The sequence below is a fragment of the Tasmannia lanceolata genome, unplaced genomic scaffold, assembly GCF_043159265.1.
Source record: "Tasmannia lanceolata isolate RefF3 unplaced genomic scaffold, GAP_Taslan_0.1 ptg000008l, whole genome shotgun sequence".
In the NCBI taxonomy this organism is placed as follows: Eukaryota; Viridiplantae; Streptophyta; class Magnoliopsida; order Canellales; family Winteraceae; genus Tasmannia; species Tasmannia lanceolata.
The window spans coordinates 2,452,773-2,566,732 of record NW_027518685.1 but is presented as its reverse complement, the minus strand read 5'-3'; the positions used below and the strand labels follow the sequence as shown (position 1 = coordinate 2,566,732).

Sequence of the window (113,960 nt, the reverse complement as noted above, 5' to 3'; positions counted from 1 at the left end):
CCGGTCTTAGTTGCATTTGCTGCATATTTTGAGAGATTTACTGAATCTTCTTGTTATTGGCATCAATACCGGTCCATTTGAAAGCGTGATTGGGTTGAGCCAACCTTTTATTCAGTCTCAATTCTTAAAGAAATGAGTTAACTCACTGAGTTTTAGAACCTTAACTACAACCAATGTGAATTTATGTAGAGACTTGAAGAAGATAAGCAGAGATGATCATTAGCCATCCGTAAGGCTGAACAAAAGACATAGTTTTAATTTGGATCGAAAAACCCGTTGCTTTCTTTTAGTGTGGGAAGACGTTTCCTGATACCCATTTCCTAAGGCTGGATTCTTTGTTTTTTACGTCGACTACCAAAAAAGAAACGTGATGAGCATTTGCTGCCTTATTTGAGCATAGTAAGAATGGCCAAAGATGATGGAAAGATGAATGAATAATGGAGAACTATAAGGGCTCGCAAGAAGAAAAAAAATATGTATACCAATTCGCTTATTAACTTCTGCTCTCTAAGAAACTTTTTTTAAAACACTAAGTATTGATGAAAAAAATGAAGCACCTTTTTTAATTTGTATGAATACCCTACCATTTTGTTAAAACTACTTCATATCTCTCCTATTTCTCCCATTATGGTAAAGCTTCTTTACTGATCTCCCATTTATCCCTCTCTCTCTCTCTCATTGCTGTCTCTGTCATAGGTTTCATGGCATGGGTTCCGATCATCTCCAACCAAAACCGTACATATGGTGAGCCCTACCATTTTACACATTATTTGGCAAATGGTACATTCGCTCCCTTTCTTCCCCAAGCCACCACCACCCTTCAGTGTATTTATTGCTACTTTCTTACTCTACTAACAACTAAGGGTGGACCGGGTAAGAAAAAGGGACGAATATATCATTTCACCTAGACCTGGCAAAAAGTGACCCGGACCCGCGGGCCCACCCGGCCCGCCCCTTAAATTACGGGTCCGGGTCACCGATTGATGACCCGTTTGAAATTGACCCGTGGGTCCACCCGGCCCGTCAAAAGTGGGCCGGGTCGGGTGGGCCCGCGGGTGCCCGTAGAAAAGTTAAAAGCGGTTTTTTTCTTGGTAATTGTCATATTTTACTACACCATTTTGGTATTTTTTAGGTAATTTTTCTACTTGTGTCCTTTTTACGGTAATATTTCATTTCAAACTTAGTTAATTCTGAGAATCTTGCAAAATCCCTAATGATTACTTCTCTTATTGCTAGCAACCTTTGCCCCAGACGGTACTTCACCCAATCTTTGCACCAAAGGAGAGGCTACAAGCCGAAAAATAGCCCAGGAGAAGGTGGCTAGCAAATCCCTAAATAAATAAAAAAAACTCTTTAAAAATACGTAAAAAATCCGGGTGACCCGCGGGTCGACCCGGCCCGTACGGGCCGGGTGCGGGTCCAATGTCAATGACCCGTAATATTTTCCGGGTCACTTTGACCCGGCCCGTTTGACCCGGACCCGTACGGGCCGGGTCAAATCCGGCCCGACCCGCCCGTTTGCCAGGTCTTTTTTCGATGGGATAGGCCCCACCATTTTACTTCATGCATACTAGATGGACAGAAGAAGAAAGGGTGGCAATTGAGTGGGCCAGATGCAGTTCTTGCAGTGAGGAAGAGAGAGAGAGTGTTCATCATTACGCGTGCACCCACCGACCACCTTACGCGTATACCACTTTACGCGTGCAGCCACACGTCAGCTATCACCTTTCAAAGAAGTGCAATAGTGCTGAACAGTTAGATTGCCCATATCAACAGGAGAGTGGGAAAGAGAGAGAGGATGTTTTCGCGTGTGCTAAACAAAATTTTTAATCCTTAGTATCTTACTTACTTACTACCTTAAAGCCAGAATACCTAAACAATTTCTTCCTCCCTTCTACCTAAATTCCGCTTTTATCATCCTATCATATCATATCTTTAGGGGCCGTTTGGATATGCGAATTTTAGAATCTTGAATTTCGTCAAAATTGTAGCTAGATGAAAGACGAGATAAGAAAGAGACTAGCTGTCATTCTTTGATTTCTCAGCCTTCTTTCCGACAGCAAGAGAGGAGACGATCGTCCCATGTGTCCAGGTTTTTAGAAATCTCAGGATGCGAAAGAGATTTCTAAAACTTGGATTTCTTATTCAAAATCCAAGAAACGCCGCCATGACAGCATATAGCAGCTTGATCATGAACCCTCTTTTACACTATTTTCAAACGAAAACCTGAATTCTACAATCCGCATATCCAAACGGCCCCTTAATAATATCTCCAATAAAACTCATCTGGTCTCTTCGGTCACGAGAGATATCGGCCCAAGGCGATGTCAAGACTTTAAGCTATATGGAATTTCCGTTTTCTAACTTCAAATTTTTTTAATATCGGATTTTCCACTTCTTTGCTTCATTTTTTTCTTGGCATAAATATAACTAAAATTTATTGTTTTAATATCTCTGCTTTATAAACTAAGGATTATATGGTTTTGATTTCGGAAGTTGTGCTTCTGCAATTAAGATCTTTTGTCTTGGCTTGTTCACCTGCTGTTAGACCGAAAATCGGTAACAGGTACAGCAGTGGCGTAAGAGCTGAGCTGGAAGACCAAAGGAGCTGGGTCCTGAGGGACCGAAGTGAGAGCGAGTGATGAAGTGGCTGAGTCCTGCACGAGCAAGCGAGGTCAGAAGACCGGACCGGGTTTTACTCCGGACAGGCCCTTCGACACTCAAGTCAGTATGAGCAGGAGTGAAGGGGAAATGTCTAAGAGTTTTTAGGGAGAAGAGGGGATTTTTCACATTACCCATTGGTCTGAGCTCTGATTCCCTATTTATAGGGAAAAACTGGTGAGGTGTCCTGGACAGGTGGCGGCCTGTGAGAGGCTGGAACTCACCTACTCCAGGACAGGTGGCGGCCTGTGAGTGGCTGGTGTCCAGGACAGGTGGCGGCCTGTGAGAGGCTGCAGCTCACCTACCCTGGGACAGGTGTCAGCCTGTGAGTGGCTGGTGTTTTCACACCCTATCAGTTGCCCCCCAGTTTTCCAAGTCATTGAGGGACTTGGGAAAGTGTGATCAGTCGGTTTTCTGGATGGAGAGGAATAGAAGAATTGAGTATGGAGTCCGGAGATCGCAGTCCGGAGTCCGCAGTTCGCAGTCCGGAGTCCGGAGTTCGCAGTACGGAGTGCGGCTTCGACCGGACTGGCTTCTGATGGAGAATGCGTCATATCCAGTTCGGAGTCCGGAGTCCGGAGTCCGGAGTTCGCAGTACGGAGTGCGGCTTCGACCGGACTGGCTTCTGATGGAGAATGCGTCATATCCAGTTCGCAGTCCGGAGTCCGGAGTCCGGCTCAAACCGGACTGGCTTCTGATGCTTTACAGAATGCGTCATATCCAGTTCGCAGTCCGGAGTTCGCAGTCCGGCTCAAACCGGACTGGCTTCTGATGCTTTACAGAATGCGTCATATCCAGTTCGCAGTTCGGAGTCCGGAGTTCGCAGTCCGGAGTGCGGCTTCAACCGGACTGATTTTTGTCGTCTTGCGGGCAGTCCGGTTCGGACCGGACTGATTTTTGTCGTTTTGCGAGATCGCGTTATATCCAGTTCGGTTTTTTCCGGACTGATTTTTGTCGTCTTGCGGGCAGTCCGGTTCGGACCGGACTGATTTTTGTCGTTTTACGAGACCGCGTTATATCCAGTTCGGTTTTTTCCGGACTGATTTTTGTCGTCTTGCGGGCAGTCCGGTTCGGACCGGACTGATTTTTGTCGTTTTGCGAGAACGCGTCATATCCAGTTCGGTTTTTTCCGGACTGATTTTTGTCGTCTTGCGGGCAGTCCGGTTCGGACCGGACTGATTTTTGTCGTTTTGTGAGAACGCGTTATATCCAGTTCGGCTTTTGGAAATCCAGTGCGGAGTACGGAGTGCGGAGTGCGGAGTGCGGAGTTTTCACGCGCGTAGAGGCATGAGCGTGCTTGATCGTATTATTGAGTGGGAGAATGTGTCCGTCATAAATAAGGGACACGTGGCGCCATCCGAGTGCTCTCGAGATGCGAGCGTCGCATTTATTACCCCACCGCCTCGAAAAAAAAACTATAAAAGGAGGTTTACCCCTTCTCATTTTTTACTTTTCACTTTTTATCTTCTTTTCTGTTCTTGCTCGGGGAGTGTAGACTTCCCAGTTCTCAGTTCGCAGGTCGCAGTCGCGTGCAAAGGTCTTTACGAGCTCCACACACCGGTATTCCTCTCAGCCCTTCTTTTTACTATGTCTGGTAGTTCTTCCGATTCCGAGTCCAGTACGGAGTCCTCCACTAGCAGTAGTTCAGAGTTTAGGCCGCCTCAGGAGCCTGTAGTGACTAGGACGTCCGTTAGGATAGATCTTGTAGATAGCGACGACGGAGGGGACAGGGATGAAGTGTTTTTGGACCTGAATGCCACTCCACCCCTGACTGGCAGTCTCCCCCGAGCAGAAGGGAGTGTTGGGAGCGACGCTGCTGAAGCGTCCACAACATTCCTTCCTGGCCGGGCGGTGGAGGTGATCACTAGAGCGCGGATGGATGCCAATCCAAAATACAACCTGCGAGCTCTAGTCGAGGAGAATTACCTCACCAGGTCCATGCTGGGAGACGTCAGGGACAAATACTGTGTGCCCCCAAGGTTTGAACTGCGGGCGGCTATAGAAGGAGATAGAGCCTGTAACGAGAGTCAGGATCTCTGTATTTACGAGGAGTCACTGAGAGCGGGACTCCGATTTCCTTTGCATCCCTTTTTCACAGCGGTGCTTCGATACTACGGACTGGCCCCAGCCCAGGTAGCTCCGAACTCATGGAGACTACTGACTGGGTTCTTGTATCTCGTCCACGGCCGGTTAGAGAGGAGCGTGACTTTGTCGCTGTTCCGTGCTTGTGCACATTTGAAGAAACACAAAGAAGGGGGCTGGATCTACATTAGCCAGCGCCCTGAACGAAAGATAATCACTGGCATCCCGTCGTCGATTCACTCGTGGAAGAATAGATTCTTCTACGTCGTGGATCAGGAGACCAGTGAGCCCTGGCCTGTCCCTCTAGTGTGGGACACTCCAGATACTTCAAAACTAAGCCGAAAGCCGCTCCTCGAAGGTGAGGATGCGATAACATTCGCCTTGATGCGGAAGGAGATTGAGCAGTCTGGCCTTATCCGCTGTAAGGAATTTTCGGAAGAGGAGATTCTGGTCGGGCTGGGCGTGAGTGCCGCGACTCCAGAACGTATGTAGCTAGACTTATCTTTGCAATCTGTTTATTTTTTTATACTTGCTTCTGACTGTTGACTGCTCAATTGCTTTGCAGAGATGAAGAAGCAGTCGACCGTTGAAAAGATAAGGCAGGGAGCCCACCCGAGGGCACAAGAGGGTGCTCAGCAGGCACAACAGGATCGCCAGAAAAGAAAGGCGAGTGAACTAGCCAGCCCGGCCCCATCTCAAGGCACTACTCCGCCCCCAGCTCAGAGGCCGAAGACTACGGTGAAGTTGGTAGGGCCCTTTGCTTAGGCTGGTGGCTCTTCAAGGTCTGGCGGTGCCTCCACTGGTACTAGTTCTGGAGGCCGCCCTCCAGTGGGTTTGAGCGATAATGTCTTCCGGCCTAATTGGGCCGTTACAAGGGATGATACTGCTCTGGGCGAGAGCCGAGTAGCCGGAGAGATCATGAGCAAGTGCTTGTTGCGAAAGGACAAGCATCAGATTATCCGTGAGCCGCCAGGTACAGGCGAGGAGGCGGTGCGTTCTTCTCTTTACCAGGTAAGGAAAGGAAAGTTTATTTGCTGGCTTCCTGTCCCTTTTTCCTTCTGTCTAGACATTGCTGATGTTGGCCCCTTTCTGCAAATCGCTCTGTACTATGATGATCTCCTGGCGAAGAGTAGGAAATTCTCCGAAACCCTTACTAAGTCCGAGGAGGTGAACGGGAAGCTTGCCCGTGAGGTCCAGGAACTCCAGACAAACGTTGGGAAAGTACAGGAGGAGAAGAAGTTGTTGACGGAGGACCTGGTTGTGGAGAAGCAAAAGCTGGTCAAGGCTACAGAAGCCCTGGAGGCCCAAAGGAGGAGAGGCAAGGAGAGACAGGAGGCCGCGGTGGCGGAGGCCGTGGAGGCAAAGGAGGCTGAGCTCTTCAGCCTCTCGAGTGAGGCTTACAGCCTAGGATATTATGACTGCCTCCAGGAGCTCCAAACACGCAACCCAAATTTGGTGATGGATGGTATGGATCTTCCAACCAGGCTGAAGATCACTGATGCGGAGCCAGAAGCTGAAGCTGATGCTACTGCTCCTACTGATGCTTAGTCTTCTTCTGTTTCTTTTTGACCTCATTTTGTAATGGTCCTTGAGACCCTACAGCTCTTAGTAGCATCTTGAAAGTGAATTTTGTAATGGCCTTCGAGGCCCCACATTCAGTTTTAAATAGAATCAAACTTATCTTTCTGATCTCTGATATATCTCAGCTGAATGATTTGCTTGTCTTATCTTTTGGTTTTGATATTTGATAACCTAGAATGGAGTTTGTTGAGAGCCGGGTCGTGACGAGCTGGGATTTCAGTGAGTACCTAAGTTTAGGAACTGGGTTTCCAATAAATACCCGAGTTTAAGAACTGGGTTTCCAATGAGTACCCAAGTTTTGTGAACTGGGTTTCCAATGAGTACCCAAGTTTTGTGAACTGGGTTTCCAGTGAGTACCCAAGTTTTGTGAACTGGGTTTCCAGTGTACGAGTGAAACTGAATCTACAAAAAGATTATTTATTCATAAAAACAAATATACAAATTTACAGTCACCTTTTTACGCCGGATATCTTAACTACTGATAATAGCTCCTGAGATTTTTAGAGTTCCAGGCGTGAGATAATAAGTGCTCCTCCAGTGTCTCTAGCTTGTAGCTTCCTGGCCGGATAACTTCTTTCACTCGATATGGCCCCTCCCAAGTTGGAGAGAGTTTCCCGACTTTTGTCGGTTGGGAGACGGTTGCCTTTCTTAGGACCAAATCTCCAGTCTTGAATTCTCTGGGGCGAATCTTGGAGTTGTGATAATTTGATACCTTCTGCTTATAAGCGGCGACCCGAATTCAGGATTCCTCCCGGATTTCTTCTAGTAAGTCGAGATTGGCACGGAGTCCGTCACTGTTAAGCTGCTCGTTGAAACTAGTGATTCTGGGAGATGGGGTGCCTATATCAACTGGTATCACAGCCTCAGTTCCAAAGGAGAGGTTGAATGGTGATTCACCAGTTGTCGTGCGAGGAGTGGTGCGGTAAGCCCACAGAACATGATAGAGCTCATCTGCCCATCGGCCAGCTTTTTCATCCAGCCTCTTCTTTATCCCTTGAAGCAGGATTCTATTAGTCACTTCCGTTTGCCCATTGGTCTGGGGGTGAGCAACCGAAGTGAATCTCTGTTCAATCTTTAGGTCAGAGCAGAACTTCCGAAAGTTCCGGCAGTCGAACTGTTTGCCGTTATCTGTGATTAAGGCACGGGGAATCCCAAATCTGCAGACCACTGCCTACCAGAAGAAATTCTGTATATTCTGCTCAATGATCTGGGCTAGAGGTTCTACCTCCACCCACTTGGTGAAGTAGTCGATTGCCACTACTACGAATATGCGCTTTCCGGAAGCCGGTGGAAAAGGGCCCAAGATGTCCATCCCCCATACTGCAAAAGGAAGTGGACTGATAATTGGGGCCATCGCCACAGCAGGCTGGTGGATGGTGGGGGAGAATTTCTGGCACCTCTCGCACTTTTTAACCAGATTCAGCGCGTCTTGTCGTATGGTGGGCCAATACAATCCTCTGAGGAGTACCTTGATTGCCAGGGCTTTGCCCTCCAGATGTTCTCCACAGATTCCTTCATGAGTCTCTTGCAATGCGTACGCGGCGTCGCTTGGTCCCAGACACTTCAGGTACGGGAGAGTGTAGGACCTTTTATACAAAATGTCACTGCTGAGGGAGAATCGGGCAGCTCTCTGTATCACCTTACGGGCTTCCTTCTTATCTTCGGGAAGTTTCTCGTCCCGTAAGTAATGAATGATCTCATCCATCCAGCACGACTCGTTCTCCACCTGCATTATTTCTGCGGCTTCTCTTTCGATGCTAGATCTTTGTAGGAATTCCATACGTATGCTTCCAAGAGTGGTGTATCCAGAGGCAGCCAGCTTCGACAGTACATCTGCTTTGGCATTTTCTGTTCGTGGTACTCTGATGACCTCGAAACTTGCAAACCGGCTGGAGAGTTGGTGAACCTTGGCAAGATACTTAACCATACGCTCATCTCGTGCTTCGTAGACCCCTTGGATTTGGTTTGCTACCAGCTGTGAGTCGCAGTATGCTTTTAATTTTCGGGCGCCGGTCTGAATTGCTAGGTTCATTCCGGCAAGGAGGGCTTCATATTCTGCCTCATTGTTGGATGCACGGAATCCGAATCTCAGGGCGTAATCCGCAGTGAACTCCTCAGGCCCAGTGAGGATGAGGCCGGCTCCACAACCGTTTTTATTTGAAGATCCGTCGACATATACCTCCCAGATTGGTGTGCTGGTCATGGAGTCCTGCTCGGCTGGCGGTTGCAAGATTTCTGTCTGAGTTTCTGCTATGAATTCTTCAGGAACCGCTTTCTCTGCAACTGGGAGCTGTACCGTTTCAGGGTCGGTGACTGAGGGATGGTGAACTCTGCTACGAAATCTGCCAGTACCTGGGCTTTGATGGCGGGCCTTGGAGCGTACTGGATGTCGAACTCGCTCAGCTCTACGGCCCATTTCACAAGTCGTCCGGAGATATCTGGTCGATGGAGAACTTGCCAAAGCGGCTGGTCAGTCAAGACCTTTACAGTGTGAGCTTGAAAGTACGGTCTTAATTTTCTTGCAGCCATTACCAGCGCGTAAGCCAATTTCTCGACCCGCTGGTACCTTGTTTCTACGTCGTGAAGAACCTTGCTGACATAATAGATTGGTTTTTGCTGGCGGTGCTCTTCGCGGACGAGGACAGCTGCCAGTGCCGTGGAGCTAATTGAGAGATACAGAAATAACTCCTCACCTGGCTCCGGCTTTGTTAATAATGGCGGGGAGGACAGATACCTTTTCAGCTCGTCGAAGGCAATCTGGCATTCTTTCGTCCAGGGCGCAGTCTTGAGCCCCTTAACCGCGCTGAAAAAGGGCAGGCATCTCTTCGCCGATTTGGAGATGAAGCGACCCAACGCCGCTATCATTCCCGTGAGCCGCTGAACTTCTCTGATGGTTCTTGGGGCGGTAAGCTCTATCACGGCTCTGATCTTCTCTGGATTTGCTTCTATCCCTCGCTGACTCACCATGAATCCCAAGAACTTCCCCGAGCTGACACCAAAAGTGCACTTGGTGGGGTTGAGTTTCATGTTGTGCTTCTTGAGGACCTGAAATGTTTCTCTGAGATCAGACACGTGGTCCTGTGCACTTCGACTTTAGACCAGCATATCGTCCACATAAACTTCCATGTTTCGGCCGATCTGGTCCTGAAAAAGTCTGTTCACTAGCCTTTGGTAAGTAGCTCCAGCGTTTTTGAGGCCAAAGGGCATAACTCGGTAGCAATAAGTCCCTTGGTCTGTGACGAAGGAGGTCTTTGGTATATCCGACTCGAACATCCTGATTTGATTATATCCGGAGAAGGCGTCCATGAAGCTCAGCAGTTCATGACCTGCTGTGGCGTCAATGAGCTGGTCGATCTTCGGGAGTGGATAGCTGTCTTTTGGACAGGCCTTATTCAGATCGGTGAAATCGACGCAGGTTCTCCATTTTCCGTTAGGCTTCCTGACCAGGACTACGTTTGCCAACCAGTCCGGGTATCGAATCTCGCGAATGAAGTCAGCCTTCAGAAGCCTCTCCACTTCTTCTTTTATTACCTGTCGCCTTTCGAAGGCAAAATGTCGCCTCTTCTGCTTTACCGGTCTACAGGTTGAATCAACACCCAGCCTGTGTGTGCTGACCTCTGGATTAATGCCGGGCATATCGGCCGGAACCCATGCGAAGACATCTGCATTGGCCTGGAGAAACTCGGTGAGCTGGTGCTGAATGCTGCTGCTAAGGGAAGAACCGATAAAGGCGACTTTCTCACTGTCCTCCGGGCACAGTGGGATGGAGAGGAGGTCTTCAGCAGGTTGAGTCCCTCTGAGCTCATCCCTTACATCGAGCAGTTCAATTGGCAGTGATTCCACTGCGTTTTTGCCTTTCAGTGCCATTGCGTAGCACTCTCGGGATTGAGGCTGATCTCCTCGAACTTCCCCCACACCATTGGGGGTTATGAACTTCATCTTTTGGTGGTAAGCTGAGGCCACCGCACGGATTAGGTTCTGGCCAGGCCGTCCCAAGATAGCATTATAGACCGAGGTGGCCCTTACTACCAGGAAGTTAACCATGGCGAATGCTTGACAAGGTGCGTCCCCGACAAGAACGGGGAGCTCAATCTGCCCCACCACTTTTACGACCTCCCCGGAGAAGCCAAATAAATCTGAGTTTGCCGGCTTCAAACGGTCGTCGCCAATCATCATTTTCTCGAAGGCGTGGTAGTATAGAATGTCCGCTGAACTCCCGTTGTCTACGAGAATTTTCTTCACCTCCCAGTTGGCAACGAGCATGGTTAAAACCAGTGCATCGTCGTGGGGTAGGATCAGGTTGTCCAGATCTGCGTCTGAGAAGGAGATCTCATTCTCCGTTCTCGACTTCTTGCTGGTTGTGTGCACGGCGTTAACTCGCCGTGCATAGGCTTTACGAGCGGTAGAGGAGGTGCCCCCAGCGGCAGGCCCACCCATAATTGTACTGATGACCCCCCTTGGCTGAGATCGGGGTGCCTCAGGCTGTACATTGGACGGTTGAGGGGTCTTGTCCCGAGCAGGGGGCTGTTGTGATCTCCGAGGGCTTCGGCCCTCGGGGCTCTTGCCCTTGCGCTCTTGCTTGCGGCTGTCAGTTCGGATATACTTTTTCAAATAACCCCGACTGATGAGCTGCTCAATTTCCTCCTTGAGCTGCCAACAATACTCTGTGTCGTGGCCGTGGTCCTTGTGGAACCGGCAGTATTTTGAAGGATCTCTTCTGTTTCCTTTGGAGATCATTCTAGCAGGCCACTTTATGAACTCCTCTTCGCTGATTGCTGCTAGTATGTGTTTTCTGGAGGTATTGAGAGGCGTGAAGTCTTCTTCTCTTCTCTGAGAAGGCGGAGACTTCTCTTTTCGGGAAGGTTTATCCTCCCTGCGCTGCTTAGGGAGATTCTTCTCTTCAGAGGTTATCCTCCGATTTGAATTAAGAGCTGCCAGTGTCTCTTCCACCGTTATATACTCTTCTGCCCCTGTCATAAGATCCGCCAACGAGTGCGGATTTTGTCGAGCCACCGCTCGACGGAAATCATTAGACCTGGCGCCGGCGAGGAGCGCATTCATTGCTGCTGAGGGATCTAGATTTGGCACTTGAAGTGCCTCCCTGTTGAATCGGCGGACGAACACCTTGAGAGGTTCATTATCCTCCTGCCGCAGAGCCATCAGGGATGCTGTGGTTTTCTTTGGCCTGCGGCTGCTCATGAAGTGGCGGACCAGATCCTCTCCAAAATCATCGAAGTTGCTGATGGAGTTTGGTTTGATCTTGGAGTACCAGTCTCTCGCCGCGCCAGTGAGCGTTGTTGGGAAGGCTCTGCAAACGAAGCCGTCGGAAGCGCCGTGGAGGAGCATCATTGTTCTGAATGTCTCCAAGTGGTCCACGGGATCAGTAGTGCCGTCGTACTGAGGGACGGCGGGCATTTTAAATCCTCGGGGTGCTGGAGCACCTAGAACATCATCAGTGAACGACGTTCTACTTGAGAACACCCTGGAGGTAGGCCGGCTCTGGTCCTTTGCCAGTTCCTCTATTCTATGGTCCATGTCCTCCATTCTTTGTATTAACGGATCCGCTCTGTGGTCCAAGGACCTGATTCTTCCCACAGATTGAGTCGCCGCGGAGCCGGACTGACTCTCCGGACTCCTACGACGAAGTCGAGATTTTGCTGGTGGCGCACGATCTTCAGGAGCTCGGCGCCTCTGTGCGGAGCGAGACCGTGACCTTTCACGGTTATGAGGTTCTGTTTGGGCATGCCTCGCTGTGGGGTGATGAACTTGTCTGGTGGAGTGGTGAGTTCGGCCCTCACCATGGCGTGATGACTCTCCCCTGTGGACGTCTGGCCTTTCCTGGCCAGATCGTAGAACTTCTGGAGGAGGTTGGGGAGGCGCCTGCAGTAGCTGCTGGTACTGCCCGACGAGGGCTGTCATCTGCTGAAATAGGGCTTGAACTTGCTCCGGAGTGGGCAGAGGGTTGAGATGTTCTGAGCGAGCAGGGCTCTGCTCGGCTGTAGCAGAAGCTGCTACCACCAGCGAGGCGATTCGCTCGCTCCGGGTCCTGCGAGGTAACGCGGCTTGGTCGGTCTGCGCGGAAGGTACCCGCGCACTCTTGCGCCCTGCCATTTTTATGTGAGATGTCTGAGAACAGCTTTTAGTTCTGGAGTCCCACGGATGGCGCCAATCTGTTAGACCGAAAATCGGTAACAGGTACAGCAGTGGCGTAAGAGCTGAGCTGGAAGACCAAAGGAGCTGGGTCCTGAGGGACCGAAGTGAGAGCGAGTGATGAAGTGGCTGAGTCCTGCACGAGGCAAGCGAGGTCAGAAGACCGGACCGGGTTTTACTCAGGACAGGCCCTTCGACACTCAAGTCAGTATGAGCAGGAGTGAAGGGGAAATGTCTAAGAGTTTTTAGGAAGAAGAGGGGATTTTTCACATTACCCATTGGTCTGAGCTCTGATTCCCTATTTATAGGGAAAAACTGGTGAGGTGTCCTGGACAGGTGTCCAGGACAGGTGGCGGCCTGTGAGAGGCTGGAACTCACCTACTCCAGGACAGGTGGCGGCCTGTGAGTGGCTGGTGTCCAGGACAGGTGGCGGCCTGTGAGAGGCTGCAGCTCACCTACCCTGGGACAGGTGTCAGCCTGTGAGTGGCTGGTGTTTTCACACCCTATCACCTGCCTATAGTGTAAATTTTTTCTTTCTTAATCCTCTACGTTTTCATTCAGTAATACTTCCATGATATTCTTTTGATTGAAGGGAGAGCTTCAGAGATAAGTGGCGTGGTTTTCCCTGCATTGAGAGAAGCTAACAGAGAAGCACATTAAATTTCTTCTGAAATCATCATGATAAGATACTACTAGCGTCTTCATGATGTATTATGTATTATCTCATTTGGAACATTTCCGTTTTCCTTGCACTATCATAGATAAAAACAAGAGCTTGATTTTATTTTCAAGTCTGCAATGAATTGACTAAAGTGGACGAGTAGCTCTGAGTAACTGATAATCTTCTTGAACACATGGTTCCTTGATCTGTTTATTTAGATTATTTTGGCTTTGAAAATTTTCTACATTGATGCAAGATATAGTAGTTTTTTTTTTCACCATCCAAATTACCTGAATTGCAGAATTTTGACATTAAGAAATTAATCAATGAGAAGAAATAGCCATTGGCTTCGATTAATCACAAGGTAATTTGGAGCCCAAGGTTCAGGAGGAATTTCTTTGAGAGAGAACTGGCTTCGATTGATCAGTTATTAGAAATGTTAGAAGGTTGTTACATCAAAAGGAGTGGGTTGGGTAGGAGAATCTGGATTTGGAATTCTTCTGGGTTGTTCTCGGTTAAATCTTTTTATTTTCACCTGGTCCCTTCTTGTGAAAACTCTATTTCAGCTGAGGTTTGGAAATTTCTTTGCCCTCCTTCGGTTTTCTTTTTTAGCTGGGATGTGTGTTGTGGGAGGATCCAGACTATTGACTTTCTTAGAAAAAAGGGCATGTGCTTGGTGAATCATTGTTCCCTTTGTCTGGAAGATGGGGAGTCTATAGACCACCTATTTATCCACTGCAAGGTTGCAAGGGAGATTTGGGGGCTTATATTGAAAAGATTTGGTATTTATTGGGTTTTCCCTAAATCAGTTCCTGATTTGCTTAAGAGTTGGGAATGTGTTCCTTGGAAGAAGAAAGGGAAGGTTTTATGGAAGATTTGTCTTTTAGCCTGCTGGTGGGTTATTTGGAAAGAAAGGAATTCTAGAGTTTTCGAAGGTGTGGCTAAATCTTCTTTTTGGTTATTTATGAAAATCATATCCTTGGCTATTGGGTGGGCGAAAAGTCTTCCTTTATTTAGTTTTGTATTAGCTTATGACCTCTGGGAGGGTTGGCGGATTGTGTGTTTTGAAGGGTCCAGCAAATCTAAGATTGTTCAGAAGTGGGAAGCTCCTCCAGATGGATTGACAAAAGTTAATTTTGATGGATCTAGTCTGCGAAAGTCAGAGCGGTTTATTTAGGAATAAAGCATTTAAATCAAGATCTGTTTGATAAGGTGATAGTGGAAGGTGATTAGTTGGGTATCCGGAAAAGCAGCCCCTCCTTGGAGATTTCTTAGCTATGTTGAGGAGATATCTGACTTGATTTCAGGGTCTTCTACTATCTTCAAACATGTTAGGAGATCAGCTAATGGAGAGGCTGATTCTCTTGCTAAATTCGGGGTTAATAGGTTAGTTTTGGAGTGGTTTGATTTCCTTCCTTCATAATTTGATTGTATTTTTTTATTTGCTGTATCTTTGAGGACCATCTCGGTTCTCCTATTAATATAATGCTACCATTTCAAAAAAAAGAACAAAAGAAAGAAACAGCCATTGGCTGCACAATTTGCTGTAGAAGCAGCAGGACCATCTCGGTTCTCCTATTAATATAATGCTACCATTTCAAAAAAAAGAAAAAAAAGAAAGAAAGAACCATTGGCTGCACAATTTGCTGTAGAAGCAGCTCTCACAAGGGCTCATGCGACTCAAAAGGAGGAGAAGTTTGTTCCAGTAGAAGCGGTTATTGCACCTCTTAAATCTGACATTAGAATGTATAGAAATGGGGTACGTAGATGAAAATGTTCTGAAGTTCCTTCTAAACAATACCAAAGCATGATTCCTTGGACTCCTTATGTAATTTGCTCACTTTTCTTCCAGACTGCAATTCCTTTGGAATGTCTCAATAGGGGCACCTCTTCCATCTTTTTTGGGTAGCATACCCCAAATGCCACCACTGTTACAATTGGTTTTCTGCTATTGTCAAATTGGTAGAATACAACATTTTAGAAGTGAAAATCTCAAAAATTTTAAAAAGAAGAAAAAGTTTCAGAGTCCTGCTTGTCTGATAAACTCTGGATTATGAAATCCAAACGCTGGTGACATACAACAATCTTTTGTGTCATGCATAAGGTTTCATAGTTTCAGAGTCCTATTTGTCTAATAAACTCTGGATTATGAAATCCAAACTTGTTGACATAAAACAATCTTGTGTCATGCCTTCGTCATATTCTTTTCTGCCTGTAAATTTCATCTGTTGCTTGCGAAGGAAATGTTGTTGCCACCATGCACTTATTTGCAACAAATACTCACTCTTTTCTTATTTGTTTGTCAATTATTTTATTGAATATTTGTTTGTCAATTTTTAAAGTTATATTTACGCAGCTTCCTTTTCTTTGTTTAACTTCAAGATGATTATCATGGTAACGGTGCTAATATTTTATTCCAGGCCAGCTACGTTGTACTCGCCTAGCCTCTATTGGCCATTGGAATGAGTAGTTTAGTTTCCCAATGATTAGGATTAAAGGAATGGAACTTCCATGGATTTAACTGCATATATCTCATTTATGGTTTTAATACAGCGAAAGTGCCATTAAACACCTCTTTTTCAATTACTGATAAACAGTGTACAAGAGGTTTCATGATCAAGCTGTTGTGTGCTGTTACATCGTTTCTTGAATTTTAAGTGTGAAATCAAGGGTTTAGAAATCTCATCAGTGTCCTGCGATTTCTAAAACTTGAAAAAATGAGATGATCTGCTGCTCTCTTGCTGATGGAAAGAAGTGCAAGAAATCAGAAAATGACAGCCGGTCAGCTTCTTCTCTTGTCTCTCATCTACAATTTTGAAGAAATCCCGGATACTAAAATCCGCTTATCCAAACGGCCCCTTATTAGTTTACTCAAATGTGAGGACTAGAATTGTAAATTGTTAAACTAGTAGACTGCTCTTGCTAAATAGGCTGAGTATGAGACATCTTTTGCAGAAGACCCTTTTCTGCAAGTACAGTGGCAATACTCTCTTGAAATAGATAGTGGCAATAAAAACCCTCTCTCTCTCTCTCTCTCTCTCTCTCTGCCCCTATGTACCCTTCATTTATCCACCTCCAAAACTCTAACACCCAGTTTCGTCTCTGCAAAATACCTCCCTGCCTTTCCTCCTCCTCCATGCCGATTTACAATCAATTCTCCCCATTGACTACAAATTCCTCCACCATATCATCTCATCACTCTGGAATCTGTCTCATCTCAATGGCTGCTAGGATTAACCCTAACCTCTCTAGAAAACCCCAACTCAGCAAGAACCTAGTCAAGGCGAAAGATTCCAAGTAATTCTCCACGCTCTGTAGAGATTTCGCCTCAGAGGGTCGCCCAAATCTGTCACCGAATCAAGCCTTCCTATTGGTGGCTACCACACATTTCCATTTGTTATACCTTACTACTATTTGCGAAGAACATTTTAAGGTAATTTTTTGCCTGTAGCTACTATGGTATATATTGATTGGCCATAGCTACTTCAACCGAGAGCTGGTTACATGTTTCATTGAAGCATAGTCAGATAACATATGTGACGTCTTATGTGGTTTTTCCCTGTTCATTTTTTGTTTAGGTGATTGTCTGGAGGTTAGTTATTGATTTGTGTGATTATATAGTCTTAAGGAAGGTTTGTTTAAGGACACCAATATACAATATTCTACATGAATGGGAGCTTCTACCTCTCTCCTTCTCATTAAAAAAACTAGAAACCAGTGATTATATAGTCTTAAGGAAGGTTTCGTTAAGGACAATATACAATCCTCAGTCGCCATTAACAATCCATACAGGTCATACAGAGTGCAAATCATTCTCCAATTTCGAGTTAAAAACTAGAAACCAGTGATCCGCTTTAAATATCGAATGTCCTAATCATCACCCAAAACTAAAGAAAAAAAAATAGAAAGAGAAGACCCAATTCAATTTCAGAAGCTACAGGCATCGAGCCAAGTGGGATTCGAACAAATTATGTGATCCTTACCAATGGAGTATAATGTTTTACTCTTCCTGCTATGGGAAGTCTTCAGCATACATTGAAAGCCGCCATGTTTTCACCAGTCTCCATTTGTACACCACAAAACCATGTGTGGAATTCACCTTCCCAGCAGCAAACTTCCTGATTTCTTATTCAATTTCCAGAATTTGCATTTTTTTCGGTGGCTGCATGGATCCTGCTTTGTTTCGTAGGGGATTGGCATTGGGTGCTTTCCCATGAAGCCGCTGTGAAGGTACAGAAATTGTAAAAAAGCTTATAAACAAGAAGGAAGCTTGCGGATGGATTGTGTTGTTCTTGAAGAGGACTGTTGGTATGTTTCTCTGCATTTCCTGTTAATTGTTTTCTTGCTTATTTTGTTCTTCAACATTTTAAATTCTGTACTCTAAGAGCCAATTGTAGGTTCACCACATATAGGATGTTCAGTCCCTTTGGAATATATAGAGTCCATTTGAATTTTATTGTAGTAGTTACTTGTCCACATTGATGTCCCACATCGCCTCCGCCTAGTTCAGGGGATCTCGTCTCGACCCTGTCTGACAAGGTTCGACATCTCTACCCAACATCGCCATCCCATGATGTTGCGGAGGGGTCTATTGAGAGACAATTCTACTCATCCGAATGTAGTCCCCAAGTTCATTCGAGAGATATTCTCCTGCTCTAACAAAAGAAGAGCCTCACTTACCTAGTTCTCTACTTCGTTCCTGAACCATTCGAACTCTTCAAAGGTTCCTAACTTGCGTCTTTCCAGGTGTACGAAGCCATACTCGGAATATCCGATGAAACACATGAAGTAGACGAACCTACTTCTCAATGGATGAAAGGGGGGTCCACACACGATAGTGTGAATCGATCCCAACAAATTCCATGTCCTTCCACTCTTGCTCTCCAAGGGAATCTTGGTCATTTTAACTAACAAACACCGTTCACAAGTTGGATAGGGTTTCACTTGGATCACATCCAATGGACCCAACACACTTATCTGTTTTAGGTTAACACGTCTAGATCGAAGGAATAGAGATAAGTTGAGTTTAAAGCGCCTCTTGCCCTTTTTGGGACATCGGCTTTGCTTAACCGCTACACTCTCAGTGTAGTTAACATAATTCGAGTAGGGATGCACGAACTATTTACCAAGGTACCTTTCCTCATTAAAACAATTGCTTTTCATAAAAACACTTTATCAAAAACTATTTGGGATGAAAAAAAAACAGTTTTTGAAAAATTAGAAATCCAATTTCTCACATTTGACGGTACCAATAAATAGTTTGCTAGGACTGTAAAATCCCTACCAAGTTGAAGGGAAAGTTTTATAAGACAGCTGTGAGGCAAGCCATGCTGTACGGCTCAGAATGTTGGGCCACCAAGAAGCAGCATGTGCATAAGATGAGTGGCGGAGATGCGAATGCTTAGATGGATGTGCGGCCACACAAGGTTAGATAGAATTAAAAATGAAGACATTCGTAAAAAGGTGGGGGTGGCACCAATTGAGGAGAATAGGAGAGAGCATCGCTTAAGATGGTTTGGACATATCCAACATAGGCCTTTGGATGCTCTGGTGAGAAGAGGCGACTCGTGCCAAATTGATGGAGTAAAAAGAGGTAGGGGCAGACCGAAAACAACTTGTGTAAAAACAGTGAGGAAAGACTTGATAGCAAGGAACATAACAGAGAACATGACCTTGGATAGGATAGAATGGAAGAAAATGATCCACGTAGAAGAACCCAACTAGAGCCGGGTAGATTTCTTTCACCTTCTTCATGAAATTTTTCTAAAGGATTCATTTAGCCGACCTCAACTAGTTTGGGACAAAGGCTTTGTTGAGTTGAGTTGAGTTGAGTAGGATAGTTCCCTATTTGTGCTTATTTTAACATTTCCCAAAGTATCTTTTGCATATGCTTCCATATGTTTTCGTGATTTTACAAGATTTCCACCAAAACCAAAGCCGAAATTTAAAACCCTGGTTGTGATTGCTCTAGTGAGGATCAAAGTTTCGCTGCTCCTCTTGTCATGTTGGGTGTATTGACTCCCACCAGTGGCAATAGTGGAAAATAGGAGAGACTGACACTAGGTGAAGATTGAGGAGGGGACATTGGAGGCGTGTGAGGAGGAGCTCCTCCAAGGAATGGAGATGTCAGGAAAGATGGAATGAGACATAATTCATCCAACTCATACACAAATATCTCAACTATAGAAAGATCAAGATCACAAGCAAATTTGATGTGTTTGCAAATTGTGACTACAATATAAAAAGGGCCCAGATTGAACCCAAAATTCAAGCTTGAATCTTATTTCATATAATTCCTAATGAGTAAAACCATCAAAGAAGTCCAGTGTATCATAATTATAGAAGTTGATGCAACAATAGTAATTCTAGGTCTTCACCATCCCTAGTTTCATTTTCCTTGATATTGAGGGGAAGGAGGATGATAAACACTACAGGTGTGATGCTGTTAAAAAGCCTAATCACTACCGACCTTCTAATGTAGAAATTGTTACAACATTTTTAGAACATGCTTCTGCCTTCTCAGAAGAAGTTGCATCAGAGATGTTTCTTATAATGAAAGCAGGTTTTTTTAGGTATTGGAAGATTTGCATATTCACTAGCGAGCATAAGAACAACCGAAGACATGGTTGGTCTATCTCCTGCATTGTCTTGCACACACAAAAGTCCAACGTGAATACACTTCATTACCTCACTTGTATTGCATGCCTGTCTTAATGATGAATCTACCATATCCAACCCCTTCCCTTCCTTCCAGAGTTGCCATGCCTGAGATAATTTTCAATTTTGTTGATATAGAACAAGCGCATAAAATCACAAGAGGAGTTATATATATATATGTGTGTGTGTGTGTGTGTGTGTGCACTCGCGCGCGCGCACACACATATAGTTGTTTGGTACTTACATGTCCAAGAAGGGTCAAAGTGTTCTCGGAATGATAAAAACTAGTGTTCTTCTTTCCGACGACAATCTCAAGTAAAATCACCCCGAAGCTAAAGACATCGGACTTCACCGAGAAAAGCCCATGTGAAGCATATTCAGGAGACATGTAACCACTGCATTCCAACATGTAAAACAAAATTAGGCCCTTTGACATTGGATTAGATGCAACTGTTATGTATTCTAGATATCTTATATGGCTGAAACAATTATATTTTTCTATGCGTGGATTGAGTATATGATGCTTACTATGTTCCGACCACTCTATTAGTATTTTCTTGAGTCTGATTTCTTTCAAAGATCCTTGCCATCCCAAAGTCTGAAATTTTGGGGTTCATCTCCTCATCAAGAAGAATGTTGCTGGTTTTCAGATCCCTATGAATAATTTTCAGCCTAGAATCTTGATGAAGATAAAGAACTCCTCGAGCGATTCCCATAATGATGATGAATCGTTTATCCCAGTCCAACAACCCACGTTGATTTGTATCTGACGAATTAAGATGTCATGGTAAATATAAGCATCTAGTACCAATGCAAATTAAGATATGAATCTGAGTTTAATGGTAGATTTCTAGGTAAAGGAACACACCAAAGAGAAAGTAATTCAAGCTTTTGTTAGGCATGTATTCATATAGTAGCAACTTTTCATCTCCTGCAATGCAATAGCCTATAAGCCTAACTAGATTTTTGTGCTGAAGTTTGGCAATTAATGTAACCTCATTCTTGAACTCCACTTTGCCTTGTCCAGAACGCCTAGAAAGTCTTTTGACTGCTATCTCTTGTCCTCCTGCTAGCTTACCCTGTAAAGTTATGTCCTTTCATAAAGTGTAGGAAAATAGATTAAGGGGCTAGGATTATCTGGCATGTTGAGAATGGTTGCATACCCGGTAAATGTGTTGGCGGAAGTTGTTGGGCTGGTCTAGGCCACAAGATTTGGCCAAAGAATGAATAAAGAAGGGAGATGGTATTTTCACCTCCCTTGCAGTATGCATGCGCCCCCCTGATAACGTGATTTGACTTGGACAGTGGCCAACTTTAACGCTTTTTGACATCAAATCACGTTAAAAGGGGGGCGCATGCGTACTGCGGGGGGGTTGAAAATATCATCGCCCTAGAAGAAAATAAGAAACTCAAAGTTGGTCCAATTAGAAGGAAAAGGCTTGGTTATAACTTATAAGCATGATTACGGGCTGAATTTTCACCCCTAACCTTGTTTATCCTTGTTACTAAGGATTGCATTAGTCCCTACAGAAGAGGTGTTTGTGAAAATCATAAGGGCACTAAATACAAGGTTACCTTATATACAGGTCCAAACCCCCCTTGTCCAAGTTTATTTCGATCCGAGAAGTTCTCTGTAGCAGCTGCTATGCTTTCAAATTTAAAAGATGATACTTCTATATCTCTGTCTTGATCAAAGATGTCTTCTGTGTGTAGAAGTGATGCAATTTCCAAAATATTTTCCACGTTTCCTGTTTCAGAACAAGATATTAGAGGCCTTCTGTTATACAAAGATGTTTACTCATTTCACAACTTTATGAAATACCTTTTCTCTTATGGCGAATGAGATAGTGGACTATTATTCGAAGATGGAAAAAGAAGGGATTTTGTGCAAGTTAGATATGGAAAAAGCCTAGGACAGGGTGGATTGGAGCTGCTTAGACTACCTGATGGGGCGCATGGGTTTTGGTTTTAAATGGAGGGCTTGGATAAGGAGATGTATATCATCGGCGTGGTTCTCAGCATTAATTAATGGGTCACCAAAAGGGTTATTTAAGTCTTCCTGAGGATTGAGGCAAGGAGATCCTCTCTCTCTCCCTTCCTTTTTTTGTGGTGGTTGCAGAAACACTAAGTAGGCTTCTAGTTAAAGGGAAAGAAGATGGTCCGATACAAGGATTTGAGTTGGGCGATGGGCAACTAGAGGTCTTTCTCATCTTCAGTTTGCGGATGACACTCTTTTGTTTAGCTCTCTGGATCCCCTCGATGTGGCGAATCTAAAAGCAATAATAAGATGTTATGAATTGATCTCGGGTCAAAGAACCAACTTTCATAAATCACGGGTGTTTGGCATTAATCTTCAATCAGAGAGATTGAGACGATTGGCAGGGGATGTATCATGGATACTTTGCCTTCCACTCTTGGGTTACCTCTTGGAGTTGGCAAGTCTAAAATAGAAAGTTGGGAACAAATAATAGACAGAGTGGGGAAGAGACTCGACACATGGAAAAGGAACTCAGTGTCTAAGGGGGGAAAACTCACTAATTAGGTAGTCCTGGCCAATATCCCTATATCAGTTGTCGGTTTTCAAATGCCCCATGAGTATTATTCAAAGGATAGAGAAGATTCAGTGGCGCTTCCTTTGGGGAGCAGCCAACGATATAAAAGGAATTCCCCTTATCAGTTGGGAAGAAGTCTGCAAACCAACTAAGGCTGGCAGCTTGGGGATTAGAAGAATAAAGGAAACATATCAAGCCCTTTTAGGTAAGTGGCTAAGGAGATTCGGGGAAGAGGGTTCGCATTTACGGGTGAAGCTGATTGAAACGAAATACGGATCTTGTCAAAGTCATTGGGAAACAGAGGATAAGTTCAAGAAGCCAGGTAGAACTCTATGGAGGGACATGATGAGCTTTAAAGTAAAATTCAAGGAAGGGTAAGATTCAGAGTAAATGCAGGGGATAGGGTAAGATTTTGGTTGGACACCTGGTGTATTGATATCCCATTGAAGGAAGCTTTCCCGCAGTTGTTTGCACTAACATCGGTTAAGGATGTAATTGTAAAAAAATGTTTCTCTTGTTCAGATAATGGTAGTGTGGTCTCTGCCTTTTCACATGAATTTTTTTTTATAGAGAACTGGAATTGGTGGGAAGGTTGTTGCAAACATTGGAAAGATGCTACATCATGTTAGAGGGGAAAGATAAAAGAATTTGGGTCTGGAACTTAGGTGGGGACTTTTCGGTGAAATCTTTCTATCATCATCTTCTAACCTGCCCCGCCTCATCCATAGTAGCCAAAGTGTGGGACATTCAAGCACCGCCCAGGGTGTGCATTTTTGGATGGGCTGCAGTTCTTGAAATGATTCAAACTATTGATTTCCTAAGAGACAGAAATATATTGATCGTCGATCATTGTGCCATATGTATTGAGGCGGGTGAAACAACGGATTGTCTTCTTCTGCATTGTAAATTGGCTAGAGAAGTATGGGAAGACTATTAAGTAGATTTGGAATCTCATGGGTCTTTCCAGCAAAAACCTAGAAGTCTTGGAAAGTTGGGTGATGGCACCATGCAAAAGAAAAGGAAAAACATTGTGGCAAGTTTCCTTCCTAGCTACGATGTGGTTGTTAGGGAAAGAAATAAATGCTAGGACTTTCAAGGGCTCCTCTAAGGGAGCTCATTTTATCTTTAATAAAGTGATTACCTTAACCATATCGTGGGTGGAAGCATTGCCAGATTTCAGATTTGTATTAGCAAATGATTTTGGCATGGATGGAAAGTAATATGTGATGAAGATAGTAACCAACCTAAAGTAATTCAAGCATGGTCGCCTCCCTCTCAAGTGTCCCTAAAGTTGAACTTTGATGGATCAAGTATGGGGAATCCCAAACCCTCTAGCAATGGAGGTCTTCTGAGGAATGAAGAGGGGGAGGTGATTTGGGCATTTAGGGACCGATTGGGGTGGCAGATACAAATGAGGTGGAAGTAAGGGCCGTTCATCATGGGATAAAGCTGCTTCAGAATGTGAACCTAAATAAGGTGGTGGTCGAAGGGGACTCTCTAAATGTCACTAGATGGTTGAGAGGCTCAAAAAAGATACCTTGGAGGTTTGCTTCCTTATTTGATGAGATTCAGGACAAACTTGGTGTGGCAACCATAGCCTTTAGCCATGTTAGGCGATCAACAAATGGCGAGGCGGACATGTTAGCTAGAGGGGGTTTCCAGAGAGAGGTTCGAGTTCTTTGACTTCCTCCCTCCCTAGCTATTTTATTTTTGTACACTTCATCTTACTTGATTTGTATTCTTAGCTGTGTATTTCCAGGGTCCTTCTCAGTCTCTGTTTTCTTTTAATGAATCTTTTTACTATTAAAAAAAAAAAAAAAAAAATCAAATACCTTTACTCTTGACCGTCCTCCACAAACAATAGGCGAATATCATCAAGAAAAGAATACCTATAACAACCGCTGTTGTTATTATCGCCAATGGCGTCTTCTTATTATTGTTGCCTTCTGCATAGTAAAAAAGCATGTTTCATCAAGTCATAATTTAAAAGAAGATTGATCCAATGACAGGTGTAAATGCTAGTTAATTTTCACATTCTAATCACTATCATAAATGGATGATTCTGAATCATGCCCTATAGTTGTACCATCTAATTGAGCTCAGATGGAGCCTATTGGCGTACATGGAGCTATTTATTTGTTTCGTTGTCGTAAAAAGGTTAGTTCATGATTAGACAATCAAGTTTACTACAGGATATGATTCTCTCTGCATTAATATTTAAGTCATGCTCGGAAGAACTTCCTGGTTTAACCATTTTGGGTAAACTTCATATGCTCCTCAATGGATTAGGATGACTATAAAGTGCCATGTATACAGTAGGCTATATAAATTTTTCAGAAAGGGTAGAAGTGGCTAATTAAATGATTCTTTTTTATATTGGTACTTACTTGACGTGCAATTTATAGCCAATGGATCCCACCTAAAGTTCCGATTGCAGATGCATTTTCCCCTTCCAACCTTATCTTGTGAACAACTTGAATGTGGCCAAGCTACACAGTCCTTTGAAGTATTGCATAGTGGCTCTTGTGGAGGCTCCCATTCGATCTCGACCCCTTCCTGCCAATTTCTTGCAGGTTGGGATGAATTGACCTTAACGATGCTTGTGTAAGTAATGCAGTTATTGCTTGAAATTCCCAATGCATGTGATGTTGTCGATGAACCTCCAACAATATAACTGCAACACCTCTTCAAATCAAAACAAGTAGCTTCCTCTATGTACTTACGGCACACACTAGAAGAGCAATTGAAAGTTAATAGTTGTGTGGAACAATTGAGCAACAAAACAGTGTTACTATTGGTCAGGTTAAATGGTAGGCTATCGTTCAAATGTAAATCGTTACTTTGGAAACCCGGTTTCCAGCAAATACTTGTGTGATTCATTTGGATAACGAGTCTCCGAGTTTCTGGGTTGATGCTGGTGACTATATAAGAACCATTGAGCGCATTGAAGCGAAGCTTGCCAATGTTGATATCGCAATGGAAGCTGTTGTAGGCAGGATCCCCACAATCAGGTCCGGTGCTTAAAGGATAGGGGATGATATAGGTTCCACAATTTTGGCATCCTCTTCCTGTATTCTCTGCAAGAGGTTAATTTTAAGAATATTAGAAAAAAATAAAGAATTTTTTGAAATGATCTAGAGGGAATTATGTGTGATTGAAATTTATTCTTTTGTTTTATTAGAAAACTACAATCCTACACAAACAAGAATATCATTCTCAAACTATTCAAGAATGTAGTTTTGGTAAATGTGGTTTGGATATGAAAACTGGAAAAATAGAGGAATGCATGATAGTGGAGTTAGCTGGTCGCACACCTTTATAATTGTTATGAAATGTATACTGCATTTTCATTCTATGTGTGATGGGATTCACTGTGAATGGGATAAAGATCTCAGTGTTGGCTGAATTAATGAAACAGAAGATAGAGTTACCTTTCCACCCACAAATGACAGAAAAAACATGGCTCAAGGGAAATTGATACCCAAGTGCCTCTATGGATACCTCTAAAATAAAATTGCATATTATCTTATATGCAAGTACTTCTGAAGTTAAATTAAATATGCTTATTTGAAAATAATGTCCATTAGTTATGGAAAGGATATAGTCAATGACTTCCAGATACGCCTTAATGTCTCAGGTGCAAATAAGTTTAACTTATGAATTCACTTTTAAATTATAGGGGCCTGTCCTAAGTGAGAATAGGGGGCGGATATATCACTCCACTTTTTACTTTACGTTTTACAAAGGGAAGTGATGCCCCTTTTAACTCGAGACAACCCCCTCTTGTGTATTTATGAATTCTCTATATACATTATAAGGTGTTGTCCCAAGTAAAAATAGGAAGTGAATATATCATTTCACTCTCTCATCTCTCTCATCTCCTCTCTCTCTCTCTCTCTCTCTCTCTCTCTCTCCTCACTCCTCTCTCTCCTCTCCCCTCTCTCTTCTCATCTATTTAGACACTATGAACGGTCATTACACCCTCTGAACCACTACGAACCACTATTAGACCTCTGAACCACTCTTTAGACACTATGAACCACTATTAGACACTATGAACCACTCTTTATACCCTATGAACCACTATTAAACCCTCTAAACCACTGTGAACCACTAATTACACATCCGAACCACTATTTGGACACTATGAACCACTATTATACACTATGAACCACATTCTATGAACCACATTCGAAGGTAGACCGGTACGTTTTTGCAGATGATGTTGACATTACATCGTTAAGGCTCGTGTAATGTCAACATCATCTGCAAAAAAAAACGTAATGAGGGTACGTATGTAATGTCAACATCATCTGCAAAAACGAACGGTTGTTAAAAATAGGAAATTAATTTTTTCCCGTAATTGTCATAACTTTAACGTTATTTGTATTTTTTTCTTAATTGTCATAATTTAGTACATTTTCTTGGTAATTTTTCATTTTAAACTTTATAAATTCAGCTATTTTACTTTTTTTCTGTAATCATTACTTTTTTTTTCTTATTTGCTTTTGCTAGTGACATGTGCGAAACTTTATAACCACTTTATAACCCCGGCTCGATAAAGCTCGCGAGCGGCTTGCGAGCCTGGCCGAGCCTGACCGAGCCGAGCCGAGCCTGGTTCGAGCCCGAGCTGAGCCCGAGCCAAGCCTTTGAGCTTAACGAGCCGAGCCGACCGGCTCGTTTACACCCCTAGTGATGAAGACGTTGCTTGATTTTGGGCTAGCTCTTTTCATGCACTTCTCCATTCTTCTTCTCTTGGGCCACTATACCATATTGTTGTGTCATTTCTTTTCTCCAATTGATAAATTTTCGCTTGGCTAGCAAAAGTGAAGTACCTTTCTTTAGGGGTTGGTTACACATGTTTCCGCAGGGATGGGTATTAGAAGCAGGGGAACGGTCATCTCTTCCATTCTTTTCGCCTTCTTATTAATTGTCTCTTTACAAATCAATCTCACAATAGCTGCTGACTCCATCTCTCCAGGCCAATCTCTCTCTGGAAGTCAGACCATAACCTCTCAAGGTGGTCATTTTGAGTTGGGCTTCTTCACTCCAGGTACCTCTCGGAATTATTACATAGGTATCTGGTACAAAAAAATCTCAGAACAAACAGTAGTCTGGGTAGCAAACAGAGAAACACCTCTCCCTGACACTTCATCAGAACTAAGAATCTCAGCAGATGGAAACCTAGTCCTTGTCAACCAGTCTAATATTGCAATTTGGTCGACAAATTCGGCCTCTGGAACTAAAAATTCTACAGTTGCTGTGCTTCTTGACACCGGAAATCTTGTTTTGAGAGATGGGTCGAAATCCTCTGTCATAATTTGGCAGAGCTTTGATCACTTAACTCATACATGGTTACCCGGAGGATGGTTTGGAGTCAATAAAATTACTGGAGAAAGGCAAGTCCTTACTTCATGGAGGAACTCAGAAGATCCAGCTCCTGGGCCTTTTTCTCTTGAGATAGACTCCGGTGGAAGCAGTGAGTTTTTCATAATGCACAAGAGATCTACACGCTACTGGGGCAGCGGGGAATGGAATGGGCATATCTTCAGCGGAGTTCCCGAAATGAGATTAAACTTTCTCTACAATTTCAGTTTTACTGATAATGAAACGGTTAAGTATTTCACCTACTCTGTTTATGATCCTAACGTTACTTCAAGATTTGTGATGGATTTGTCAGGGCAAATCAAGCAATATATATGGTTGGAGAATATTAAACAGTGGAATTTAGTTTGGTCTCAACCAAGAGACCAATGTGATGTTTATTCTCTTTGTGGGCCTTTAGGTAGCTGCGCCCAGAGCTTGCCCGTTTGTACTTGTGCCCAAGGATTTGAGCCCAAGTCACCGAAAGACTGGACTTTGAGTGATTGGTCTGGAGGGTGTGTGAGGTCCGTGAGGAGAACCCCTTTTAATTGCCCAAATTGTGGCACTAACATCATCCCCTATCCCCTTAGCACTGAAAATGGGTGTGGTGATCCATCCTACAAAAGCATCCATTGCAATACATTGACGGGTCAGCTTCGCTTCTACACACTTGATGGATCTTTTTATGCAATTACCACTTTCAACCAAGAAACGAGGACATTTGTAATCCAACTGCAAGGCCCAAGTACGTGCCATACCACCACAAACAAAAACTTAGATCTAAACGGTAGCCTTCCTTTTTATGTGAGCAACCGAAACACAGTCTTGTTGCTAAATTGTTCAAGTCCCCAAAACACATCCACTTTGAATTGCTCTTCTTCTAGTCCTTGCAATAGATACATTCAGGAACGAATATCTTGCTTCGAATCAAAAAAGTGTTGCAGTTATGTCACTGGCGGTTTATCGTCATCCTCAAGATTTTCAATCGGAAAAACTAACAATCAATGTGATGCTTATACAAGCATTGTTAATGTGAACCCATTACTACCTCTAAGCAGTTGGCAGGAGGGAGTAGAGATCGGGTGGGAGGCCGCGCCTGAGCCAGTGTGTACTTCTTCAAATGATTGTGAGTATTGGCCAGAATCAACGTGCTTGCCAGATGCGTCAGTCGCGGGAAAGAGAAGGTGCTTCTGTAATGCAAAGTTCAAGTGGGATCCATCAATTGCAATATGCACATCTGGTGAGTAGAAACCAGAATTAGCATCAAGGGTGGTAGGCTTAGATGGCCAATATTATGGGTACTCAAAATTATTACTTTTGTGGCTAATTTTGAAGTACAATAATGACAAGGGCAGTGATAAATCGACTCCCCAAATGGATAAATTGACTCCCATGTGTCTATCTCTCTCCTCTTTCTCTCTCTAACCTAGAGGAGAGAGAAAGACACATGGGGAGTCGATTTATCAATTTGGGGAGTCGATTTATCACTCCCCTAATGACAATCTAAGTTATAAATTCCATTTCATTCTCCGTTTCGTTTTGGCGACTGGAACGGAGAGTTTTGGTGTTTCGTCCGTTTTGTTTGAAACTTTTCGTTTCGCTACGATGAGGGAATTTTTTTTAGTAGTTAAAAATATGAAAAAAAAAACAGAAATTGTTAAAAATTTAAGAAATAATTAACTGAACAAAATATGTAAAAGATCCAACATTCACTTAAAGGAAAGTCATTATCAGTTGAAATGCATGAGTTGACCAGTGTCTTGACTAGTGCCTGGCAAGATGAAAAAATTTTAGAGACCAAATTAACAGATTTTTTTTATTGGACTTTTGGGATTTAATAATGTTTGTCCATGATAGAATTTATGAATTTTTAAAATTGAAAAAATACCCCATTTTTTCGAATTTTGTACTTCAACTGTAAAGTTGACTTTTTATCCTTTTAGATTTAGGTCTTGAAACTATTTTTAATAGATCCAAATGGGGGGTATTCCCTTATTTACATGTATATTAAGTAAATGGAAGAAGAAAAAGGAAGAAGAAAATAGAAACAAGAGGAGGAAACAACAAGAGATTAAAAAACAAAAAAATTGGGGAATTTCGGACGAAACATGGCACTTTGCCCGTTTCGTCTGGAATTCCGGTCTCCACCCGGAACGGAAAATATGCCCAAACTGTTCCGGATTCCATATTGGAACCGGAATTCCGGTCCATTCCGGCCGGAACGAAATGGATTTTATAACTTAGATGACAATGCATTCTACATTACCATCTGATCATGGCTAGATGCTAGTGTTGAGTGCTTCCAACCACCTAAACAGCCCCATACCTGGTTGGCCCTAATTATCACCATCCGAGTCTCATCACGATAAAAAAAAGCATCGATAATATAATAAGTACATATTTATATTTACATAGATTTTATAGGTGGCCAAGCATGAAGCCCAATGTAGGTGGTACGGCAGAAGTACCACCCTTGATGTATGATCCCACATCAGTCTCTTAAAAAAATGGTCTGCTGCTGGATTGAATATCTAGGGCGGTTGTGCCTACACTAGGCTTCAATCTGGGACTCCATATAATTTCTCATATATACATATATTAAAGTCAGAAAAAGGCTGCTTTTGGGTTGCCGGAATCATGAATAGGAATAGCCATTTGAACGGGGGATGAATTGGGATATCACTTCTTGGTGTGGGAAAACTGATTCCGACATTCTCCCCTTTAAATTCCACCCCGGTGTTGTTATTTCTTTCCACCCCGATTCCATTCATTATTTTAACCAAACATTGGTGATATTTAATAATTTGTACTTTAACACCCCCTCAAGTGTAGAGCCTACACATGGCACATGTGGCCCCTCTTTTTGGGTTGGCCATTACATGTGGATTTTTAATATCAAGGAGTTCTGAACCCAGGCAATTTGCTCTCATACAATGTGAAACTACTACCAATTACTTGAAAAGCTTAGGCTGTTTTAGATGGCGTTATTTAATCTTTTATAATAACATATAGTATTACCAAGCACTAAAAAAAACAGAAAGAAAATGAACTTAAATATTGAAATGCTACTCTGTCTTTTCTTTTTTCTTTTTTTAATGGCATGAATTGCTACTCTGTATTTGTAACCATTGATGAAATGGGTTAGTTTTTCTTCAGATGGCATTAATAACAAGCGACAATTGGTTATGATAGTCACACTACCGATTGCAGCAGGGATTGTATTGGTGGCCGCATCCATCTATTGTTGGTGGCATATTGTCAAGAAGACAGGTAACTGAGTTGATATTATCCTACGAGTTTTTCTTTGGTGGAAGGTCGTTCAAGGTCCATAGGATGATCCCATCCCACTAACATGTCGAGGTTTCTTTACTGTGCCATCCATTTTGAACCTCCATAAATCGGGCGGCAAGGATCGCCATATGGATTGACGCCCAACAAAATGAATGGTTTAGATCATCGCACAAAAATGCATCATCAAAGATATATTGTGCCCCAAAAGTCTTCCCATTGGTAGCTTACTCTATTGTTGTTCATGTTTCTTTTTGTATCAGGTAACCGGAATAAAATGTTGAAAAGGCCGTTTTCTCATATTGGTGCAAGGACTCTTAATGTTCAGGAGTTTCTCCACGCAAATAACTTCAGAGAAGATGAGGAGGTAGGGCCAGATATACCTTTTTTCGATCTTGGAATCATAGCAGATGCTACAGAAAATTTCTCAGATTCAAATAAACTTGGGCAAGGGGGTTTTGGCCCTGTATACAAGGTAACATTCCGTGGCTTGAACCTCATATTTTCATAAAACTGAAACCCAATTAAGTGTCTCTACCACGACAAAGAAATTCTTTGGTGCCAATATTTTCAAGCATTCCTCAAATTAGTGAGGAGAGTGCAAACTCCATCCTCAATTTTCACTTGGGCCCTGTCTGTTATGGATTTTGAGAACCGATTGTGAGTCAAAACTGATTATTGAACTCAAATTAAATGTACATTTGAGTCGAACAATCAGGTTTGGACTCACAGTCGGTTCTCAAAATCCAAAACAGATAGGGCTTTGGATGGTTCACGACGATCCAGCTACAATCCTTGTATTTGCCCCAGCCTAAATCTTTTGTTCTTATAAAATATTCCAATGCATTTGATAAGTATATATATCTTTCAGGGTGAGCTACCAGAAGGGAAGATGATAGCTGTCAAACGACTTTCTAAGAGCTCTGGACAAGGCCTAGAAGAGTTCAAGAACGAGGTTATATTAATTGCCAAGCTTCAGCACAGGAATCTTGTTAGGCTTTTAGGTTATTGCATTCAAGGGGATGAAAAGTTGCTAATCTACGAATATATGCACAACAAAAGCTTGGACTCCTTCCTTTTTGGTATTTTTCTATAACAGAAAAAGCTACCTTCTACCTGGAATTCATATCCTCGCATTACACATTTACACTGTACAAGGACTTCGTGCATGTTTGGCTACCATGAAAAAAAATCTGCCCAAAGTAACCCCTTTTCAAGTAAGATTTTTTTAATAAAAAAAACCATGAAAAAGAACAACCATCTTAAAAAGCATTTTTAGCAACCATGAAAATTTATTCACGCATCCGCATCCATAGACCCCCTTGGCCAACACACACACTCAACCATCCTGATAAATCTCTCCATCTCAGCTCATCTCTCCCAAATGGCCCCACGAATATTCCATGGAATATTTTCATGATCATGTGTGTTTTTTTTCTTTAGGCTCTGTTTCTTTCGAGCTTAAAATGGACGTGAAACAAATTTTCTGCTCATTTTTTCAGCGGAAAAAATTTCACTGATTTTTTTCTCAAGAGAAAACACTTTCATATTTGTTCAGAGTAGCCAAACAAGCCAACATCTTATGCAAAAGAATTTTACTTTTATGTCCATTTCTATGCAAACTTGTGACAGATCGGTATCGATGCAAGTTGTTACAATGGGAAAGGCGCTTCATCATCATTCTGGAAATTGCTCGAGGGCTTCTTTATCTTCATCAAGATTCTAGGCTGAGAATTATTCATAGAGATTTGAAACCTAGCAACATTCTTCTAGACAAAGAGATGAATGCCAAAATTTCAGACTTTGGCATGGCAAGGATTTTCGGCGGAAATCAGACTGAAGCAAATACTAACAGAGTGGTTGGAACATAGTAAGCAAAACGTTACACCACCAATCTGTTCAGTATTATATTTTCCTCTTCAGCTATAATAAACATTTTAAATCACTAGATGAGGAAAAATTATGCAAAAATTAGCAACTATTATGTCAGATCATCTAACAACATGTGTTCACTGATGGAGTGCAGTGGCTATATGTCTCCCGAGTATGCCTCTCATGGGCTTTTCTCGGTGAAATCTGATGTCTTTAGTTTTGGGGTCATATTACTCGAGATCATTAGTGGAAAGAAGAACACCAGTTTTTATCATTCGGAGCACGCCTTGACCCTTCTAGCACATGTAAGTTTCAAGATACATTTCCCTACTATTGATTTTATCATAGGTCTCTTCTTTATAGACTACATTAATATGGGGGTAATTCAGGCATGGCAACTTTGGATTGAAGACAAGGGGTTGGATTTGATGGATACAGCACTAAGTGAAGCATGCAATACAAGTGAAGTGTTGAAGTGTATTCAAGTTGGGCTCTTGTGTGTACAAGAAGAGGCAACAGATAGACCAACCATGGCCTCTGTTGTTACCATGCTTGTTAGCGAAAATGCAAGCCTTCCGATGCCTAAAAAACCAGCTTTTGTTATGGGAAGTCTCCCTAATATGGAATCTTCTTCAAGTAGGTTATTAGCAAATTGCTCCCTAAACGAGGTAACAAATACTACTGTCCAAGGTAGATAGCTAGGAGACTACGTGCCTAAGGTTTCTGTAATTACAAAACATGTTTTTTTCTGTATGAAGTTGAAATGCATGGTCTACTTGTTTTGTAATGGGGCCCATTAAGTAATAGTCAAATTGACTCAGTGTATTAATGACACGCCTTGTTTGAAGCATTCCGTGAAAATCTATTTGGTTTTCAGCTAAGGCTAGCTCCGTTCCTTTCAACGTAAAAAAATTTGTTTAATGTTCTTTCGACGGAGTCTAATAGAAGATGAAAAATGCAATAAAGATGAAAAATCATGTGCAAGAATAAGAGGTTAATTTATTAAAATATAAACACACTTAACACTTTATATTGATATTTGCTCTAGTAAGTTCAGATAATGTTCTTTAAAAAGGATTAAAGGGAAAGTTACTTTGACGATCAATGGTAAAAAGCATTTCTTGTGAAACAAGACCATAGATCTCGCAGACATCATAAGAGGACCCGGATGGTTTTGGTCCCACAGCAAATGAATATCCCGAGCGTAAGTTTAGGAATGCTTTAAATAGAGATTTGCTTTATTGAATTCAAGTATTGTTCTTTGGCACTAATCACACCGGCAGATACTTTCAAGATCAATGGTAAAAAGCAATTTTGGATTTTTGAAGCATATATGTGAAATCATGACCATTGATCTCGTACGAGGCGACCAACATTGTCTTGGTCCCATCGGAGGTGTATACCATGATTAAGCTCAAGGACTACAAAAAAGAACAACTATGCTAATATTTCAGTCCGGATCAAAGGGACAACCAATTTTAGGATCCCACACGGGGACACATACTTTCAATCGAGACCATTTAACCTTGTGAATATCACAAGTGACTTCTTAATACCATACCGAATGGTAGACCGGCAAAAAGCTACCCGTGCCCGCGGGTCGACCCGACCCACCCGCAAATTTGTGGGCACCGGTCTGAGTTTTAGTGACCCGTCAAAACTAATCCGCGGGTGACCCAACCCGCAAAAACACGGGTCGGGTCGGGTCAACCCGCGGGCACCCGCAAGTCACTTGGCTTTTTAAAGGGTGGTGATTTTGTTATGCTAATCTAGTTAGATGGCTTTTTTTTCTAATGCAAAGGATGGTGATTTTGTCATGCTAATCTATTTTTCAAGGGTTTGATGCCTAAATAGGTTATGGCTGGCACCATAGAATATAAATAGGTTGTGGCTAGCACCATAGGTTGATCCCAACCCTCCGATTTGAATGTTAGAGGGTTGATCACTTGATCCTAACCCTCTATAGATCGGAGGGTTAGGATCAACCTATTGAAATGATTTTTGGGGCACAACCTATTTAGGCTGTGGGCCATCTAATGGACGGTTTGGATCATCCCACGGTGCCGGCCATACCCCCCTCATCAAAATCCAGTGATAATATTTTCCAAAAAAAACTACTGTTTGAATTTGCGGGTGACCCGCGGGTTGACCCGGCCCACCCGCAGGCCGCGCGGTTCACCAAAATTCTGACCCGCAAAAAATGCGGGTCATCTCCTGACCCGACCCATGTGACCTGCATCACCCGCGGGTTGACCCGGCCCGACCGTTTGCCAGGTCTAGACGTACCTGCACCTGTGATTCCCCGACATTATTCGTCCACCAGATCGTCGTACACGTGGCAGTAGGACATGCCATACATGTTCGTTAGAAAAACGTCTTAAAAGATACCATGATTTTGAAGACACACCTCTATGATGTGTCCATTTATCGTCATCACGACCGTTCATCTCATCTGGATGACATTGCCTGAAAATCACAGCCATGGATTGGATGAGTCGAATATGACATCTTCAATGAGGGACCCAAAGATGAATAGTACAAATGGTCATGTTGTAAAGGTGGGGCTAGGGGTGTAAACGAGCGAGCCGACCTTGGCAAGGCTCGGCTCGGCTCGTTAAGCTCAAAAGCTTGGCTCAGGCTTGAACCAGGCTCGGCTCGGCCAGGCTCGCGAGCCTTAGAGCTCGGGTTATATTAAGTTCACACCCCGCATCTTCCCTGGACAGCCCTATCTAGTGTAATTTGACTACTCTTTTTACACTACGGGGGGTGGTCCAAGTAACAAATGGGGTTCCAAAAAAGAAGTGACATATTTTGCCTCCCCCTTTCACTCCCTGGACAACCCTTTTAGTATATATATTTATATATATATATATATATAGAGGAAAGTGTTGGTGAGCTTAAGCACCCCAATCACATGGGTCCCACACTTTCTGTGGTGATCCAAACCATTCATTTGCAAGGGTGTGTACCAAAAATCAGCTCCATAGGATCATCCTAACCCCTCCATTTATGGAAGACAAAAATAGGCAGATTTGTGGACAAATAATGTCTGTCCATTTTGACCTCCACAAATGGATGGGTTAGGATGATTCTATGGAGCTGATTTTTGGTACACACCCCATCTATGTAAGGGCTTTTCAAATGAATGCTTTGGATCATCCTAACAAAGTAGGCCCCAATGTGATTGGGCGCTTAAGCTCACCAACACTTTCCTCAAATATATATATATATATATATATATATATATATATATATATATATATATATATATATATATATATATATATATATATTAAATTCTTAACGAGCATTAACGAGCCTGGCCAGCCGGCTCGGCTCGGCTCATCAAGCATTCGAGCCGAGCTCGAGCGAGCTTCCGAGCCCGAGCCAAAATTGACACCCTTAGGTGGGCCCCCAAAGATGAATTATCCAAATGGTCCTATGTCACATTCGTAGGCTCCAAAGATGATCTGTTCAAATGGTTCTATTTCACATTGGTGGGTCCCAAAGGTGATCTGTTCAAATGGTCCTATTTCATATTGGTGGGCCCAATCACAAGCGTAGTCACATGGGTGCGTAATTGTTTGTAACATCATTGGAACACCTTGCCACATTACTACTTCAGCAGGCCTACAAGCATGGAATTTTAGCCCCCGTTAGGATTGCAACGGCCCGAAGCGACGTTATGGGCGTTTCCCTGTGTTTGGTCGACATCGTTTTAAATGTCGGCAGTTATGGGAGTGGGAAACCGAGACGCGTCTCCTCCGTCATTGAACCGCGTAACAATTATGTTCGGCGACACGTACCTGCACTTGTGATTCCCCGACATCATTCATCCACCAGATCGCCGTACACGTGGCAGTAGAACATGCCATACGTGTTCGTTAGAAAAACGTCTTGTATGGGTGTCCATTTATCGCCATCACGACCCATCATCTCATCTTGAGTGACATCGCCTGAAAATCATAGCCATGGATTGGGTGGCACGAATATTACATCTTCAATATGGTCATGTTTTACATTGGGGGGACCCAAAGATGAGTTGTCCAAATGGTCCTATTTCATACTGGTGGGCTCCAAAGATGATCTGTTCAAATGGTCCTATTTCACATTGGTGGGTACCAAGGTGATCTGTTCAAATGGTCCTGTTTCACATTGGGTGGGCCCAGTCACAAGGGTAGTCTCACATGTGTGCCTTATTGTTTGTAACATCATTGGAACACCTTGCCACATTACTACTTCAGCAGGCTTACAAGTAAGTAGGGGTGTAAACGGATCGAATTCGGAGCGGATATGGCTATATCCGATTTCGATTACAGTATACACTGTCCGAATTCGGATTCGGATTCGGATTTGACGGATATTTAATATCTGTTGCCGAATTCGCCGAATTCGTATCCGCCGGATATTGTTCGAATTCGGATATTATCCGTATCCGTTTATCCGGTAAATTCGAACATTTTATTGCAGCACTTTATCTTTTTTCTCCTTCTTACTCCTTAAATGAAGTTTCTAAACCCTAAAACTAGACCCACATTCTCTTCACAAAATTAACTCTCAAACTCTAAAATATATGAGATCATCTTCTTCCTTTTAAAACAAAGGCAGAGAGAGAGGCGGTGGGGATGGATGATGGTGTTGGTAGTAATCATTGATCTTTGGAGTGTCCTTATATGATGGAATGGGTTTGGGCTATTTGGAACAAGAGAAGTGGGAGTGCTGATGGTGGAAAATGAAGAGAAATGGGGATGGAGATGGGGATTGGGTTAGAGATGGAGGTGACTAGTGTGATGGAGGTGGCTGTGAGAAGGTGGAGAGGGGCGGCAGTGGATTTTGGTGGGGTTGGAGGCACCAAGGAATGCCGAAAATGTTTCTCAGCCTCTTCCTTTCTCCTCTCTCTTGCTTGCTTATCTTTGCAAACCTTAGAAGTTCCCTATTTTAATTGCATTTTGGGTTTTTTTTATAACCCTAAGTTGAAAAATTGATCTGAGCCGTCCATTTACCATTAATGACCTAGATGGGCTTTTTACTTTAGAATTCTCTAGAAGCTATGCCATCTTCTTTCAATCACCATCATCCATTTGTCTCTTTCATCCTACAACCCACATTTGTTGCTTCATAAAGAAGCCATGTCAAACTCCAAGAATACCCTTAAAATGAGAGATTACTTCATTTCCTACCCAAAACACTTTTTGTTAAAAATTCACTGTTCTTTTAGAAACAAAAGATAGTGGGTCATTACTAAAAATAAATATTAATGATATTACTAATAATAAATAAAAAAGATTTACTTCTCGGATTCGGATGTTAAACGGATCGGATATACCATTTACCAGATTCGCATCCGCTAAGAGCCGAATATCTCATAAATGGATTCGGATAATATCCGCTTGAAACGGATTCAGATAATATTCACTTTAAACGGATTCGGATGCGGACGGTAATCGAATTTCCGAATATCCATTTACACCCCTACAAGCAAGGAATTTTAGCACCCGAAAAATGATTACCAACACCCCTATTAAAAGACGAGTATAATTTCTAGTGATTGTCCATGAATGCCTATACAAAGAAAAAGGGTATTTTGGCCATATCAATATTTATGATTTGATGGAGGACGTTGCCCTTATCACAAGCACAAGCAATTTCTTTCCTTACCTCCCCGTCGCTCAATTCATAAGTGCTATCTAAGTGAATAGGAAATGACGATATTGACATTGCTACCTTTCTTCTTCGAAGTTCGAACCATGCTTCTAATTTGGTAGGTTTGACCTACGGGTCCCACTACAAAAATTGAAAAAAACATTTCCCTGTGATATATTCGCCCCCTTTCATTCCCTGTCCACCCACTGGTAGTGTCAAAAGAGCAATCGTAAATACACTACATAGGGGTGGACCGGGGAAGAAAGAGAGGCTAATATATCAGTTCACCAAAAGACAGCTTTTTTATGGTGTGGTGTGGTGACCCACTAAATCAATGGCCAAGATGGCCTACATTAGCGACTGTGTAGGGCCGTGATGGTAAGAGGCGAATGGACATCGGATGAGTTAGATAAAATAGTAATTAAGAAAATCAAAGGTTTATCAACACCAAGGATTGTCTCATGAAGGTATACCCAATTGCATTTTGCCTGATTTGTAGTCACAGCTAAGACCGATGGATCCAATCACATAAACATGGCACAGGTGGGGCCCAAAGAGTATTAGCTAAGAACAAGCCTACCGTTGCTATTTGATCCAACGGCAGCATCTTAAAAAGTGGACTACCGTTGGATCAAATATCAAGGGTGGTGCCTCATGCACTCGACTTCACGCTGGGGCACCATATAATTTGGGAAACAAGGCAACTTGGGAAATGTTATCAGCACTGCTGTATTTTGATGATCGCACTCTCAATTTATTAAAAGTACGGTATAACCTGCACCATAGGATGATCCAAACCGTCCATTAGATGGGCCATAGCCTAAATAGGGTGTGGTCCAAAAATTATTTCCACAGGTTGATCCTAACCCTCCAATCTATAGAGGGTTAGGATCAACCCTGTAACATTTACATCTGAGGGTTAGGATCAACCTATGGAAATGATTTTTTGGGAACAACCTATTTAGGCTGTGGCCCTTCTAATGGACGGTTTGGATCATCCTATGGTGCGGGCCATACCGTACTTTTAATAAAGTGAGGAGTGTGATCATCAAAATACAGTAGTGCTGATAACATTTCCCGGCAACGGCAACGGCAACTTTTCCAACGGATAAGTTAACTTGCAGAAATGGGACCCAATAAAATATGTTTTAGGAAAGAGCATAACAGTGACTTTCTTTAAGATGCCTCTCAATCTAAACCGAACAGGTTGTTAATGTTACGAAACCCTTGAAGCCTCTTCATTTCCTCCTTGTCCCTGATTATCCATCCTTCTTATTCCAAAACCTAGCAGACTGAATCAGGTGGAGTTTGGAAGGAGGTGGGGTTTTGAATCAGGTGGAGTTTTGCATTCTTATATTTTTTTTCCTGTTTTTATTTTCATCTCCACCTGCAATTTTAGCAGTTCTATCTATATTTGAAAACGAAATGGAGATATGGATACATCTGTAAAGATATGACAGATGTCTCAATCAGAAGAGGGAAAAAGAGAAAAGAATTGTTGGAAGAATCTGGGTTAGGGAATGTAATCATGAGGGAGGAATTGGGGAGGGTAAAAGAGGAGCATGAAGGATTACTGCTTCATGAGGAAATAACCTGGAGACAGAAGTGGAGAGTGAGGTCGTTAAAGGAAGGGGATAAAAATACGGCTTATTTTCATGCAATGGCCAGTGCCCGAGGAAGGAGAAATGGGATTGAGTCTCTGGTTGTCAACAGAGTTAGAGTGTCGGGGAAGGCAGATGTTACTAGTGTAATATTGGACTTTTATACATCTTTGTATTCGTCTTATTGTATTACTAGACCATCTCCGGAGGTCTTGGAGTTTTGTGAGCTGAGTATGGCCCAGAGAAGTACATTGGAGAAACCTTTTGAGGAGGAGGAGATCGAAAAAGGAGTTTTTTCCTTTAGCAGGGACAAGGCCCCTGGTCCCGATGGCTTTTGTTTAGCCCTTTTTCAATCTTGTTGGCCGTATGTGAAAGGGGATATCATGAAATTTTTTGATGAATTCTTCGATGGCTTGGTGCTGGACAAAGGCACTGGGGCCACTTTCATTACCCTTATTCCAAAAGTTGCGGGTGCTTCTAAAATTACCGAGTTTCGTCCTATTAGCCTGGTGGGATGTTTATACAAAGTGTTGGCAAAAGTGTTAGCGGATCACCTAAAGGTGGTGCTTCCATCTATTATATCTGATTGCCAAAGTGCTTTTGTTGCTAATAGGCAGATCTTAAATTGCTCTTTAGTAGCTAACGAGGCCATCGACTCTTATCGTAGACTCGGAGTGGGAGTTATTTTGTGCAAATTGGATATGGAAAAGGCATATGATAGGGTGGAATGGGATTGCTTGGATTATTTGCTTGGGAGGATGGGATTTGGAAGTAGGTGGAGACAATGGATCAGGGCTTGTGTCTCTTCTGTATGGTTCTCCGTGCTGATTAATGGGTCTCCTAAAGGTTTCTTTAAATCATCACGAGGTCTTAGGCAGGGAGATCCCTTGTCCCCTTTTCTGTTTGTCATTGTGGCAGAGACCCTTAGTCGATTGATGTAGAAAGGGAGTGGAATGGGTCTTTTCAATGGTTTTAAAATAGGAAGTGAGAAAATTGAGGTGTCTCATCTTCAATTTGCAGATGATACTCTCCTATTTTGCGAACCGGAAATGAATCAGGTGCTCAATTTGAAATATTCCCTTAGATGTTATGAGCTAATTACGGGTCAGAGATTCAATTTTCACAACTCTAGGTTGTATTCTTTAAACATCCCGCAGGAAGAGGCTGTTGATCTGGCTAAAATTTTGGGGTGTCAGTTAGATCATTTGCCTTCTACCTATTTGGGTCTTCCTCTGGGGGTTGATAGACCTAATAAAGCTTTGTGGGAACCTGTTGTTGAACGAATTGATAGGAGGTTGGAGACGTAGAAAAGGAATCTTGTTTCTGGAGGGGGGAGACTTGTGTTGGTCAAGGCGGTGTTGGCTAATATCCCCATATATTTCTTATCATTGTTCAAATGCCCGGTTAGTGTAGTATTGCGGATTGAACAAATTCAACGTAAGTTTTTATGGGGATGTAAGGTTGAGAATAAGGGTATTCCCTTGGTAAACTAGAAAAAGGTGTGCCTCCCTATTAAGAAAGGTGGTTTGGGTATTAGGAGAGTTGAAGAATTTAATCATGCACTATTGGGAAAGTGGCTATGGAGGTTTGGAGAGGAACAATCTCAATTATGGGTTAGGGTCATTGGGAGCAAATATGGATGCTTGTCGGGAAGGTGGGTTTCTGATAATCGCTTCAAGAAGAAAGGATTGACCGTGTGGCGTGACATTTTGAAAATGTCACATACTTTTAACAAGTATGTTAGGTTTAGAGTTTATTCAGGGGATATGATTAAATTTTGGAATGATGTATGGTGTGGGGATGATCCTCTTATGGTTGTGTTCTCAGATCTATATAGTGTAGCTTCCGATAAAGAGGCTTTTGTTTGTGATTGTTTTGTTCTCGATGGGGGTAGTTTAGTTTGGTCTCCGATCTTCAGGAGGAATTTCTTTGATAGGGAGTTAGAGTCGGTATCCCAATTTCTTAAGCTTCTAGATGGGTGCTATATTAAGAGGACCGGTTTGGATAAAAGAGTATGGACTGCGGTATCTTCTGGTTTTTTCACTGTCAAATCTTTTTATTTATTCTTGATGCCTTGCGATGTATCCTCTATCTCAACCAAGGTATGGAAATTTCATTGTCCATCTAGAGTTTGTATCTTCGGATGGGCTGTTTGTCGTGATCGGATTCAAACGATTAACTTCCTTAGGGAGCGAGGTATGTTGCTTGTGGACCATTGCCCCCTATGTTTGGATGATGGTGAATCTGTGGGTCATCTCTTCATGTATTGTTCATTTTCTCGTCAGATATGGAGCTATATACTTCTGAGGTTTGGCATATCCTGGGCTTTTCCTTTATCTATTCCGGATTTGATGCATCAGTGGGAGTTTGTGCCGTGGAGAAAGAAAGGAAAATTATTGTGGAAAATTTGTTTGCTTGCAACATGGTGGGTGATTTGGAAAGAGAGAAATTCTAGAGTTTTTGAGGGGATTGCTAAATCTCCGTACTGGCTATATATGAAAATTATTGCCCTCTCTATATCGTGGGCAAGATGTCTTTCGGCATTCCGATTCGTTTCGGCCTTTGACTTATGGGAGGGGTGGAGAGAAGTTTGCTTTAGTAAGGAGGCTAGGTCTCAGATTGCTCAGCAGTGGGAGGCTCCTCCTATTGGGATGTTCAAAATTAACTTCGATGGGTCGAGTTTTGGGAACCCGGGCCCAGCCGGGGTAGGTGGGTTATGTCGTGATGATTGCAGCGAAGTTGTGTGGGCTTATTCTGGCCCTCTTAGGGTATGTGATGCCTCGGAGGCCTAGGTAAATGCGGTATATCATGGTATTAAAAGACTTGATAGAGAGAGCATGGATCACATTATTGTGGAGGGTGATTCGCTCAATGTAATTAGATGGTTAAAGGGGGCGGTGTTGCCTCCTTGGAGATTTTCGTATATCTTTGATGAAATAGATGATCTAATCTCGGGTCAATCATGTGAGAAGATCTGCCAATGGGGAGGCGGATTCTTTGGCTAGGGGTGGGGTTAGTCGTATGACATTGGAGTGGTTTGACTTCCTCACTCCTTGAGAGTTTTTTTGTATCTTTATTTTTATTGTTTCTCGTGTACTTTCGGGAGTGGTCCTCCTCGGCCCGCTCCCTTATCTAATGAAATCATTCTACCATTTCAAAAAAAAAATTGTCTATTGTGGCACCAGATTTTCCAGTGCGATTTCATCTATTTCTGAATAGTTTTAATAGAGAACTTGGTGATCAACAGCCCTGTAAGGATGGCTTTGAGTTCAACAATATTGTTGGGGACTAGACCAAAAATAGAACTACAACCCAGATTTTTTTTTTTTTTTGCTGAAGTGTTACTTTAAAGATTCCACACCCATTAGCAAGATTTGGATTGAGTTTAGCTGTTCATAGACCATGTGTTACTTTATTTAAGAGTTTTTAAATATTTACAGATATTTAAAATTTACTGGAATATAGTATGTAATCTACAGGTTCCTTATTTATTTAATAGCTATATTAAAATTTATCTTCTTCAGATTTTAAATAACAGTGGCTCTCCCACGTTTTCTCATGTAAGGTTTTAATAAACAGACTCCTTCAACATGGTTGACTTTCAAATCCTTCTCTCCTGTATCATGTGGAAAATAATGCCAATGAAAACACAAGTCATTGTGTGGGGATACATTGATGTAGATGTTGTTGGGATTTTGTCAACTTCAATTTGGTAAACATCTAATGCCTTTTTCTCATTTGGCTAGCTATCTTGATGTCCTTCTCTATTTTGTTTTTCTCTTAGGCTAGTATCCCCTGTAATTGTATCTTTCATTGCCCCCTCTAATAAATTTATGCTTGGCGAGCAAAAGAAAATACCTTTCTCATCCCTCCCTTTCCCCTTTTGAAAGTTGTACCTCTGGATTCTTTGAGAATTCCCTTCACTCGGTGTAATTCTTTCTTTGTTTTTGGAATATATCTGGTAGGGGTCTGCCTAACCCCAGCTTACCCATCAGAGAGAGGGAGGGAGGGAGGGAGGAGAAGAAGAAGAAAAGAAAGTATCTTTCCTTATGGATACACATGTTTCTGCAGAGATGGGCATTAGAAGCAGGCAAAGGTTATGTCTTCCATTTGCTTTCGTTTACTTATTTGTCGTCTCTTTGGAAACCCATCTCACAATAGCTGTTGACTCCATCTCTCCAGTCCAATCTCTCTCTGGAAGTCAGACCATAACCTCTCAAGGTGGTAATTTTGAGTTGGGCTTCTTCACTCCAGGTACCTCTCGGAACTATTACATAGGTATCTGGTACAAAAAAATCTCAGAACAAACTGTAGTCTGGGTAGCAAACAGAGAAACACCTCTTCTTGACACTTCATCAGAACTAAAAATCTCAGAAGATGGCAACCTAGTCCTTGTCCAACAGTCAAATATTGCAGTTTGGTCGACAAATTCAGCCTCTGGAACTAGAGATTCTACAGTTGCCAAGCTTCTTGACAATGGAAATCTGATTTTGAGAGATGCATCGAATTCCTCTGTCATAATTTGGCAGAGCTTTGATCACCCAACTCATATATGGTTACCTGGAGGATGGTTTGGACTCAATAAAATTACTGGAGAAAGGCAGGTCCTTACTTCATGGAGGAATTCAGAAGATCCAGCTCCTGGACCTTATTCTCTTGAGATAGACCCCGGTGGAAGCAGTGAGCATTTCTTAATGCGTGACAGATCTATAAGGTATTGGGGTAGCGGGGAATGGAATGGACGGATTTTCAGTGGAATTCCCGAAATGAGATTATACTATATCTACAATTTCAGCTTTATTGATGATGACAAGGCAAAGTATTTCACCTACTCTGTTTATGATCCTGAGATTATTACACAACATGAGATTGATGAGTCAGGGCAAATCAAGCAACGTACATGGTTGGAGTCTTCTAAACGTACATTGGGCAAATCAAGCAACGTACATTGGGCAAATCAAGCAACGTACATAGATGGCTAATGAATCATATGATGGGTACTCATATTCTTGTGTCTCTAAGAGAAATCATTACTGTTCTGCTTAATTTTGAAGTATAATAATGACAACACATTACCATCTGATCATGACTAGATGCTAGTGTTGAGGCATCCAACCACCTAAACAGCTCCATACCTGGATGGCCCTATTCATCATCAGCATCTGGTTCTGATCACGATCAAAACATCAATAATACAAAGAGTACCTGACTGTATGGCTGTTGTCTGGTGCAAAAGCGAGCAGCAAAATGGCTTCCTGCAAAACTGCCTACCAAATTAATTTCGTGGAAAGCCATTTCGCGGTTCGCTTTTCCTCGAGAGAACAGACACAAAGGGCATTTATGACTCCTTTAAATTTATATTCTCAAAGCAGTTTCCATATTTTTCCAAAGGACCAATGGGGGTGCCCTTGAAGCTGGTTTTTGCAAGGGCACCCTTCATTCTGACACACACACATATTTATATGTGTGCGTGTGTGATTTGCTAGGCACCATCGAAAAAGGCATTTCGCGGAACGACTGCTGCATGAGAGGTAACCTCATCATGAATAATGTCAACATCTGTTGCCTATGTGGCTGCACTCAGTTAGGCAGCTGGTTCTGTTCTAACCCCCCACCCACGCACAACACACACACACACACACACACACACACACACCACCACAACCACCGCCACCACCACCGTATGGCATGTGGAGTGTAGGGATTTGTTCTGTTATGCTCTCAGTTAGGCAGCCAGTTCCTGTGACAACACTCTCCCGGAAATCCAAATTCATCAATTCCTATATAGTATTACCAAGCACCAAAAAAAAAAAGGAAGAAAAAGAAGAAAACAATCTTCATATATATTGAACTGCAAATGTTTTTTGTTACGATTTAATGAAATGTGTTTATTTTTGTTCAGATGGCAGAGGGAATAACAAGCGAACGTTGCTTATGTTAGTCACACTGCCTGTTGCTGTAGGGATTGTATTGGTGGCTGCATCCATCTATTGTTGGTGGCTTATTGTCATTAAGAAAGGTAAACGAAACTGATGTCATCGTAGTTTTTCCTTGGTGGAAGCCCTATGAGTTTTTCTTTGGTGTAAAAAATACAGGGGAACCCACAATATTTGGCGATCACACCAATTCACTTTTCTGGGCTCGAGATAGATAGGATGTGCCCCCAAAAAAATGGAAGGTGATATTACGAACTACGAAATTGGTGCTATGAAAACAGAGGAATGCTAGGGTTTTCGAAGGCTTAGTGAAGTCCCTTCACTTCCACTTCATGGGGAAACTAGCTCTAACCATCGCTTGGGTAAGAGCATTGCCCGGCTTTCGGTTTGTAACGACACATGATGACCTATGGCAAGGATGATCAAAGGTATGCAACAGTAAGGAAAGGTGGCCACCCATAAATCAGGATTGGGAGCCACCGAGCAGAGGTTACCTAAATTTGAATTTCAATGGGTCCAGTTTGGGAAACCCGGGGCTGGCACCAGTAGGCGGCCTTCTTAGGGATAAAGTGGAAATACGTTATGGGCCTATTCGGGACCTCAAGGGCATATGGAAGAGTAGAAAGTGATTCCCCAGCCAGCCAGAAGAAAGGAATTTTCCCAGAAAGAAGTAGGTATGCCTACGCAACAATCAGACTAAGAAAGGGAAAGAAGTAGGTATGCCTGCGCAACAATCAGACTAAGAAAGGGAATTTCACTCTTGAGAGAATACATGACACGACACATAGAAGCTCACATTCTAATGCGGATGAAAATCATAAAGATTGTTCCAGTCCTTGGCGTTGAGCAAGTTTTTATATTTTAACTATTATTTTGTCATTTTATTTGTAGGGTACTTTTTAGGCATCAAATCTCATCCGTTTGAAGTGTTTTTGGTATCTTTAGAAAGGTTTTTCGATTACCTATCTAACGAGCCCAAGATCATATGATTTGGATGTGTTTTGAGCAAGTTATGACTGTTTTTAAGGAAGGGGTATAGGTCAAATACGGGATTACTATTTTTGGTAAGTTTTTATCTTTATTTAGCTTTGATTTAGATTAGATGAGTGGTTAAGATTAATTTTTACTTTAGGTTATTTTCTAGGATTTCTTTTCTTATAAATATATCTTATCAAAGCAATGTAAAGAGACTTTTGACTTTTGAATATTGAATAGAATTGAGATTTGATTTTGTGAGAGCTATTGTGGCTTGGACTTCTTCTTCTGAGGTTTGGAACTATCTTCTCTCATCTCATCTCCTCTATTATCTTCTATTTCTTCAATCAAATTAGCACAAAGGAGGTTAGTAAATCAGATTTTCTTTTTTTTTTTGTTCTTGAATCCAAAAATACAAGAACCCAAAATCTATAGATCTCTCTCGTTCTTCAAGATCTCGTTTCGAGACTTTGAAGAATTGTTTTTATGATTAAACATCAGCCTGAACACCCAAGAACCATAGCTTTAAATCCCTTTTGCAGCCAATTGAAAATTCGCACCATTTTCAAGCCCGGAAACCCTTTTTGAACATCCCTAGCCTAAACCTACCATCAAATCAGAGCCTAAACCCTAGATTAACCTTTCTTTTAACTTCTAAACCTTAACCTAAAATTTGGACAGTAGTATTCAACCAAAATCTCAGATCTGTCAAATTACCAAAATACCCCTACAACTCAAAACTGGACCGTTGTGAGCCTTTTACTGCTGCTGGACATTTTTTCTGTTTTTCTTCATTGGATATTATTATTTTCATGCTTGTGTGACATCTATTTCATTGGTACTTGCATTGGTTTTTTAGTTCTTTTAATTGGTTGCTTGCGTAGGCCTAGTTTCAGACTAATCTTTCTATTATTAATTCATCTAACGAATCTTTATCGCTTTGATTGATTTGCATAAGGTTTAGTTCATGCTTAATTACAATCTTTTCAATTATTTATGCTATTTAAGTCTCATTATTGCTACTGCCCATAGATTAATTAGGAGTTAATTCGGCCCAAGGTAAGTTGTTAAGTGTTATTTTAATTTTCCCTTTAAGCCCTAAATTGTCCTAAAACCTTTTTTTCCATTAGGAGTGTAGGATTTTTCCTAAATTAGGTATTGTCTTGCATCACATTCCCTCGGCCCCATTTGAATTGCGAACTCCAACAAGGCAGAGATTAGAGTGGTGTACCAAGGAATGAAGTTAGAGTGGTGTACGAAGGATTGATGGGATAACGGATCGAGTGGTAGGATCCTCCATCGCATTTCATCATGTAAGAAGATCGGCTAATAGTGTGGCCGATAGTCTAGCTCGGGAGACAGTTTCAAGGCCGAAGTTGGAAGTTTTCGATTTTCTCCCTTGATCTGTTTTTACCTTTTTGTTTTGTTTTTCTTTGATTCTATGCCTTATTTTGATCATCTCAATCGTTGGGGTTCCCCGTGTTTCTTTTCTCTATTAATTCAATTCTTTACCATTCTAAAAAAAACAAAATGAATGGTTTAGATCTCCTCCAAGTACTGTTGTCCAATCATTTTTTTTTCCACACTTTCATGCACGGCCTTCCACCACATAAAAACACACCATCCTACATATATCATGCCACAAAAATTTTTATCCACCTTGGCTTAGTCTATTGTTGTACACATCTTTTCTATCAGGTAACAGAAATAAAATTCCGAAAACGCCGTTGTCTCATTTGGGTGCAAGTGCTCTTGAGCTCCAGGAGTTTCTCCATGAAAATAACTTCAGAGAATATGGGGAGGTTGGCCGAGATATACCCCTTTTCGATCTTGGAATCATAGCAGTTGCTACAGAAAACTTCTCAGATTCAAATAAACTTGGGCAAGGGGGTTTTGGCCCTGTATATAAGGTAATACTCAATGGCATGAACCTCATATTTTCATAAAATTGAACCCCGCTTAAGTTTCTCTCCCACCACAAAGAAATTATATGGTGGCAATATTTTCAGGCATTCCTCAAATTAGTGAGGAGAGTGCAAAGCCCATCCCCTAGTTTCACTAGAAAAGATCCAAACGGGTTTGTTAGTTTTGCAAATATGAAAAACTTTCCCTAATTTTTTTCCTTGGAAAATGATGTTTCTAAGGTTTCTCAGAGCCTTTGTTTAGGTAAAACTATTTCAGCTAAATCCTCTCATTAAACAAAAAAAAAATCTCAAAACTTTGACTTCTCCCTTCAAAATATATTATTGTAGTATAATATATTTTATAATACCAAATACATTATTAGTAATATAATATAATTTATAATAAGTTAAGTGAAGCTACACATACGTGTAGCTAACTTAGCTACACCGACGGCTTAAAATACGGTGGGCCCACATTATTTGGGTGATCGAAGCCATTCATTTGATAGGCCCTCACATTGATAGGGTGTGCCCAAAAAATCAGCTCCATAGGATCATCCCAACCCTTCAAACTGTGAAGGCAAAAATTGATAGATTTGTGAAGATTTTTACATGTCTAATTATGCCTCCACAAATCGTAGGGTTGGGATGATCCTATGGAGCTGATTTTTTGGGCACACCCTATCTATGTGAGGGCCCATCAAATGAATAGTTTGCATCACCCAAACAATGTGGGGCCCACTGTATTTTAAGCCGTTGGTGTAGCTAAGTTAGCTACACGTATGTGTAGCTACATTTTTCTCATTTATAATATATAACATTTTTTGCTTGGATCCTTGTCTTTGCCCCAGCCTAAACTTGTTGTTCTTCTAAAATATTTCACTGTGCTTGATAAAATTATATGTATCTTTCTGAGGTTGGTAACCCAATTTTCACATAAAACTTTTCAGTTAAGATTTTTTATCAAAAAACCATGAAAAAGAACAACCCATGCTATATTTGGGAACCATGAAAAATTATTCCATGGAATATTGGTGGGCCCAATTGTGAAAGAGGAGTTTAGAAGAAGGTTGAGAGAGGCTTGAGAGGGCACGAGTGAAGAGAGCCTTGAGAAATCCCTAAAACCAATGGAAAAAAATACATTACTTCAAATTGGGGGTTTCCCCTGTTTTTCAGGGTTTTTTCATGTTCACCTCCTGCCATTCTCTCAAGTCTTTCCATCTCAGCTCATCTCTCACCACTGTCGCCACTCATATTCCATGTAATATATTTTTTAATGATTGTGTATGTTCTTTTCTTCATTGTGACAAATTTTGCTGTTTTTTTTTTCAACTGAAAACACTTTTAAGATTTCTTTTCAGCATAGCCAAACAAGCCCACTTCACGTGGAATGGAATTTTACTTTTACATCCCCTTCTATGGAAACTCGTGGTTGTGGCAGATCAGTATCGATGCAAGTTGTTACAATGGGAAAAGCGATTCATCATCATTCTGGGAATTGCTCGAGGGCTTCTTTATCTTCATCAAGATTCTAGATTGAGAATTATTCATAGAGATTTGAAACCCAGCAACATTCTTCTAGATGAGGAGATGGATGCAAAAATTTCAGACTTTGGCATGGCAAGGATTTTTGGCGGAAATCAGAGTCAAGAAAATACTATTAGAGTAGTAGGAACGTAGTAAGCAACATGCCACACCCCCAATCTATTCAGCATTATCTATAATGAAAATTTTAATATGAACAGCTAACAACTTGTGTGAAAATTTTAATATGAACAGCTAATAACTTGTGTTCTCTGATTGTGTGCAGTGGCTATATGTCTCCTGAGTATGCCTCGCATGGGCTTTTCTCAATGAAATCTGATGTCTTTAGTTTTGGGGTCATATTACTCGAGATCGTTAGTGGAAAGAAGAACACCAGTTTTTATCATTCGGAGCACGCCTTGACCCTTCTAGCACATGTAAGTATCAAGATACATTTCCTGCTATTGATTTTATTATAGTTATCTTCTTTATAGACTAGATTAATATGGGAGTATTTCAGGCATGGCAACTTTGGATTGAAGACAAGGGGTTGGATTTGATGGATACAACAATAAGTGAAGCATGCAATACAAGTGAAGTGTTGAAGTGTATTCAAGTTGGGCTCTTGTGTGTACAAGAAGAGGCAACAGATAGACCAACCATGGCCTCTGTTGTTACCATGCTTGTTAGCGAAAATGCAAGCCTTCCGATGCCTAAAAAACCAGCTTTTGTTATGGGAAGTCTCCCTAATATGGATTCTTCTTCAAGTAGGTTATTAGCAAATTGTTCCATAAATGAGGTAACAAATACTACTGTCCAAGGTAGATAGGAGACTCCCAAGGTTTTGTGTAATTACCAAACATGTTTTTTTTATATATTCAAGTTGAAAATGCATGCTCTCTCATGTTTTGAAATGGGGCCCATTAAGTAAGTAATCGTCAAAGTGCCTCAATATATTCCACTAATGACACACCTAGTTCGAAGCATTCCGTGAAAATCTCCCATGCCTAAAATTTAGGAATACTTTAAATAGAGATTTGTTTTATTAAATTCAGGTATTGTTCCTTGTCACCAACTACACGGACAGTTACTTTCATGATCAATGGTAAGAAGCAATTTTGGATTTTGGTCTCATAGATTAGGGAGGCATTACATGAAATCATGATAGTTGATCTCATTCAGAACATGAGGCAGCATCCCATGCTTAAGATTAAGGACTACTAAACAAGAACGACTAAGCTGACATTGCAGTCGGGATCAAAGGAACAACCAATTCTATTATCCCACAGCTAAGATCAATGGAGACCATTTAACCTTGCGCACATCATTGATGACTTCTTGATAACTTCAATCGAGACCATTTAACCTTGCGCACATCATAATTGACATCTTGATACCATACCAGACGGACTCCCCATGAGTAAGATAAAATAGTAAGAAAATCATAAGTTTATCAAGGACCGAGAATTATCGGATAAAGGCATACCCAATGGCATGTTTGCTTGATTTTTAGTCACAGCTCAGACCAATGGATTCAACAGGTGGGGCCCAAAGAGAATCAGCTAAGAAGAAGCCTAAAAACCACGCCTTCTTAGCATTATCCCTACAAAAATCAACGTTCTAACTTCCCTTTCAAGAACAAGGGCCTACGATCATCTGATCCAGATGTTCTCAAAGGCATTTGTTCAGACTTATGGTCATCGTCTCAGTCAATGGATCTAGTTGAGAAAATCCGCGAGCCAAATCTGATTTAATCGTGCACACATAAATGGAAAAATATAAATAAAAGAAAATCGCAATATGAATACTAAGTTTTTAGATGATTCATGACTTTTTAGAAAACAAAATTACAAGAATTACAACAACATTAACTTGCAAACCTGAAAGCCCGCAAATCACAACCCTTACATTATTTTGGTCACCACTACTCCCCGAGAAAACCCCTCTCTACTTCGTCATGCCCTTAGTTTCTTATTTAGTTTCTCACCACAACTAGAAAACCTAGTAGCGAGAAACAAGGCAACTTTCCTAACAGATTTGATAATGTACATTGGGTAGAAATGGGACCCAATAGATGCCTTTTAGAAAAGAGCATATAAGTGACTTTCTTGTTTCTTTTTCTTCTTTTTTTTTCGTTTTGAAATGATGGAATATATTAAAAGAGAAGGCAGAGGACCGAGATAGTCGAGGCCAAAGAGAGTAGATCAAACTTATAGGAAAAACAAAACCGACACAAAGAAAACCCCTTCAACTATAGGGGGAGGAAGTAAAAAATCTCCAAGTCCGCAAAAGCCACTTCTTCCCGATTTGCTTCTCTATCGCTAACCGCCTCACATGATGAAAATGGATTGAGTGGCCTTCCACACGATCTAAGATCTCATCAACAAAAACTGAGAATCTCCGAGGGGGCGGCTCATTCATCTAACCACCTAATTACATTGAGGGAATCCCCTTCTACAACTTAGATCATTCAATTGATTACCCACCAACATTCTAATTCCCTGGAAAGACTTTCTTTTGAGCACCCTTATTCTTTTGTACCAATGCAGAAATGGGACCCAACAAATGTCCTTTAGGAAAGAACAAAACAGTGACTTTCTTTTTAGCACCCCGTGACAAATCAAATACTTCTATTTATATGAAAAGGAAACATAGCACAACAATTAAGAAAAACGAGGCAACGACCTTACCCAAATTCAAGGCAATCGCAACACCATTCACATTATCCCTAGAAAATTTAGTTATATAGGAAGGCAGAAAAGTATAGCGGTCGTTATTGGGCATTTTAGCTACATAGTTCTTGACAGTGCCTTTGCTTGACTCTCAAGTTCTTCTCTACTGGAAAATAATACCGATGAAAACAAAAATGTCATTGACATTGAAGCTGAAGCATTCCTCTCCTCTCCATAAATTGGCAGTATCATTGATGAAGATGTTGCTGGATTTTGTCAATTTCGAATTAGAAAACATCTAATGCCTTTTTCCCATCAAGAAATTGGAAGGATCATATATGAAGATGTTGTAGGATTTTGGTAATTTTGATTTGGAAAACATCTGATGCCTATTTCTCATCTGGCTAGCTATCTACATGTCCTTTATCTGTTTTGTTTTTCCCTTAGGCCAGTATCCCCTGTTATTGTATCATTTCTTTGCTCCCTTTAATAAATTTCTGCTTGGCTAGCAAAAGAAAAGTACCTATCCTTATAGGTGCACATGTTCTTGTAGAGATGGGCATTAGAAGCAATCAACGGTTATCTCTTCCATTTTTTTTCGTTTTCCTCTTTGTCGTCTCTTTGAAAACAGAGATGTCTATAGCTGCTCACTCCCTCTCTCCAGGCCAATATCTCTCTGGAGATCAGACCATAATCTCTACGGGTGGTGAATTTGAGTTGGGCTTCTTCACACCAGGTAAGTCTCAGAACTACTACATAGGTATCTGGTACAAGAAAATCTCCGAACAAACTGTAGTCTGGGTAGCAAACAGAGAAACACCTCTCACTGACGATTCATCGGAGCTAAGAATCTCAGAAGATGGTAACCTAGTCCTTATCAACCAACCAAATATTACAATTTGGTCAACAAATTCAACCTCTGGAACCAAAAATTCTACAGTTGCAGAGCTTCTTGACACTGGAAATCTTGTTTTGCGGGATGGGTCGAATTCCTCTATCATAATTTGGCAGAGCTTTGATCACCCAACTGATACATGGTTACCTGAAGGATGGTTAGGAGTCAATAAAATTACCGGAGAAAGGAAGGCCCTTATTTCATGGAGGAACTCAGAAGATCCAGCTCCTGGGCCTTATTCTGTGGAGATAAACCCCAATGGAAGCAGTGAGTATATAGTAATGAGTAACAAGTCTATAATGTACTGGGGTAGCGGGGAATGGAATGGGAGGACTTTCAGCAGAATTCCCGAAATGAGCTTATACTATGTCTACAATTTCAGCTTCAACGTCAATGACAAGGCAAAGTATTTCACCTACTCTGTTAATAATCCCGAGATTATTACAAGATTTGTGATGGATGTTTCAGGGCAAATCAAGCAACTCACATGGTTGGAGGAGACTAAACAGTGGAACTTATTTTGGTATCAACCAAAAGACCAATGTGATGTTTATTCTATTTGTGGGGCTTTTGGTGTCTGCAACCGAGAAGCGCTGCCCATCTGTAGTTGTTTGCAAGGTTTTGAGCCCAAGTCTCCAAAAGATTGGAGTTTGGGTGATTGGTCTGGAGGGTGTGTGAGTAGAAACCCTTTGAATTGCCAAAATTGTGGCACTAACATCATCCCCTATCCTTTAAGCACTGGAATTGGGTGTGGTGATCCATCCTACCAAATCCATTGCAATATATCGACGGGTCAGCTTCGATTCAACACACTTGACGGATCTTCTTATGCAATTACCACCATCAACCCAGAAACAAGGGCATTTGTAATCCAACTGAACAACAAAAGTATGTGTAATACAACTGCTTACAAAAGCTTAGAGCTAAACAGTAGCCTTCCTTTCTATGTGAGCAACAGAAGCACCGTCTTGTTGCTAAATTGTTCAATTCCCCAAAACACCTCAACTTTGAATTGCTCTTCTTCTAGCCCTTGCAATAGATACATCCAGGAAGTAGAATCTTGTTTCAAATCAAAAAAGTGCTGCAGTTATGTCACTGGGGGTCTATCTTTATCCTCAAGATCACATTCAGTCGGAATATCTAACCATCGATGTGATGCTTATACAAGCATTGTTAATGTGAACCCATTACAGCCTCTAACAAGCTGGCAGGAGGGAGTAGAGATCGGATGGGAGGCTCCGCCTGAACCAGTGTGTACTTCTTCAAATGATTGCGAAGCTTGGCCAGAATCAACTTGCTTGCCGGATGCATCCATCCTTGGAAAGAGAAGGTGCTTCTGTAATGCAGACTTCAAGTGGGATTCATCAATTGCAAACTGCACATCTGGTGAGTAGAAACCAGAATTAGTATCAAGTCTTATGTGCCTCAACAGAAACTTCTAGCATTGTGCCAAATTTTGAAGTCTTATGACTAGATGCTAGTGTCGAGTGCAACCAACCAACTAAACAACTCCATACCTGGTTGGACCTTGTCATCATCACCATCTGATTCTGATCATGATCAAACCATGGATAATACTATAAGCATGCGGGCGGGCGCGCACACACACAAGTACCAATATATCTATGTATGTATATATACCCATGGAAATACTATAAGTATCTACGTATTATATTACCCATTACATGCGTCCAACGAAAAAATCATTTCTTCTTCCAATTTTTCGATCTTCCCATTCTTTCCCAGTGGAGCCTTCTTCCCCTAGTTCCTTCCATTCCACCAATGAATGATCTGTAACAATTTGCTAATCTGGATCAACTAATTGTTCTCTGATAGCACTCACTCAAGTACAGATTTCCCGATTTCAAAATGTATTGAGAACAAAAAAAGAAAAAGAAAATTACACACACACACTAGTACTCTTGTCCCATGCTATGCATGGGTGTACAATGTTGGGCCCCACACCATCAAAACATGAGGTGTAAAATGGTGGGGCCCACCCTAATGCATAGGTTTGGATAGAGATTCTGAACCCCACATAATCAACAACATTAGGGGCTGGGACCATGCCATCAATAACATGAGATGTAAAATGGTAGGTCCCACCCTATGCATGGGTTTGGTTTGGGTGGAGATGGTGGACCCACCACATCAAAACATGAGTTGTGGAATGGCGGCCCCCACCCATAATAGCATAAGGTGTAAAATATTGGGCCCACCAGATCAACTGTAAAATGGCGGCCCCCACCCATGCTATACTTGGGTCTAAAGTGTTAGGCCCCGCCCTATCAAAACAATACATGTGGTATAAAGAAAAGGTTTTCCAATAAAAATTTCTTAGAATTTAGAAAGAAAGTGAGTGACAATGGAAATGGAATGAAACATGCTTATTGTGTGTGTGTCTTTATAGATGGAATTGCTACTCTGTTTTTGTTACGATTTGATGAAATGGGTTAGTTTTTTTTTTCAGATGGCGAAGGTAATGACAAGCGACCGTTCCTTATGAAAGTTACACTACCGATTGCAATAGGGATTGTTTTGGGGACCGCATCCATCTATTGTTTCTGGCGTATTGTTAAGAAGACAGGTAACAGAGACTCATCCTAGATATACTATGCCCCAGCTTACTCTATTGGTGCACAAATATCTTTTCTCACGTCATGTAGCTTACTCTATTGGTGCACACATCCTTTCTCGTGTCAGGTAACCGGAAAAAAATGCTCAAAATGTCGCCGTCTCATTTGGGTCCAAGTGCTCTTAATGTCAATGACTTTCTCCATGTGAGTAAGTACAGAGAAGGTAGGGAGGTTGGCTCAGATATACCTTTTTTTGATCTTGGAATCATTGCAGCTGCTACAGAAAACTTCTCAGATTCAAATAAAATTGGGGAAGGGGGTTTTGGCCCTGTTTATAAGGTAATATTCCATGACTTGAACCTCATATATCCATAAAATGGACGCTAGTATGGCAAATAAATTATTTGGTGGCAATATTACATGCATTCCTCAAATTAGTGAGGACTGCAAAATCCTCCTCAAGTTTCACTTGGGCCTTGTTTATTTTGGATTTTGAGAACCGATTGTGAGTCAAAACTGATTATTGAACTCAAAATTAAAGGTAAATTTGAGCACAATAATCAATTTTGGACTCACAATGGGTTCTCAAAATCCAGAGCAAGCAGGGCCTTAGATTTTTCATTTCAATCCAGCCAGGATCCTCATCGACGCCCCAGCCTACATCTTTTGTTGTTTTGAAATATTTCACAGCACTTGATAGAATATAAATATATCTTTCAGGGTGAGCTAATAGAAGGGGAGATGATAGCTATCAAACGACTTTCTAGGAGTTCCGGACAAGGCCTGGAAGAGTTCAAGAACGAGGTTATATTGATAGCCAAGCTTCAACACAGGAATCTTGTGAGGCTTTTAGGTTATTGCATTCAAGGAGATGAAAAGCTTCTAATCTACGAATTTATGCACAACAAAGGCTTGGACTCCTTCCTTTTTGGTTCGTTTCTATAACCCAAAAAGCTATCTTCTACCTTGCATTCATATCGTTGCGTTACACTTTACAAGGACTTCAGGCATGATTGACTACACTCGAAAACAAAATCAGCCCAAACCAAAATTTTCGAGGTTGGCAACCCATTTTCTCAAGTAAAAGTTTTTCCAGATAAGGATTTTTTTTTTATCAAAAACCGTGAAAAAGAACAATGCGAGCAATAGGACATGCTTGGCAACCGTGAAAAATTATTCCATGGAATATTTGTGTGCCCAATTTTGATAGATGAGTTGACAAGGCTGGGGTAGAGACTTAAGAGGGCAGAGTGGAGAGAGCATGAGAAAGTCCTAAAAGCAGTGAAACAAATACCCTATTTCAAATTGTGTGTGTTCTTCTTAGGAAAAGAATTCCCTGTTTTTTTTCAAAAGAAAACAATTTCCATATTTTTTCGGCATAGCCAAACAGGCTTAAGTCATGTGGAAAGGAATTTTAATTATTTACATTTCTATGGAAACTCGTGGCAGATCCCTATCGATGCAAGTTGTTACAGTGGGAAAAGCGCTTCATCATCATTATGGGAATTGCTCGAGGGCTTCTTTATCTACATCATGATTCCAGGTTGAGAATTATTCATAGAGATTTGAAACCCAGCAACATTCTTCTAGACGAGGAGATGAATGCAAAAATTTCAGACTTTGGCATGGCAAGGATATTTGGAGGAAATCAGACTCAAGCAAACACTAATAGAGTGGTTGGAACATAGTAAGCAACAAGGCACACCGCTAATCTATTCAGTATTATCTTTTATCTCTATCGCTATAATCAAAATTTCAAATCACAAGATTAGAAAAGATTATACGAAAATTAACAGTCATATATCATAATATCTAACTATTTCTGTTGATTGGTGGAGTGCAGTGGTTATATGTCACCCGAGTACGCCTCGCATGGACTTTTCTCGGTGAAATCTGATGTCTTTAGCTTTGGGGTCATATTACTCGAGATCATTAGTGGAAAGAAGAATACTAGCTTCTATCTTTCAGAGCACGCCTTGACCCTTCTAGAACATGTAAGTATCAAGATATATTACATTGCTATAGATTTTACTATGCATCTCTTCCTTGTAGACTAGATTAACATTGGTGTATTTCAGGCATGGCAACTTTGGATTGAAGACAAGGGGTTGGATTTGATGGATAAATCGGTGAGTGAAGCATGCAATACAAGTGAAGTGTTGAAGTGTATCCAAGTTGGGCTCTTGTGTGTACAAGAAGACGCAATAGATAGACCAACAATGGCTTCTGTTGTTGCCATGTTTGTTAGTGAAAATGCAACTCTTCCGATCCCTAAAAAACCAGCTTTCCTCATAAGAAGTCTCCCTAAGACAGATCCTTCTTCAAGTAGGTTATTAGTAAATTGTTCAAACGAGGTAACAAATTCTATAGTAGAAGGTCGATAGGAGTGTGTTTTATTTTCTAAACTAGTTTTGCCTATGAGATTATCAAATGTTTAGTTTATCTTGTTCCACTCTTTTTCAGACTAATTTATGAAAGTGTGGTCGTAGATAAATGCCTAATAATGCCTTTTACACAACTTCCATGAAATTTTATTTAGCTCGTGTGATTGGCGACCACTGTGTTATACATAACCAATATGCCAAAGCCCCAAGACTGATGGAATGCATTAGGCTAGGACCTTACATTACTTGGGATCAGCAGGTGACGTCCCTAGTGGCCCCTCTGTGATTACTCTCTCTAGACCCTTAAACCACTTCAGAGTCTTATGGGAATTCAAATAGCTTGGAGTGATTTCGTCCCGTTATCAAAACATGGCCGAGCAGATATCATTCCCGCATAATAAATGACTTAATATATTCTCGTGACTAATAAGATAATAACAATAACAATTCATTACGGGAACACACTTCTCTTTCTTTATAGACTAGATTAATATGGAATCTTCTTCAAGTAGGTTAATAGCAAATTGTTCCCTAAACGAGGTAACAAATACAGGAGACTCCCTACGTTTTGTGTAATTACCAAACATGTTTTTTTTATATATTCAAGTTGAAAATGCATGCTCTCTCATGTTTTGACACACCTAGTTCGAAGCATTCCGTGAAAATCTCTCATGCCTAAAATTTAGGAATACTTTAAATAGAGATTTGTTTTATTAAATTCAGGTATTGTTCCTTGTCACCAACCACACGGACAGTTACTTTCATGATCAATGGTAAGAAGCAATTTTGGATTTTGGTCTCATAGGGAGGCATTACGTGAAATCGTGATCACGTTCATCTCATTCAGAACATGAGGCAGCATCCCATGCTTTAGATTAAGGACTGCTAAACAAGAACGACTAAACTGACATTGCAGTCGGGATCAAGGGACAACCAATTCTAGGATCCCACAGCTCAAATCAATGGAGACCATTGGTCTTCATTGGTGACTTCCTGACAACTTCAATGGAGACCATTTAACCTTGCGCACATCATAATTGACTTCTTAATACCATACCAGACGGACACCCCATGATTAAGATAAAATAGTAAGAAAATCATGAGTTTATCAAGGACCGAGAATTATCGGATAAAGGTGTACCCAATGACATGTTTGCTTGATTTTTAGTCACAGCTCAGACCAATGGATTCAACAGATGGGGCCCAAAGAGAATCAGCTAAGAAGAAGCCTAAAAACCATGCCTTCTTAGCATTATCCCTACAAAATTCAACGTTCTAACTTCCCTTTGAAGACCAAGGGCCTAAGATCATCAGATCCAGTTGTTCTCGAAGGCATGTGTTCTGACTTATGGTTGTCGTCTACAAAATTCAACGTTCTAATTTCCCTTTGAAGACCAAGGGCCTAAGATCATCCGATCCAGATGTTCTCAAAGGCATTTGTTCGGACTTATGGTTGTCGTCTCACTCAATGGATCTAGTTGAGAAAATCCGCGACAACTACACCCCTTGTGGTTTCATTGGGTTTTTTTTAACTGGACGGACTAGACGGCGAGGTGGAAATGACCAAAATGCCCTCGTCTTCCCCAACTCAAAATAAGGGTTTTCAGACTTGAAAACTAAAAATTAGGGTTTGATTCAAACTCTTGTTTATTTATCAACATAAAGCCTCGATTTAGGAGTTTTATTTGTCTTCATTCACACCATTATCATGATTTGCACATAAACCCTAATATTTTAGGGCTGTTTTTTGTTTTTATCAATGTTTTTTTCTTGAAATGTGGGTTTGATCTAGCCATGGGGTGGGGTTTCATTGTCTGTGATGGAGGTGACGGCGGTAGCCGGAGATGGTGACGGTAGCAGTGGCGATGGCTGGAGGTGCGACGACGGCGGTGGAAAATGGCGTAACCCTAATCCCTTTGCAAATGAGGGTATTTCTGTCCTCAAAATATTAACCATGGTTATTTTCAGTCTTTCCGTCAGGTTAAACTGATGGACCATTGACGGAGCGGGTGTACTTGTCACGTTTTGAAACCTCAGGAGTATACTTGTCACGTTTAGAACCACATGGGTAGAAGTGTATGTGTCAGAAACTAGAGGGGGTGTAAATGTAATTTTCCCAAAAATATAAATAAAAGCAAATCGTAATATGAATACCAAGTTTTTAGATGTGACTTTTTAGAAAACAAAATTACAAGAATTGCAACAAGATTAACTTGCAAACCCGCAAATCACAACCCTTTTCCTTGATCACACGAGCAACCCCAACAAAAACCCAAGAGAACTCTTTCTCTTTCTCTTTCTCTCTTTCTTTCTCATCCCCCGGAAAAACACAGACCCCTCTACATTACTTTGGTCACCACTACTCCCCGAGAAAACCATTATCTACTTTGTCATGCCCTTAGATTCTAATTTAGTTTCTCACCACAACTAGAAAACCTAGTAGTGGGAAACAAGGCAACTTTCCTAACAGATTTGATAATGTACGTTGCGTAGAAATGGGATCCAATAGATGTCTTTTAGAAAAGAGCATAACAGTGACTTTTTTTTTTTTTTTTGAAATGATGGAATATATTAAAAGAGAAGGCACAGAACGGAGATAGTCGAGGCCAAAGAGAGTATATCAAACTTATAGAAAAACAAAACCGACACAAAGAAAACCCCTTCAACTAAAGGGGGGAGGAAGTAAAAAACCTCCAAGTCCGCATGTGCCACTTCTTCCCGAGCTAAGTGATCTGCTTCTCTATTCGCCGGTCGCCTCACATGATCGAAAATGGATTGAGTGGCCTTCCACATGATCTAGGATCTCATCAACAAAAACTGAGAATCTCCGAGGGGGGTGGCTCTTTCATCTAACCACCTAATTACATTGAGGGAATCCCCTTCTACAACTTAGATCATTCAATTGATTGCTCACCAACATTCTAATTCCCTGGAAAGACTTTCTTTTGAGCACCCTTATTCTTTTGTACCAATGCAGAAATGGGACACAACAAATGTCTTTTAAGAAAGAACATAACAGTGACTTTCTTTTTAGCACCCTCATCTAAGAAAAGAAGCCAAACAAAATCCCCTACGTATTTCATCTCTGGTATCCTCATCTATTTTTGCAGAGAGCCCAAAGGATCCCATGCGTTTATCCGTTGTCTAAGGCTAGATAATCAAAGCAAAAGTCCCGTGACAAATCAAATACTTCTATTTATATGAAACCCATCAATTGAAAAGGTTTTCTAAGAAAAGGAAACATAGCACGCACTTAAGAAAAACAAGGCAACGACCTTACCCAAATTCAAGGCAATCGCAACACCATTCACATTATCCCTAAAAAATATATAGGAATGCAGAAAAGTATTCGTTTACCATTCTTCAAGTGCCTTTGCTTGACTTTCAAGTTCTTCTCTACTGTCTCATATGGAAAATAATACCGATGAAAACAAAAATGTCATTGACATTGAAGCTGAAGCATTCCTCTCCTCTCCATAAATTGGCAGTATCATTGATGAAGATGTTGCTGGATTTTGTCAATTTCGAATTAGAAAACATCTAATGCCTTTTTCCCATCAAGAAATTGGAAGGATCATATATGAAGATGTTGTAGGATTTTGGTAATTTCGATTTGGAAAACATCTGATGCCTATTTCCCATCTGGCTAGCTATCTACATGTCCTTTATCTGTTTTGTTTTTTCCCTTAGGCCAGCATCCCCTGTTATTGTATCATTTCTTTGCTCCCTTTAATAAATTTCTGCTTGGCTAGCAAAAGAAAAGTACCTATCCTTATGGGTGCACATGTTCTTGTAGAGATGTGCATTAGAAGCAATCAACGGTTATCTCTTCCATTTTTTTTCGTTTTCCTCTTTGTCGTCTCTTTGAAAACAGAGATGTCTATAGCTGCTGACTCCCTCTCTCCAGGCCAATATCTCTCTGGAGATCAGACCATAATCTCTAGAGGTGGTGAATTTGAGTTGGGCTTCTTCACACCAGGTAAGTCTCAAAACTATTACATAGCTATCTGGTACAAGAAAATCTCCGAAAAAACTGTAGTCTGGGTAGCAAACAGAGAAACACCTCTGACTGACGATTCATCGGAACTAAGAATCTCAGAAGATGGTAACCTAGTCCTCATCAACCAACCAAATATTACAATTTGGTCAACAAATTTAACCTCTGGAACCAAAAATTCTACAGTTGCAGAGCTTCTTGACACTGGAAATCTTGTTTTGCGGGATGGGTCGAATTCCTCTATCATAATTTGGCAGAGCTTTGATCACCCAACTGATACATGGTTACCTGAAGGATGGTTAGGAGTCAATAAAATTACCGGAGAAAGGCAGGCCCTCATTTCATGGAGGAACTCAGAAGATCCAGCTCCTGGGCCTTATTCTGTGGAGATAAACCCCAATGGAAGCCGGGAGTATATAGTAATGAGTAACAGGTCTATTAGTTACTGGGGTAGCGGGGAATGGAATGGGAGGACTTTAACACAAATTCCCGAAATGAGCATATTCTATGTCTACAATTTCAGCTTCAATGTCAATGACAAGGCAAAGTATTTCACCTACTCTGTTACACCCGAGATTATTACAAGATTTGTGATGGATGTTTCAGGGCAAATCAAGCATCTTGCATGGTTGGAGGAGGCTAAACAGTGGTACTTATTTTGGTATCAACCAAGGGACCCATGTGATGTTTATTCTATTTGTGGGGCTTTTGGAGTCTGCAACCGTGAAGGCTCGCCCATCTGTAGTTGTTTGCAAGGTTTTGAGCCCAAGTCTCCAAAAGATTGGAGTTTGAGTGATTGGTCTGGAGGGTGTGTGAGTAGAAACCCTTTGAATTGCGAAAATTGTGGCACTAACATCGTCCCCTATCCTTTAAGCACTGGAATTGGGTGTGGTGATCCATCCTACCAAATCCATTGCAATATATCGACAGGTCAGCTTCGCTTCAACACACTTGACGGATCTTCTTATGCAATTACCACCATTCACCCAGAAACAAGGGCACTTGTAATCCAACTGAAAAACAAAAGTATGTGTAATACAACTGCTTACAAAAGCTTACAGCTAAACAGTAGCCTTCCTTTCTATGTGAGCAACAGAAACACCGTCTTGTTGCTAAATTGTTCAATTCCCCAAAACACCTCAACTTTGAATTGCTCTTCTTCTAGCCCTTGCAATAGATACATCCAGGAAGTAGAATCTTGTTTCAAATCAAAAAAGTGTTGTAGTTATGTCACTGGGGGTCTATCTTTATCCTCAAGATCACATTCAGTCGGAATATCTAACCATCGATGTGATGCTTATACAAGCATTGTTAATGTGAACCCATTGCAGCCTCTAACAAGCTTGCAGGAGGGAGTAGAGATCGGGTGGGAGGCTCCACCTGAGCCAGTGTGTACTTCTTCAAATGATTGTGAAGCTTGGCCAGAATCAACTTGCTTGCCGGATGCATCCATCCTCGGAAAGAGAAGGTGCTTCTGTGATGCAAACTTCAAGTGGGATTCATCAATTGCAAACTGCACATCTGGTGAGTAGAAACCAGAATTAGTATAATCAAGTCTTATGTGCCTCAACAGAAACTCCTAACATTGTGCCAAATTTTGAAGTCCGATAATGATGCTTTGTACAACGTAGACACATGACTAGATGCTAGTGTCGAGTGCAACCAACCAACTAAACAACTCCATACCTGGTTGGACCTTGTCATCATCACCATCTGATTCTGATCATGATCAAACCATGGATAATACTATAAGCACGCGCCCGCGCACACACAATTACCAATATATCTATGTATGTATATATCCATGGATATGCTATAAGTATCTACGTATTATATTACCCATTACATGCGTCTAACTGAAAAATCATCTCTTCTTTCAATTTTTCTATCTTCCCATTCTTTCCCAGTGGAGCCTTTCTTCCCCTAGTTCCTTCCATTCCACCAATGAATGATCTGTAACAATTTGCTAATCTAGATCGTCTGATAGCACTTACTCAAGTACAGATTTCCCTATTTCAAAATGTATTGAGAACCAAAAAAGGAAAAGAAAATTACACGTACACACACTCACACTAGTACTCTTGTCCCATGCTATGCGTGGGTGTACAATGTTGGGCCCCACACCATCAAAACATGAGGTGTAAAATGGTGGGGCCCACCCTAATGCATAGGTTTGCATAGAGATACTGAACCCCACATAATCAACAAAATTAGGGGCTGGGACCATGCCATCAATAACATGAGATGTAAAATGGTAGGTCCCACCCTATGCATGGGTTTGGTTTGGGTGGAGATGGTGGACCCAACACATCAAAACATGAGTTGTGGAATGGCGGGCCCCACCCATAATAGCATAAGGTGTAAAATATTGGGCCCACCAGATCAACTGTAAAATGGCGGCCCCCACCCATGCTATACTTCGGTCTAAAGTGTTAGGCCCCACCCTATCAAAACAATACATGTGGTATAAAGAAAAGGTGTTCCAATAAAAAAATTTCTTAGAATTTAGAAAGAAAGCGAATGACAATGGAAATGGAAAGAAACATGCTGTGTGTGTGTGTGTCTTGATAGATGGAGTTGATACTCTGTTTTTGTTACGATTTGATGAAATGGGTTAGTTTTTCTTCAGATGGCAAAGGTAATGACAAGCGACCGTTCCTTATGAAAGTTACACTACCGATTGCGATAGGGATTGTTTTGGTGACCGCATCCGTCTATTGTTTCTGGCGTATTGTTAAGAAGACAGGTAACAGAGACTCATCCTAGATATACTACGCCCCAGCTTACTCTATTGGTGCACAAATATCATTTCTCACGTCATGTAGCTTACTCTATTGGTGCACACATCCTTTCTCGTGTCAGGTAACCGGAAAAAAATGCTCAAAATGTCGCCGTCTCATTTGGGTCCAAGTGCTCTTAATGTCAATGAGTTTCTCCATGTGAGTAAGTACAGAGAAGGTGGGGAGGTTGGCTCAGATATAGCTTTTTTCGATCTTGAAATCATTGCAGCTGCTACAGAAAACTTCTCAGATTCAAATAAAATTGGGGAAGGGGGTTTTGGCCCTGTATATAAGGTAATATTCCATGCCTTGAACCTCATAGATCCATAAAATGGACTCTAGTATGGCAAAGAAATTATTTGGTGGCAATATTACATGCATTCCTCAAATTAGCGAGGACCGTGCAGAATCCATCCCCAAGTTTCACTTGGGCCTTGTTTATTTTGGATTTTGAGAAACGATTGTGAGTCAAAACTGATATTGAACTCATTAAAGGTAAATTTGAGCCCAATAATCAATTTTGGACTCACAATGGGTTCTCAAAATCCAGAACAAACAGGACCCTACAGTTTTCACTTCAATCCTGCCCGGATCCTCATCTACGCCCCAGCCTACATCTTTTGTTCTTTTGAAATATTTCACTGCACTTGATAGAACGTAAATATATCTTTCAGGGTGAGCTACGAGAAGGGAAGATGATAGCTGTCAAACGACTTTCTATGAGTTCTGGACAAGGCCAAGAAGAATTCAAGAACGAGGTTACATTGATTGCCAAGCTTCAACACAGGAATCTTGTGAGGCTTTTAGGTTATTGCACTCAAGGGGCTGAAAAGCTGCTAATGTACGAATATATGCACAACAAAGGCTTGGACTACTTCCTTTTTGGTTCGTTTCTATAACCCAAAAAGCTATCTTCTACCTTGCATTCACATCGTTGCGTTACACTTTACAAGGACTTCAGGCATGATTGGCTACACTCAAAAACAAAATCAGCCCAAACCAAAATTTCGGAGGTTGGCAACCCATTTTTTCAAGTAAAAGTTTTTCCAGATAATGATTTTTTTTTATCAAAAACCGCAAAAAAGAACAATGCGTGCAATAGGACATGCTTCGCAACCGTGAAAAATTATTCCATGGAATATTTGTGTGCCCAATTTTGATAGATGAGTTGACAAGGCTGGGGTAGAGACTTAAGAGGGCAGAGTGGAGAGAGCATGAGAAATTCCTAAAAGCAGTGAAACAAATACCCTATTTCAAATTGTGTGTGTTCTTCAATTCCCTGTTTTTTTTCAACAGAAAACAATTTCCATATTTTTTCTGCATAGCCAAAGAGGCTTATGTCATGTGGAAAGGAATTTTAATTATTTACATTTCTATGGAAACTCGTGGCAGATCCCTATCGATGCAAGTTGTTACAGTGGGAAAAGCGCTTCATAATCATTATGGGAATTGCTCGAGGGCTTCTTTATCTACATCATGATTCCAGGTTGAGAATTATTCATAGAGATTTGAAACCCAGCAACATTCTTCTAGACGAGGAGATGAATGCAAAAATTTCAGACTTTGGCATGGCAAGGATATTTGGAGGAAATCAGACTCAAGCAAACACTAATAGAGTGGTTGGAACATAGTAAGCAACACGGCACACCTCTAATCTATTCAGTATTATCTTTTATCTCTTTCGCTATAATCAAATTTTCAAATCACAAGATTAGAAAAGATTATACGAAAATTAACAGTCATATATCATAATATCTAACTGTTTCTGTTGATTGGTGGAGTGCAGTGGTTATATGTCACCCGAGTACGCCTCGCATGGACTTTTCTCAGTGAAATCTGATGTCTTTAGCTTTGGGGTCATATTACTCGAGATCATTAGTGGAAAGAAGAATACTAGCTTCTATCTTTCAGAGCACGCCTTGACCCTTCTAGAACATGTAAGTATCAAGATATATTACATTGCTATAGATTTTACTATGCATCTCTTCCTTGTAGACTAGATTAACATTGGTGTATTTCAGGCATGGCAACTTTGGATTGAAAACAAGGGGTTGGATTTGATGGATAAATCGGTGAGCGAAGCATGCAATACAAGTGAAGTGTTGAAGTGTATCCAAGTTGGGCTCTTGTGTGTACAAGAAGACGCAATAGATAGACCAACCATGGCTTCTGTTGTTGCCATGTTTGTTAGTGAAAATGCAACTCTTCCGATCCCTAAAAAACCAGCTTTCCTCATAAGAAGTCTCCCTAAGACGGATCCTTCTTCAAGTAGGTTATTAGTAAATTGTTCAAACGAGGTAACAAATTCTATAGTGGAAGGTCGATAGGAGTGTGTTTTATTTTCTAAACTAGTTTTGCCTATGTGATTATCAAATGTTTAGTTTATCTTGTTCCTCTATTTTTCAAACTAATTTATGAAAGCGTGGTCGTAGATAAATGCCTACTAATGTCTTTTGCACAACTTCCATGAAATTTTATTTAGCTCGTGTGATTGGCGACCACTGTGTGTTATACATAACCAATATGCCAAAGCCCCAAGACTGATGGAATGCATTAGGCTAGGCCCTTACATTACTTGGGATCAGCAGGTGATGTCCCTAGTGGCCCCTCTGTGATTACTCTCTCCAGATGTTATCCAAGACTGAAGGCCTTTGTCTAGACCCTTAAACCACTTCAGAGTCTTATGGGAATTCAAATAGCTTGGAGTGATTTCGTCCCGTTATCAAAACATGGCCGAGCAGATATCATTCTCCCATAATAAATGACTTAATATATTCTCGTGACTAATAAGATAATAACAATAACAATTCATTACGGGAACACACTTCTCTTTCTTTTGTAATGTGCTTGCCTAGCGATGTGTTGAGGCTTGCGAAGCCTCAAGCTTAGAAAGAAGGCAGACTCTGTACTGGGGCAAAGAACTAACCCAGCATTATTTGAACTTGGAGGATGGTGAGGCTCCCTGGCTAGGATGCATGTTTTGATAATGGAGTCTTTTATTATTCAACCAGCAATCAAATGTTAAGGACAATTTCCAAAAGGCTCTTAGAGGCCAATTAAAAAAGAAAAGACATGGTGAGTTCACCCCAATATCAAAACATTGTAGTGCCAATATCAGTAGCCTAATTATATCATACACAAATAAGGGGAGTGATAAATCGAATCCCATATATCTTAAATCGACACCCCATGTGTCTCTCTCTCCTCTTTCTCTCTCTAACCCATAGGATAGAGAAAGACACAAAGGGAGTCGATTTATCACTGCCCACAAATAATTGGAAATAGTTTCAAAAACCTTGCTGCTAATATAAGATGATGCACGAATCATTTTAATTGCTCATCGAAAACATAAGCTTAGCACATCTCCAAAGGAAAATGCTATCAAGACATGCTTGTTTCATATTCATCTTAAACGTACACCATAAGGTCTTGTTTGGATTCCAGAAATTTTTGCAATGGAAAATGAGTTTTCCGGGGCTAACGCATTTTTCATGCTCAATTCTTTCAAAAATTAAAAAAGATTACCCCCTTTCTAAGAAAATTGAAATCCAACTTTTTCCTGGAATTTTTTTAGAAAGTCACAAAGAATTTACATAATTTTGTTTACCTATGTCCAAACGGCTCCTATTATTGTCAAGTATAGGTATCATTGTCATTTTCCGATGAAAACAGGGGAATTTTTGTTACAGAGTTCATCCAGATACATTCATTTGGATGGAAAATTCTCCAAAGTTAGTTACTTCTTTAAAAGAAAATATAAAAAAAATAATAATAATTCCTGTTTTGTAATCATCCCAGATCTTCATTTTGTAGAGGGCAATGAAAGTGATCGGAACCATTCATCAAGTGGGGCCATATTAGTGTGGCCAGAACGAAAATTACACCTGTTGGATAATCAACGCTATTTGATCAGCAAACACACAAGGGATAGGGAAACCAGAGTTGGCCAATAATTGATATATATATTTTTTGTTTGGCTGGCCAATAATTCACATTTAATAGCCAAATGTTAATTGACAACTAAAATTTTCTCTAATGGTAAAAGTGGACGGCCATCTCTTTTTCCTCATGTAAAGAACGCTTTTGGGCATGTATTGGACTGGATTAAGTGGTCTCTAACAAAGGGTTCTTTAGATCGTCATCTATTTCAAAGGAACTCCGAGATATTGGACTGGACAACCAGATACTAAATTGCACTTGGGGCTGCTAGAGGGTTAGCTTATCTCCATGAGAAATGCAGAGATTGCATCATACATTGCGACATAAAACCAGAAAATATACTTTTAGATGACACATTTTGCCCCAAGTTGGCAGACTTTGGTTTGGCAAAGATCATTGGCCGGGATTTCAGCCGAGTTCTGACAACCATGAGAGGAACCAAAGGGTACCTCGTACCGGAATGGATTTTGCGCCTAGCTATCACATCGGAAGCTGACGTTTATAGCTACGGAATGCTGCTTTTTGAAATCATATCAGGCAATAGAAACTTAGAACAATTTGAAGATGGAAAGGTTGGCTTTTTCCCGACTTGGACTTCGAAGAAAATAACTGAAGGTGATGTTCTTGGCGTGTTGGATTACAGGTTGCAGAGTAATGCTAACATAGAAGAACTTGATAGGGCTTGTAGAGTTGCTTGTTGGAGCATTCAAGACGATGAGAATTGTAGGCCATCCATGGGAGAGATTGTTCAAATTCTTGAGGGATTCTTAGAGGTAAACCTGCCTCCCAATTCCAAGGACTCTTCAAATCTTTGAAGAAAATCAGGAGAGTGTTGTGTTCTTATTGTAATCAATGTTGTTAGAAATTGAATTTCGACTAGTTCTCATGACATTAGCATGAGATCAATAAGTTCTAAGTAGTGAAGAACATTGAAAGTTTCTCGTTGCTCCCATGCCATTGATTTGAGTAAACATGCCTCCAATTTCAAGGACACTTTAATTCTTTGAAGAAAATCAGTGTTGTGTTCTTAATGTAACAAATATTGTTAGAAATTAAATTTTGACTAGTTTTCATGCCATTAGCAGGAAATCAATAAGTTCAAAGTAGATATGACTCCTTTTCTTACTTTATGTGTGTGTATGTGTGGTGGTGGTGGTGGTGGTGGTGTGGGGGGTCGGTTGGTGTGGGTGTAAATGTTGTTAGAAAATGTATTTTTTTTCCTTAAATTCCTATAAAGTTACAACTCCAGGAGAGCTTCATGTTCTACAGAGCAATGTTTTGCATGTGTATGGAATATGAGCTTTCAATTTCTCTGTTTGTCTTTGGGTATGACATTTGAGGGATAATATTATATCTATCGTCTTGATCTCTTCTTGTTTGAATTTCCCTGGAACGAAGCATGATCCTTTTTTCTATCCATCCTTTTTTTTTCTTTATCTGACAAATAACACTGGAGTTTGATCTGTTAACCTACTTATATACACCATTTTTGGGAACATTCACCACTGATTACAAACATTCGTCTGTGAAATCTTGACCTTCCACATAAATGCCGAGAATCAGACACTAGTAATCAAATGGCGTTGAACTCCTAGATAATTGGTGAAGGAAAATCCTACAATCGTAAATCAAAAGAGTATGCAAAATGTTATCATTTAGGCCCTGTTTGCCGAGAATCAGACACTAGTAATCAAATGGCGTTGAACTCCTAGATAATTGGTGAAGGAAAATCCTACAATCGTAAATCAAAAGAGTATGCAAAATGTTATCATTTAGGCCCTGTTTGCCGAGAATCAGACACTAGTAATCAAATGGCGTTGAACTCCTAGATAATTGGTGAAGGAAAATCCTACATTCGTAAATCAAAAGAATATGCAAAATGTTATCATTTAGGCCCTATTTGGATTGCAAGAAAAACTGCAGCAAGCAGAAATTTGAGAAAGTAGGTAGTAAGCACTGTACAGAAATTCTAGAATTTATAATCAACGAATTGACAAACAAGGTTTAATTGCATAGTGACAGTCATTAATTCATTCATATAATTGAGCTATTCACTTTTCTGAAACCCAACCACCCATAATTCATATTTTTTTGGGCATTGTAAATTATGTGGGATAAGGAAAAATATCAGATCCACTAAGAAAATAGGGCATGAGAAACAGTAAGAATAAATCTAATAACAGTTAAACGCATGTAAAAATCAGATCATCAAACGGATGTTAAAAAGAATATAAGGAGGACTTTCAATCCAGTTCACACTTTCTGGCCCCCCCTTCTAGCCAGAATTCACAAATGTGTATCAGATCAACATCAAGAAAAACTAAACAAGAGCACTAACAATGAAAATGGAAACCAAGGAACTTTTCAGATTGAAACAACACTCAAGAAGAATGAAAACCCATGTAAGATCAACATCAAGAAGAGCAAAAACCCATGAGAACCCATTAATGTACCTTTCTGCAATTTTTGAAACAATATCACATGAACAGACCTAAAACCCCAAGAAACGAACAAACAGATAATGAGAAGTCCAAGAAACGAAAAAATGAAAGCACATATACAAACCCTAGACACAAGAAGACCTAAAACCCCATGAGACGAACAAATTACAAAGGCTGAAGGGCTTTTTTAGGTAGAGAGAGAGAGAGAGAGAGAGAGAGAGAGAGAGAGAGAGAGAGAGAGAGAGATGAATAAGAAGAAGAGTACCTGTCATCAAGCTTGGGAGTGGAGCGAGAAGATGGAATTGTGTCCAGCTAGGGTTGGCATCGACCGAGATAGGAGACCATCCCGTGAGTTTTCTTAAATCTAGGTTTTAGAAATCTCAGCATGGAGGAGAGATTTCAAAAACCTACCTGAAATTCACGTCGAGAGTTCCCTCTGCCGTTTTCTAGTAGATGAGCAGAGGCCGGTTCGAACCACGGTGCGCGCAAGACCGCTATGAACCGGTTAGTTGCACGGCTCGGGTCGGTTCTTGCTTCCTTTTCGTGACTTTTTTTTATGGGAGATGATTCCACCCGTAGGATTATGCGCCCCACTCTTAACTTGACTGTGGGGCGCATAATCCTAAAGGGGGAAATCATCTTCCTTTTTTATTTATAGGATTTGCTAGCGTCCATCGCAGAAGACATTTCGCAGATGGTGTTTTGCATCTGACAGCAGCCACAGAGGCTCATTTTACAGCAGATTTTGTCTTCATTCACGAGGTGGCTGCTGTCAGATGCAACAGACCATCTGCGAAATGCCTTCTGCGATGGACGCTACCAAATCCTTTTTTTATTTTTATTTTTAATTTAGAGGGACTTATAATTTTGGGATTTGCTAGCATCCATCACAACAGACCATCTGCGAAATGCCTTCTGCGATGGACGCTAGCCATGGTGTAAATTTTCGATGGGGACAGAAACAGAAATTCAGAATTTCGCCAATTACCAAATTTCAGCCAAAATTTCGGGAATTTCGGTCGGAAATTTCGTTTTACTGCCATTTTTTTAATTTAAAAAAAATTGCTACAAAATTTTGGCCAAAATTTCGGTTTTCTGTGGGGTCAGAAATGGTTACTAAAACCGAAATTTTAAACCATGACGCTAGCAAATCCCTATAATTTATGATAAAATCCGTCCAATTAAGCTATATCATATAATTACCCTCTAAATTGTGGAAAGAAAAAAATTCCAAAGATAATTTTTTCCATTGGAAAAGTTTTTCTAGCAATAAAATTCAGTGTCTACTAGGTTTTGCAATTTCCCTTCAATGGCATGGAAAACCCCCATTTTTATGAATAATCAATGGGAAATGAGTTTACCAAATGGACCTAAAGCTCACTTTCCGTAAGTCCAAACCGGTTACCTGTTATCTTATGTCTGCTCTTGTCTTGTTGCCTCTTACCACTGATGGACTGCTCCTGCTTTTCGTGTTCACCACCAACGACATTTCCAAATTTGGGATGTTATGGCAAAAGACAATGACTCTTGGAATAAAAGAGAAGGCTATTGACTACCTCAGACCTCTTGGCCTCGTACCTTTTAGTTTAATCTCAGCGCCCCCCCCTCCCCCCTCATGGAGGCCTTCTTCGCCCTCCACCTAAGCTGCGCAGGAAAGGCCCAAAGCCATTCCCAAGGAATAGTGAAGCTAAAAAAATGCATTGAGAAAGGGCAGATGTATCGAACCTTTCAACGAGATAGTGTTTTTTCAAATCTCTCAAAATGGAATCTGTTCCAAACATATATGCCATGGGGTTCCTTACTTCGACAGGGTGCAAATATCTCAATTTCAGCAGTTAGTGGAATCTAATTTGTTGCAAAAAACCGTCACCTTACTTTGTTGTGACAAATGCTAGATGGTTTCATGTTTTTGCCACTGTAAATGAATTTTTTCAAAAGAGACCCCCTTCGAACTAATTTTTCATCAATGAAATTCATCCTGCTGAAAATAAAATCGGGCCACCCCCTTCCTATCGCCATTCGCCCCTCTTAATGCTCCTTTAATGCAAAATGTTTTAAGAGCTCTCTCTCTCTCTCTCTCTCTCTCTCTCTCTCTCTCTCTCTCTCTCTCTCTCACACACACACACACACACACACACACAAACAACATCTCCTTGGTTCTAACCCGAATCCTAGGAGCGATAAATGTTGGAGTATAAATGATTAAATAACGCCAACTCTAGCAGCTTAAGCTTTTGGAGCAATTGGTTTTACACCAACTCTAACAGCTTAAGCTTTTGGAGTAATTGGTTTCCACATGGTATCGGAGCTATTGCCTCACGGCAAATCCTGGGTTAAAACCCCAACAACTCCTTGATATATATCAAAAGTCCACGTGTACAGCCAAGTCAAAAGAGGGGCCACATGTGACACTTGTACGGCCAACCCAAAAATAGAGGAGCCACACGTGAGGGTGAGTGTAGAAGTATAAATGATTAAATAACACCAACTCTAACAACTTATGGTTTTGGAGTAATTGGTTGTGTCACAATAAAATCGTCTATCATGCCCACGTCCGAACCCATTATGTCTGCTTATTTCCAAGTCCATGCTTTCGCCAGGAAGCCGCTGAGAACCAACAATTCCAAGCCAAATGATCCATTTTCTTTAAAGTCGGCCCTTGAAACCCTAAGCTCCATTTGGTTGCCAATAAAATTTTTATCCTAGGAGCTTTTTAATCCTAACAGTGAAGTCAACGGGATTTGCTATGTTTTTTTTTCCTACAATTCCTAAAATTCCCACCAAAACTTAGGGGTGTCATTACCAAATATGGGAAGGGAGGAGAGAGGGAAGAGAGAGAAAGAGAGATGACATCATTCCCTGGGAAAGAAAAAAGAGGGGACAAGGAGTCCATGTCATACTCATAAGCAATCATCACAAGAGTGGGATTAAAAAAATTCTAGTGCTAAAAGGCAACCAAACATGGGATGGGGCGAAAATTTTACTAAAAACTTCCTAGGTTTTAAATTTTACTGGCAACCAAGCAAACCTTAAAAGATCTTATTTTGGAAGATACTCATGATGTGTCTTCGCCAAATTTCAAGGTCTTGCATCTTCGTCAATGCCGGTTGTTGATTCCACACCAGTTTGGCTTTTTGGTTGGATATCCTTGGTTGATTCATTACATAATGCATAGGTACATCTTGACTATTGTTACTAAAACAGAAAAAGATGCACTCATTCGGTAGTTTTATGGAAATTTGTTATTTAGAAGAATTCCATCTTATTCTTTTGTGAGATCGGATGATTAGTTCTGTTCAAAGAAACTCATTGTATCCCTCTTTAATGGAGTTATGCTTTTTAATGTATCTGCTTAAGCAACCCAGGTTACATTATTTTTGGGAGAATATTGTTGAAATTTAGAGAGAGTGAGAGACGCCCAGAAAAAATGGGCAACCGCCTACTTACCGTTTTGTGTTAAAGGGGGCGAATGTGGATTGGTGGGGGCAAATTTATCAGCTCCCTAAAGTAAAATTTAAAGACAGTCAATCAGATAGCTCGGTTAAAGAGAACACACTGGAACCATTGTTCTCATTCTGAGAAATTATATGGTGCCCACTTGGGCATATGTTTGTGTATGTTAAAGTATAAAAGATTAATAATGCATTTCTCCAACAGCTTAAGCTATTGGAGAAGTTTGGTTAGTTAACATGGTATAAGAGCAAAGGTCCTGAGTTCAAACCTCTCGGATAGCAAAATTCCACATGCAATGGCCAAATCTAAAAGAGGGGCCACATGTGGCACGTGTAGGCCAGCAAAGAAAGAGGGGCCACATGTGAGGGGGAGTGTTAAAGTATAAAAGATTAAAAACGCCCTTCTCCAACAGCTTAAGCTTTTGGAGTTACTAGATGTTTCACAATGTGAAAACTACCAGCAACTCCAATAGCTTAAGCTTTTGGACTAATGGGTTGTTTCACATGGTATCAGAGCAAATGCCTGGGTTCAAAACCTCCTCGATAGCAAAAATCCACATGCAATGGCTAAACCCAAAGAAAGAGGGGCCACATGTGTCACGTGTAGGCGAACCCAAAGAAAGAGGGGCCACACGTGAGGGGGAGTGTTAAAGTATAAAAGATTAATAATGCATTTCTCCAACAGCTTAAGCTATTGGAGAAGTTTGGTTAGTTAACAGTGTAAGCAATCTACGGAAGTACCGCCCCTGATATTTGATCTAAGGGAAACGTCATTAGCACAAGTAAAATTTAAAGACAGTCAAGTACTACGGAAGTACCGCCCTTGATATTTGATCTAAGGGAAATGTCATTAGCACAAGTAAAATTTAAAGACAATCAATCAGATAGCTCGGTTGAAGAGAACGCACTCGAACCATTGTTCTCATTCTGAGAAATTATATGGTGCCCGCTCGGGCATATGTTTGTATAAGCAGTACTACGGAAGTACCGCCCTTGATATTTGATCTAAGGGAAATGTCATCAGCATAAGTAAAATTTAAAGACAGTCAATCAGATAGCTCGGTTAAAGAGAACACACTGGAACTAGGGCTGCAACAGGGTCGGGTTGGGTCGGGTTTTTCAAAACCCTAGCCCAACCCTGGATCCCATTATCTCGGCCCTGACCCGCCCTGACCCTGAGTCAGGGCCGAAAAACCTCAACCCATTGCCCGCCCTATAGGGCTCAGTGCTGGCCCTGGCCCTCCCTGATTGGCCTTGATTGGGCAGGGCCGGCCCGGCCTGGCCCTAATTGACCCTAGTGCAAATACCTGTTAAGAGTGCCAAAAAATAAAGCAACCACTTATCATATAGAACAAAATGATCAATAAACAAGGAAAAGGAACAAAATAAGACAATATGAATTCAACAACATGACGGGCAACAGAGACAATTAATAATAATAATCTAAAGAAACATCAATCCAAGATAATAGAAAACATTAGCAAAAGAAAAATGCACAGATGGTTCAATTTTATAATAGAAAACTTAGGGTCTGGCCGGGTCAGGGTACCCGAGGCAGTAACCCAGAACCCAACCCGACCTGAGTCAAGGTCTAAAAAAATGAACCCTGACCCGCCCTCAGGGTTGGAAAATCCAGCCTTGACCCTGTTCGGGCTCAGGGCGGGTCAGGGCTGACAGGGCCAAACTTGCACCCCTAACTGGATCCATTGTTCTCATTCTGAGAAATTATATGGTGCCCGCTTGGGCATATGTTTGTGACAGCACTACTACGGAAGTACCGCCCTTGATATTTGATCTAAGGGAAATGTCATTAGCACAATCATATTTTGATATTTGCACAAGCCCAGCTCCCTTAATTTTCTTCTTTAATTAGCTCGTGATTTTAGCACTCCACTTTTTTATAGGTAGCAAAAGCTTCTTGTCTTTTGGTGTCTAAAGGCTGTCAAAAGGTTATGTACAGTTCCCAAAAAAAGCTCTGACAACCCAATTAAAAACAAAAAAAAAACATCCTACTTTTGCGACCTACAAAAAAAAGTGAAGTGCTAAATCATTTCCCCTGTTTGTGAAAATATCAAAATATGGATGTGTTGATATCATTTTCCTTAATTTAATAGCAGCTTATTAAAAACTGTGTTGCTATTGGATCAAATATCAAGAGCAGTGTGCCTCTTACACGAGCATGTCCGTTCATACACCATATAATTTCTTATTCTCATTCTTTTATGTTTTTTTTTTTTTCTACGTTTTTTCTTAAACTTTTATTTTAAAATAATTTAGGGATTTGCTAGCATCCCATACAGAAGACATTTCGCGGATGGTCTGTTGCATGTCAGAGATGCCATCTCATTATTGAAGACAAAATCTGCTCTGGCATGCTTTCGATTAGCCTTATATTCATTATTGATACGCTAGCAAATCCTGTTAATTTACTAGTGACATCAAGGTTTCATCCACAGTTTGCAGTTGGGATAGAGCCCCCATCCATGAACTTGAAATTGATGCTATCTTGCAATTAGGCAGAGGACCCTGTTTCTAAATCTCGAGGATGAGGAGAACCCTAGAAGCAGATCGATCGCTTTTCATTTTGGACTTTCCTTGTTTAAAAGGGTGAAAAGTGACCAAGTGTGCAGCTGGGCCAAACCTGAAAGTAGATGGATCAAACTCAATTCTGATGCCTCTTTAACAGATGAGGGGGCAGGTATTGAAGGTATTTTGCGTAATCCAGACGGTAATGTAATAAGCATGTTCTCACTAAATGTGGATAGGGCCCCCATCCATGAACTTGAAATTGATGTTATCTTGCAAGGTATCCGATTGGCTCATGAAAAACAAGTGGAGAATCTATGGATTGAGAGCGACTCCATGGTGGCTGTGAAAGTCATCTCTGGCGAGTTCAATTGTCCTTGGAAGAAAATCCCTATAATTGCTGATATTAGGGTCAGATGCCGTTCTTTTTCTAATTGGAGGATGGAGGATCTCATGGAGGATCTCGCACTCATGGCGGGGAGCTAATGGTGCTGCCGATTATCTATTTCTTTCTATTATCAATTACCAATGGGGGACAAAAATTAGGTGAAATTATCAACAGGACCCATACTTTTCAGAAATTATCAACGGGGGACAAAATATGTCTTGTCATTAAAAGCTGGACGAAAATGCCCTTTTCTTAAGCAACACGTTTTGCTTTTCCACTTTTCCCTCTTCTCTCTTCTCTCTTCTTTCCCTCTTTTTTTTTTTCACTTTTCCATTTTCAACTTGTTTTTTTTGCCCTACCAGTCATCTTCTTCATCATTTTAGCCACCATTGGAGGAGGGAAAGCTCGAAAGCTTGAAACGTGAGTTCATTCCCATCTCTCTCTATATTTAGGTTTTGTTTTTCATTTGTTTTAGGGTTTTGTATTTCTCCTTTTCCCTTTCAATGGAGGATGAGGAAGATGAATCGTATGGTAGAAAGAAAAAAATGTGAAAATGAAGTGAAAAAAAACAGGAAGTAAAAACGTGTTCATAAGGGACTTGATAAACCCATTCGGAATTTGGTAACCCCATTTTGATACTGGATAACCCCAACCCCAGAGACTTGAAAACCCCATTCCAAAACTCCAATACCCTTGGGTAATTTTAAGGGACTTGATAAGCCCATTCGTAAATTGGTAACCCCATTTTTATGCTAGATAAACCCAATCCCAGAGACTTGAAAACCTCCTTCCAAAACTCTAGTACGCTTGGCCAATTTTTAGGGACTTGATCACCCCATTCGAAAATTGGTGACCCAATTTTTTATACTAGATAACTCCAATCCTAGAAACTTGAAAACCCTCTTCCAAAACTTTAGTACCCTCTGCCAATTTTCAAGCACTTGATAAGCCCATTTTGATACTAGATAACCCTAATCTCAAATACTTGAAAACCCCCTTCCAAAACTCTAGTACCCTCGGCCAATTTTCAGGGACTTGATAAGCCCATTCTAAAATTGGTAACTCCATTTTGATACCTGATAACCCCAATCGTAGAGACTTGAAAACCCCCTTCCAAAGTCAAAACGTGTTGTATATGCCAAAGGGTATTTTCGTCCAGCTTTTACCGACAAGACCTCTTTTGTCCCCCGTTGATAATTTTTGAAAAGCATGGGTCCTATTGATAATTTTGCCTAATGTTTGTTCCCCATTGGTAATTGGTCCTTACATTTATTAACTGCAGATTACATTACTCCCTTTAATTTCCATCACCAATTTGCTATTGTGATGGGAGGAGTGCTAAACTGAAGGGTACCCTTGTAGAAACAAGCTACAAGAGTTGCCTCATTGGATCACCATCTCACCGAAGTGTATTTATAATGACATGGAAAAATATAAAATAAAAGTAATTAATAATAAATGCACTTTGGTCAGATGGTCCGATAGGGGTACCCTTGTAGCTTGTTTTTGCAAGGGCACCCTTGCATTTCTAAAATCAAGGAAACTAAAAAAATTGTCACATTTTCATAATCTAAACCATCATTTTAAAGATACGATGTTAGTCCACGTAGGACATGTTTGAATCATTTGATCAAGTCAGTTGATCTCACAGACTCATGAAGCCACAACCATGATCCCGGTCCAATGCCACTCAGAGGCCCTATCCTTAAGATCAATGCTGACAAAAGTAAATTTTCAAGCTTCTCTGTGCAGGCAATATGAGCGACACATGAGGAAATTTTCTTACGGTGTTCGGGCATAGCTGCACACTATCAAGGCCCCGCCCTTGATATTATGGCTGTCTTAATAAATCGCTGCCGTCGGATCAAATATCAAGGGGGCACCTTTGTCCTACCTCCATCATGCAGATACACAAGTATAAAGAAATTTACATATAAAAGTTATTTAATAAGATGGGGTATTAGTCCCGTGAAATGTAATTGCGTGGGGGCTGGGTAGGAATTACATTCTGAATTAATTGTTATATGTACTGGGCAGATCGGTCTCTGTATTATAGGGGACATCTCCTTCTGTTTTTAATCAATAAAGTTGTTACCTTTCAAACCAAAAAAGGATGGGTATTAGTCCAGACTTCTCAAGTCTTTCCATTGTATAAGAGGGGATTTGCTAGGCAATTTTGCTGTGGCTCACTTTTGCACGAAAGAAGAGCCCACCCAAGCTCACATTTTAGCTGATTATGTCTAAGTGGCTATTCTCTACTGCAAAAGTGAGCCACTAAATGGCTTTTCCGCAAAATTGCCTAGCAAATCCCTTAGTATAGAACTACAGATAATTAACTAACTGTCCACATTCAACTGAAAATTTTTCTACAAATGGGAATTGAGAATATAAAATGAGGATAACTTTTGGACTATGATCCATGCACGATGCCAAGGGTGCTTGCTGAACAGTCAAAACCGTGTACAAGTTCACCACGTTTATACTCTCAATAGGAAGGCAAAAAAGTGTTTAGTGCAAGAATATTTAGCAGCCAGGAAAAAGTTTCCCAGGAAGTAGTTTTTCCCTTCAAAAACTTTTCCGGGAAAATTATGGTCAGTAACTTTTTTTGCTGGCAAAGTTTTGTTTTTACCTGAACAAGGCATGAACAAACCTTTGAACAAAATCATTTTTCAAGAAAAAAAAAACCAGGAGAAATATTTCATGGCGGCCAACCATGAACTAGGTCATAGAGATATATTAAAATTCCATAGCAAGTACGTTATCTCTCTGATATTAAAATAAGACGACTGAAAAATCCCTGTTTCATAGTCAACCTCAAATTTCGATATGTATATTTCATGGCGGCCAAACATGAACTAGGTCATAGAGATATATTAAAATTCCATAGCAAGTACGTTATCTCTTTGATATTAAAATAAGACGACTGAAAAATCCCTGTTTCATAGTCAACCTCAAATTTAGATATGTAGAGCTCAATGAAAGTGAACAAACATCACACCTATGGCATGGCCAAAACTTTACAAAACGTTGGGTCAAAGTCGCCAATCTTTATCTTCAGCTGTACAAAGATCATAAGCTTATAGAACGCATGGCAGTGAAAAATTTATTGAGAAATTATAACAAGTTGTTTCTCTATTAAAAATCTATTAAACCCTTGCTAGATTGAGCTTAATCAAGTTTAGGAGCGGGTCAGACGAATGTGCATGTTTTGTCCCATTCCTCAAATCTATAATATATTGGCTCTGATCTGAAGAATAAACATAAGGAGTTGATATTAACACTACTGTGTTTCAATACTGGCATTCCACTTTTTACTTTACGAGGGCAGCTAGCAAAATGGAATTTCGTTTGGAAGACGAAGATGATACCCCATGGTGTGACACATGCGTAAAAGACAAAAGGTAGGGAGCTAATATCCCCCACAAACAGGGGCGGAGCCAGGAATTTACACTTGGGGGGGGCGGACTAATTTTCACTTGCCTGCATTGGTCACAAGGGGTGGAGTCAGGAATTTGGTCCATGGGGAGCAGAGAATGGTTGTTATTAAGGTTGCAACTTGGGTCAGGTTGGGTTTCGCTTTTGCTAAAAAATGAACAGGAATCAACCCGAACCCGACCCGATTTTAAGGTAAAAGCTCAACCTGAATTCCCAAAAATCGACCCGAGTTGCACCCCTAGTTGTTATAGCATGTTGGGGGCCACACTTTTACACTTAGATTTCACTTCAAACATGGCCTCTGGCCTCTTGTTATAGCACGCTGAGGCCCACATGATAGGATGATCCAAACTGCTCATTTGCTCCCTTGCCCCTACCTGGCTCAGCCACTGATTGGTCATTATGAGGGGGGGCCGTGGACACTGCTCCATTTGGTTGCCAGTAAAAATTTTATCCTATGAGCTTTTTAATCCCAAAAGTGAAATCAACGGAATTTGCTAGGTTTTTTTTCCCTACAATTCCTAAAATTCCCGCCAAAATTTAGGGGTGTCATTACCAAATATGGGAAAGGAAGAAAGAGAGAAAGAGAGATGACATCATTCCCTAGGAAAGAAAAAGAGGGGACAAGGAGTCCATGTCATACTCATAAGCAATCATTACAAGAGTGGGATTAAAAAAATTCTTGTGCTAAAAGGCAACCAAACGTGGGATGGGACAAAAAGTTTACTAAAAACTTCATAGGTTTTAAATTTTACTAGCAACCAAACAGACCAGGAGCTAGGCATGCATGTGCAGACATTCACCATTAAAAGGATTTTTTATGTCATTGGGGGCCATGGCTCCCCTCATGCTATATGTGCCTCCACCCGTGCCCACAAATGCAAAAAAAAAAAAAGGTGAATATGGTCTAATCGATCTGCCATTTTCACTCCTTTATTTTCAGCGCGGTTCCGTTTTAGAAGTGTTTTCCTTTACACTTTTGACTTTGAAGGCTGTTAACATTAAAAAATGGTTCACAAATTATGGAGTGTCATTATCAAAATAAGGACTGTTAATATCATTTTACCAAATATATTGACAGAATAATATACCAAAAATTTAATAAAGTGGTAATTGAACAAGGGGAAGTGCTAGCAAAATGGGAATCCAATTTGTAAAAAAAACAGGGACCTTTTTCTCGTGACAAATGCACAGGAAAAGAGGGAAGAGAGGTGGAATTCCCATTGAGCGTGAAACACACTATGAAAATGACCAAACCATCGGTCATTTTCACTTTAGTCTTTATTTTCAACACAGAGTTCTATTTTGCAAGTGTTTTCGTAGCAGGATTTGCAAGGGACCATTGTAGAAGGCATTTTGTGGACGAGCTGTTGTATGATAGAGCAGCCACATAGGCTCATATTGTCTTATTCATTTGAGGTGGCTCTCTCTCTCATGCAACAGCCGGTCAGCAAAATGCCTTCTGCCATGATCCCTAGCAAATTCCATAAAAAAACATTGCTACATGGTCATATATGGTAAACAATGTTTAAACCATATTCCTCATGAATGTAATTATGCATGTCAATGGACCCAGATGAGCTGATGGTGGATCCTTTGGATCTAAGTCTAAATGAGAGATACATAGATAGATGATGTGGGTCCATTGGAGTGCCGCCTCATGCGGGGCATAGAATGATCGTATAGACTCTCAAAAACTTAATCGAACTGTCCTAAATTCGAGTATATTTTGCGGTTGAAGAAAAATAACCTTCATATATTTTTTTACTTACAAGCTAAACATGAAATATTTTGCTATATAACATTTAACATAGCAAAATTAAAAAATTCTCATTCTAATGAGTCAAATAGAATGAATGAAGTTTCCGAACAAGTTCGGATTCAAATAGACCTTGACAAAGATAAAGGTAAATTGTAGGGCTGCAACTCGAGCCGGGTAAAACCCGACCCGCATCGACCCGACCCGAAAATAGCCTGGGTCGGGTTCAGGTTTCATGGGTTACGGGTCGAGCCGGGTTCAGCATTCAAAAGCCCGCATGAATCTCGGGTCGAGCCGGGTTTGAAGGGGCCCGACCCGACCCGGCCCGAGTTACATAAGTTATAGTATGTATATTTTTTTCTATTGTTAGTTAAAAGTTAAAGGGATAATTACATTTACACCCCCTCTAGTTTCTGACACATCCACTTCCACCCCTATAGTTTAAAACGTGACAAATACACCCTTATAGTTTCAATTTGTTTAAGGTAGGCCCCCTTAGCTGAAGGTTCGTCCATAGATTGAAGGGTTAGGATGATCCGATGGAGCTGATTTTTTGGGCACACCCTAACTATGTCAGGACCCATCAAATGAACGCTTTGGATCATCCAAACAATGTGGGGCCACATTATTTGGATGATTTTTTGGTAGTGTTTGGATTCGGGTAGGGGCCCACATTATTTAGATGATCCAAAGCGTTCATTTGATGGGTCCTGACATAGATATGGTGTGCCCATAAAATCAGCTCCATCTGATCATCCTAACCCTTCAATCTATGGACGAACCTTCAGCTGAGGGGGCAAACCTTAAACAAATTGAAACTACAGGGGTGTATTTGTCACGTTTTAAACTATAGGGGTGGAAGTGGATGTGTCAGAAACTAGAGGGGGTGTAAATGTAATTATCCCAAAGTTAAAAGTGAAAACCCACGCACCCACTGTTACTGTATGTGAGTGTAATTTCTGCTTCTATGAGTTGAGTTGATTCAAGTGTTTGATTCAACATTGTTTGATTGTAATTACAACATTGTTTGATTCAAGTGTGATGTGAGTGTAATTACATCATTGTTTGATTCAAGTGTAATGTGAGTGTAATTTCTGCTTCCATGAGTTGAGTTGCCTTGCCAAACAAGAATTTTCCTTAAAAATTTGCGTTAACATGAAAAAACCCGACCCGACCCGAACCGACCCGAGATTTATCATGGGTAGGGCCGGGTTTGGGAATCGTGGATTTTCCGAAAAAAAATCCGACCCGACCCGACCCGAGATATTTCTCGGGTAGGGTTGGGTTCTCCAAAACCCGACCCGCCCGACCCGAGTTGCAGCCCTAGTAAATTGGGTCCTTTCACCGCCTTAAGCGAAACCTTTTGGAAAGCATGAAATTAAGAGTATACTAAGGTCCTAACGTATAAAATCTCATTAAATTATATTCCAATTGGGGGCCTGAGGTTTTCGTCTTAGTTGACTTAATCTGGAAAAAGAAATACAGCCGCCCACTTTATTTCTCGGATTCACACCTCTTAAGTATACTTTAGACCCACCGGTCTTATCAAACTGCCATGTGCACAATGTTTTTCGTGAAAAATATGAGCAGCCAAAAGTATAAGTAGGGCCCATTATTCAATAATTAATGCAAAACATTAATCTATTAGGCAATGTTTGCGAACCAAGAAAAATTATTGTATGAAATATTTGTTGGCACAACTGTGACAGGGATCAATAGGGCTGCAAGTCGAGCCGGGTTTTACCCGACCCGCATCGACCCGACCCGAAAATAGCCTAGGTTGGGTTCAGGTTTCATGGGTTTCGGGTCGAGCCGGGTTTGAAGGGGCTCGACCCGACCCGACCCGAGTTACATAAGTTATAGTATGTACATTTATTTCTATTGTTAGTTAAAAGTTAAAAGTGAAAACCCACGCACCCACTGTTATTGTATGTGAGTGTAATTTATGCTTCTATGAGTTGAGTTGATTCAAGTGTTTGATTCAGCATTGTTTGATTGTAATTACAACATTGTTTGATTACAGCATTGTTTGATTCAAGTGTAATGTGAGTGTAATTACATCATTGTTTGATTCAAGTGTACTGTGAATGTAATTTCTACTTCTATGAGTTGAGTTGCCTTGCAAAACAAGAATTTTCCTTAAAAAATTGCGTCAACGTGAAAAAACCCGACCCGACCCGAGATTTATCATGGGTAAGGTCGGGTTTGGGAATCTTGGATTTTCCCAAAAAAAACCCGACGCGACCCGACCCGAGATATTTCTCGGGTAGGGTTGGGTTCTCCAAAACCCGACCCGCGCGACCCTAGTTGCAGTCCTAGGGACCAAGAAAGAGGGAGAGGATGATAATTGAGTAGGTGGTAGTAGGGAAGGCATCAAAATTGCCTAAAAACTAGAGAAAAGAAAACTAGGAGACGTAAGTAAGCAAGGAGCAGTTGTGGTGCATCATCATGGTACCCTTTTTTCTTTTGTGTGTTCGATAAAGCAAGGCATTTATTAATGAGAAAATGCACTAAAACAGAGGACTTAGTCCCTATCTTCTACCGACCAAGACTTATATATGGCTAAATCTGCCTCATCTTCTATAGGCCTAGATTAACTACAGTAAATGATATTGCTGCTCTAATGGCAAGATCTTCCCTCTCTCCCATCTTTTTCTTTTTATCCTTCCTATTTTACACTTGGGCAGACACAATAACTCCAAACCAAACGATCAAAGACGGAGTACAAACCCTTATTTCTGTATCCGGAATCTTTGAATTAGGCTTCTTCAGCCCGAACAATACGCAAAATCGCTATCTCGCAATTTGGTATCACAAAATTCCAGTGCAAACATTCGTATGGGTTGCCAACAGAGAAACCCCAATTTCAGATTCCTCTGGTATTCTCACCATCCAAAAGGACGGAAATCTCGTGGTTTTAGATGGGCAACAAACCCCAGTTTGGTCAACAAATACTTCAATTTTGTCCAATTATACAAGTGCCCAGCTCTTGGATTCAGGAAATCTTGTCTTGAGTGAGAGAAATTCAAATAATTCAGAGACAATTATATGGCAGAGCTTTGATCATCCAACTAATACCCTCTTACCAGGTATGAAAATTGGCATGGACTTAATAACTAAACAAAGGAGATTGCTTATATCATGGAAAAATAACAGTGACCCAGGTCTTGGGATTTTCACATACGGCAACGATCCTCAAGATGCAGACCAGTTCTTCATTTGGAACGGTTCAAATCCTTATTGGAGAAGTGGGTATTGGAATGGACGTACTTTTAATCAGATACCAGAGGCAAGTACTACTTTTTTGTTCCATTTCACTGTTACTACTAACCAAGGTGAGACTTATTTTGAGTACTCTGCTTTGTATAACAATACTAGGCTAGTGATGGATGTATCAGGGCAGCTCCATTGTATGGTTTGGTATGATTCTGCTCAAACATGGGCTGTGGTTTGGTTGGATCCCCGAGATCAATGTGGTCCTTATGCTCCTTGTGGGGTTTATGGGAGTTGTAGTGATTTCAAAACGCCTATGTGTGATTGTTTGCCGGGTTTTGAGCCCGTGTCGGCCATGGATTGGTATAGGGGCAATTGGTCAGGTGGGTGTAGAAGAAGGACGATGCTTCAATGCGGAGAGGGTGATGGGTTTTTGTCTTTGGGTAGGATGAAAACACCTGACCATGAAAATTCGATTTTAGCTGCGAGTGCGGAGAGTTGTAGAGCAGCTTGCCTTGGCAATTGTAGTTGTAACGCGTTTGCTTATGTGAACTCGAGTAGTACATGTCTTGTTTGGTTTGGGAGTTTGATGGATGTTGCAAATTTGAAGGAAAGTGATGGAGAGCAGGAGATATATTTACGTCTCGCAGCTTCGGAATTGAGTAAGTTTTGTTTGTTTATTAGTTCATCTATCTTGGTTAAATGCTTGAAGAAGGGTTTTCTTCAGTGTCAAAACTGGCTAACCCAAGTGATCTCTTGGAGTTTAAAATCTGCAATTTGAACCTTTTACATTTAATGCTAAGCAGTTCATTGCCCAATTTGAACCTTTTACATTTAATGCTAAGCAGTTCATTGCCCGATTTGAACCTTCTACTTCTTATCTCCTGCTATATGTATTATTAACTTTTCATTTTTTGAGTCTCAACTTGTTATTTCCCATATGTTTTAGGATTTGAATGACTTTCTTAAGTATAACTAAAGTTAACATTCAGATCAAATTAAACTCATGAATCAAAGAAGCCCACTGATAGCAAACCTGACCCAATCAAATTGATGGACCGTATGTAGCATAACCCTAGATGACCTCCCAATACTTCTAGTACTTTGCAGAGTAGCCAAAACATTTCTACTCCATTACTCTTCCAAAATCATTTCGCACGCTACAAAATGAAGAGGATTAGTTTGATAGCAGTGCATACCATGTAAATGAAGAATCAATCTATTAATACCTCGCACCCTACCATTTATGGGCCCAATACAACAGCTCCAATCCCACATCTCGACTGCCTAAGCAAGGGGCTTTTGCTTGTTTAATGTGAACTGGTTTATTTTAGCCATTTATCCAGAAGCCAGGTCAAATAGTTGTATGTTGTAAGTTACTTGTATATTTTGGTAATTACTGTCTACTTATTTTGGTAATTAATGCATCTTGATAATATAATCAGAGCATATCAAAATTCAGTATAGTCTCAGTTAGATTGCTAACAAAAATTCAATTTCCCAGGTTCAGGTAAGAAGAGACCCCTGCCGGTGATCATTGCAGTAACTGTTGTTACAGGGATTCTTATATTTAGTGCATTCATGTTTTGCCTATGGAGGAGAAAGACCAAGAGGACAGGTAATTAAGATACTATAATTTTCACAATTGAAGGCAGCATTTTGCAATTATGTTTATTTATCAGAACGCCATTAGTTATATTTTAAAGGAAATTTCTGAAGAACATTGAAAAATTGGTTTCATTCAGCTGGAAGTGCTCGGATTGATGAAGAGATCCTAAAGACATATAATTTTGGAGAGGATGGGGATGAAGGTGCAGATATACCATTTTTTGATTTTAACTGCATAGCAACCTCCACCGGGAACTTCAGCATTTCAAATAAGCTTGGAGAAGGGGGATTTGGGGCTGTTTATAAGGTGATCTCCACTACTAAAACAATAAACCTCTTATTTTCATAAATTTAGAATTGGGTTTTCATGTTTTATCTCATGTGACTGTATTTTCAGGGTACACTACCAGGAGGACAAGAGATAGCTGTTAAAAGACTTTCAAGGAGTTCAGGACAAGGCTTAGAGGAGTTCAAGAATGAGGTTATATTGATTTCCAAACTTCAGCACAGGAATCTCGTCAGGCTCTTAGGTTATTGCATTCAGGGAGATGAAAAGATGCTAGTCTATGAATTCTTGCCCAACAAAAGCTTGGACTTCTTTCTCTTTGGTTTGTCCATACAAACTAGAAGCTTTGTATTTGAGGTTGTGTCTATGGTAATTTACTGGTCCTAATTTTTTACATTTGAATGGAAACACTTAAACAGATCAAAACCAAAGTCCATTGCTCCCGTGGGAGAAGCGCTTCAGCATCATATTGGGAATTGCTCGTGGTCTTCTTTATCTTCATCAAGATTCTAGGCTGAGAATTATTCATAGAGACCTGAAACCTAGCAATGTTCTCCTAGATGAAGGGATGAATGCCAAAATCTCAGACTTTGGCTTGGCAAGGATTGTTGGAGAAAATCAGACTCAAGGGAAGACTAGAAGAGTTATCGGGACATAGTATGTACAGCGCTTTATCTTCTCACTATGCAGTTTGATTATTCGATTTTAAACCACAATCTTTGTATGGGACCTAAGATCTACATGAAGAAACTAGATATGCAAATAACATTGGATAATCAAGAAATAAATTTTCATAATTGATGAATCTATTAGAAATATTTCACACTCGAACGTATTTTTTTTTGTACAATTGTGGATGCAGTGGTTATATGTCTCCCGAGTACGCATACGATGGGCTTTTCTCAGTGAAATCCGATGTATTTAGCTTCGGGGTCATACTACTTGAGATCATCAGTGGGGAGAAGAACGCGAGTCTTCATCACTGCGATGACTCTTTGAGCCTTTTGGGATTTGTAAGTAAAAATTTTCTTATTTTTCCATTGATTTTTATGATTCAGAGTTGTCTTTATAGATCACTGAGACCATCTTTCAGGCATGGAAATTGTGGAAAGAAGACAAAGTGTTAGATTTTGTTGATCCATCATTACATGAATTCAATTCGAGTGAAGCGTTGAAGTGCTTCCAATTGGGGCTCTTGTGCGTGCAAGAAGATGCAATAGATCGACCGACCATGGCTTTCATTCTTGCCATGCTTGTTAGTGAAACTGTGAATCTTCCCATGCCTAAGCAACCAGCCACTTTTATTAGGAGATATCACTCTGAGGCAGATTCTTCTAGGAATGAAACAACAATCACAACATTGGAAGGTCGATAAACACATGCACAAGCATCACATTCATCGGTTTATCTCTGTTCCTGTATTTTCAGGTATTCATTATTTGTTCCTGTAATTTAAGGTATTCTTTGGTCATACCGTATCTAGTTTCATGGCAAAAAGAGCACTAAAAAGTTCCTATCCCTAGAAACCAAAATCTTGGAATTTTTTTGGAGAGGCAGTTGATGAAATATACATTTGGTATCATACACCCCACAATTTATTTTGAATTTCTTTCTTTGGCTCATCAGCTCATTCAGAGTTGTTACATCCACTGAAGCCAAAGAGATGGGGCTCATGATAACAAAACAAGAAGGTTTATATATCAACCCCTGTTTTCAAATTGATGAGAATAACATGAACTCATCTCAGGATTCTTCTATAAAAGGTAAGAATCTCCATAACCAATGCCTTCAAAATTTTATCATTAAAATATGGGCTCCAAATTTCTTGAAATTCTTTTATGAACTGAAATCAAAATTTGTGGAAATGCAACCAAAGAAGTTTGAGTATGTGAAGTTCAAGTGATAGGTTGTTTATCGTTGGGATAGCAAGTCGTGGTTTATTTGGTCCTTTGATAGGCTTGTTATCTAATCCTCTGTTCACATCGATTCTTAGATAACTTATTACTGGGCCAAAATTGTTGAACAGTGGACAAGATAATTTCAAGTTTAACATATCCAAACAGGATAGATAATCCTAGGAATAGCTTATCCAAGGATTTATGTCCTCAGAGTGAACAGTCAATAGTGTGAAAAGATCATGATGTCCAAAACTTTTTATGAAGCAGAGGCCCTTATTTTTTGCCCCCAGACCAAATTTATATGGTTCAAAATTAGACACATGATCTTACCCAAGAAATGGTTAGGATCTCGTTATAAGTAAAGATGGAAATGGGAGGCTCACATCAAAATTGAACATGGTAATGGGGCCTACATCCATATAAGAAGCCTGCCTCAGTCACTTTTAGCCATATCTGAACCCATAACTATTCTTAGATAGCCCTTAAACCACCTATTGTCATCGTTACACATAATTTTGCCAAGTTAAGAAGTACATGAGTTTAGAAGACATGGGTGTAATCAATATCTAAATTTAGATTAAGATATACCCTAGTGGCCATATAAGACCCATATCAAGTCTATTTTTAAATAACCTACAATATATCTACGACAGTGGAAACGAAGAGAAACCCGAGATTTATGTGGTTTAACATAGTGTGCGACTATGTCCAAGTGCATACTGATCAGTTGCCTTCGAAATCAATCCATGGAAAATTACTTGGCCAGCACGGTAAAACACATCTTCCACAAAAAATTTCCCTGGATCCAAACAGCCCTTGTAGTCATCTAGCAATACTCATAGTTCACATCCTTATATTGAATCAGTTGGAGAAGCGACGAAACGGCTATAAACAAGAAATTTCCCAAAGACTTTGGGCACGTCCGGCTGCCAGGACAAAAATTTCCTGACATATCGCCATCCCCAAATGTAAATTGGACAGAAATCAGGAAACAAAATCATGGACACGACGTCTCCAATGAAGAGAAGATGCAAAAAATCTGGTAATTGAAATCTCTACTCAAAACCGATCCAATCGTTTCCGGGTTTTTAGTAACTTCTCAACACAGGTTTCATTGGTTTTAAGATTTTGTTTGCAGATTTTTAGCCGCCTTCACCCTAATCTCCACTTGGAGATGACGATTTGTCAGGAAAAATATTTCCTGCCAGCCAGAGGGCACTCTGAGGCAAATGAAACTCTACATGCTGCTGATGCCATTTAACTGCAATTTGTTCAGCGACATTTATTTAAACCTGGTTTGTTTCATGTAGGCCCGTTTGATTAACTTCAATTCTCTATTATGTTACCCTTTAGCACTGTCTATGGTTAACTTTAAAAAAACTATCTAATCCTTCGCAGAACAATAAAAACATGACAGGTGAGAAACATATACCAATGGAAGGTAAAAATATACATGAGAGCTGGAAATATGGAACTTGAAGGTAAAAATGCATCAAATTATGTATCTTCTTACTGGTTCCTATATCATGAACTTTGTTACAACCCAGTTCGTGCTTATTAGTTTGCAATACAGCATAGCATTTGAGTGAAACCAGGCAAATATATTCAAAGAATTTCATGGGTGTGGTAAATAAACTAATATGAATTGTTATACAAGAATGCGAGTGCCACTTGTGCATGTAAGAAATGCATGGTACTACGTGCGTACATTGGTCAATATGATGAGGCTTCTTCTAGCAGTTTATTTTCAAATGATATTTTGGCTATTTAGAATTTGAGCCTCTAGCTCAATTGGTTGAGACTTTGCTTTGCAAACTTGAGGTCCAAGGTTCAAAAGTTGTACACCGGTTTGCCATGCCCTAGCTTTGATACTACCTGGTAGGACCCTGGTAGAACAGAAGGTGCCCAAGTCCTTAAGCCCTTCTACATCCATTAACTTTTCCGATGTGGGATCTTTGCTTTGCGTCATTGCGTAGAACCCAATACAAATCTATTAAATATGCGCACCCTAGTGGCATTTATATGCACCCCCAAGCTATGCTTATTCTTTGGTTGGCGTGGGTGCATGATGAGTTCCTAAATTTTGACCTCAGAGTTGGGTTTGGTTTGAGCCTCTTGTGCCCACATTATCTTGGGCTTCGTTGGGCTTTACTAGGTATACTCAGGTATACCTCCTACCTCAATAAATTTGGGCAAAATTTCAACCCTAGTTACTTGAGTGTCAAAATTGCGAGGGAAGTAGAGTTGAGCGAACCTGGGTTCCATCATCAAAATTGATCCGCTCCATAACCCCATGCCCATTCCCTTACAACATATGAACCTATCCACAGCTAATATTTTTTTTTAAATATTATTCAACATAAGGGATTTGGTAGGGACCATTCGCGGTTGTGAAATGCCACATCGTAATCTCGTCTTAAGTTTTGTGATTTCACTGTCAGTGACCTACTTGAAATCTGAGTTTTGTGATTTCACTGTTAGCCGGTGACCTACGAATAAACATCAATAAATAATGAAGGAGAACGTTTCCTATTCCCTTTTGAAAGAAACACTCAGAATCAAAACCCTATTTGCAAAGCTTGCTCCACCCTCAGCAATGGTGGAGAAAGGTGGGAAAAAGGAATGTTATATAACGTGGAGAGGAAGAGACAAATCGTCCAAGATCCTCCCTCCCCGTATGAAAGTAAGGTATCTATGCCTCTTTCATACTCAGAATCAGTACCCTATTTGCAAAGCTTGCTCTACCCTCAGCAATGGTGGAGAAAGGTGGCAAATAGGAATGTTATATAACGTGGAGAGGAAGAGACAAATCTTCCAAGATCCTCCCTCCCCGTATGAAAGTAAGGTATCTATGCCTCTTTCTTTTTCTTTTACGTGTAGTAGTGATCTTGGAACCTCCCAATAAAGAAAAAATTAAAAAAAAAAAGAGTAAAGCATTTCTTGGGTATGCGTAAATGACTGCATTGGCCAAAGATTCTGAGGCCATCCATACAAGAAGCTGGTATTCAGTTTCAGCTACGTTGCTTTCTGATTTGCCATCACTTTCACAAGAAAATATTGCTCATTTTCACCCAATTATCATGATTAAATCTAAATATCAAGAAAGCAGAGAGAAAGAGAGAGAGACAGAGAGACAGAAAGAGAGAGAGAGAGTGAGACAGAAAAAGAGAGAGAGACAGAGAGATAAAGAGAGAGAGCGGGAGATGGAAGAGGCAGTGAGTGGCATGTTTGAGGGAGTGACCGAGAAATTCCCTCGAATCATAGAAAATTCCAGGCAAGAAATCTTGAAAAGATTAGCAGATCCGTTTGATCAACGTACTTACTTTGCGGGATGGCAAGGTGTGGGGAGATGGAGAACAGGAAGATATATATTAAAGGTGGCAGTGGAATCCCATCTGTTCGATGTGTTTATAATTGTAAGGCAAGGAACCCATTGTACTACACGGGATTTGCAGATGAAAATTGCACAGAAATTGGGAATTCAGTTACCTACAAAGGATGATGATAATGATCATGATCACGATGATGATGATGTTGATGATCTTCGTTCTGATGTTGGTGCTGATGAGAAGGTAGCGTATAGAATCCAGGAATCGTTGGTGAGTAGAAGGTTCTTCTTGCTTATAGAAGATGTTTATACACCAAGAGCCAAGTTGGAAGTAATAGGAGTTCCCACCGACATATTGTCAGCAAGAAGATCCAAGATTGTATTAGTGTTTTATAGTTTTCGTGATTCATGGACTTCGGAAAATCCTGGACGACCACGGGTCATAGTTTTTGATAGCTTTAACAAGGACAACGCATGGGAGTTGTTGTACATGGAGGCAGCTCAAGTGGCTGCTGCTTTGTTGATGAGATGTGGAGGAACTACTCCTACTCTAGCTCCAGACATTGTCCTCGACTGCCTCTTTTATCTTGAGCTGGTCAAATCTGATTATATGCGACGTATACCCATTCCCGAACTGGTATGGCTTCTAAGATATTGGATGGCAGAGGGATTGCTTGGAGGAGTAGAGGATTGTGATTCGCTAGAGACCACATTGCTTCAACCTCTACTCATGGAACTCCGGGATCATGCCATGCTCCGAGATGATAATATTGTGCCTCCACTTATATGGGACATAGCTCCTTCTGGAGGTTTTGTAAAATGGTATGCTCCTGACACTCGGTACGGTGTATCAGAAAAGCCTACCATGTTTGAGAAGTGGGAAGGCGCAAAGAGGATCTACGTCAAGTCCCATGAGGATGTGCCTCTGCTCTTTGCGGATACTAGATTTAGGCTTCCTCCAAAATGCTCTAAACTAATAACTTTGTTGAACCTGTATGACTTGGAACATCTCCCTGAATCCTTTTTTGACCACATTCCGGGACTTCGAGTCCTCCACGTCTCATCCTCAGGTATGTCATCGTTGCCCTCTTCTTTGTCTTCTTTGCGCAACCTTCGATTACTCAGATTAAACAACTGTAACAGCTTAGAGAATCTTTCCCCTTCCATATTACAAGCTTTGGAGAAACTTGAGTTGCTTGATCTTTCTGGAAATTCCTTTAAGGAAATGCTAGACGAAACCTTTGAGAACATGCACAATCTCCGACATCTTGATCTTTCTTCTACTCAAATCACCTCATTTCCGTCATCAATTTCCAGCTTGCATAATCTTAGGTTTCTCAATCTTTCCAACACGCTGATCATCTCACTTCCATCAACACTGTCTGGCCTTAGAGTTCTCAAAAAGTTGTCATTAATAGGTTGCACTATATTAAAGACTGTGATGCCTTGTTTGCAACATCTCACCACTCTCGAACAACTTGACCTCTCGAATTGTGCAAACCTACAAGATATCCAAGAAGCTGCTGCTTCTTTCGGGCACATCTTGCCAATACTTCGAGTCCTTGACCTTTCAAACACAACCCCGATTGTTCACCTCTCCCTTAGAGGTAACTCGAGCTTGGAGACCATAAACTTGAAAGGGCTAACAAACCTTGAGGTTCTTGATCTATCTAGCACTATTATCAAGGAATTTCCATACGAGATCTCGGACTTTACACGCCTTAAACGCTTGGACCTACTGGGCACAAAGCACCTTCTCTCTGTTGATTGGGAAAGAATACGTCTGCTACCGCAAGAGCTGATTTGGAATCAATGTGAAGCAAAAAATGGAGATGGAGGTGGAGCTTTCATTTCTGTGACCAGCACTGAGTTTTTTGCATCTCTAAAAGCATCCTCTCGCTTGTGGAACCAAAACTGCTTTTCCCGGTTCCGTTTCTGTATCTCTCCTTGTGAAGAACAGGGGAATGTAGATGAAGACATCCTTCATCTTCGAGGGGAACAATTTTTCTACAACAACTATTACACCCAAAGCCAAAGACACAGTTTTTCTAATCCAAAAAGCCATCTTGACAGACATTTAGATATCCGAGGAGGTGGGAGGCTTGGCGATAAGATCTCTGGAAGCAAATTTGTTGACGGGGTTTTAGGCCACACGGATTCATTAACTTTGTGTAACAATATGTTTGTTACAAGTCTATCGGTTTTGGAGAATGTCGGAGATATGGCGGAATTAAAGGAATGTGAAATAACGAAATGCAACAACTTGGAGAATGTCTTTGTTGGAAAAACTGCAAGGATTCCCTCATTTAGGTGCCTAGAAAAACTGTGTCTCTCTCATCTAGCAAGACTGAGGACAGTGTGCGAGGGGACAATTGGGAGAGGAAGCTTCACTTCCTTGAAAAGCATATGCATAGAGTTTTGTCCCAGACTTGTCAAGCTCTTCTCTTCTGATGTATGTTTAGGAACACTTGAAACACTCGAAATAAGATTTTGTGCTAGACTGGAGGAGATGTTTCAGGGGGGGAAGGATAGAAGGAAGCTCGCTCCAACGGCTACACACCATATGTTTGTGGGGGTTACCGCATTTGACGAGTATTTACAACGGGTACTGTCAGCTGCGTGCATTAAAGAAGCTAAAAGTCAAAGGATGTCCAAAGCTAAGGAAGCTTCCTCTCCGTGTCATTGTTGATGATCCAAACCCAAATGCTGCGCCAACAAAGGTAGAGGTTGAAGGTGAGTTGAAATGGTGGAACCAACTCAATTGGGAAGGCGAGGGGATCAAATGCAACACACAATTTCATGAATCGCGCCCCTATACCATCTGATTCTTTGCTCGTTATTCTTGAAGTCCTCCAATTATATCTGTTAGTTTTTTGTTGCTTGTGTGTACGGATGTTTGTGGTTTGTGTATTTAGTTGTTAAGAAAGCTATCGTGTGAATCCATGATTTGTGATCACGTTTGTAATTTTATTTTTTTTGAATGATATGATTACATCTGTATTAGAATTGGTTTGCGCTTCCAAAAATGCATATTTGAAATCAGGTTTGTATCAGAGGTTGTTTGCGCTTCCAACTTTGATGATCCTCATTGTATGAATGTAGATTGTCTTATTTTCACAAAACAAATTATGGATTTGACGCTGACAATTTTATTTCAATATTCCCGAGAGAATGGACAAGATATGAGTTGCTCTAACATTCAGGATTAATTAAGCATTGAACCTGGCATAGTGTGGAGCGATAACAAACAAGAGGGTTCACACAATCATCCAATGAACTGTCCCTACCCGACCGAGAAATATTTTAATAGACATCATCAGAAATATAAATAAGACACATCGGTTGGTCAGAAATTATTTTGTGTGCAAATCCCTAACTCTTAAGCTGTCATTTCTCTCGATCGATTCATTTGAAAGCCAATACATTTTAAACCACCAGTGCATTAGCAGTGGCAAATAAATCGGAATCAACCAAATAGTTGTGTTGGGCAAACTATTTGGTTGATTCCGAGCCCCAAGCCCAAGCATTAAACCCTGAGCATCAACTAATATAAAATATTCCCCCAACCCTTAAAAAAGTTTCTTTAACTGTTACCAACTGTTTTGGGAAAAGATCATATCAGCACAATTGCGTTTTAATAATTGCACAAATCTAGCTTGTATTTTCTTTTTTAATTGACTTTTGAAAGCCTTTTGGGAACTGTAATGACCTTTGACAGCTCTTTAAATAATAAAGGACAAGATGGGTTAATGTAATTATCAAAACATGGTTATGCAGATATCATTTCCCATTTTTTAAACTAGTAAAAAGTGCACGTGCAACTAAGATATAATGAATATCAATATGAAAGAATACAAGAGCACCTTATACAGTGTCAACTTTCATTGCTCAATATGCACTGCAAAACAAGGCTCACTTTTCATGGAAAAGACTTGATTGATATGAATCTAGGGATCCTTCAGCTTTGTTACTACGTTAAAAGAAACAGGATGTTGTCCTCATCAAATGTTAAAAAACAAATTTTCTAAGATCGCCATGATGGTTCACAAATATGCTCAAATGCATCTATGGTGCCTCATCTGCTGTTGGTTGTGATGAATTGATGTATACATTCAATGATTTTGGTCTTTCAGGGCTGAAGCCATTCATAGCTCTTATATCCAATTTGTATCAGATACTTGCACAAGGGAATTATTCTCCAAAAACTTTTGCTGCAAAGAATATGCATGAAAAATCTAATTCATATCAATTACCGTTCAAAAAAAAAAAAAAAAAAAAAAAACCATATCAATCAAATCACTTTTAGAAAAAATTCCTAACTCATCTATATTATCAAGATAGTGTGTCCAAATACCTTCCAATGTATCTCAAAGACTTTGCAGATGAACCATCCTTAGGGAACTTGCATATCTCCAAATCGGCAGGAGAATGTTAAGCAAGAACAGCCAAGAAACTAATAAAATTATAAAAAAGATCAGAAAATTGATCTGTATGTACTTTGCTGTTCATCTCAGTTCTTGGCATATCCTTTGTTCACTTAATAATTGTTTCCTTTCTTTGGAATCTACATTGTATGGAAATAACTCTAATAACTTATGACACACTGGGTTACCGTATAGACCAAAAATACATGATTATGGAAAAAAGAAAAGCGATGCAGAAACATATGAATGGGAATAACATAAAGTTAACCATCAAAAGTGTTGGGGATGGTGAGGCCACCAGCACCAAGGCCACCAAACATATTCATCAACAAATCCAAATCCCATGTTGTTCTAGGGTGAACCTGTTATTGAAACAAAAATAGAAGATGGTCTTTGGAATTTCAGTGGAAAGCAAATGAAGAACCTGTGCCACTGCTAATCTGACGAAGAAAGACCCAGTATAAAAAGATTATGGAGCAAGCATGCTTAGCAAATGAAGAAAAGTGTGCCAAAATGCAAGAAACAGTAGAAAGATCATCTACAACTGCTGCTTTGGGGTTATTTCCTATTATCCCAGCCACTGCTGGTTTCATCCAGTCTAATCTTATAGTATTGCTTAGGAAGAATCCCTTAGAAATGAACTTCCTAATGAACCACATTCTTGAATTCATTCCTTGCTATCTAATAAAAAAGATTAGTAGAATATTAGAATTAGTATGGCTGTTAAATATTAGTAGAATAATGGAATTAGTCTGATTATGGTTCAAGCCCCAAATCATGGGTAAAACATAATTGGTCATAAGAAAATAACCATCCCGAATTTAAGGCAAAGAGATGGGCTATAAATTCTTATAAACTCGAGAAATATTTTAGGCAGGAATTCATTTTGAAATTTTCCACAGCCAAACCTTTGGATTCAGTTTTTAGAATAGAGCATAAAATTGGGCTGTATCACATGATGCTTTTTTTTTTGGGGAAATGAAAGCCTACGCCTGTCTAACTTGGGGTTTGGGCTCAAATCATGGCTGCCATATTTTTATGGATGAGGAAATTTTTCCTTGTTATAAAGATTATCAACAGATTTTTTTCCCCTTGCAATTAAGTTCCTGTAAAGTTTCTTATTTGTTCATTTAAATTCATTTCCATCAATTTGTTAAGTTTATATTTTCTAATTAATTTTTTTATTCAAATGTCTGTCTTTTTAATAAAACGTCGGATGCAATATTCAGATGTCAAAATCTGTGGTTTATAAGAAGAGATTATGTATCATTGAAGTGTCGGGAAGAGCAATATTCATGTCATGAAAAGAAATGCCTATGGTAAGTGGGTATTAAATTTGAACTCTTGGACAATTGTGTTGCATTTCATTTTTTCCTGACAAACCATCACATACTCAGAAAATTACTTATGATTTTTTTTTCGTACGAAAATATTAAAATGTTTCTTAATTGTGTACTGACTTTCGATTGAGATAAATGATTTTCAATAGACAATGGTTTGTGAAAACTTCTATTACTTTTTACCCTTTTCTTCTTCGCAGCTTTGAAAGGAGGGTGAAATTTTCATTAAGTTCATCTAAAAAATGGGAAATGTCTATGGTTAGTGGGTATTAAATATAATCTATATGAAAGTGGTGTTGCGTCGCTCAACGTGATGAGGAGTTGTTTTAAATTAAAAAAGTTTTTAACCGAAACGTTTGATTGATTGAGCAGTTGTAAACTCAAATGATTAGACTGAAGAAGCTTTTGAACTTGAAATATTTATGGAGTGCTACACAAAATTTATAACCAAGTTGGATCCTAGCCTCATCAAGGCAATGTTGAGTTTTAAGATTTTAAAGCTTGTCCACAAATATATAAGTCCAAGGCCTCTGATTCCAAATTTTAGAAATCCTCAATGAGGGTTGTGCCCCCAAATGGCAATTTTGTGTACATCCAAAAACAGAACCTTGGGGATGGTTTTTGGTTTTACAATTTCAATGGTTTCTCAGCAGAGTAAGAAATCTAGCAATAAATGCGAGTTCATTGCTTATTTTATCTTTGCTTCGGAGTAGAGCAGATGGTTGATGGGCAGACAAGCCTCATGTATAGAATCATCCTATTGATACTGTTTAGGCATGAGAAACCTCATGCCATTCTCTTTAGGTCGATGCCCAAGGAAGTTCTGATGTGAAAATGGATGTGAAAATGGAAGAACAAGGGGTTAGATTAGAATCCATTTCAAAAAAGGGGTTAGATTAGAACCATAAAGAATGAAACAATATTATCTCAGACAAAAAGACACACAAGATGCAATTCTTTTAACATAATGCAAGATCTAGCATTCTAATCAACATTATTTTGTGGGAAAGAGGGTTTACTGTCTTATTTTTCATGTATCATGGGTTAGAGGCAAGGTTTTATGTCCTCCTCTTATATCTTTTATTCCTATTAAGAAAATTTAAGGTGTCTCCCCAGGTTTCAAAATAAAAAATAATAAAAAAATAATAATTCTCAACAACATTATGATATCACAATCGAAGGCAAGTTTTTTGTCCTCTCTATATTTGACCATCTCAGTCTGTTTATAATGATATTAATTACCAAAAAAATAAATAAATAAACAGGAAGGAAACATTATGTTCAAGTTTCATGTCTTGAAATTTCCAAGAAAGAATTAATTTCCTATTTTTTGGTTCCTCAAAGACAACTACAATTTATTTCGCCTTCATTACTATTTTGGGAATCATAGAAGAATAGAAACAAAGGAAATCCTCAGAGAGTTCTTACAGTTGTGAGCAGGAGGAAAGGAAATCTACACGTGCCAGTAAGGTATTTTACAACATCTAAATGAACCATCATCTTTTAATTTCCCTCTAAATTGGGGAGAGAAAATTTTCTGCCAACAATGCTTTTCTTGAAATCCAAATGGGGCCTTAAGAAAAAATAGCATGAAGAAATAACATCATTCTACATCATATATTGATCTTACCGCCATTGACACTAAGGAAATCATCATCACAATCAGAGTCCAAGTAGGCTTGGTTATCAAAGAATGACTCTTCTTTACTACCTGTGAAGGCATAGACACATATAAATAAATAAAAACAACATAGCACGAATTTAGAGAACCGGCCAAAAGTGAAAATGACAGGCATAAGACAGAGAGAATATTTGTGCTAGGACATAGAAACAATTAAGATGAAAATGGTCAGAAACAAAAAAAAATGGTGAAACCAAGACTATTGCATAACTGGCAAAAGATTCATGACCATGTTCAGACTCGTATTTTGATTAGCATAGGAATAGTGAGAGTCTCAAACCAACTGTATACAATTAATGGAAAAATGGATTATAAATCACACATTACATATGGCCCTGCTGATTTTAGATTGTGACCACCGATTGAAAGAATCATTAGTGCAGTACCTTGGTTCAAAGGAAGATTTAAGATATATTACAACTGATGATGCAAAATAGAATTTTTTTTTGAAAAGATACTCTCGTTGTATGGTACAAGGAGTGTGTTGATGCATAGTTATTGGAAACCACAGTACCAAATGGGAAACCATTCTCCAGAGAAACCATTACGTGGACCAAATTCCTATATGACCCACAACATGTCCCTCCCTCCCCAAACCCCTGTTTTGCCACTGAATTAGACTCCCTATGAACATGATAAAATGAGATTTCTCACTCAACCAAACAGGGACTTTGCTCCCATATCCAAAGCTTGAAACCTCACAGCTTTCACAATACATCAATTCCATCAAAGAAGCCTTCTGCCCAAGCACTGGACTAAGAAAAAGGCAAACTAAAGCCAAGAAAAAAGCACCCAATCTTAACATTGTAAAACTACCCAACTATTTGTCAGGAAGGAATGGACAATCTTCGCCCAGCGGCTAGAAATTTGAAGAATCTCTCTATGGCAAGTTCTCAAGCTCCTCAAAAGAGGCTTTCCTTCCCCCGAAATCCAAAAGCCCTAACTCAAAATAATGCATCTAAAGACTAAAGTAGGGCAACAGAATCAAACTCCAGAATCATCATCATCTCGAATGCTAAGATATTGAAAGAAAACCAGCGAAAAACTACTTAATCCTCTCCAGTCGATTTTTGGGAATTCGGGTTGACCTTTTCCCTTAAAATCAGGTCGGGTTCAAGTTGATTCCTTTTCATTTTTTAGCAAAAGCTAAAACCGAATAAAGAATGGGTATTAGAGCCTTGACAAAGGAGAAATAAAAGCTCACCAAGCTTTCAGGATGACAAAATTGTGGTGTAGACATATGTTGCATCTGGACATTGGGATTTCATGTAAACTATAAGCCTTTCTCATGCTTGTTGATACCGATGGAGAAAAGATTTCAGGAAAAACTAATTTTCTAAGCAATCTGTTACTAAGCGAAGCCAGAATATTCGGTGCCTCAACACCTCAAACCTATCATTCACAATCACACATAATTCTTTTATTCAAATCCAATAAGGCTCTTTGAGGACTTTTCACAAGCAGTGAGGGCCTTGGATTTCTACAATGAGCACTTGTCAATGGCATTAAAACCAAGAAGACTGCAATCAATTAGCCTATGGAATCTCATGCAATACTTGTATTGTGAAATCTCATGCTATTCAATTAAACATTCAAACTCAAATCAAACCAACCAAAAGTCCAAGCATGATCATACGATCAACATGACAAGGCAGCATTACCTCATTTTCCATAAACATGAGATGAATGTTGTTCTATTTTAACAGAGAATATACATAATTTCAAAGCTAAACAAATTTGAAGTTTTGCAACACCGGCATAGTACATGGCCTTCCATACATTATACGACACACCTTGTTACCCAAATTGAACAAGGAGAAATTTGACAGAATAAACAACATGAGGAAACACTGAAGAAATTCCCCCAAAAAAAAAAAAAAAAAAAAAAACCCAATCTCCAAACCCTCGCCTTAAACCCTTCTCAACTATCGAATCAAACACACAAAGAACATCTCGAATTGCACACTAATCAACCTAAGCTGAAATCCAGAAATAACTATCTTTCTACCAAATGAAAAACATCATAATCGAGAACAAGTTCACCAATTCAAGTTCTCAAACTCCTCAAAACAAACCAAAAACCCTAACTCAAACTAAAACATCTAAAATTAGGGTAACAAAATCAAACTCCAAAAAACCCAGGAAAAAAATATCCCAAACCACCAAAGCCCTCTCCCATAAAACCCTATTTTGCAGATATGATGTGAAAAATTACCTTATCCAACAAGAGATTGATTCGAAGGTGGGGAATCCTCTTCTTTAATGGCAGCTCCGTGCGATTTTCGTGAGGAATGAGAGCAGGAAGGGTTTCGGAACTACGGGGACAAAATAAAGTAGGGGAAGACGACAGGACTCTTGCAGATGGAAACACGTGGCTGGGAAAGGAAAGGTCAAGATTACATGTGGTGGGATTTTTTACACTTGCCGAGAGGCGAAATGACAAAAATGCCCAGGAAAATGGGACCGAGCAGGAAGATTTACAAAACAAGGGTGTGTAATTTCAGAAAAAGACGCAGACGAACATTCATGCGTTTTCCCTTTTAGTAGTAAAGGATTCTCATATCTTAATCTATATACTAGTGGGACTACCCGTGCAAGAAGCTATTGATAAGTCTGTTAGTATGAGTAGAATGTATTTGAGAAGTTTTCGATGGCATTATCATATTTTAAAAACTCAATTAGTTTGGAGCAAGTTTCTTTGTGAAAAACATGGCAGAACCTATTATCACATTTTTTTTTAGTTATGCAAGAGTTAATGAAGATTTAATTGACTGTGTAGGCGACTAGGCATGTAGCTTGGCACTGGTATTCTAATTCAAGCAAAACCTCATTTCCATTAGAAAAAACTTAGATATATCTTTTTTCTTAAATTTCTTGGTGAATTTAGCTAGAAAAGGCATAGGGCTGGCAATTTCACCCGTGAAACCGGGGATCCGCCCCGCCCCGCCCCGAACGGGGTGGGGATTCCCCGACTTGGGGCGGGGATGGGGACTTTAAAAATCCCCCAAAGCGGGGACGGGGCGGGGATGGAGATGGCCCCACCCCGCCCCGCCCCGTTTTACTATGCAAGCCATTATCAATATCCTCTTATTTTAGTATTGTTTTAGTGTTTTTTAAGTTAACAGTAAATATTTTTTTATGCTAGTGATATTGGCACTACCATATTTTGATAAGTGCACAAATACGGCTTGTCTTTTTCTTTTTTTGGGATGTTAAAAGTTTTTTTGAGGTGAGGATATTTGTGGGGGGCGGGGATGGGGATTAGGTATTCCCCCGCGGGGCGGGGACGGGGATTCCCCGCCATCCCAGAAGTGGGGATGGGGAATGGTCCTTCCGGCAGGGACGGGGACGGGGAATGCAACATCCGGCCCCGCCCCGCCTCGTTGCCAGCCCTAAAAAGGCATTATCAACACCCATTTTGAAACTTCTCAGTTTCCACACAATGCATCTATTAAAGATGAAGATAGGCATGTCACCTCAATGGAGTTCAAACTATCTGAATCCAATTACCAAAACTATAGAGACAAAATTTAAGCAAGCAAACTAACTACCTTGTATAATGCCATCTTAAAAAGCATACATACTGTTAAAATCAGAAGATTTCTAATAAACTCTTGGATAAATTACAATGAGACAAGGAGTGTTTAAATAAAACACTCAAATGATTACATGTAAAGAGTTTAAGATAATAAAGGAAAGAGATAATCTCAGTCTAACTAGTTACCTAATCAAGCCTACTTACCTCAATTTACACCCAAATCAAATCAAATCAAATTTCCTAATTTATGTAACTTGCCCCCATCTAGACCAGGCAAACGGGTAACCCGCACGTAGGGGTGTAAATGGATATTTGAAAATTTGATTACCGTCCGTATCCGAATCCGTTTAAAGCGAATATTATCCGAATCCGTTTCAAGCGGATATTATCCGAATCCGTTTATGAGATATCCAACTCTCAGCGGATGCGAATATGGTAAATGGTATATCCGATCCGTTTAACATCCGAATCCGAGAAGTACATCCTTTTTATTTATTATTAATAATATCATTAATATTTATTTTTAGTAGTGGCACACTATCTTTTATTTCAAAATGAAAAGTGGAGTTTAACATGGCTTCTTTATGAAGCAACATATGTGGGATGTAGGATGAAAGAGACAAATGGATGATGGTGATTGAAAGAAGATGGCATAGCTTCTAGAGAATTCTAAAGCAAAAAGGCCATCTAGATCATTGATCATAAATGGACGACTCGGATCAATTTTCATTCGAGGAGTAAGAAGGAGAAGAAAGATAAAGTGCTGCAATAAAATGTTCAAATTTATCAGATAAAGGGATACGGATAATATTCGAATTCGAACAATATCCGCTGGAATCGAATTTGGTAATAGATACTAAATATCCGTCGAATTCGAATTCGGATAGTGTATACTGTAATCGAATTCGGATATAGCCATATCCGCTTCGAATTCGATTTGTTTACACCCCTACCAGCGCGGGTACGGGTACGTATAAAAAATACCCGTGATTGTACGGGTAGGTTTTTCATGTACTCAGACCCAACCCGTGCGGGTTGGGTAAACCCGCGGGTAACCCAATAAATTTATATATATATATATATATATATATATTTAAAACTTTGCGGCAACGACGATTTCATTCATTTCGCGGCCTACATGGTTGTTAATTGTTGTAAGTTTACCAACCATTCTTTGCAAATTTCAGCACCCAATTAAAGTTAATTAGGTGGATCAATCCCAACCATTGAAATTTTGGTCCCACACACAGGGACATGTAAGTGCAATCATGACTATTGGCCACCCACATAGTCTGATTGCTTTGCTTGTTTTGTTGGCCACCCACATAGTCTATTTTTAACTGTTTAGTGTTAAGTCCTGTGGACCCCGATCCGAGGACGGCAAGGGAACGGGTTCCTAACACCCTCTAAGATCTCCACAACGTGAAGGAGAGCTCTACCAAGGAACTCTCGAAACGGATGCCACCCTCACAGCATAGCATGAGTGGCGATATAAAAAGAAAGAGATACATCCTGATCAGGAGCCAGGGCTCGAAACCAAGATATATCTAAAAATAACTCAGAGTCGCCATCTATGGACACGCCATGGAACCAAAACAAATGCTCTGTTTGCAATGGATAACCAGAGATACAAAAGGTCCGTGCCTGATGACGAGTGGAGAAGGTCCGAAGAGCGCCCCCAATTCGCCCGAGTGCGAACAATTGGTCTCTTATGCCATTTATTATTAACCTTGAAGAGTTTCAAGCGAAAATCATATGAAATGGGAACACGCATCTCCGAGAAAACGTCTATCTAATCATGCATGTCTCGGAGATGAAAATAAGCACACACAAAAGAACCGAAATAAGTGCCACCTAATGATAGCTAGGTTATGAGTGACATGCTAATAGGTGTCTAAGTTCTTATGAGCAAACACATGCATGCTACAGCTAAAGGCATAAAGTCTGCACACGATAAAAAATCTAGAACTGGCAGTTAATCATGAAATGAATTAAGATACAATAAACGAAGTAAAGAATAAACAGAAATGCAGGCAGATAAAAGAAGAAACATGTGAACGAAGTAAAGAATAAGCAGCAATGCAGGTAGATAAAAGAATAAGCATGTAAGAAAGCCAAGAAATGAACACACACTATCAGGATCCTATGTAAAAATTGATATACAAACATAAATCCCAAGCGCTAACAACAGACCCTAAGACTCTAATGCCTAAGCCCGAGTCCTCGGATGGTCTGATATTCATCCAAAGAAGCCTACGTATCCCCGCCTCCACGAGAATCAAGGCAACGTAGTTCTTCGCACCTATTCTAAACTATGATGCCTAAGACACCTAGACCTCTATCTTAGACTCGATCTAAAAAACCGGACTAGTTCTTAAAGCTTCTTGTACGATTATTTAAATTTCAGTGAATTGTAGATTTTAGGACACCCTATATGCCCTAACTAAATGCAGGTTAGCCCTAAGCTAATGCAGGTGGTTCCTACAACCTATGTGTAACTAGGCTGTATTTCCTAAGGAAAACAAAGGGTTGACTGACGCATCCTATTCTAGTCATCAGTCGGCGATGTGGATCGCCAACTGACCGGACGGAGGCGCTCCTATTGCTCTAGGACAAACCCCTAACTCTAAAACAAGCACACAACAAACAGACAACAAATCAGAACAAAACCTCAACTCTAAAACTCTCTATCTAAGACAAAGTCCTAACTCTAGAGGAAGATTTTTTCGAAAAAAACAATGCTTTGAAAGATTTTTGGTATTTTTAAAAGGGTTAAATGATTTATTTACAAAGTTTGGCTAGACCTGAGATAAGTATCTCAAGCTGCACTACGTACCTCGTGGAAGAGGATCAAGCCAACGTAGTTCGAAAATCGAACTCTCCTACTACACTCTTAAAACTACTCAATACTTTAGATGATTTTGGATTTTTCTGTTTGTTAAATGTTTTTGATATTTTCAAAGCTTTCCAATGTTTTTGAATTTCAAATTTCTAATGTTTTTTTGGATTTTAAAGCTTTTCCAATGCTCTGGACCTTTAAATATTTTCACTCTTCAAGGGAACACGCAAGTAACACCACACACTAGGGCAAAGCCCTAAAGCTAAAGGGGAAACCCCGAACAAGCAATTAGCATCTCAAAGAGACAAACCACAACAAGAAAGTTAGTGTCCCAGGGAGTACAAATGAGTCGGAGACTCTCTAATAACACTACCAAGTCTAAGACTCGCTCTAAAAGAGGAGGCCACTCTAACATGAGGCTAGGTAAGCCTCCTAAAGGGGAAACTCTCTATATGAGACAAGGCTTGTCTCCGAGACACAAATGACGTAAACAAAGGTTCTGATGAGACAGGGCAAGTCTCCTATATACAAAGGAGGGGTATGTTACTTGGACTGAGCATGTACCCTAAGGATGGGCTTGGGCTAGCGCCTTCATCGCCCTCGCAATACAAGCCCTTGTAAAAAGCTGAATGATTTTCAAGATAATTCTAATACTGCTAGTGAAAAGGTTAGGGCATAAGAAAATGAAAGAATCCAATACATTCTAGATTTCCCTAAGGCCATTACTCATATAAGAAAGCATCTCCCCTAATTATCTATCTGCCGCAACCTGAAAGACTCTACTGATTTCCACTAATGATATTTTCAATGAAAAGAAGGAAATGCCACTAAGAAAATTATATCAAAGCTATATGATGACCACAAAATAAGAACACGTTATGATTTGCATAATCTTTCCCCCTCAAGGTTCATAATCAACACAGGATTAGGACCAAGGACAGAATTTCGCCCTTTATTTATTTCGACCATGAGGCATAGTTATCAAAACAAATTGCATTTCATGCAAGTATCAACATCAGATGCTGATAATTCATATGAAGAGCTCACACACAGAGAGATCATCACAAAGACATAAGAACATTCTCAATCAACAAGTAATAAATCGTAAAAATTATACCAACAGAAAGCAAACGAGCATAAGGAAGAATACCTTCTTTGGACAGCGCTATGATCCCCAAATTGGGTAAAACTAACAGTCGGGCCCCTAGCTCCAATTCTCAAAATTAGCCAGCCTTCGAACTTTCCTCCTTCTCTGATTTTCTTAAAGCTCCAAATCCCCAAAATGAGAAAAGGGGTTTATAGATGGGGTGAATGGGAGGAAAATGGATGAAGAATGTGGGCGAGAAGTGGAGCCGGAAGTGGCTGGCCGGACTCCGGTGAAGAACCCACCGGAGAAGATGGGTAGAGGGGATGGGATTCTCCTCTCCCCCTCTCCCTCTCTCTCTCTCTCTCTCTCTCTCTCTCTCTCTCTGTTTTTTTCCAAAAAATGGGTTTGATGGGGTCTGCCGGAGAAGGAGTGGCCGATGATGGTGAAGATGAAGGTGGGTTTTATGGGTTATTCAGATCTGAGAAACGGTGATCGGAAAAAATGGAAGATGGGCATGGATGCTCAGATCTGATTGTAGAGGAAAGAAAGTGAAGTGGGTTTGAGGCGGAGATGGCGGCTGCAATGGTGATTGAATTCCGGTCGGAGTTGGTGGTCGGAGGTGGAAGATGGAAGAAGGTGGTGGTGAATGGTCGGATTTAATGGAGGAGGGTAATGGAGGTGGCTCGGATTTGTAGAGGGATGGTGGCGGTGCCGGATTCCGGTGGGCGGATTCCGGTGGCCGAGGTTGGAAAAGGGGTTGTACGGAGATGGTTTCAAGGGAGGTGGCTGTGGGGATAGAAATGGTGGTGCCTGGCCGGTGGGGACGGATTCCGGTGATGGTGGTGGTGGTGCAGATGAAACGAAGAAGAAGAAGAAGGTCGCGGCCGATCGGAGTTCCGGCTAGAGGTGGTGGGTCGGAGGAGGTGGATGGGGTTTGTGGTGGATGGAGGTTTGTCGGAATCCGGTAGGAGCCACCGGAGAAGACGAAGTTGCGGTCAGAAGATGATGGTGAATGGGGTTTTGACAGATTTCTGGTGGGAAACCAAGCCGGAGAAGAGGTTTTCTTCTTCTTCTTCTTCTTCTTCTTCCTTTTGCTCTCTTTTCCCCCTTGCAGCTGCGGAAATTTCTCCCTCTCTCGCTACTCCCTCCTTTTCTGCCGAAATGAGGCGCCTCCCCTTTAAACCCTAATTCGATGGGGGGTCTTGTAGAGGGAAGTGATAGATTTGCACCCCCCCCATTCTCCATGGACAGCCACCTATAATGTATTTATGACTCTCTTTTATATTTAACAGGGTAGCCCAGGGTAAAACCAAGCCCAAGGGAAAATGATATCCTTAGCTCCATTTCTTCTATGGACAACCCCTGCTATGATGACACACTCCCCTACTGCATAGTGAAATTACACCATTAACACAAACCCGGCTCGTTTATTGGGCAATTTCCATCGGCTTCTGATGAAAATTTACGGACACTTTATTAGAGTTCTAAACTATGCTAGAATGAAATTTGGGACTCTATAACACACATTTAAAAGAAATTTATTCAAAAATTACGCATTTGAGGTTCGGGTTTCGAAAATTTATTTAATTTTAGGAAATTACGGTCCGGTCAAAATGGGGTGTCTACAGATGCCCCCTCTTTGGCAGAGTGTGCTTGTCACACGAATGGCAAAGCTGAACAGACAACACATTTTGGCCGGCCCGAAAACAAAGTAAAACAAGTTTTTGGGTTTTGACTCTAAAATGATATTCACAAAGGTAAAATAACAAACTAACATTACGAGACTCAAAGACTAAAAGCAAAGGGGAGATAACATCTCTCCGACTCTTGACTCGGCGATCATTACATCTCAATGAGATGGCCTCTCTTGGAACTCTTAACTCGACAATTCATATCACATGGGTGAAACTACTTTCCACCTCAAGCACTCAAAACAATGGGGAAACTGCTTTCAAACAAGCATTCTAAATTAAAAGAAACTACTTTTCTCTCAAACAATCAAAACAAAAGGAAACTACTTTTCCGACAAACATCACAAACACGAGAAACTACTTTTCTCCAAAAAACTCTATCTCTGAGAAACTACTTTTCTCCAAAAACTCTATTAATGAGAAACTACTTTTCTCCTCCAAAAACTTCAAATAACTGAGAAACTACTTTTCTCTTCCAAAATCTCTATACCTGAGAAACTACTTTTCTCTCCAAAAACTCTTCCTTTGAGAAACTACTTTTCTCTTCCAAAAACTTCAAATAATTGAGAAATTACTTTTCTCTTCCAAAAATCTTCAAATAATTGAGAAACTACTTTTCTCTTCAAAACTCTATTTTCGAGAAACTACTTTTCTCTTCAAAAAAACTTCAAATCATTGAGAAACTACTTTTCTCTTCCAAAAATCTATCTTTGATAAACTACTTTTCTCCAAAAACTCTATTCATGAGAAACTACTTTCTCTCACAATCTTCATAATCACGGGGAAACTACTTCTTGCCCGATCTTTCAATTAAAAGGGGAAACTACTTTTCACCCAAAACTTCCAATTAAAAGGGGAAACTACTTTTCGCCCAATCTTCCAAACAATGGGGAAACTACTTCTCGCCCAATCTTAAAATCAACAGGGAAACTACTTTTCACCCAAAACTTCCAATTAAAAGGGGAAACTACTTTTCACCCAAAACTTCCAATTAAAAGGGGAAACTACTTTTCGCCCAATCTTCCAAACACGGGGAAACTACTTTTCGCCCAATCTTCCAAAGAATGGAGAAACTACTTCTCGCCCAATTTTTCAATCAACGGGGAAACTACTTTTCACCCAATCTTCAAAATAATGGGGAAACTACTTCTCGCCCAATTTTTCAATCAACGGGGAAACTACTTTTCGCCCAATCTTCAAAACAATGGGGAAACTACTTCTCGCCCAATTTTTCAATCAACGGGGAAACTACTTTTCGCCCGATCTTCAAAACAATGGGGAAACTACTTCTCGCCCAATTTTTCAATCAACGGGGAAACTACTTTTCGCCCAATCTTCCAATTCAAAGGGGAAACTACTTCTTGCTCAATCTTTCAATTCAAAGGGGAAACTACTTTTCGCCCAATCTTACAATAAACGGGAAAACTACTTTTCGCCCAAACTTTCAAATCATGGGGAAACTACTTTTCGCCCAATCTTCCAAATCAAAGGGGAAACTACTTTTCGCCCAAACTTTCAAATCATGGGGAAACTACTTTTCACCCAATCTTAAAACACGGTGAAACTACTTTTCACCTGGCGATAGCTATACAGACCATTGCTGAAAATCCATCTGTTTAGCTATCGGGGTAACTCTGACTCCTCTCTTTCAAGGTAGCGAATCACCCAAGATTTATATGGTCCTGCCAAACAGTTCCATATAAATCCACGCAGATATACCTGACTCCTAACTCGTTAGGTAGCGGTACATTGCGAAGCGATGATTAAGCAATTCACTACTTGACATTTCACTGCTAATCATCTCGGTATTCAAATATTTGAGGAAACTACTTCTCGCCCAAACATTCAATACCAAGATTCAATACGTGCCTGACTGGGATGTTATTACATCCTAATGGTACTGTTGAATCTATTTCCAAGCTATGCGCCAGTGCTGCAGCCGTAAACACTAGGTGTACTTGTGTTTACAGCAGCCGATGAGCAATGAAGTATACTATGTATAAACACTAGGTGTACTTGTGTTATACATATTAGGTATGTTTCATACGCATAGTACCCAATAGATTGAGTCCGGAGCCCTACTTTGTTTTATATATTATGTATATACTTACTGACCTAGTGAAACCCAACTAGGAAGTACCCGTGTTTATATAAGTATATTGCATTTATATAAGGGTCGAACGTGTGTTGCTTACACATGTGGAGCCTAGAGTTAGGAGCTTTGTCCCATTTGTAGACTAGGGTAGCTCATTTTATATGGCTACAACACGGTCCTAGCACACTCATCAGTCTGTCTTTAGTCGAGACTTCCTTGACTCCGCTAGATTAGAATTAGGGCTGGTGCCCCTGGTTAGGGTTTGTGTGTATGTATATATACCTATATATACTGATTATGTATATTAGGGTTCTCCTCTTAGTTAGAGTTCCTTATTCATTTCAATTGGTTATATCCATTTTCTGTTTAGATCTAGATCTAGTCAATGGCTTTTGCTTGCCATTTCCTTGGCCGGATTTTGTCCTTTGATCTGTTGATTATACGATTTGACCCGTTGTCATATATGTTCTCACCTTTGGTCGGTCCTTCATTTGGTCACCTTTATTTGGTAACCATATTTCGAGCTTATCTTACCACCATTATTCATATATCTTTGATTGAGTTGTGGGAATCCTTTCTAGCGTCGTCATGCTGCCGGATTTTGTCCAGAATATTTTGAGCATGACCGCTATCCTTTAGAGTTAGTTAAACCATGAGTTTACCTTATCTTGACTTTCTTGTCTAGTCGTTATGCTGCCGAATTTTTCACAGAATATTTTGAGTATGACCGCTATCCTTTAGAGTTAGTTAAACCATGAGTTTACCTTACTTCGACCTTCTTGTGTAGCTGTTATGCTGCCGGATTTTACCTGGAGCATTTTGAACATGACTGCTATTATTCAAAGTCAGGGGATAAACCATGAGTTTGTTGTATCGTGATCCTTTTGTTTATTCTTATTTATCCATTTGTGGATTATCATTAGATTCTTGACTTTAGTCATAATCTATTTTTTGATCTTTTGTACATATAATTGATTTATATTTTCCATCATGGATTTACCTCTCTTATACCATGGTCATTGATGGATTAGCTAAATCTTGCCTATCTGTCACGAGTGCATGATTGTTGTTGAGGTCCAAACTCATTTAGATTAGGGGTGTTTATCATTCTTAACTTTTTCATACCCCAAAAGAGAGCAGTCATATTCCAAAAAGACTTAAAGGGATAAATTGAAGATTCCTTGAGATCCTGTTAGTGTAGGCCATGTTATCAGTACCTACCTTTCTTTGACCTTCA

General features: G+C 40.4%; 4 protein-coding genes, 3 long non-coding RNA genes and 1 pseudogene across 12 annotated transcripts; 5 read left to right on the top strand and 3 right to left on the bottom strand.

Moving 5' to 3' along the window:
- Positions 1-19,463: 19,463 nt before the first annotated feature.
- On the bottom strand, positions 19,464-27,204 carry LOC143885617 (G-type lectin S-receptor-like serine/threonine-protein kinase At4g03230; annotated as a pseudogene). The gene is made up of 8 exons (XR_013253512.1): positions 27,180-27,204; positions 24,732-25,421; positions 24,177-24,290; positions 21,368-21,540; positions 20,661-20,871; positions 20,321-20,558; positions 20,037-20,187; positions 19,464-19,900 (listed from the first exon to the last, which is right to left on the bottom strand). The product of XR_013253512.1 is annotated as a G-type lectin S-receptor-like serine/threonine-protein kinase At4g03230 (transcript).
- On the top strand, positions 24,961-58,978 carry LOC143885616 (uncharacterized). Its single transcript, XM_077389813.1, has 19 exons — positions 24,961-28,948; positions 30,865-30,978; positions 31,260-31,471; positions 31,868-32,078; positions 32,629-32,866; positions 33,023-33,173; positions 33,258-33,565; positions 36,601-36,682; positions 39,914-40,958; positions 41,650-41,766; positions 46,015-46,131; positions 48,722-48,933; positions 53,571-55,404; positions 56,489-56,605; positions 56,722-56,933; positions 57,315-57,525; positions 58,044-58,281; positions 58,438-58,588; positions 58,673-58,978. Exons 1-19 carry the CDS (start codon positions 27,217-27,219, stop codon positions 58,976-58,978), a joined length of 7,608 nt encoding a protein of 2,535 aa, XP_077245928.1. The 5' UTR covers positions 24,961-27,216.
- LOC143883919 (G-type lectin S-receptor-like serine/threonine-protein kinase At2g19130) lies at positions 43,916-50,507 on the top strand. Of its 4 annotated transcripts, XR_013252597.1 has the most exons (4): positions 43,917-45,109; positions 46,015-46,131; positions 48,722-48,933; positions 50,369-50,507. XR_013252597.1 is itself a non-coding variant. In XM_077387241.1 (3 exons), exons 1-2 carry the CDS (start codon positions 44,172-44,174, stop codon positions 45,092-45,094), a joined length of 837 nt encoding a protein of 278 aa, XP_077243356.1. In that variant the 5' UTR covers positions 43,916-44,171; the 3' UTR covers positions 45,095-45,109; positions 46,015-47,228. The 4 variants fall into 4 exon arrangements, 2 of the variants coding, with proteins under 2 accessions (XP_077243356.1, XP_077243355.1); XM_077387241.1 differs by lacking the exons at positions 48,722-48,933; positions 50,369-50,507 and having other exon boundaries at positions 43,916-44,208; positions 44,295-45,109; positions 46,015-47,228; XR_013252598.1 differs by lacking the exons at positions 48,722-48,933; positions 50,369-50,507 and adding an exon at positions 46,208-47,228.
- LOC143883918 (G-type lectin S-receptor-like serine/threonine-protein kinase At4g03230) lies at positions 49,580-51,350 on the top strand. 2 transcript variants are annotated; one of them, XM_077387238.1, is made up of 4 exons: positions 49,580-50,188; positions 50,289-50,606; positions 50,738-50,888; positions 50,972-51,350. In XM_077387238.1, the coding sequence occupies exons 1-4, from the start codon at positions 50,055-50,057 to the stop codon at positions 51,278-51,280; spliced, it is 912 nt and encodes a 303-aa protein (XP_077243353.1). In that variant the 5' UTR covers positions 49,580-50,054; the 3' UTR covers positions 51,281-51,350. The 2 variants fall into 2 exon arrangements, with proteins under 2 accessions (XP_077243353.1, XP_077243352.1); XM_077387237.1 differs by having other exon boundaries at positions 49,580-50,606.
- A 3,401-nt stretch (positions 58,979-62,379) lies between the features above and the next one.
- Positions 62,380-90,273, top strand: LOC143885615 (uncharacterized). The gene is made up of 17 exons (XM_077389812.1): positions 62,380-64,499; positions 65,605-65,721; positions 65,838-66,049; positions 66,430-66,640; positions 67,148-67,385; positions 67,542-67,692; positions 67,777-68,074; positions 70,070-70,467; positions 70,944-71,020; positions 78,104-78,524; positions 86,262-87,570; positions 88,413-88,526; positions 88,654-88,823; positions 88,914-89,124; positions 89,222-89,459; positions 89,665-89,815; positions 89,896-90,273. The coding sequence occupies exons 1-17, from the start codon at positions 62,753-62,755 to the stop codon at positions 90,175-90,177; spliced, it is 6,345 nt and encodes a 2,114-aa protein (XP_077245927.1). The 5' UTR covers positions 62,380-62,752; the 3' UTR covers positions 90,178-90,273.
- On the bottom strand, positions 69,366-72,692 carry LOC143883922 (uncharacterized). Its single transcript, XR_013252603.1, has 2 exons — positions 72,401-72,692; positions 69,366-69,639 (listed from the first exon to the last, which is right to left on the bottom strand). It is a non-coding gene; the product is annotated as an uncharacterized LOC143883922 (long non-coding RNA).
- Positions 90,274-90,581: 308 nt separating the features above from the next.
- Positions 90,582-92,322, top strand: LOC143883923 (uncharacterized). Its single transcript, XR_013252604.1, has 3 exons — positions 90,582-91,470; positions 91,566-91,742; positions 91,839-92,322. It is a non-coding gene; the product is annotated as an uncharacterized LOC143883923 (long non-coding RNA).
- A 5,522-nt stretch (positions 92,323-97,844) lies between these two features.
- LOC143883920 (uncharacterized) lies at positions 97,845-103,839 on the bottom strand. Its single transcript, XR_013252599.1, has 4 exons — positions 103,689-103,839; positions 101,423-101,503; positions 98,383-98,814; positions 97,845-98,239 (listed from the first exon to the last, which is right to left on the bottom strand). It is a non-coding gene; the product is annotated as an uncharacterized LOC143883920 (long non-coding RNA).
- Between the last annotated feature and the right edge of the window lie 10,121 nt (positions 103,840-113,960).

What these genes read in the sequence shown, in the direction of transcription:
- LOC143885616 (XM_077389813.1), top strand. Translation starts at nt 27,217, where the DNA reads ATGGGTATTAGAAGCAGGGGAACGGTCATCTCTTCCATTCTTTTCGCC. An exon ending in GTTTTGGCCCTGTATATAAG is followed by an intron (nt 48,934 to 53,570) that starts GTAATACTCAAT and finishes TTTTTCCCTTAG; the next exon opens with GCCAGTATCCCCTGTTATTG. An exon ending in AATAGAGTGGTTGGAACATA is followed by an intron (nt 58,282 to 58,437) that starts GTAAGCAACAAG and finishes GGTGGAGTGCAG; the next exon opens with TGGTTATATGTCACCCGAGT.
- LOC143883919 (XM_077387240.1), top strand. Translation starts at nt 44,162, where the DNA reads ATGGATACACATGTTTCTGCAGAGATGGGCATTAGAAGCAGGCAAAGG.
- LOC143883918 (XM_077387237.1), top strand. Translation starts at nt 50,113, where the DNA reads ATGTTCACCTCCTGCCATTCTCTCAAGTCTTTCCATCTCAGCTCATCT. An exon ending in ATTAGAGTAGTAGGAACGTA is followed by an intron (nt 50,607 to 50,737) that starts GTAAGCAACATG and finishes GATTGTGTGCAG; the next exon opens with TGGCTATATGTCTCCTGAGT. An exon ending in CCTTGACCCTTCTAGCACAT is followed by an intron (nt 50,889 to 50,971) that starts GTAAGTATCAAG and finishes GGAGTATTTCAG; the next exon opens with GCATGGCAACTTTGGATTGA.
- LOC143885615 (XM_077389812.1), top strand. Translation starts at nt 62,753, where the DNA reads ATGGGTGCACATGTTCTTGTAGAGATGTGCATTAGAAGCAATCAACGG. An exon ending in GCGTATTGTTAAGAAGACAG is followed by an intron (nt 65,722 to 65,837) that starts GTAACAGAGACT and finishes TTCTCGTGTCAG; the next exon opens with GTAACCGGAAAAAAATGCTC. An exon ending in AATAGAGTGGTTGGAACATA is followed by an intron (nt 67,386 to 67,541) that starts GTAAGCAACACG and finishes GGTGGAGTGCAG; the next exon opens with TGGTTATATGTCACCCGAGT.